Source organism: Ascaphus truei, chromosome 7 (assembly GCF_040206685.1).
Source record: "Ascaphus truei isolate aAscTru1 chromosome 7, aAscTru1.hap1, whole genome shotgun sequence".
Lineage (NCBI taxonomy): Eukaryota > Metazoa > Chordata > Amphibia > Anura > Ascaphidae > Ascaphus > Ascaphus truei.
The window spans coordinates 40,921,012-41,063,929 of record NC_134489.1 but is presented as its reverse complement, the minus strand read 5'-3'; the positions used below and the strand labels follow the sequence as shown (position 1 = coordinate 41,063,929).

General features: G+C 50.3%; 2 protein-coding genes across 3 annotated transcripts in view; both read right to left on the bottom strand.

The window, feature by feature from the left end:
* SEMA4A (semaphorin 4A) overlaps positions 1 to 17,413 on the bottom strand; it is a 77,711-nt gene extending 60,298 nt beyond the window's left edge. The window contains exon 1 of one of the 2 annotated variants that reach the window (XM_075607923.1): positions 17,273 to 17,413. The gene's annotated coding sequence lies outside the window, so the exon portion shown is untranslated. Of the gene's footprint in view, positions 1 to 5,845; positions 6,000 to 17,272 lie in introns of those variants that run through there. The other variant, XM_075607924.1, reaches the window with a different exon arrangement.
* A 5,307-nt stretch (positions 17,414 to 22,720) lies between these two features.
* Positions 22,721 to 74,320, bottom strand: LMNA (lamin A/C). The gene is made up of 13 exons (XM_075607921.1): positions 74,188 to 74,320; positions 71,485 to 71,860; positions 42,273 to 42,429; positions 41,375 to 41,500; positions 36,654 to 36,824; positions 35,894 to 36,019; positions 34,897 to 35,117; positions 33,838 to 34,057; positions 32,081 to 32,188; positions 29,375 to 29,494; positions 27,915 to 28,016; positions 26,911 to 27,177; positions 22,721 to 26,028 (listed from the first exon to the last, which is right to left on the bottom strand). Exons 2-13 carry the CDS (start codon positions 71,832 to 71,834, stop codon positions 25,999 to 26,001), a joined length of 1,998 nt encoding a protein of 665 aa, XP_075464036.1. The 5' UTR covers positions 71,835 to 71,860; positions 74,188 to 74,320; the 3' UTR covers positions 22,721 to 25,998.
* Between the last annotated feature and the right edge of the window lie 68,598 nt (positions 74,321 to 142,918).

Genomic DNA, 142,918 nt, shown 5'->3' with positions numbered 1-142,918 from the left:
GAGGGGGGGGAGGGAGAGAGAGGGGGGGAGGGAGAGAGGGGGGGGGGAGGGAGAGAGAGGGGGGAGGGAGAGGGGGGGAGAGAGAGGGGGGGAGGGAGAGAGAGGGGGGAGGGAGAGAGGGTGGAGAGAGAGGGGGGAGGGAGAGAGAAGGGGGAGGGAGAGAGAGGGGGGGAGGGAGAGAGAAAGGCGGGGATGAAAGAGATGGGAGGCGGAGAGAGAGAGAGAGGAGGGGGTGAGGGTGAGAGAGAGAGGAGGCGAGAGATAGAGAGGGAGGAGGGGCGAGAGATAGAGAGGGAGGAGGGGGGGAGAGAGGAGGAGGGGGGATGAGAGGGAGGAGGGGGGAGGAGGGGAGGGGGTTCGGGAGAGAGATAGAAAGGAGGGGAGAGAGGGTGGGGGTTCGGGAGAGAGATAGAAAGGAGGGGAGAGATGAGAAGGGGTGAGGGGGAGAGGGGTGAGAGAGAGGAGGGGTGAGAGGAGGGAGTGAGAGAGAAGGGAGGGGTGAGAGAGAGGAGGGGTGAGAGAGAGAGAGGAGCGGTGAGAGAGAGGGGGGTGAGAGAGAGAGAGGGGGGGTGAGAGAGAGAGGGGGGGTGAGAGAGAGAGGGGGTGAGAGATAGGAGGGGATGAAAGAGATGAGGGGGAGAGGGGTGAGAGAGAGGAGGGGTGAGAGGAGGGAGTGAGAGAGAAGGGAGGGGTGAGAGAGAGGAGGGGTGAGAGAGAGAGAGGAGCGGTGAGAGAGAGGGGGGTGAGAGAGAGAGGAGGGGGGGGTGAGAGAGAGAGAGGGGGGGTGAGAGAGAGAGGGGGGGTGAGAGAGAGGGGGTGAGAGAGAGGGGTGAGAGAGGGGGGGGTGAGAGAGAGAGAGAGGGGGGGTGAGAGAGAGAGGGGGGGTGAGAGAGAGAGGGGGGGGTGAGAGAGAGGGGGTGAGAGAGAGGGGGGGTGAGAGAGGGGGGGGTGAGAGATAGGAGGGATGAAAGAGATGGGAGGCGGAGAGAGAGAGCGAGAGGAGGGGTGAGGGTGAGAGGGGGTGAGGGAGAGAGAGGGGGGAGGGAGAGAGAGGGGGGGAGGGAGAGAGAGGGGGGAGGGAGAGAGAGGGGGGGAGGGAGAGAGAGGGGGGGGGAGGGAGAGAGAGGGGGGGGAGGGAGATGAGAGGGGGAGGGAGAGGGGGGGAGGGAGAGGGGGGGAGGGATAGAGAGGGGGGAGGGAGAGAGAGGGGGAGGAGAGAGAGAGGGGGAGGGAGAGAGAGGGGGGGAGGGAGAGAGAAAGGAGGGGATGAAAGAGATGGGAGGCGGAGAGAGAGCGAGAGGAGGGGTGAGGGTGAGAGAGAGAGGAGGCGAGAGAGATAGAGAGGGAGGAAGGGGAGAGAGGGGAGGGGAGAGAGGGGAGAGGGGAGGGGGGTTCGGGAGAGAGAAAGGAGGGGGAGAGATGGAAGGGGTGAGGGGGAGAGGGGTGAGAGGAGGGAGTGAGAGAGAAGGGAGGGGTGAGAGAGAGAGGAGGGTGTGAGAGAGAGAGGAGCGGTGAGAGAGAGGGGGGGTGAGAGAGAGAGGGGGTGAGAGAGGGGGGGGGGGTGAGAGAGAGAGGGGGGGTGAGAGAGAGAGGGAGCGTGTTACCTACCTAATAGTTACCAGATTAGGGAGTGTTTGGGGTATTTACTGTATATATCTGGGAAGAGCACGGGTTAAACCCATCAGTGCTGCAGCTTCACAGCACAAGGGGTATATAGATGGGTCCCTGCACCCCCCCCCCCCCCCCCACCCTCTCTGCCCCCTTCCCAACCCCCCCCTCTCTGCCCTCTCCCCCTGGGCTTAGTTAACCTCTCAGCTGCTGGGGGGTGGGCAATGTGCTGCTGTGCAGGATTTTGCTTCGGGGCCCATGTGGCAGTGAAGGGGTTACACTGAATGTGACATTGCTTACAGGACAGCTAGGTATCTCCCTCCATGCAAGGGAGTGCACGTGGGTACGGGGGGCGAGTACAAGTGTGTACGGGGGGGAGTGTACGTGGGGGGAGTGCACGTGGGATGGGAGGGAATGAATGTGAGGGGGCACGGGGGGATGTGAGGGGCACGGGGGGATGTGAGGGGCACGGGGGTATTAGCACTAGCAATGTAACCCTTGGAACACTGCAAAGTCTGCCTGCAGTTCCCTTACACACACTGTTCCCTCACACACACACACACACACTGTCAACTCACACTCACACTGTCCCCTCATACTCACCCTGTCCCCTCGCACTCACACTGTCCCCACACACACACTGTCCCCTCACACTCACACTGTCCCCCTCACACTCACACTGTCCCCTCACACTGTCCCCCCACACTCACACTGTCCCCCCCACACTCACACTGTCCCCCCACACACACACTGCCCCCTCACACGCACACTGTGCCCTCACACTGCCCCCTCACACTCACACTGCCTCCTCACACCCACACTGCCCCCTCACACCTACACTGTGCCCTCACACCCACACAGTGCCCTCACACTGTGCCCTCGCACTCACACTGTCCCTGTCCTGCTCTTCACACTGTGTCACACTGCTCACTCACTAACAGTCCCTGTCCTGCTCCTTACACTCTCACACTCCGTGTTCCCTCACACTCACAGTGTTCCCTCACACTGTCCTTGTCTGCTCCTCACACTGTCCCTTCACACTGTTTCCTCACACGCACACTGTTCCCTCACTCACACTGTCTATGTCCTGCTCCTCACACTCTCCCCTCACACTCACACTGTCCCCTTACACTCACACTATCTCTGTCCTGCTCCTCACACTGTCCTCTCACACTCACACTGTCCTCACACTCACACTATGTCCTGCTCCTCACCAGAGGGCAACATATTCGCAAAAAGTCACCAGTGATTTTGTTGCCCAAAACAGCAATATCTTACTCTGAAACACCCCCAAATATCTCATAGACTGCCCACACTCCCAGACTGTCCACACTGCCCCACACTCTCAGACTGCCCACACTCCCCCACACTCTCAGACTGCCCACACTCCCCCACACTCTCAGACTGCCCACACTCCCCCACACTCTCAGACTGCCCACACTGCCCCACACTCTCAGACTGCCCACACTGCCCCACACTCTCAGACTGCCCACACTCTCCCACACTCTCAGACTGCCCACACTCCCCGACACTCTCAGACTGCCCACACTCCCCCACACTCTCATAGACCGCCCACACTCCCCCACACTCTCTCCTAGACTGCCCCACAGTCTCCTAGACTGCCCCACACTCTCTCCTAGACTGCCCCACACTCTCTCCTAGACTGCCCCACACTCTCTCCTAGACTGCCCCACACTCTCTCACAGACTGCCCCATACTCCCCCACAATCTCTCCTAGACTTCCCCACACTCTCACACACTCTCTCACAGACTGCCCCACACTCTCATAGACTGCCCTACACTGTGCATTATGCCACTGCTGCCAATGTGCCAGTCTGGGAACTATCGCATGGAAACTCCCACCGACCGCAATTGCAATGTAAGAAATAACTGCCCTGGGCCTGCTGCTTCCTAAACCCGAGTATAAGTTAACACCAGTTCCAGTAAATGGACCTTAATGTTTGCTACGGCTCAGCGCAGGGGAGGCCAGCTTTTCAGGATATCCCTGATTGAGCCACCTGTGCTGAAGCAGGAGGCCACTAATTGAGCCACATGTGCTGAAGCAGGAGGCCACTAATTGAGCCACCTGTGCTGAAGCAGGGAGCCACTGATTGAACCATCTGTGCTGAAGCAGGGATATCCTGATAACCTGTCCAGTTACACTAGCATTTAGTAACTACGGGCCCGGTTTGCAGTTGGTTGCGACCCTGCCTGATTTTGCAGTAATCCCACCGAATTAGACACCGTAGCGCCGGTATTAACCCAATGAAATACACCGCAGCACATGGAACAAGACATCTGCCGAGCGTGACGCCTTTTCCATGGAATAAGTGAATGTTATATTGACGAGCTTTCAAACTCGAACCTTCCCACTGACGCGGAAATCTCATCAATATACCATGCAGACCGTCCATCATAAAGGCATCCCACATAACGCCTGTGTGTATACACATTCATCACCCAGAAATCAACGGGGATCCCCCGGGTGTCGCACGCAGCTCAGGGGCAGGTACCCCCAGAACACACTGCCCTCCCCCTCTATCCTGCACAGCCGGTCTCTTATCTGCTATAGCTGCACTACAGTGATAGATTTAATACTCGGCACGTGAATACTCTGCTATACACTCCTACTTTGGCTGCACAAACCTGGATACTTCCTAGAGAAGAGGAGGGGAACCCCAGTCTGATTGAGCCACCTGTGCTGAAGCTTGGACTGATTGAGCCACCTGTGCTGAAGCAGGGGTATCCTGAAAACCTGACCTGTTGGAGGGGGTGGGGGGGGGGGGATTTCATTATGACGTTAGATATGATTGCACCATTCAGGGGCTCCTTTCCTTCTACACCGAGATGAAAAAGCAGGAGGGGGTACGCAAGAGGCCGAATTCCCAGGGATGTGCAGGGAAAGCTTTGCTCTTGCTTCCGGTAAAAGGGAAGTCTTATCTCTGCCGGCACCAGATAAAGGAAGTCGTTTAATGCAGCGCGGACTCCGGGCGCCCAGCAGCTGAGTTAAGGAGGTTTCCACAGACACATCCGGCGGACTGAATCTACAAAGAAGGCTCGTGCCGCCACGCTCAATCCAAACTCATCGTGCGCTCATTATATATTATATATACACACACATATATATACCCCCATCACCAGGCAGAGCACACACGCCGCTCATTACGCTGCAGATACACGTTTTTCATCCCCCTGTGGTTAGCACCATCAGGGATTAGCGCTGCTTCAGCACAGCGCTCTGCTTTGTGGCGCGTTAGAATTATGCGCGGCCCCAGTATACATTTATTTGATCTAATTGGGTCCATACTCCTTCCTGGGCCCCCGTGATCCTGCCGGCCTGGGTTAGAGCTATAAAAGGAGAATGCAGCCATTTTAAAAGTGGCCAACAGCTTGTTCCACAAACAGGTGCCACGGCATTACGCGGAAAGGGGGGAATCACGGCAGAGAGCATTACTGAGCCGTAGCGCGTGCATTTTAAAGGTAGCCGTGAAGGCATGTTTAAAGGGGAATCGCTGAACGCTCATTTCCGTTATGTGTACACACCCTAAGGCGTATAAAAGCAGGGGCGGCCAACTCCAGTCCTCGGGGGCCACCAACAGGTCAGGTTTTCAGGATATCCCTGTTTCAGCACAATCAGTGACTCAGTCTGACTGCACCCCCTGCGCTGAAGCAGGGATATCCTGAAAACCTGGCCTGTTGGTGGCCCCCGAGGACTGGAGTTGGCCCACCCCTGTCGGACAGTATAGCGATACAAAAAAAGAATCCCGTTGTAAACGCAGCGGGCGGGAACAATGAACGCCGTGCTGTGCGGCAGAACAGGGGTTAATACTCCGCAAAAGCCATCCATCAATCCGGATCTGTAAAGATTATCCGGCTGCAATAGTGCCGATCGTGGCACTATCGCATGGAAACCTCCTATTGACTTCAATGGGATAGTGCCCCGGCCGGCACTATCGCAGCTGAACTAAATAACACCACCCCATCGGATAAAACAGAATCTGAATTCATTTTGTGACATAGAACACGCCGCCCGAATTTACACGTCGCAGCGATGTCACGGCTGAAGCTTCAGCGCCAATATCACCGACAGGCAGAAAGGCGGTGAAACCCCCCCCCCCCTCCCCTGCCCCCTCGCACCCGGAGAGCTCCACACGGGGAAACCGGTTCATAACATCACACACGCTCAGTATTACTACAGCATGAGGTTGGTTCCTCGGTGTATGGCACAGCCACCTACCTCCCTCCCCGGCGGTACAATGCTGCCCAGCTCCGCAGGGTCTCAGCACATCGTCCCCGGGTAACAGAGCGACTTCTCCTGCTATTGTCAGCCAGCGGTATGCCGCTCACATCGCCTAGCACATCCTCTGCTTCCCGGCGGCAACCCTCCTAGTATTGCCATGGCGACAGCTTCTTACCTCCATCGCCGGCAGTACGGCAGGGCTGCCGTGGGGTGTCGCGGGCTCCAGATGTTCACATAAAAGCTGTCTCCAGCCATGAGGGGGGGGGGGGGGGATCGGCAGATGGGGGGCGTGCCCTCTATTGTCTACCAGACACCAATGGAAAACACAGGGCTGACAGCTGTTTCGGGTTACCCCCCTCAGCTAGTCAGAATAAACACACAGGTCTGTGGTACCCATCGCTGGCTGTGTACACACGATGCTCTTACGTTAGCACACACTAATGCATCCATTAGCCGGCAGTGAGAGTGCCGGGGGTTGTTAACACACTGCGTTGTGTAATGATGCTGATCATTTCCGCACACATCTACCCTGCCGAACGTAAGGAAAACCAAGACGTGGTGTATGTATGTATGTATGTATAAATGTATTTATATAGCGCCATTAATGTACACAGCGCGTCACAGCAGTAATACCCGTGACAATCATATAAATAACAGATAACACATAATGGGGCGAAGCGCTTCCGATATAAAAGTAACATTTAGGAAAAGGAGTCCCTGCCCCGAAGAGATTACAATCCAAGTGGTAAGAAGAACGTACAGAGACAGTAGGAGGACGTTCTGGTAATTGCGTCTGCAGGGGGCCACGGTTTATGTATGAGGTGTATAGTATCCGCCACGGTGCTACTCGTATGTGATCCCTGACACTATATTTTTGGAATGCATTTTTTATTGCTATTATCACATTTTATTCAGCCTGTCTGACCTGCTCAGGGCCCTCGCAGCACACTGACCCGCTCAGGGCCCTCGCAGCACTCTGACCCGCTCAGGGCCCTCGCAGCACACTGACCCGCTCAGGGCCCTCGCAGCACACTGACCCGCTCAGGGCCCTCGCAGCACACTGACCCGCTCAGGGCCCTCGCAGCACACTGACCCGCTCAGGGCCCTCGCAGCACACTGACCCGCTCAGGGCCCTCGCAGCACACTGACCCGCTCAGGGCCCTCGCAGCACACTGACCCGCTCAGGGCCCTCGCAGCACACTGACCCGCTCAGGGCCCTCGCAGCACACTGACCCGCTCAGGGCCCTCGCAGCACACTGACCAGCTCAGGGCCTTCGCAGCACACTGACCCGCTCAGGGCCCTCGCAGCACACTGACCCGCTCAGGGCCCTCGCAGCACACTGACCCTCTCAGGGCCCTCGCAGCACACTGACCTGCAATCCTGGCTTTGTGCACGGAACAATTCAATGCTTATTACATGGGTTCTAAGGATATATATACAAATAAAAATAGGTGCTCGGTACTTTTAAGGTGACTGTATTTTGATTTCCTGTGCATTTCTCCGTAAATAGCACAGCACAGATAGTTCATCTCCTTCAGAGATACAGCTATGTATGCGAAGAATAGACCTGTGAGGTTTAAGAAACTCTGTACACATGAAGAAGAGATCTGTAAGGTTTGGGAGGCTCTGTAAATGTGAAAAAGAGACCTGTGAGGTTTGGGAAGCTCTGTACACATGAAGAAGACCTGTGAGGTTAGGAAAGCTCTGTACACGTGAAGAATAGACCTGTGAGGTTTGGAAAGCTCTGTACACGTGAAGAATAGACCTGTGAGGTTTGGATAGCTCTGTACATGTGAAGAAGAGACCTGTGAGGTTTGGAAAGCTCTGTATATGTGAAGAAGAGACCTGTGAGGTTTGACAAGCTCTGTACATGTGAAGAAGAGACCTGTGAGGTTTGGAAAGCTCTGTACATGTGAAGAAGAGACCTGTGAGGTTTGACAAGCTCTGTACATGTGAAGAAGAGACATGTGAGGTTTGGAAAGCTCTGTACATGTGAAGAAGAGACCTGTGAGGTTTGGAAAGCTCTGTACACATGAAGAAGAGACCTGTGAGGTTTGCAAAGCTCTGTGCACGTGAAGAAGAGACCTGTGAGGCTTGGAATGCTTTGAATAGTGGGGGGAAGGGGTACAGTGGATTATCTCGGGATAGAGGAACCGGGTAACTTTTTTTTCTTTCCCAAACTAGCCATAACTTTACATTTGAAACTCGCTGACGTTATCCTGACACTTCTCTTCTGTCTCCTCCTGTCGCTTTATCAGTTTCATTCACACACTGACAGCGACACTAAAGTGTAACTGTTTATGATGGAGAAAAATAGAGGCAGCCATATTTAATGCATCCAACAGTACAGGCATCATTTTTTCCCTTTGAGCGGATTGTGGACATGTAATGATTCAGCTGGAATCCTGTAAACGCAGATTTACATGCTGCGGGGCGTTCCAGCACTGATGGAGTTAAAAGGTCCCCATCTCTGCAATTGGAAAACCCAGCTGTCAGCCTGGCCGGAGCAGCCAATCAGGATCTTAGACTGAGCAGGTGTCTGTGCCACACTCTGTGCCCCTGAGAACTCAGCCACCTACAGGGTGCCACAGGGGACTCACCAACAAGGTGTTACCAGGGAAACAAAAACCTTGCCAAACCAAAATGAACAGCAGAGGCAGAAAGCTGCAATCTGTGCAAGCAGCAGGGGTCACGTTATCACTAGGAGGGGAATATTACTAATATCCCATGGTGCCTTATTGCAGGGGTTTCAAACGGTCTCCTGTGGGTAGGGTACCAGGCGGCTTCTCCAAAAATACTGGACACAACGGTGAAAGGTGTGACGCACTCGAGATACACACACCCCTCTCACCACTCCATGCTGTTTCCTCCTCTCCTTGGCCCCACCCCCAGGCTCCTGACACCACCTCCTGATTGGCTGCATTATCTGCCAGCAGCCAATCAGGATGGAGATAATACCGGTATACACCTACACGCCTAGAGAGGTAATACCGGTATACACATACACGCCCAGAGAGGTAATACCGGTATACACATACACGCCCAGAGAGGTAATACCGGTATACACATACACGCCCAGAGAGGTAATACCGGTATACACATACACGCCCAGAGAGGTAATACCGGTATACACATACACGCCCAGAGAGGTAATACCGGTATACACATACACGCCCAGAGAGGTAATACCGCTATACACATACACGCCCAGAGAGGTAATACCGGTATACACATACACGCCCAGAGAGGTAATACCGGTATACACATACACGCCCAGAGAGGTAATACTGGTAGACACATACACGCCCAGAGAGGTAATACCGGTATACACATACACGCCCAGAGAGGTAATACCTGTATACACATACACGCCCAGAGAGGTAATACCGGTATACACATACACGCCCAGAGAGGTAATACCTGTATACACATACACGCCCAGAGAGGTAATACCGGTATACAGATACACGCCCAGAGAGGTAATACCGGTATACACATACACGCCCAGAGAGGTAATACCGGTATACACATACACACCCAGAGAGGTAATACCGGTATACACATACACACCCAGAGAGGTAATACCGGTATACACATACACGCCCAGAGAGGTAATACCGGTATACACATACACGCCCAGAGAGGTAATATCGGTATACACGTACACGCCCAGAGAGGTAATACCGGTATACACATACACGCCCAGAGAGGTAATACCTGTATACAGATACACGCCCAGAGAGGTAATACCGGTATACACATACACGCCCAGAGAGGTAATATCGGTATACACGTACACGCCCAGAGAGGTAATATCGGTATACACGTACACGCCCAGAGAGGTAATACCGGTATACACGTACACGCCCAGAGAGGTAATACCGGTATACACATACACGCCCAGAGAGGTAATACCGGTATACACAGACACGCCCAGAGAGGTAATACCGGTATACACATACACGCCCAGAGAGGTAATACCGGTATACACAGACACGCCCAGAGAGGTAATACCGGTATACACATACACGCCCAGAGAGGTAATACCGGTATACACATACACGCCCAGATAGGTAATACCGGTATACACATACACGCCCAGAAAGGTAATACCGGTATACACATACACGCCCAGAGAGGTAATACCGGTATACACGTACACGCCCAGGGAGGTAATACCGGTATACACATACACGCCCAGAGAGGTAATACCGGTATACACGTACAAGCCCAGGGAGGTAATACCGGTAGACACATACACGCCCAGAGAGGTAATACCGGTATACACGTACACGCCCAGGGAGGTAATACTGAACACAGTGTCCAAATACAGGACAGTCCGGTTCAATAATGGACTCCTGAGAACCCTATTTTCAGGATAGATATCCCTGCTTCAGCACAAGTGACTCAGTCAAAGACTGAGCCACTGATTGAGTCACCTGTGCTGAAACAGGGACTTATTGAGCCACCGGTACTTAAGCAGGGATATCATGAAAACCTGACCTGTTGGGGGCCCGTGGAGACTGGAGTTGACCACTCCTGTTCTATGGGAAGTTACCAGGAATGTGGTAAGGAAGGATATTTAACTCATCCACCATTTCATTTTTTCGACACTTGTGTTCATTTCACAACTTAATAAGATGATTGCAATGTTATAAAGTATACAGAATGTAGAAAGCAAATACACACCCCCTACCACAGCAACATCGTGTGTATGTACAAAGGATACCTTTTCTTTTTTTACAGCCGCTCACTACATTTAGCAGAAGTCTCACCCCTACCTCCCCAACGCCCGTACCCCCATCGGGTGGGCGAGGGGTATTATTTTGGGCGGTGGAGACGGGATCATTGAAGAATCATTGAAGCCGGTTACTTGAGAAGGACGCCGCAGGTCTCTGAAGGCTGGAATTCCTCCCTTATTGCATTAATTAAAGTACCTCGTTTTGTTCGGTGATGGACGTGCTAAGAATTCACAGGGAGAGACTTTCCTTGTTCCTGCCTCGCACCCTACTGGGTATACTCTGGGTAAATGTGTTAAACTATAATCTGTGTGTATGAATAGATCATGTCTAACTGCATGTATTAATCTGTAATGTTGGGTAATTGTAACAGGGATAAACTTGAGTCAATGTAATCTTTCGTGTAGAAAGTCCAGGAAGGGGAATTGGTTTACAAATGGTATAAAGTGAGTAAGGGAATCTGGTTGAGTGAATTATACCCGGGGGAGAAGCCCCCCGTAAGCGAGGAGGCAGAGGGCTAACTGGTCAGCAGGTGGGCAGGACGCCAGGAGAGGTCTCATGGGAAAAAAAGGCCCAAACAAAGAGGGTCACCTAGTCCAAGCGTTAGCAGAAGTCCCCCCCCCCCAAAAAAAGTCAGTACCCCCATCGGGTGGGACACAGGTGCCCCTTGGCGGGTGAAGTTTAATATTTCTGTTTGTGGAGCCGCCTTATTGAAGAATCATTGCTGCCGTTTAGTTGGAATTGTTATATTATTTTAGTTATTTTCTGTTGAGATTATAAAATATTTTAATTTTTTATGGTAAAAGTCCCTGGTACTTTTCTCACTGCATCTACCCTCTCACTGCATGTCCCCTCTCACTGCATGTCCCCTCCTCTCTCTCACTGCACGTCCCCTCTCACTGCATGTCCCCTCTCACTGCATGTCCCCTCCTCTCTCTCACTGCACGTGCCCTCTCCCTGCATGTCCCCTCCTCTCTCTCACTGCATCTCCCCTCTCACTGCATGTCCCCTCCTTTCTCACTGCATGTCCCCTCTCACTGCATGTCCCCTCCTCTCTCTCACTGCACGTGCCCTCTCACTGCATGTCCCCTCCTCTCTCTCACTGCACGTGCCCTCTCACTGCATGTCCCCTCCTCTCTCTCACTGCATCTCCCCTCTCACTGCATGTCCCCTCTCACTGCATGTCCCCTCCTCTCTCTCACTGCACGTGCCCTCACTGCATGTCCCCTCCTCTCTCTCACTGCATCTCCCCTCTCACTGCATGTCCCCTCTCACTGCATGTCCCCTCCTCTCTCTCACTGCATGTGCCCTCTCACTGCATGTCCCCTCCTCTCTCTCACTGCATCTCCCCTCCTTTCTCACTGCATCTCCCCTCTCTCTCCCCCTCTCACTGCATGTCTCCACTCTCTATCACACTGTACCTCCCCTCTCACTGTATCTCCCCTCTCTCACTACCCCATACTGTACTCCTCACGTTTACTGCATCTCCCCTCTCTCTCACTGCCCTGTCCCCTCACTGCGTGTGCCCGCTCTCTCACTGAATCTCCCCTCTTACTGCGTGTCCACTCTCTCACTGCATGTCCCCCCACTCTCTCACTGCGTGTCCCCTCTCTAATGCATGTCCCCTCTTACAGTGTGTCGTCTCACTGCGTGTCCGCTCTCTCACTGCCCTGTTCCCGCTCTCTCACTGCCCTGTCCCCACTTTATCACTGCATCTCCCCTCACTGCGTGTGCACGCTCTCACTGCATCTCCCATCTTACTGCGTGTCCACTCTCACTGCATGTCCCCACCCCCTCTCACTGCATGTCCCCTCTCTCTCTCTCACTACCCCGTCCTCTCTCACTGCATACCCCCCCTCACTGCGTGTGCCCGCTCTCTTTGCGTGTTCACTCTCACTGCATGTCCCCTCTCTCTCACTACATCTCCCCTATTACTGCATGTCCCCTCTCTCTCACTGCACGTCACATAACCTCTCTCACTGGATGTGCACCCTCTCTCTCACTGCATCTCCCCCCCCCCTCACTGCATGTCCCCTATCTCTCTCACTGCATCTCCCCTATTACTGCATGTCCCCTCTCTCTCACTGCACGTCTCATATCCTCTCTCACTGCATCTCCCCCCCCCCCTCACTGCATGTCCCCTATCTCTCTCACTGCATCTCCCCTATTACTGCATGTCCCCTCTCTCTCACTGCACGTCACATAACCTCTCTCACTGCATCTCCCCCCCTCACTGCGTGTGCCCGCTCTCTCACTGCATCTCCCCCCCTCACTGCGTGTGCCCGCTCCCTCACTGCATCTCCCCTCTTACTGCGAGTCCACTCTCTCACACTTCATGTCCCCACCCCTCTCTCTCACTGCATGTCTCCAATCTCTCACTGTGTCCTCTCTCTCTCCCATGTCCCCTCTCACTGCGTGTGCCTGCCCTCACTACATCTGCCCTCTTACTGCGTGTCCACTCTCGCACTGAGAGGGAACAGGGACAGTGATTATCCCCTCTCTCTCACTACCCTTGTCATATTCTCGTGGTCCCTTTGCACTGCACCTGTCCCTTAATGCGAGCCCCCCTCTGCTCTCTCTCACGGTGAATGTCTGTCACTTCTCCGCCTGTTTCCTGGATATTCAGGAACCTGATTCCGGGAAGCCGTGGCTGCGCGGTGTGTACATAATGTGGTCACCTGCCACCGTGTGCCACGAAAAGGGACGGACTTCCCAGCAAGCCCAGTGATGGGGAAACCACAGACATTAGTGCTGAATAACCACACCGGTCACTCCTCACTTCCCCTCAACTTGGTAACAGAAACTTTTACCCAAACTTAATAGCTGCAGAATACCAAACGTATTGTGTGGACCACATTAAAGATGGATGCCTCCACGGTATTTTCCGTCACAAACATGCCTTCGATTTAGGCTTACTAACCGACCTGCTTTGGATCAGTTCCCATGAAAAGGAGAAACAGCAGCTTTGAAAATAGGTAGCCAAATAAATGAAACCCGTTCAGTGCATGTGTTGACAATGTTGCATTAAAGTGCTCTAGCACTGAAGGGGTTAACTAAAACAGAAAGCAAAAAGGTATGTGTAGGGGGAGAGGGGGGGGGGTGTTTGCAGGGGGGCAGACCCACGGATCCAGGTAAAGAAGATGCAGTACATTACAGGTAGGTGGCAAAAATAAAGTGCACTATTTTCCACAGACCAACGTTTCGGTCCCCAAAACAGGGACCTGCCTTTTTCAGTCTGCTGTTTGAGGACACACACACACACTCTTTTTGAATGCTTAAATCACAAGACCTTTAATCTCGCTTCAGATTAACTTCCCTCTTCTCACATCATATTTAAGAGATTTAATTTAATTACAGGACCGGAGGAAAAAAAGTTTAGTCAAGCAGGTTTGACACACGCACACGCACACGCACACGCACACGCACACGCACACGCTGCATCTCAGGAGCGGTATACCGGTATACAGGCAGCGTCTGATACATCGAAACAGGAGGAAACCCAAATAGATTGATTGGTTAATGTGATACCACATTGCGGTGGTTGGTTTTGGCCCACGCTGGTTTCCCATCTGACCTTGAGATCTTACCCAGTGCCAGCGATGGCCGGGCACGAGCCCAATCCTGGCTATAACACGGCTTCCCACAGGAAGCTGGCAGGGCTCTGGTGGTGCCCAGTTCTGCGCTGATCTCTTCCTTTGTCGGAGAATAACAAAACACTTTTACCGGACCCACAAGGCCGGACACATTTCTTTCATGTCACCGGCACTCCTGGAAACCGGAGTAGGAAAATATTCCAACTCCTATTTCCCTCCCGTTTTCTGGTTACGCACAGAATTTGCCGGCAGATAAAAAGAACGTGGCACCCTCCCCCGTGTCTGCCCATTTTCCACGCCACTGTAAAAGCTCAGATAAGATTTGATCCTCGGGGCTCTCTTTTCATATTTAGGATGTAGCCTTATGCTTGCAACCCCTCCCTCCACTTTTAGCTTTTGCGGAGGTGGGGATGAGTCCCTAATGATACTTAAAAGGTGCCACGCGTGGGCTGCAGTCAGACACCAGGAAATAAGGACAGTGTATGTGGTACAACTGCTTTATCTACGCCCTGGCTCAACCTCAATACCCGGTGATCCTCAGCAGAAGACCCTACACACATTACATTCCCCAGTAACGCTGCACGGGGGTAAAGCCGTGTCAGTAATGCGCGAGACACCCAATCCTGGGAATCGTGGCTCTGTGATAGTCTACAGCTCTCCCATAATGTGCCGGCACCATGTTGCCGGCCTGTACCGCTGTGCTTTGTCACCGTTGAGGGTCCCCTCCGGCGGCGGGCGAACTCCCGGTCATGTCCTGACTTGGATCCACTGATCCTCTCACCACGTGCACTTGCGATCACCCGGCAACTCTCGGCCGAGCCTGATAGAGATCAGATCTGTACGAGCCTGAGTGCCATCATGGCTGCCCCCTCTTTAAAGGCTCCTCTCCCCCCCCTAGTCCCACCACCTTTATCACTGGCTGCCATCATGTCCAGTAACAGTCACATGTCCATTAACAGTCACATGTCCATTGCACATTAGAGAGGAACCTGCCAAGGGGCAGCGCCAGAGCGGATTGCATCACTCAGCGGGGGCTGCATGTTTGAATTCCCTCACTGTATTAGGCCGCGTCCATGGATAGTGCTTGCGGGCGGAGGCGCGCTTCCGCTCGGCACTGAGCCCCTACAGCCGCAATGAGAGCGGCTTTAGTAGGGGCTCGCCTACGCTTCAACAAGCGCGCGGAAGCGTAGGTCTTAGGAAAATTTTAAATCTTCGCGCTTGCCGGAGCGCAGGGTCGGTCACGTGAGCGGTTCGCCCAATGAGGGTGAACCAGCTCCGTGACGTCACTGGCCCGTCCGCCGACACGCCGTCTAAAGCCAGGGAAAGCACCTGCTTTCCCTCAGCCTCAGCGTGCCTCCGCCCGCCAGGATTAACCATGGCCGAGGCCTTAGCCCTTACCACCTCTGCTTGGTGTCTATTCCACTAATCTTGCAAGTAGTAGATTTACAAATAGACATACCCTTGCTAGGTCTGCCATGACAGTATTGTGTGGCCCTTCTCTACTGTAGGGTTTTCTCTTTTTTAGAAGCACGGTTATGGGGGATTAGGGGTGCGACGTTGTCATTATAGAGACGACAACAATCACCTACAGAGAAGCGTTTGGTGATGTGTACTCAGCACTGCTCTATATTAAAGCATGAAATACCATTTGGTTTAATGCAAAGCTTGGATTTCCTGGGGCCTGTTCACAGCAGCAAAGCGCCGTGAGAAATCCGTTTCCTGCAGACGATGGATCGGCGTTTCATTGGAAAATCCAGTAAGCTCCAATTCCCCACATTCCTCAGTGATATTAAGTAACTCTGAATGGGACAAAGTAACATTCTCCGCCCTTTAACCCACTAGTGCAAACTCTGAAAAGGGAGGTCCCTTCCCGGGGGGGCGAAGGACAGGGGACATGTTTCCTTATTAAACATCGGCCAACTATTTCTTAAAAAATAATTTTATAAACATAACATTCCCATGGTAATCAAATGCTTTGCAGGGTATTTGTTATCTTTATCGCATATCTTTACTCCAGCATAACGGGCCGGAACACAGCAGGACTGTGCTAGAATATTACATTCACAAATCCAGGTACAGCAGAGCACTTAATGTAAGCAGCGATTGCCTCCAATACCTGCATATTGCTTTCTATTTGAAAATTGCTGTACATATGTCACCTAAGGATACAAACAAGTACAGTTGACTAAGAGTCGGCACTACTGGCCCCTCGAGCAGCTGGAAGATATGAATGTCGAATTATTAACCCTCTCCTCCACTATTAATGAGTTTTAACATTACTAATAACCTCAAAACACACTTTGTTGCACCTATGGAGAAGAGACCTGTGAGGTTTGGGAAGCTCTGTACATGTGAAGGAGAGACCTGTGAGGTTGGGAAAGCTCTGTACACGTGAAGAAGAGACCTGTGAGGTGTGGAAAGCTCTGTACACGTGAAGAAGAGACCTGTGAGCTGTGGAAAGCTCTGTACACGTGAAGAAGAGACCTGTGAGGTTTGGGATGCTCTGAACATGTGAAGGAGAGACCTGTGAGGTTGGGAAAGCTCTGTACACGTGAAGAAGAGACCTATGAGGTGTGGAAAGCTCTGTACACGTGAAGAAGAGACCTGTGAGGTGTGGAAAGCTCTGTACACGTGAAGAAGAGACCTGTAAGCTGTAGAAAGCTCTGTACACGTGAAGAGGAGACCTGTGAGTTTTGGGATGCTCTGTACATGTGAATAAACATGCTGCCTGCATCACACCTAAAAACAAAATCTCACTTGTCGGTCCATGACAAATAAACACATCCAATGACGCAGAATGACTGGGGCTATTAGCATGTCACACAACCCTGAACGCATTATATTGCTATGTAAGGGCGGTGTATACTCATTACACAAATTGTCCTTATTATGGTATTATTATACAGTGCAGCATTAACAGTTTGGGGGAGATTTTCCATAGGCGTTCTGCCCCTGAAATGCTGCTATAACCCCTTAAGTGCAAGAGGGTTAAGTTTGACAGATAGACAATATAGAAACCGTCGCGGCCACACTAGCACGGAAGAGGTTTACGGCATGGCATTGCTTCAGCACGAGAACATACATCACTTACATTGCCCTGGGGTCACCCTCCTTGGAGCGGGCATCTCTGTCCGCAGCTGCCACCTCCAGACGCTGAGGCTGGTCAGTGCCCGGCCTCCCAGCTCTGTATGCAGCAGCAAAGCAGATTACAGGAGATTTAAGGCAGACGCCTCTCACATAACCTCATTAGCAAAGAAATATTAGTGACGCTCCATTGAAGCGCCGATGGCTGCCAGCTAGTATAGGCTGGTACTTGTAACACAAACACTTTCACTGTTCCAACCTTCCTACACACAGAGTTAAGGACCGAATCCATCTCCTGGGCAATGCTCCCCTCCTGTGGGCAAGTCACTGTGTGTATACAACATCGACACATGCATTGTGACTGGATCCTCACTCTCTACAGCAGGGGGTGCTGAACTCTAGTCCTCCATCCCCGCCAACAGGTCAGGTTTTCAGGATATCGCAGCTTCAGCACAGGTGGCTCAACCAGTCCCTGCTTCAGCACAGGTGGTGCACCTGAGCCTTTGCTTGAACCACCTGTGCTGAAGCAGGGACTGATGGAGCCACCTGTGCTGAAGCTGTGATATCCTGAAAACCTGACCGGTTGGGAGGGGGGGGTCTGAGGATTGTAGTTGGGCAACCTCTGCTCTACAGGCATGTGTGTACACATTTATGTCATTACCCAGAATCCTTAGCTGCAGTGGACACGTTGTATGCCAAGAGATAATGGGATAACGGCCTGTAACTTCCACGTCTGATCCGGATTCTCCCAGCGCTGCTCTTCCCCAGCTGAACCTCAATCCTGACCCACAGCAGAAATCTTAAAGCTGCACAGACCCTTATAGCATCAACCCCCCCCCCATCCCCCCCTGTCCATTTTTAGTATTAACTACTTCCTGACAACACCACTGTCAGTTACACAGACAAAATAGTTTTACTTCCCAAAGCTACAAATAAAATATCTGCCCCGTTCTGCCTTACACAGAGTTCCCGCCCAGAATCTACCCATCCAGAGAAGCCCTGTATCTCAGACTGTCTTTGTTGGATCACGGTATCTTGGACTGATCACATTAGCACCGGGGACTCTTATTTTATGTTTGTACACTGTTTTATCAGATTTGGAATGATCTGTTATTTGTAGTTCCCCTTGGCTGCTTTTCTATCACAATTCACTTTATGGTTGATAATTATTTTTATCCACGTATTTATACACATTTCTTTAAGTGTAGGTTAGCGCTTGTAGTGGGTTTTCACTTGTTTGTTTGCACAGACCCTTATAGCAGCAATCCCCCCCCCCTTCCCCCCCTGTCCATTTCTAGTATTAACTACTTCCTGACAACACCACCGTCAATTACACGGACAAAATAGTTTTACTTCCCAAAGCTACAAATAAAATATCTGCCCCGTTCTGCCTTACACAGAGTTCCCGCCCGGAACGCGCCAGTGTTTCACAACTGGCAAAGTATTTTGTCGCCTGAAAGTGGATTGTAATGAAATTGCACCCAATGCTCACATGTTGCTGTTATTTGGGGGGGGGGGGAGCTCGCTGTGAGGGGGGGGGTGGAGGCAGCCTTGCACGCTCCATCAGGGGTGGCCAACTCAAGTCCTCCAGGATATCCCTGCTTCAGCACAGACAGCTGTGTCAGAAATGACTGCACCACCTGAGCTGAAGCAAGGAAAACCTGACCTGTTGGTGGTCCTTAAGGACTGGCGTTAGCCACCCGTAACACAATAAGTTAGCCTTAGCAGCAAAGTCAAAGCATATACAGTCATGTGAAAAAGAAAGTACACCCTCTTTGAATTCTATGGTTTTACATATCAGGACATAATCACAATCATCTGTTCTGAAGCAGGTCTTAAAATTAGGTAAATTACAACCTCAGATGAACAACAACAACACATGACATATTACACCGTGTCATGATTTATTTAACAAAAATAAAACCAAAATGGAGAAGCTATGTGTGAAAAACTAAGTATACCTTATGATTCAATAGCTTGTAGAACCACCTTTAGCAGCAATAACGTGAAGTAATCGTTTTCTGTATGACTTTATCAGTCTCTCACATCGTTGTGGAGGAATTTTGGCCCACTCTTCTTTACAAAGTTTCTTCAGTTCATTGAGGTTTGTGGGCATTTGTTTATGCACAGCTCTCTTAGGCCTCGTTCAGGGTGCCAGAGGCAGGAGTTGGAGGGAGGGCGGCAGTCTGCTGGGCGATGTGTGTTCATCCCCAGCAGACTGTTTCAGGAGTTGAGGAGGGGGCGGGGCTACAGACGTGAGGTTAGGGATCCAAGTTGCAGTCTTGAAATCATTCTCAAGAATGATTTCATTGGCTGCCGAGGTCCCAGTGACGCTGCTGCAGCTTCAAAAAATGAATTTTTTGTTTATTGAAACTGTAGCCAGTGTCAACTCCGGGCTTCGAAGACAGGGCAGCTGCTACTTTGTGTCCCACGGCAGCTCGCACGGCAGCACGCCCTCCCTCCGAAGCCTGCACCCTGAACGAGGCCTTAAGGTTCAGCCACAGCATTTCAATCGGGTTGAGGGCTGGACTTTGACTGGGCCATTGCAACACCTTGTTTCTTTTCTTTTTCAGCCATTCTGTTGTAGATTTGCTGGTGTGCTTGGGATCATTGTCCTGTTGCATGACTCAATTTCGGACAAGCTTTAGCGGTCGGACAGATGGCCTCACATTTGACTCTAGAATACTTTGGTATACAGAGGAGTTCATGGTCGACTTAATGACTGCAAGATTCCCAGGTGCTGTGGTTGCAAAAACAAGCCCAAATCATCACCCCTCCACCACTGTGCTTGACAATTGGTATGAGGTGTTTGTGCTGATATGCTGTGTTTGGTTTTGGCCAAACGTGGCGCTGTGCATTATCCACATAACATCTCCACTTTGGTCTCGTCTGTCCAAAGGACATTGTTCCAGAAGTCTTGTGGTTTGTTCAGATGCAACTTTGTAAACCTAAGCCATGCTTTTTAGAGAGAAGAGACTTTCTCCTGGCAACCCTTACAAACAAACCATACTTGTTCAGTCTTTCTAATTGTACTGTCATGAACTTTAACATTTAACATGCTAACTGAGGCCTGTAGAGTCTGAGATGTAACTCTTTGTTTTTTTGCAATTTCTCTGAGCATTGCACAGTCTGACCTTGGGGTGAATTTGCTGGGACGTCCACTCCTGGGAAGATTGGCAACTGTCTTGAATGTTTTCCACTTTTGAATAATCTTTCTCACTGTAGAATAATGGACTTTAAATTGTTTGGAAATGGCCTTATAACCCTTCCCAGATTGATGGGCAGCAACAATTGCTTCTCTAAGATCATTGCTGATGTCTTTCCTCCTTGGCATTTTAACAACACATACCTGAATGCTCCAGCCCAGCAAACTGCTAAAACTTCGGCTTTTATAGAGGTGGTCACACTTGCTGATGATCAATTAATCAAGGGCATTTGATTAGCATTTGATTAGCAGCACCTGTCTACTTAGCATCTTAATTCCTATGGAAGAAGTAAGGGTGTACTTAGTTTCACACATGGCTTCTCCACTTTGCCTTTATTTTGTTAAATAAATCATGACACGGTGTAATATGTCATGTGTTGTTCATCTGAGGTTGTATTTACCTAATTTTTAGACCTGCTAAGGAACAAATGATTATTATGTCCTGATATGTAAAACCATAGAATTCAAAGAGGGTGTACTTTCTTTTTCACATGACTTTATTTGGGTTATTAGCAACAAATAACAGCATTTTGCTGAAACCCATTAAAGCAGAAATACTAAACTCCCTTTTCCTTATTTGTATATGTAAAGCGTGTGACAATGTATCAATCTACATTCTTACCTAAGCGGGCAATGGTTTGGTGCTCCTGTTTTAAATCTATCAAAATCCTGATTGTGTGCCTAACGAAATGGCCGCCTTCTATCTTTGTACTGCAGTCTGAAATGCTGCAGCCGATATGTAACATTATATTATAAAGTGCAACATATTATTGTTACAGCTTTCCAAGCAATGTCTGCTTTTGGAACACAGAAATAGATCTGTTGGTGATACTTTGTTGCCAAAGGGCAGAGGTGGTTTCAGAAGAGGAAGTGAATGACTTTCTAAACTGGTTGCTGTAGAAACCAAAAGGATGATCAGTACATTAAAAAAAAAAAAACACACAATTAAAAATAGCACTAGTATCAAATACAGGGGTGTGCAAACTTTTCCGTCTGCGCCCTCCTGCCTTCTCTCTCCCCCACACCTGTTCGCTGGCATTTTCTGATGTCACAACATCATTTGACTTTGCGTTTGCGTTATCACGTCATGTGACCCTGCGGCGTCAAAGTGCCACGGCGACGCATCTCCAGAAACCGCCGGCGACCAGGTAAGGGAGTTACAGAGGCCTCGCATTCTCCCCCGGCATTGAATTTAAATGTGTTGTGGAAAAGCACAGGACCTCTGTAAGCGCCGCGCCCCCCAGATATAATACAGAATACTATAGAACCGTTTTGGTGGTTTGGGGGGGGGGGGGGGGAGAAGTAAAAAAACACAGGATTTTTGACGTTTTGAGCCGTTTCCCCTGAGAAGGATCACCGTCCCCTCGCCATCGTACGGCATCCCCCAGCGCAGTCACATGACACCTGTCACATGCATACCAGCCTTGCACCCATGGTGTGAACAGACCAGGTTAACGCTGTGTGAGATTAATATTAATATATATATATATATATATATATATATATATATATATATATTATTTAGACACGGACACATGTTATTTTGTAGAAATATTGTTATTTTTTTATTTCACGCCGCGGGAATTCCAGGTCACGCCGTTGCTGCCGCGGTTCGGCTTTGGCCTCTCACTGACTAACACAGGTGATCTTCAAATTGTACAACAAAGAGTTACGAGGCCGAGCGTTTCAAACACCCTAAATAGGCTGTAGGATTGGAAACGCAAATATGGCTTTAACCCCGTCAGTCCCAGAGGCGAGGCAAAGTGCGTGAGAGAATAAAAGTCAGTAACGGGGAATACGCCACCGCGCTGGAAATAAAGCTGCAGACGCGGTAACGGGGAATACGCCACCGAGCTGGAAATAAAGCTGCGGACGCGGTAACGGGGAATACGCCACCGCGCTGGAAATAAAGCTGCAGACGCGGTAACGGGGAATACGCCACGAGCTGGAAATAAAGCTGCAGACGTGGTAACGGGGAATACGCCACCGAGCTGGAAATAAAGCTGCAGACGCGGTAACGGGGAATACGCCACCGCGCTGGAAATAAAGCTGCAGACGCGGTAACGGGGAATACGCCACCGCGCTGGAAATAAAGCTGCGGACGCGGTAACGGGGAATACGCCACCGAGCTGGAAATAAAGCTGCAGACGCGGTAACGGGGAATACGCCACCGCGCTGGAAATAAAGCTGCAGACGCGGTAACGGGGAATACGCCACCGAGCTGGAAATAAAGCTGCAGACGCGGTCCCAGTGGGTGGAAGGGTACTTTATTCAGAGGAAATCTGCACAGACATTTGCATCCGATATGAAAGTATAATATGAACTAGAAAGCAGCGAAAGCAGAAAAATACAGACGCCAGGCAAGGGAATACAGACAGGAGCAAATAGGCACCCTAAGGCACTTAATTCCCTTGTCATTCTTAGGCACTTAAGTGCACGTCTCCCAATAGATACATTTTATATACTTTTTACATTTATTTTTTACAATTCGTCACCTGCAACATCCTCATGTCCCTGCTCTATATCAGGGCGCATCTTAACCCCGTCAGTACTGACAGCCGTGCAACTGCACGTCGCTCTGCCCCTAAAGGGCCACAAATGCAGCTCTATTCTTTTCCATGTAACCTGCGAATGTTAACCCCTTCACTGCCAGAAAGTTCTGCCAAGCAAAATGTGTCCCTGTTCCCGTGGCAGGAAAAGCAACAACAACCCTCCGACCACTTCCAGGCGCTTGAGAAGCGGAACAAGACTTCTCGTAGTAAGAACACAGGCTGGCGTTGCTCTACAGAAAGCAGCGCGACTAGTGAGGAATCCCAGCACTGCCTACAGGTTACAATCAGGGGTAGCCAACTGCAGTCCTCAAGGGCCACCAACCGGTCAGGTTTTCAGGATATCCCTGCTTCAGCACATGTGGCACAAATCGAAGATTGAGCACCTGTGCTGAAGCAGGGATATCATGAAAACCTGACCTGTTGGCGGTCCTTGAAGACTGGAATTGGTCACCTCGGTGTTACATATTTAAGGGATCTGCCGACACCGAAACAGGACATACCCACATCTCCATCACTGCACTAGGTGTGTGCGTGCCCGCAGGCATTTCTGTAACATTTGCACGATACATAGTTACCGGGTGCAGACTCTACCAGGGCAGCGACCGGCTTTGCAAAACCTAAAAAAAAAAACACACAGACCCTACATTCCAAAAGCCCCCCCAAGCTGCCACGGGTGCCCCAAAAACAGGAACGGCACTTTTTATTTTTTTAATCTTTGATACATGGTGGGAGTTGTGCAGCCGGGAGAATTTGAGAACAGACCGTTTCCTCACAGTAGTGACTGAACTGAATAATATAAAAATAGGCAAAGCAAGAGGAAAAAAAAACAACAAGATATATAGCAGCTTAGTGAGTAATTGTACCTGATACTCAGCATGGAACACTAACCCAAGAGTTCTCAACTCCAGTCCTCAAGACGCTCCCCCCCAACAGGACAGGTTTTCAGGATATCCCTGCTTCAGCACAGGTGGCTCAATCAGTGGCTCAGTCGGAGACTGAGCCACTGATTGAGCCACCTGTGCTGAAGCTGGGATATCCTGAAAACCTGTCCTGTTGGGGGGGGGGGGGACGTTCTTGAGGACAGACGTTGACAACCCCTGCACTAACCAATTTAAAGCTTAGCGAAATATACAAATACATTGGGGATAAGACTTCTCTACTCTATTAATACGACTAGTAGGCTTGTCATGGAATATGCACGAAAAACAAAAACAAACATTGACCGTCCTGTGTCATCGAGATTCTGAAGCGCTGTAAAGAACGTGGCTCTGCCGGCCACACCAGGACCGTGACATTAGTAGCCGTGACCCTTTGTGCTTAGCCAATGAAATCCATTTCCATCTTTACCAACATGGCCCCTGTAACGTGTAACGCTCCCAATTAGGAATTTGGCGCTTGGAAGAATATAGGAACATGGGGGAGGTGGGGGAGGGGTTATTCCTAAAACCACAACAGTGCAGGTCGGAAACACTTGGGCGTTTAATGGGAGATTGTGCGATGGTGTCCCGATCGGCACTACTCCAGTTCAATGAATAATCCCCCGAGTCAGGTGTGGTCTTGACCCACTCCACACCGTGTGTAAACCTGAAATATTAACGGAATAACATACTACAAAAGCACCAATCCAGTCCTAAAAATCACACCCCCCCTCTTTATACATGATTGCATTAAAGAGTTTGGGCACATTTACTAACCTATGCTAAGCAACATAGCACCTAGACCTTAAAGCAGCAATCTCGCCCAAAATGTCTCTATTACTTTAAATCCATGGGTTCCCAGGAGCGGATTTGTGGACCCCCTCTCCCCTCCCTTGTTTCGGAGATATTTGTAGTTTTGAAATATGGCTGGAAGGTCACGAATAGAAAGTTGTAACTGTCCATTGAGGCCGCTGCTGGTACCGCGAGAACCCAGAGGTCAGGAACCACAGACTCAGTGAGACACCCCGCTTCAGGTCATTAAAAGAAGGGGTGGGGGTGGGGGGCAGACTGCCGCTGTAAAATGAATGTGCTGTACAATTTAGTGTTGCTTAGCAAACATGGCCCTAGGAGAAATAGCTTCTTTTTTCTTTTTTAAAGTTGTCCTAAATGGTACAACGCAAAATTCTCACACGGATCATCATGTTTGTCATCAGTTATTATTATTATTATTATCTATCCCCGCTGTTTCGGCCAAAATATTTTCTTCACTTTTTTTTTGAACACAATAAGGTTTTACATTTTTTATATTTTTAGAATGACAGACAATTTTTGGCATTTTTCTGTACCACATTTAGTACATGTGTTACGCACGGTGCCCCCCTCCCCTTTGAGGTTTCAGCTAAGTGCATTTGTAGGTGATTGGTCTAAAGGAGGAGCCTTTCAAGGCCAGCAACAGGTCAGTTTTCAGGATATCCCTGCTTCAGCACAGGTGGCCGACCAAGACGGGGCCTCTGAGCCACGTATGCTGAAGCAGGGATATCCTGAAAACCTGACCTGTTGGTGGCCCTGGAGGACAGGCTTTGCCCACCCCCGGTGCACACACTTTACTTGCTTTAAGTCAAGAAAGGTCAAATATATTGTAACCCCTTCACTGCCGGAGCGGACTTCATCACATTGCAAAGAAATCCCCCCGACAGGTTTATCTGCAATGAGTTAGTACCAGAGAGAATGTATGCCAGAATACGGTGACCATCGGTTCCATAGCCCAGCCTCCCGCACCTCTGCGGTACCCGAGAGCCGGGTGAGGACGCCCCGCGTCCGGGAGGGGGAGTCTCTTTGGTTTCATTAGCAATACAGACAGATGCAGAGAATGCAGAATACCAAAAAAAAAAAAAAAAAAAGTCACGCGTGGCATTTTCTTCTTTATAAAAAATTATTGCCGTAGAAAATAAAACTTCCGTAGAAAACAGGAAAATAAAGCATCTCTGCTTCGGTGGGATTCATTTCTTTTTGTGTGTTTTGTTTTTTTAACTTGGCTTTGTAGTTGGACTATATTGGGTTACATTATACTGCAATTCTGCGGAGGCACCTGGGGCAGGAGAGAGGGGGGGGGAGGGGAAAGAGGAAGGGGGGGGGGAAAGAGAGAGGGGGAGAGAGAGGGGAAATGAAAGAGAGAGGGGGAGAGAGGGGAAAGGAAAAAGAGGGGGAGAGAGGGGGGAAAGGAAAGAGAGAGGGGGAGAGAGGGGGGAAAAGGAAAGAGAGAGGGGGAGAGAGGGGGGAAAGGAAAGAGAGAGGGGGAGAGAGGGGGGAAAGGAAAGAGGGGGAGAGAGGGGGGGAAGGAAAGAGAGAGGGAGAGAGGGGGGAAAGGAAAGAGAGGGGGAGAGAGAGGGGAAAGGAAAGAGAGGGAGAGAGGGGACAGAAAAAAAGGGAGAGAGGGGAAAGGAAAGAGAGGGAGAGGAGAAAAAGAGAGAGAGAAAGAAAAACACATTTAAATACTTTGCTTACATTTCATACTTGCTGCCCTATACTAAGCCCTATTTCCAAGAACCTAAAAGTAGTGATACTCCCAGGTTGTTGGGTTACCATAAGGTAATGTCAAATCTTACTGTGGTGCCCGCCTGGGGATAGCCAGATATCGGATCAGAACTCTAGGATTTATACGTCACGGTAATGTTGGGAAAAGTGGCTGTTATGTTGGCGCTCCCAAATCTGCACTTTAAGCCCCATCATTTGTCCTGAGTAATAACCACCCTGCCCCGTGTCCCAGTTCCTAGCAGGGAGATTTGGGCGGTAAAAGGAAGGCCGGTTCTCCATCTTCCAAGAGAACGCATCTGAAACATGTTACGCTTGGCACGGGTCATTTTATTTGGCTGAGATTTGGTGACACCGGAAATCCCCTGGTTCCTGCTATTTGTGACGGTGCAGGGGCGTGTGACGCCAACGGCTTTTAACACCGCGCCGGGGCACTCACCTGAGCACGCTGGCTGGTGTTGCCCAGGATGTAAGATCTGCTGACCAGGCTCTCTCCGAGGCCGCTCCCCCCGCTGGTTCCTCCGGTGCTGCGGTAAGTCCGAGTGATGGTGACATTGGACGCCGAGGAGCCGGAGGACGTGGCGCCCACGCCGGAGTTCTGAGTGCCCCCTGCCCCTTTGTCGGCCGGCTGCCCGCAGGTGGTGCACACGATCGTGCGGGAACGCAGGTTGTATTCAGCAGGGTCTCCAGAGGAGTTCTGCCCACCCTGGGATGGGAAGAGAGGGGCGAGGGATGAGCGCTACTTACACCCAATACTTTTCTGGTCTCTGGCAGAGAAGGTGTTAAATACGTCAGCAGTCGTCATCACATTCATTATTATTCATAATTAAAGTACAATGGTTGGCTGCTCCAATGAGCCTGCAATGTAATATTATAGCCGACACATTGAGATCGTTACTTCCCAAGGTCACCTTGGTTTACCACTTCAGAGGCCAGTCTTGAGCACTAAACCAGCGGTGCGCAAATGGGGGGGTGGGAGAATTTGTAGTGGGGGCGCAGGTAGTTAGAGGCCCCGCCCTCTTTCCCACAGCATTTTAATTAAATGCCGGGGGAGGCATGAGGCCCCTTTAACTCACATACCTTCTCTCTGCGGGTCTTCGGCGACGCGGCGTCAGGTCATGAGACGTCATGGCAACATGCATCAAAGGACGTGGCGGGGTCACATGACCCGCCACGTCATTTGACGCCGAGTCATTGGGAGAGGGGGGGGGGCGCAGACGCTGCGGCTCCCGAGCAGGGGGGCGCAGCTCAAGAAGTTTGCGCACCGCTGCGCTAAACTACTCTCCACTACCACGTTCATGTCTCTGCCGACAGATATTGTTACCCCGTTGGGGCAAATCCCTTTTGCTTCATCTTCCAAGTGTAAAGTGAGTGGTGGAGACTGGAATAGAAGCAGCACCTTAACCACTACACCGCCGGCTCCTCTGCTCGGTCAGGACTTACGTGGTGATGATGGTGGTGGTGAAGTGTCACCTCGTCGTCATCATCGTCATCGTCATCATCTTCAATGACTACACTGCGCACCAGCTTCCGCATGGCGACTTCCTGCCAGAGGGGAAGGGAAATGTATCAAGAGACTCATTTTGTTCCCAGCTTCAAGTAGACGCACAAAATGATGACAAATTGAATGTGATACATCTCATTATAATCTGTGCACCATGTAACTCCCCCCAACTCCTCCTACTGACTCTCCCCAAGGTGCAAGCTGGGGCAGACACGCAGAATGTGATACATCTCATTATAATCTGTGCACCATGTAACTCCCCCCAACTCCTCCTACTGACTCTCTCCAAGGTGCAAGCTGGGGCAGAGACGCAGAATGTGATACATCTCATTATAATCTGTGCCCCATGTAACTCCCCCAACTCCTCCTACTGACTCTCCCCAAGGTGCAAGCTGGGGCAGAGACGCAGAATGTGATACATCTCATTATAATCTGTACCCCATGTAACTCCCCCCCCAACTCCTCCTACTGACTCTCCCCAAGGTGCAAGCTGGGGCAGACACGCAGAATGTGATACATCTCATTATAATCTGTGCACCATGTAACTCCCCCCAACTCCTCCTACTGACTCTCCCCAAGGTGCAAGCTGGGACAGAGACGCAGAATGTGATACATCTCATTATAATCTGTGCCCCACGTAACTCCCCCCAACTCCTCCTACTGACTCTCCCCAAGGTGCAAACTGGGGCAGAGACGCAGAATGTGATACATCTCATAATAATCTGTGCACCATGTAACTCCCCCCAACTCCTCCTACTGACTCCCCCCAAGGTGCAAGCTGGGGCAGACGCAGAATGTGATACATCTCATTATAATCTGTGCACCATGTAACTCCCCCCAACTCCTCCTACTGACTCTCCCCAAGGTGCAAGCTGGGACAGAGACACAGAATGTGATACATCTCATTATAATCTGTGCACCATGTAACTCCCCCCCAACTCCTCCTACTGACTCTCCCCAAGGTGCAAGCTGGGGCAGAGACGCAGAATGTGATACATCTCATTATAATCTGTGCACCATGTAACTCCCCCCAACTCCTCCTACTGACTCTCCCCAAGGTGCAAGCTGGGACAGAGACACAGAATGTGATACATCTCATTATAATCTGTGCACCATGTAACTCCTCCCAACTCCTCCTACTGACTCTCCCCAAGGTGCAACATGTTTTATTTCTGTAAAGGGGGTTGCCATGGTAATGTCAGACTGCACTGGGCCCCGGGGAGAGATCCATGTTGACCTCCTGGATGCTTAATATTTAAACCGTTTACCTCTCCTGGACAGAGTGGCAGATTTTGGATGTAAAAAAAAAAAGGTGTTGAAAAGAGCAAGAGGAGATCTCTTAAAGTAACAATGCAAAGCAGACGCGTGCAGGCTGCTGGTTTAAACAACAGGTACCAACCTCTCCACTGGAGGTCAGGAGAGCCGTGCGAATGCTGTCCCCAGATCCCCACGAGTTCTGCGCCTTCCACACCAGGTCAGTGGGAGGGCTGTTCGTAGCGCCGGCTCCTGCTGCCCAGATCTGAGGAGAGAGAGAGGTGATCTTTGTAAGGCAGAGGTTCTCAACTCCAGTCCTCATGGGACATCAACAGGACAGGTTTTCAGGATATCCCTGCTTCAGCACAAGGTGGCTCAATCAGTGGCTCAGAAAGGACAGATACCTCTCGCTGAAGCAGGGATATCCTGAAGAGCTGACCTGTTGGCAATATAGTCAGCTCCTTGTAACCTTGAACAAAGTAACTTTATCTCCCTGTGCCTCGTGGTGGCAAAATTAGATTGTAAGTTCTATGGGGCAGGGACTCGTGTCTGCAAAATATTATGTGCGGCGCAGCGTACGCCAAACAAACAAATGGTTATTAATAACCAGCAGAGGACCATGGCAGTGCTCTGCCAGCAGATGGTGCTCAAGGTCAGCGCAAGGTTGCAGTGAGAGCAGCGTGTGGAGAGCTGGCCTTGTACGACCAGTGAAACTGTATCTGGGATAGTGCCGATGGGGTCGGAGGTTACAATACGCCGACATGCCCTGGCTACAAAATATTGAAAAAGTTGCCAAGTTCAGGAATCATTCACCTCGGTGTGCGCAGAGGGAGGGAGAGAGGGAGGGAGAGAGGGAGGAGGGGAGACAGACTGAGGAGGGGGGGGGGGAGACAGACTGAGGAGGGGGGGGGGGTGAGACAGACTGAGGAGGGGGGGGGGGTGAGACAGACTGAGGAGGGAGGGGGGTGAGACAGACTGAGGAGGGGGGGGGGGTGAGACAGACTGAGGAGGGGGGGGGGGTGAGACAGACTGAGGAGGGGGGGGGAGACAGACTGAGGAGGGGGGGGGAGACAGACTGAGGAGGGGGGGGGGAGACAGACTGAGGAGGGGGGGGGAGACAGACTGAGGAGGGGGGGGGAGACAGACTGAGGAGGGGGGGGGAGACAGACTGAGGAGGGGGGGGGAGACAGACTGAGGAGGGGGGGGGAGACAGACTGAGCAGGGGGGGGGAGACAGACTGAGGAGGGGGGGAGACAGACTGAGGAGGGGGGGAGACAGACTGAGGAGGGGGGGAGACAGACTGAGGAGGGGGGGAGACAGACTGAGGAGGGGGGGGAGACAGACTGAGGAGGGGGGGGGGAGACAGACTGGGGGGGGGGGAGAGACAGACTGAGGAGGGGGGGGAGAGACAGACTGAGGAGGGGGGGGAGAGACAGACTGAGGAGGGGGGGAGACAGACTGAGGAGGGGGGAGACAGACTGAGGAGGGGGGGAGACAGACTGAGGAGGGGGGGAGACAGACTGAGGAGGGGGGGAGACAGACTGAGGAGGGGGGGAGACAGACTGAGGAGGGGGGGAGACAGACTGAGGAGGGGGGGAGACAGACTGAGGAGGGGGGGAGACAGACTGAGGAGGGGGGGAGACAGACTGAGGAGGGGGGGAGACAGACTGAGGAGGGGGGGAGACAGACTGAGGAGGGGGGAGACAGACTGAGGAGGGGGGAGACAGACTGAGGAGGGGGGAGACAGACTGAGGAGGGGGGAGACAGACTGAGGAGGGGGGAGACAGACTGAGGAGGGGGGAGACAGACTGAGGAGGGGGGAGACAGACTGAGGAGGGGGGAGACAGACTGAGGGGGGGGGGAGACAGACTGAGGGGGGGGAGACAGACTGAGGAGGGGGGGAGACAGACTGAGGAGGGGGGGAGACAGACTGAGGAGGGGGGGAGACAGACTGAGGAGGGGGGGAGACAGACAGAGGAGGGGGGGAGACAGACTGAGGAGGGGGGGAGACAGACTGAGGAGGGGGGGAGACAGACTGAGGAGGGGGGGAGACAGACTGAGGAGGGGGGGAGACAGACTGAGGATTTTACGTTCTTCCTAACTACCAATTAGAGTGTAAGCTCTTCGGAGCAGGGACTCCTTTTCCTAAATGTTACTTTTATGTCTGAAGCACTTATTCCCATTATGTGTTATTTGTATTATTTGTTATTTATATGATTGTCATGTGTATTACTGATGTGACGCGCTATGTACAGTAATGGCGCTATTTAGGGAGGGATTTAACGTGTGTGTGTATAAATAATAATAATAATAATAATAATAATTAATAACATGTTCTTGTATAGCGCTGCTAGTTTTTTACGCAGCGCTTTACAGAGACGTTTTGCAGACACAGGTCCCTGCCCCGTGGAGCTTACAATCTATGTGTTGGTGCCTGAGGCACAGGGAGATAAAGTGACTTGCCCAAGGTCACAAGGAGCCGACACCGGGAATTGAACCAGGTTCCCCGGCTTCAAACTCAGTGCCAGTCAGTGTCTTTACTCACTGAGCCGCTCCTACTCCCTTTCCGCTGTCCCGGCATAAAGCCACAAACACACATTTTATAGATAAGTTATTTGCATGCAGTAATCTGTTCGTGTTACTGAGCCTCCATTGGGAGGGGGGTCTCCTGTCTGGAAGCCCCTCTCTCCCGCATGGACACAGTGTAGCAAAGGAAGTAGACCTATTAGTAGATGCCGGATATTCCCGGATGTGCCGGAGGAGTTGGACGCTATAGGCGTTTCGGGCCCTGACAGGATTTCCCCTGCGTGTCCCGGTCTAATCCCGCGCGAGGGTTCTGGACGCCACTCACCGTCACCACCTGACCCGCTTTCAGCGTGAACCTGGGAGGGAACCGGTATACGATCGCGGTTTCCTCGCCGATCTGACGCTTTATCTGCCAGTTCCCCAGACTCTGGTCCTGTAACACAACCAAGAAAGGGTTAAAGCATCTGTCGTGTAATGTCTACTGCTCAAAGAAAAACCGTGAAAGCGCTCAGCCATGTAACGGCTGTGTTACAAGGGAGAAATTCAGGCTTTTTAAAGTTATTCTTATTGTTTATTTAACATCAGTTTGAAGCAGATTGTCTCCACGGCTGAACCCCATTAATTTCAGCACTGGGGACCCCCTGCTTCCCGTGATACTTCAACTGCGTAGGAGGCACCGGTATCACAGCAAAGTTTAACGCTCCCACGTCACGCCGGCCAATAGGAAGCCGCACCTGATGATGTCACGGCTTCCTATTGGCCCACAGGCGGCGAGAGCTTAGAAACTCCGCCGTTACGTGATCCCTGCTAGCGGAGCGGCTGCCGGCGCCCCCGACGGAGGTCTGTATCTCCGTAAACAAGGGGTCCCCCGGAGCGGAAACGATCCGAGTTCAGCACCATACAGTAGATCTCCTGCTTCAAAGCCATGTTAAAAAAACATATGTAAAATCACAGACAGAAAGGAGGTAATCCACACAGGCGGTTTCAGTGGAACAATTCTTTCATAGTGCAACATATTTGGTTATTAGTATAACAGGTTTAGCGATGTAAGCCCCACTGCCCATAAGTAAACAAGAACCGACCCCAGAGAACGCTGCAATGGTTCCAATGTGGCAGCAATCAGGGTTCTATTACAATTTCATGATCGCGGCAATTTGCAAGCGTCCCCTACAATCATATGCATGTATTACCAAAGGGAGAAAAACCAAACACGTTTTAGATTGTAAGCTCCCCGGGTCAGGGCTCTCCTTAGTTACTGTGTCTTCACACCTCCATCGTATTAAGATGTGGAATAGGTTACAAATAAATGCTAGTAACAGCGATACAACTATTCGGCTTTCAGAAATAAATAACTCCTTCGTTAAAACTGATTCATTGCGCGTGGAAGTGCGACACCGGGTTACACCGGGTGAGCAATGTTCATGGTGGAAGCTGGACAAAGTAGCGCTACAGTGAACATATGCGTAAACGTCGGGGTAAAAAACGCGGGACTTTTTATATTTATGCTACAAAAACGCAAAGGGAGCAAGTATTTGTAAAGTAAATAACGGGTGGTTTAAAAATTAAAGTGGCACTACGTGGATTATTCAGTCAGGTCTCCCGGCTGCAAAACTAGTGTGGCCAGTAATGCGGAGAAAACAGCACCAGATTCAAAGAAAGGGAATCCTATTCAAAGTGAGCGGGGTCTTTCCTGCGCAGTGCCAGGTGGTTTCCGAAAACTCCCTATTGGCGACACTCCAACTAACCCATCCCCCCATTAGCATCACTCCTCCCCCCCCATTGGCAACACTCACTCTCCACTCACCACCCCCCCCCCAATCTGCAACACTCCCACCCCACTCACCACCGTCCCATTGGCTACACTCCCATCCCACTCACCTGCCCCACACTGGTGACACTCCCGCCCCTCTCACCTCCCCCTATTGGCGACTCCCAAACCACTCACCTCCCCCTATTACCGACACTCCCATACCACTCGCCTCCCCCTATTGGCGACACTCCCATACCACTCACCTCCCCCTACTGGTGATACTCCTGCCCCACTCACCTGCCCCCCACTTGCGACACTCCCACACCACTCACCTCCCCAGACTGGTTCTTCAGACGCACAAACTTCCCATCCAGATCCACCTCTTGCACCGCCACTTTCCCGCTGGTCCGGGCATGGTGGGAGAAGCTGGTACCCCCAGATTCCCGGTCTTCCAGCTTCCTCTTCTTGGAGGAGCCTTGCGTGGTGGTAGAGTGCACCCCGCTGGTCCTAGCGGTCCTCTTCTGAGAGGTGGGGCTGGGGGAGAGCCGGAGCCTGCAGAAGGACAAAGCAGGAGGTCTCATCTCCATCGCTACCCATCAACCTGCCGCTATCAATGTTTGTATCGCGGTGCCGCGGAAGAAATGTATCTGGTGTCAGATTGCACCGGCTTCCATGGGACGCGGATTTCTAAGGCACGGAGCTCACACCTGGGGGACACGCACGCGCCAGGGGGCATAGGTCCAAATGTCTGGGTCTAGGCAAAGTCTAGTCTGACATCATTGGAGCTGCGCATAATGCGGTGACCACTGTAAGCAATTAAGAGGAAATTAAGGGCATAGAGGAATGGAATAGACAAAGCGTGGGGCGCGCGGGGAGTGTGGCGCAGCACGGCAGGGGGGGGCAGAGAGGAGGGAGGGAAGCCGCTCACATGGCTCCTCCCTGTGCGCACACACACCCCCATGGATAAACTGCGATGGCACTAGGGGGATGGAGTGTCACTACTTGTTTAATTGACAGAAACTGGAATTGGTTTATTTAAAGACGATTGATTTGTTTTAGGGGGTCTCCCTTCTACTTCAAGCATAAATATTGCTGAAACATGCAGGAGGTTCTCCCCAATATTACGTACGTTTAGAAAAAATGTTTAAGATGGGCATAGTACCACTACTTTTTGTTAAGCCACCCGATACACAGCCACTGATACACAGCCACTGATACACAGACGCGCACACTCACTGACGCGCACACTCACTGACGCGCACACTCACTGACGCGCACACTCACTGACGCGCACACTCACTGACGCGCACACTCACTGACGCGCACACTCACTGACGCGCACACTCACTGACGCGCACACTCACTGCCGTTCTCAGACTGGCTCTCACTACCTCTCCTCCTCTCCCTCCAGCAGCTTGCGATACGCATGGATCTCCATGTCCAGCGCCAGCTTGACGTCCAGAAGCTCCTGATACTCGTCCAGCTGCTTCTGCATGCGAGCCCTCATCTCCGCCATCTCCCGGTCCTTGTCGGACAGGATTCTCCGGCTCGTGTCGCGCTCCCTGGTCAGCGCGTCCTCCAGGTCCCGCAACTTGGCTTCCTTCGCCGCCAGCTGGAAATTAGGAGCCGTGAAACGAGAGATGAGCCTCTTATCTCATTAGGAGACAAAGTGCGACACGACGACGGCTACAAACATTTACTGGCGGGGAGCTGGAGGCGGGAGATTTCGGGGCCAAAAAAGTGTTAGTTTAACAGGACTTTAATATCATTTTTTTCTGATTCTTTTGGCACCGAAACACAAAGCACAAATGTTCCCGTGTCCGCTCGCGGCTGATGCATTAAACCGGTTTTCTTTCATCTACGCAGCAGCTAAGTTACGGGCAGAGGTTATTGTCACCTCAGACCTGGAGGATTTATTTGATGCAAAGAGAGAGACAAAACTGCACCCGCTATAGGGGACATTGTAAACCCACGTTCTGAAACTGTGTCGACTCTCCTCGCCGACTCTACCTACCACTTCTCCCCAATTCTGCGTGAACGTTTGATGCCACTGACGCAAAGTTACGCGAGCAATAAAATATATTTACACGGAATACGGCCAGGGTTGGCAAACTCCAGTCCTCAACGGCCACCAACAGGTCAGGTTTTCAGGATATCCCTGCTTCAACACAGGTGGCTCAATCAGTAGCTCAGTCGAAGATTGAGCCACCTGTGCTGAAGCAGGGATATCCGAAAACCCTGATCTGTTGGTGTCCCTTGAGGACTGGGGTTGGCCAGTCAACGACTGACCAACTGATTGAGCCACCTGTGCTGAAGCAGGGAAGCTGGAATTCAGAGAGGCTGCAGCGGCAGGAGATTCCAATCAGGGACGGCGCTCCCGTTTCTCACCTGCTTCTGCAGCTGGCTGAGCTGTGCAGACAAGCTGTCGATGCGGATCCTGCTCTGCTGGATTTCTTCGTGAGCCTCTCCTACCAGGTTGCTGTTCCTATCCGCTGACAGATTGGCGTTCTCCAGCTGGGAGGGGGGTTAGAGGCAGACGCACAGTCAGACACAGACAGTGTAGCGAGATCAAACTCTGCCTATACTGCCAGACACTGCTACACCCCCAGGGGTTGCAGTGTGATGTTGGCAGGAGGTGCAGAGCACGACTTATCTTGTTCTCTCCCAGTTTGCGCAGTATTACAGCACGAGAAGGTGGGCGGATAACACGAGACCAGTAAATGCAGTGGTCATAGTGCGACGGCGATAGAGAGTGCAGAGTATCACTACCTTTCTAGATTTACAAACTTAAATTAAAACTCTCTTTATAGAAAAAGGGGGATTTCTGTGGCAGAGCCTCCGGCCTTTCTTATTTATAGAGAATAAACATTACCCAGACCTCTGGGGCAGAACCCGTGGCACTGTCTAATGCAACCTTTAATATAGGTTAATTCAGTATCCCTGTAATTCAGGGGTGGGCAACGCCAGTCCTGAAGGACCACCAACAGTTCAGGTTTTCAGGATATACCTGCTTCACCACCTGTGCGGAAGCTGGGATATCCTGAAAACCTGACCTGTTGGTGGCCCTTAACAGGAGTTGCCCACCGCACCGGTAACGGATCCCGCCCTGCCCACATTGCTGGTGCCCTGGCACCCCTGCCCGGGTTACCTTGGCGTTGTAGGTCTTCTCCAGCTCCTCCTTGTAGAGCCGGATCTGCCCCTCGTGCTGCGCCCGCATGTCCATCAAAGCGTCGGCCAACTTGCTGTCGAATTCCCGCTGGCGGCCGTTGCTGATCTCCACCAGCCGCGTCTCCTGGCTACGCTTCGTCTCGCGGAGCTCCTGCGCCAAAACACAACCCCCAGTCTTAGCATCTCTAGCGTTTTATAAAGGGTCACAGGGAACAACCCCAATAATCCTCTGGTCAGGCAAGATATAGGATTTTAACATTTATTTTTTAAAAACAAAGCAGGAGGCCTTTTGTGGAGTGCGGTCTCAAACGTGGGAGTACCCACGTGGTATGGAGAATTATTATTTTTATTATTCATAATATAGAGCTTTTCTCCCAATGGGACTCAATGTGCTTCAGAGTTACACAAAGGAAAAAGAAAAAAAAAACATTTAAGGTTATAAACGAGACCAAGCCCAAGGAAAGATGCGATACAGGATGGGACGGTGCTGTAGCTATTAAAGCTGCTATTATTATTATAATAATAAATATTTTCCCCCATTCAATATGTGCATCAGTACAATCTGCACAGTGACAAGTGATTAGCCAAGATGCAGATCGATCTGTTCTCCTGTAATCGATCGCTTGCTCTGGGTTATTTAATTCAGTTCTTGCACAGCATTGTGGGCAATGTAGTTCCTAGAATATGATTGATTGGGCAGTTACTAGATACAATTGGTTCACTGCTAGAGAGAGGGCGGGGATCAGGAGCCAGAGCCTATCAGAAGGGGAAGGGGCTGTCACTTTGGAAATGCTTCATACATTAGAAACATTAAAAATGTCTTTCAAACATATTTTTTTTTTTTTTTAAATGCTCAAGTGTTTTCTCCCAGTACAGAACTGATTTATTAAACAAACACACGCATGTAGGACATTGCTTCAACTGCTGCTTTAAATGGCAGACAGGTTGTGGTTCATTAATTAAATGCCTGGATAAACAGGTCGGGCTTGAGTCTGTTTTTATAGCTTCCTAGCGAGGGGGGCTCTCGAACTGTTCCCAAGAGTGGGAGCAGCGTGGCTGTAAGGCCACGTTTATAGTGCCGGCGACGCGACCGATGACGTCACCCGTCGCCACTGGCGAAAGTTGCGCATGAGTTTGGAGCGACGTCGCTGGCGACAAGGTCAGTGACGTCACGAAGGGGGCGGGCAGAGTGCAGTAGGCGCTCAGTGATTGGTGTAGAGACAGTCACATGTGGCAACTGTCTCTCCCAAAATCAAATTTCAATGGCTTGCAAATTTTTTGTAGCTCCGTCGCCCTTACTATAAGCGCACGCGACAGACTCAATGTATTTGTTTTGGCGCGACGTCGCGTCGCCGGGCACCAAAGGAAGTGAAGGCAGATCCTGTTCTCTCATTGGGATTGGATTGGTTGGTTGGTTTCCCTGGGGTCAGAATTTAAAGAGGGGTGTAAATAATCCCCTAAAAAATATCTGCATAAAAAGAAACTTGTATTTTACGTATGGAGCATCACAATGCCAAACGCATGCTACAATATCAATCAGCGGTCTCCACGCAGCCACCTCGGGGGTGGAATTGTACAAGCACTTTTCTGGTGCTCGGATCTACCTGGCAGCCCTTAAAAAGGAGGGTAACAGAGGTTACGGCAGATTTACCCAGGGGCCACGAATCTCTGCTGGAGGGGTTGCGGTGGTGTCGGGGATATGGCCCGTATCTGGTGGTTTTGCCCAAAAATACAGAGATTTTGGCGAATAGTGCAGAAATAAGTGTGAAATAATCGGGACACGAATCACTCTAGGTCCGCGTATAATGGCTCTGGGAAAGCCGCTAGATCATTTATATCAAAATTGATCTAAATTAGTATTGCATATTCTGACCGCGGCGTGACGTGCAAATCACAGGGGCCTGGGGGAAAGTGCCACGCCCCCTCTGGGAGAGAGGTTACTGTGAGAGTAACGGAGGTGCCCCCCCTGGGAGAGAGGTTACTGTGAGAGTAACGGAGGTGCCCCCCCTGGGAGAGAGGTTACTGCGAGAGTAACGGAGGTGCCCCCTCTGGGAGAGAGGTTACTGCGAGAGTAACGGAGGTGCCCCCCCTGGGAGAGAGGTTACTGCGAGAGTAACGGAGGTGCCCCCCCTGGGAGAGAGGTTACTGTGAGAGTAACGGAGGTGCCCCCTCTGGGAGAGAGGTTACTGTGAGAGTAACGGAGGTGCCCCCTCTGGGAGAGAGGTTACTGCGAGAGTAACGGAGGTGCCCCCTCTGGGAGAGAGGTTACTGCGAGAGTAACGGAGGTGCCCCCTCTGGGAGAGAGGTTACTGCGAGAGTAACGGAGGTGCCCCCCCCTGGGAGAGGTTACTGTGAGAGTAACTGAGGTGCCCCCCCTGGGAGAGAGGTTACTGCGAGAGTAACTGAGGTGCCCCCCCTGGGAGAGGTTACTGCGAGAGTAACGGAGGTGCCCCCTCCTGGGAGAGAGGTTAATGTGAGAGTAACGGAGGTGCCCCCTCTGGGAGAGAGGTTACTGTGAGAGTAACAGAGGTGCCCCCCCTGGGAGAGAGGTTACTGTGAGAGTAACTGAGGTGCCCCCCCTGGGAGAGGTTACTGCGAGAGTAACGGAGGTGCCCCCTCCTGGGAGAGAGGTTAATGTGAGAGTAACGGAGGTGCCCCCTCTGGGAGAGAGGTTACTGCGAGAGTAACGGAGGTGCCCCCCCTGGGAGAGAGGTTACTGTGAGAGTAACTGAGGTGCCCCCCCTGGGAGAGAGGTTACTGCGAGAGTAACTGAGGTGCCCCCCCTGGGAGAGGTTACTGTGAGAGTAACGGAGGTGCCCCCGCTGGGAGAGAGGTTACTGCGAGAGTAACGGAGGTGCCCCCCCTGGGAGAGAGGTTACTGCGAGAGTAACGGGGGGTGCCCCCCCTGGGAGAGAGGTTACTGCGAGAGTAACGGGGGGTGCCCCCCCTGGGAGAGAGGTTACTGCGAGAGTAACGGGGGGTGCCCCCCCTGGGAGAGAGGTTACTGCGAGAGTAACGGGGGGTGCCCCCCCTGGGAGAGAGGTTACTGCGAGAGTAACGGGGGGTGCCCCCCCTGGGAGAGAGGTTACTGCGAGAGTAACGGAGGTGCCCCCCCTGGGAGAGAGGTTACTGCGAGAGTAACGGAGGTGCCCCCCCTGGGAGAGAGGTTACTGTGAGAGTAACGGAGGTGCCCCCCCTGGGAGAGAGGTTACTGCGAGAGTAACAGGGGGTGCCCCCCCTGGGAGAGAGGTTACTGCGAGAGTAACGGGGGTGCCCCCCCTGGGAGAGAGGTTACTGCGAGAGTAACGGAGGTGCCCCCCCTGGGAGAGAGGTTACTGCGAGAGTAACGGAGGTGCCCCCCCTGGGAGAGAGGTTACTGCGAGAGTAACGGAGGTGCCCCCCCCTGGGAGAGGTTACTGCGAGAGTAACGGAGGTGCCCCCCCTGGGAGAGAGGTTACTGCGAGAGTAACGGAGGTGCCCCCCCTGGGAGAGAGGTTACTGCGAGAGTAACGAGGTGCCCCCCCTGGGAGAGAGGTTACTGCGAGAGTAACGGAGGTGCCCCCCCCCTGAGAGAGAGGTTAATGTGAGAGTAACGGAGGTGCCCCCCCTGGGAGAGAGGTTACTGCGAGAGTAACGGAGGTGCCCCCCCTGGGAGAGAGGTTACTGCGAGAGTAACGGAGGTGCCCCCTCTGGCAGAGAGGTTACTGTGAGAGTAACAGAGGTGCCCCCTCTGGCAGAGAGGTTACTGCGAGAGTAACGGAGGTGCCCCCCCCTGAGAGAGAGGTTACTGCGAGAGTAACGGAGGTGCCCCCCCTGGGAGAGAGGTTACTGCGAGAGTAACGGAGGTGCCCCCTCTGGCAGAGAGGTTACTGTGAGAGTAACAGAGGTGCCCCCTCTGGGAGAGAGGTTACTGTGAGAGTAACGGAGGTGCCCCCCCTGGGAGAGAGGTTAGTGCGAGAGTAACGGAGGTGCCCCCCCTGGGAGAGAGGTTACTGCGAGAGTAACGGAGGTGCCCCCCCTGGGAGAGAGGTTACTGTGAGAGTAACTGAGGTGCCCCCCCCTGAGAGAGAGGTTACTGCGAGAGTAACGGAGGTGCCCCCCCTGGGAGAGAGGTTACTGCGAGAGTAACGGAGGTGCCCCCCCTGGGAGAGAGGTTACTGCGAGAGTAACGGAGGTGCCCCCTCTGGCAGAGAGGTTACTGTGAGAGTAACAGAGGTGCCCCCTCTGGGAGAGAGGTTACTGTGAGAGTAACGGAGGTGCCCCCCCCTGGGAGAGAGGTTAGTGCGAGAGTAACAGAGGTGCCCCCCCTGGGAGAGAGGTTACTGCGAGAGTAACGGAGGTGCCCCCCCTGGGAGAGAGGTTACTTTTATACCTGTGTTAAAATTGTGGTACCTCCCCTCCCCCCTCCCTTTTTCTATATCCCCTCTTATTTTTCTAACACTAAAACAAAACATAAGTTACAAAAATAAAAAAAAATAAAAATTAAAAAAAGGAGAACAGTATTATAATGGTCAGACGACGACAGGTCCGCGTCGGACACGTCACATAGAGGACGTTGGGAAGAAAGAAAAAAAAACGCGTCCATCAAGTTCAACCTTTGCGAGGTGTGTCAGACAGGTGTGCAAGAAGAGGACCAGGAGGGAATTGATGGGCGAACCGTGTGTGCGAGAGCAGAGCGTTGCACCGGCTCCTCGGACTCACCTCACTGTAGATGCTCTTCTGGAAATCCAGCTCCTCCTTCAGCGTCTGGTTGCGGTTCTCCGCGTCCACGCGACGGAGCATCTCATCCTGAAGCTGCTTCTTGGCATCGGCCAAGCTGGCCTCCAGCTACAGAGAAGACAGGGAAGCATAAGCCCGGGCAGCGACCCGGTGAGATACAGCCCTTTAACTCCGCTCTTTTTATACCCGTAACAAAGTAATCAGTAAGACTCAGCGCTGGTACCGGAGAACATGGGGTTAAAGCTGCCACCGCCGCCGGAGAGCGTTTAACAAAATGTGAGGGTCTGTCCCCGAAGGCATGTCCTCATTAAAGAAAAATATGTTATTAGCGATACAAAATGATTTAGCGTCGGAGGTTACCATAGTAACCTTTAAAAGGGCGCTCGACTCTGGGGAGACCCCCATTTAATCTCCCGCACACTTCATATTTTAAACACTTACAACTCGTTAACAAAAGTATCTTTTGACGGGTGTTGGCAGCATGGTAATGGCCCCGATGGGCCGAAATGTATTAACCATGTCGCAGGCCAGTAACATATTGCAGTAATATGCATTGCAAATCCCTCCGGTACAGAGGTTAAACCGGCTCTCTGCCCCACCAGGGAATCAGGGCGTTCCTGTCCAACGTCCACGCTTTGCCCATTTAGGCACATGAACTTTCCCGTGTCAGACTTTTCTCCCACATCCTTGCGTCTATTTGGGTCAGACCTCCATACTTTCTCCTCGGGGACCCTATTTATACCTCCAGTAATGGGATCCTTTGCTGCACATTCTATATTTATTCACCCTTGGCCCGTTTGGCTTCCCGGTTAGGACGTCACCGTTACACCCTGCCCCCTGGCTCTGCCATCTCGCCGTTCCCTGCGCGGTGCCCGCTTACCTTGGCAATCTGAGCTTTCAGGTCGCGCAGCTCAGCCTCCAGGTTCCTCCTCTCGCCCAGAGCAGTGGTGAGGGCGGCATCCTTCGAGTTCAGCAGCGCCTCCAAGTCCTTCAGGCGAGCCTGAGCCGCCAGCAGGTCGGCCTCCTTCTTGGTATTCCTGCAACGAGAGACACAGAATAAGGACGCGTCCCACATCCAGGGCAAACCAACTCCCTCCAACAGTGGGAGGCACGGCACAGGTGCAAAGGATTCTGGGTACACGCAAAGTAGTCACTTTTAACCACGTGCCCGACGAGAACCTGCCCCGTGCTATTTCTAGCTCTGTGAATAACCCTCCGGTTCCCGAGACACCTTATCGTTTTATTTGCCGGTCTTTCAGCTCCAATTTGGGAGATTGAAATGACCGTGGGTTCTGAAGGTATATAGGAAGCCGCAATGGTTGCCGGTGCATCTTGCTATTGAATGACGGCAGGATATAAACCGGCAATTAAAACGGTAAGTATTTCCGGAACTGGAGGGTGTCAAGAGATTTAAAAAAAAAAAAAAAAAATTGTTTATAAAAATAGTGAGGATTAAAGGGTTTGACATTTATGCTACAGAGCAGGAAGTGTGGGGCTCAGTAAATCCGATTAACAAATAAATTGTGATGTAGAATTGTAAATAAAAAAAAAAAAGTAGTGGTACTGTGTGGACCAGGCCTTCACAACTCCAGTCCTCAAGGGCCACAAACAGGCCAGGTTTTCAGGATATCCCTACTTCAGCACAGCTGGCTCAATTAGTGGCTCAGTCATACTGTTTGCGGCCCTCGAGGACTGGAGTTGTGCAGGCCTGGCGTAGACCATAGCCAGACTGAACTGGACTTACAAACTCCTCCTGCTGTAACCGGTGCCAGAACCGAGCAGGGCAAGTTAAACAAACAGGAGGAGTTCAGCATAGGGATCGAAGCCCCCTTCTATACGCCAACTTTCTGAAACCCTCAAACAGTCACTAGATAAGTGCCAAGGGTGACATTGCAATAATACGAGTCCCCTAGTATGGTATTAACTTGGTCTTCGTGTAAAAGAGAATATGGTTTAACACCGTGTAATCACTAGAACAGGGACGGCCAACTCCAGCCCTCAAGGGCCACCAACAGGTCAGGTTTTCAGAATATCCCTGCTTCAGTACAGGTAGCTCAATCAGTGGCTCAGTCAACAACTGAGCCACGTGCGGAAGCAGGCACATCGTACCCACAAAGCCATTACAATGTACAGAAGAGATCAATCTAGAGCAAAACAGATCCGCCTGACCTGTTGCGCTAGTTTCATCATCATCGGATAACCTCCGTTGGGTCTAATAAAAGGGTTTTTTTCACTCTTCTTGTATTGTTCTGAAGATTATCCCTACTTGTTTGAACAAGCCCCCTGCTTTCCTGAGAGACAGCTAAACATCTGAACCCTGAAGGAAAAGCCCCTCTATGGGCCAAGAGAGAACAACAAAGTCATTTTGTTGGAAATGTCACAGCTGCTGATGGGCCCCCGGCCCCCGATTCACTTAGCAAATATTTCAGCAGTTGGTTATTACGATATTCCTGCAGCCCACACAGCAATATTAAGTCTATAGAAGCAGACGGTTATAAATCTTGTCCTTCAATATCAAACGACTTGTTTCAGTGGTCTGCAAGTTTGTGGAAAAATCACGAAGCCGGGATCCTGGGTGGGATTTGGTCTCCGGCGTTCCACATGTTTGCGATCCTTTGTGTGTTCGGGAACCATGGAAAGTCCAGACTAATAAGTAAGGCACAGAACAGATTTTTGTTCATTAATGACTAAAAACATGGGTTAGGTGGATGGATGCATTACGGAGCTTGCACCGTGGGACAGAATTGGATACATTCACGAGTGGGAATCTGCACTGGGTGAATGAATAAATGAAGTCATGAATAAAAAAGGACATTTGCGATGAATAATAGAATGAATGAATATAATGCCCTGTGTGTGATTAAAAAAAAGAATTATGTCCCAACTGACCCATCATCAACTCCGCCCCTCCAGGAGATAGCGGCTCAACTGGCATTTCAGGAGAAACGGCAAATCGTCCCAGCCCTGCCATCCACTGGCCTAAATCCAACTCATTAAAACAGAACGGCTTGTAATCATTAGCCTGCCAAAGCAGGGGCTGGTGGGACCTGCGGATTCTCATTTAGAGCGAGATAAATGGATACCTGCCATCTCCTGTTTTATTCCAAGTTTATCAAGATCGAATGACGACGCTGGGTGCATTTACCTAAAAAGATGTTTATGATGCCAGATGGCGGTGGAATATAACCATTAATGCGTGTTATCAGTCTCTCGCTGCAACACGACCTCTCCTGATCTCACTCCATCGCTCTGCTCCAACGCGGGTCTCAACATCACTCTGCAATGGATGTTTGCAGTCTTCCATGGTGGTTTCTCCACCAAACCCTACGCCCCAAACACCGGGATAGGAATCCTCCCGTCTTCCCACTTCTCTCTACGCTCCCATATATGTTATGCTCTTCCTTGGAGTTTCATGATGTTCAGTATTTCTACCCTCTCTGTCTCTGCCAACTACTGAAAACCTACCCCCTACAGCCTCTACTTTACTCTCGGTCTTCCAATTCTGACCATCACCCCCTCTCCTACCTGTGCTCCTCGCTCTCCGAGACCTTCACTCCATTGACCTCTCTGCTCTGACATCTAACCGCTCTTCTTCATCTGAACCCAACTATGTTGCTAAACCTCACAACACAATCCTCTACTCCTCACAAGAGATATATTGCCCTCCTTGGCATCATCATCATCCCTTGAAACCCCAGATTTGGACACACACACACACACACACACACCCCAGGGAGGAAATCTCTCACTCGTGTCGATTTGTTACAGTACAGAAATTTCACAACTACATCCCAGTCCCAAGTCTCGGGTCGCCTCTTGGATGGCGCTTCACTGCCTCGAAACCCAATGTGTTTAAAATGGAGCTGCTCATATTTCCTCCTAAACCTGACCCGATATCACCTTTTTTATCACAGTAAAAGGAACGCTCTATCCCGTAACCAGAGCATGTCCCTAGGTGGGCCATTTGACTCCACTCTTTCCTTCTCCAAACTGATGCTCTGGCTAAAAAGGTGTTGCATCCTCTGTAATATTGCCAAGATTCACCCCCTGTGTCACTCTGTTGCTAAAAAACAAATGCACGCCCTTAACCTCTCCCGTCTAGATTATTGTAACCTATTAACAGGTCTCTCTCTCTCCTATGCAACCTTCTCCTTTGCAACCTGTCCAACATCAGCTCACTTTCTCCCAGCTCATCTCCACTAAATCCCTCTCCTTTCTATCAAGTTCCAGATCTACTTCTCACCTCCCAGGCTCTCCGCGGATCTGCCCCTCGCTACTTATCAGCTATGATTTCTCTCTGTGCTTTTGCTCATCTACTGCACTTCGTCTCCTAACACCACTTTGATTGCAAGCTCTCCGGGGCAGAGACTCCTTTTCATATTGTGGGATTTTTTGTGTTGCACTTACTGTATTATAATTCCCTGTATTGTGGGCGACACACACACACACAGTGAGGATGACTTCTTGTGAATATTGTAGGATGCAAGATATTTGCAGAGGCTTTTTTTAGGCATATGGATCAGACAAAACAGATTCCTTAAATCAAATACAGTCCAAGGAGGAGGCGCAGGGGGAGGGGGGGGGGGAGGTAGGGAGAGGAGGCTCAGAGGAGAGAGAGGAGGAAGAGAGAGAGAGAGAGGAGAGAGAGGAGGAAGAGAGAGAGAGGAGAGAGAGGAGGAAGAGAGAGAGAGAGAGGAGAGCGAGGAGGAAGAGAGAGAGAGAGAGGAGAGCGAGGAGGGAGGGAGAGAGAGGAGGGAGGGAAAGAGAGGAGAGAGAGGAGGGAGGGAAAGAGAGGAGAGAGAGGAGGGAGGGAAAGAGAGGAGAGAGAGGAGGGAGGGAAAGATAGGAGGAGGAAGGAGGAGGGAGAGAGGAGGAGGAAGGAGGAGGGAGAGAGGAGGAGGAAGGAGGGAGAGAGGAGGAGGAGGGAGAGAGAGGTAGGAAAGAGGGGAGGGAGAGGAGGCGCAGGAGATGAGGGAGGGAGGGAGAGAGAGAGAGGAGGCGCAGGGAGCAGGAGGGAGGGAGAGAGGGGAGAGGAGGGAGAGGAGGCGCAGGGGAGCAGTCGTGGTATTTTTAGATTCAATCACAGAAAAAAAAAAGGCAAACTCCATTAATGCTGTTCCGGGCAAGTATCCAAGATGTGCAGCTTCATATAAACCGAATCCAAGTTTCCACTACTTACTGAAGACAAAACATCCTGAGCCAGTCAGCCGCAGGCAGCGTGCGTGAGAATGCTGCAGAAATACGCATTGTACAAATCCGTTCCTCGTCTGTGCGCGGCTAATGAAGCCATCACAAGGCACGGTCTCCAAGAAGCGCCAGGAAACCAGCCCTGGCGGAGCCGAAAACCATGCGCAAGAGGATGGCTTCCCCCACGTCAAAACTGCGCGCGTCACTGCCGGGTCTGTGGGAGCCCTGTGCGATGCAAACTGCTTGCACAGCATTGGCACCCCATGGGTTAAATACAGGGGTGGCCAACTGCAATCCTCAAGTGCCACCAACAGGCCTGGTTTTCAGGATATCCCTTCATTCAGCACAGGTGACTCAGTCAATGATTGAGCCACCTGTGCTGAATCAGGGATATCCCGTAAACCTGACCTGTTGGTGGCCCTTGAGGACTGAATTTGTCCACCCCCGGGTTGAAAATGACAGACACGGCAGGCATAGCAACAACACGCGTGTAAATATGTGAAGCCGCATTCCATGTGGTCATTTAAGTACTTCCAGAAATATTCTGCATTTCTCGTCTACATTTGACAGAAAATATTAAACAGAATATTCAGAACTCGTTTGGGGAGATGCCACCCGAGGGTTCCATACCAAAGTGACAGAAGGGGATAGAACAAAATGGCCACTGGTCTGCTGTAGGCCTGAAGTACACTACAGTGTGAGGAACGGACACTAAGGTTATGTACAATAAAAAGGTGTTAACCTACAGGAAACCCAACATGGAGCTACCTGCAAAATGACAGCCACGTAGAATTCACCTGAAGCAGAGCAACATCAGGATCTGGCCACGTTATACAAGGGAGAGCGCCACGGCTTTTTGCCACGGCAAGGTTGAAGAACTAGGGTGGCCAACTCCAGTCCTCAAGTGCCACCAGCAGGTAAGGTTTGAAGGATATCCCTGCTTACCTGAAGCAGGGATATCCCTGTTACCTGACCTGTTAGTGGCCCTTGAGGACTGGGGTTGGCCGCCCCTGAACTGGAGGGATGGTTAGACCCTTGTGGGGTGCAATATAAAATCATTTCTACAAAATGTATATACACAACCCAGACTGTCTACACAACCCAGACTGTCTACACAACCCAGACTGTCTACACTAGGGACCAACTCCAGTCCTCAAGGGCCACCAAGTAGGCCAGTTTTCCTTAATATCCCTGCTTCAGCACAGGTGAGCCACCTGCGCTGAAGCTGGGATATCCTGAAAACCTGACCCATTGATGGCCCTTGAGGACTGGCGTGAACCGCCCCCGTTGTAGACAAACCAGCCCAGAGATAAAATCTGTACCCGCCTTACGTGTTATTTTACTACCGAGGAACGCCTGGAAATATGTCAGACGCTTCACAGGTGAAAGTATTTGCCGGGACAAGCGTAGGAGCCTTCCCTCGGGGCACGGGCCAACTCCCCGGCTGCTGAAACCGGTGAGAGACTGAGGCGGATACATCTGTTACAGGAGCACAGACTTGTTTAGATAAGACACAATAGAGAGAGAATTAGGTGAATGGCGTGTCGTGTCTTTCACAAAATCGCTCTTGGTTTTTTGGGGTCAATGGAAGAGGCACACGTCAGACTTGCATTCTACACCAGGGGTGGGCAACGCCAGTCCGCAAGGGCCACCAACAGGCAAGGTTTTTAAGATAGCCCTGATTCAGCACAGGTAGTGCACTCAAAGACTGAGCTACCTGTGCTGAAGCAGGGAAATCCTGGCCTGTTGGTAGCCCTTGAGGACTGGCGTTGCATTACTCATGCACAGACAGGGAACGATTATATGATATTACAGACCCTGCTGGAGCACGAGGTGTTAGGGGACCTATTTATTGGCTTGTGAAACCAAAATACTACTCCCGTTGTCTCTTCCAACGCGCTCATTAGATTGCAAGCTCTTGGGTGCAGATTCCCTTCTCACAACATATGTACCTGGAGAATCCCTGTGAGGTTCAAACGCTTGTAAACTAAAGGGGGGAAAAAAGCACACACCTGTTGGCCCACTAAAATGTATACTTTTTTCGGTTCATTTAGTTGTCCCCTCTGAGCTAGTCTTACTTTAACCACTTCTCTGCCAGAGGAGCTAGCAACGCGCAATGCTTTGCAGGTCACTGGCAGTGACTGGGTTTAACCCTTCAGAGAGATTGAGAAGTCACCCTTCCTGCATCAAAGCGGGTAGCTGTATTTGTGAGTGCTGTACTGCAGCCCCTGTGGGGGCAGGGGTGGTGTCTGTACTGTAGAAGAAAGTGGCAGATAAGGCTGCACCCATACAGCCTTCGCCCGCGCAGAGGGGTGTGCGTCCGTGACGTCACCCGCATGGTGTGTGGGTTTTTTGGACATGCTAGACGCGCCGTCGGGGGGCGTGTCTGACGTCACGGAGCCGATTCGCCCTCATTGGGCGAACCGCTCACGTGACCTGCCAGTCGCGCCGAGAAATCAGTTTAAACTGATTCCTCGCGCAATGCGCGCCCCCTCCTGCTGTCACGCGCACGCCGGGTCTATGGGCACGACCAATGCCTTAAGGCAATGTGATCGCGTCGCGCGCGGACGCTTCCGCGCAGTCTTCGGAAGCATGGACACCGCCTAAGGATATTTGCTGCGTTGCTTTATTAATCACCGATTGGCACAAGATGCAATGGAAGGTAAATCCGGAAGGGATGGGATGTGAACCGCTCCGAAATAACATTAAAACCCCAGTGTCGCGTTCCCGTCTCCTGTGCGCACTCTCTGACTCATCCCATTCTTCTCAAACTAACATTTGCCAACTCTAGAAAAAAAAAAAAACCTCAGAGCCAGTCTCCCCTCTCCTCTCCCAACCCGAAGGAGCACTATACACAAACAGCTTTATATAAAGCGCATCAACTCCAACAACTGCTGTAGTGGCCGACAGTGGTCCGTTATTATTCCATCCGTTAGAGTCTGCATTAATTAAAGGGAGGGGCAGTGTGGGGCAGAGTGGGGAGCAGGGGGCAGAGCGGGGGGCAGAGCGGGGAGCGGGGGGCAGAGCGGGGAGCGGGGGGCAGAGCGGGGGGCAGAGCGGGGAGCGGGGGGCAGAGCGGGGAGCGGGGGGCAGAGCAGGGAGCGGGGGGCAGAGCGGGGAGCGGGGAGCGGGGGGCAGAGCGGGGAGCGGGGGGCAGAGCGGGGAGCGGGGGGCAGAGCGGGGAGCGGGGGGCAGAGCGGGGAGCGGGGGGCAGAGCGGGGAGCGGGGGGCAGAGCGGGGAGCGGGGGGCAGAGCGGGGAGCGGGGGGCAGAGCGGGGAGCGGGGGGCAGAGCGGGGAGCGGGGGGCAGAGCGGGGAGCGGGGGGCAGAGCGGGGAGCGGGGGGCAGAGCGGGGAGCGGGGGGCAGAGCGGGGAGCGGGGGGCAGAGCGGGGAGCGGGGGGCAGAGCGGGGAGCGGGGGGCAGAGCGGGGAGCAGAGTGGGGAGCGGGGGGCAGAGTGGGGAGCGGGGGGCAGAGTGGGGAGCGGGGGGCAGAGTGGGCAGCGGGGGGCAGAGTGGGGAGCGGGGGGCAGAGTGGGGAGCGGGGGGCAGAGCGGGGAGCGGGGGGCAGAGCGGGGAGCGGGGGGCAGAGCGGGGAGCGGGGGGCAGAGCGGGGAGCGGGGGGCAGAGCGGGGAGCGGGGGGCAGAGCGGGGAGCGGGGGGGAAGAGCGGGGAGCGGGGGGAAGAGCGGGGAGCAAAAAAAAATAAGAATGCAATTGAAAAAAAACACAAAATATAAAATTGGAGAACCTCTGCTGAAAGGGGAGCACCCCCTCAAAAGTCCCCAGATAAGTAAGGATCCAGTAAAAACACAGCGCATACTCACAGCTACAGAAACCAAAATGATAGTTTTATTCAGCCAAGGTACAGAAGCTGGAGCTCCCGCGCGTTTCAGGCCCGGCCGGGATGATCACACAGTGCAGGCCCCAAAACACATCTGTATGAAGGAAAAAAAAACCTCCCTCCTAAGCTCAGCGTATGCAGTTACATCCACAATAACCAACATAAAAGCTTTATCCTCAGGAGAAGTCTGTTATTCAAAAAAAAATCTCTCATTCATCTTTTACATACAAAAAAAATATCTCTTTGTAACATAACACGCAGGTAATGAAAGGATGAGGAAGGTTTGCTACCAGTCTCTCTAATGCAATTGTGTGGTGACATAAACCAGTCACCTAATCCGGTGCTCAGAATGAGATCAAATGCTGAAAGGCTGTATCATCCCCAAATGTATATACACCGTCCCTGTTATATCTGTATGTGCCAATCAAGCCACCCCATCCAAAACGAAGGAAGGGATAGGGGGAAGGGGAGATGTCTCTCTAATGATAAGAGCATCGAAAACTGCGGACACCGACAAACTATCCCTTACTGACAGAACAGGGACTTAAAGAAAAAAAAGGGGATAACCTGCAAATGTATCCTCCCCGCAACTACAATCCAGGGAAACCAAGGAAAACACCCGGATCCCGGGAGATTCGTGTAGACCTACACCGCAGCCGGAGGCTCCCAGCACACGATTAGGGACTATTCGCATATTATTGGTGGCGATACTCGTGGCATTGGAACCACGAGTAGGTTTCCTCGTAGAATACATTTACAATAAGAGAAATTCCAAAGGACTCAATTATCTATCTGCCAAGTCCTCCAGATCTCAAGGGGGTTAATGTCCAAACAGGTTGCATTGAAGTTGGATACACCCCCCCTCCAGGAGATGGTTAAAAAAAATATTTGTTTATACAATTAAGAGAGGGACGTTTCCCAAATAATTGGCAGTTTCTATAAAGGGTAATATGATATATATACATATATATATACACACACACACATATATATATATATATATACACACACACTTTAAATATTTGTTCACTGAATCCCAAACGCAGAGGGTTTCGCATTGTGGCTTTCAGTGAAAGGGTTATTGGGACGCGCCTTGCGGCTGGCAGTGAAAGGGTTATTGGGACGCGTCCTGTTTGAGGTCTCGCACACTTGGGATCGAGTCCCTGCAGATGTCATGAGTCATCGCCCCTCCACTCCGAGTCCCTGCGACAGAAATGGAAACCACAAGTGGAGGCGTTTACAGCTGTTTTCCCCGGGTTGCTCTGGTAACGGGCTGGGTTTGGTCCTGGTCCTGCTGCCTGGTATTTCCTCTGTCTGACACAATGATACGTGTAAGCAGCTCCCAGAAATAAATCCGAGGGCCTCAAATACACACGGAGGTGTAGAAGCTGCAGAGCGGGGAGGGGCGGGGGGTTTACACAGATAAAGGAAGCGGCTCTCTCCAGTTCCCCCCACTATGGATTGGGGTGCAGTTTACAGGCTGTAAGTCATGTATTTGACTTCCATAGCTGGACAAAAGCCTTAATATGATGCAATATTCAGGGAGCCCTGGGCTGCCATTTTATTTACCAAATTTACAGGAGAACAGTTCATTCCACACAAAGGCCCAGGTTCACTAAATGCTGCTAAGCTTTAACACATTTTCAAATGATTTGGAGTTCAGGAGTGCAAAAGCTGCGCACCATTTAATGAATTTGGGCCTACACAGGAACACACACACAGTGCCGTCCCGCTGCCCATCAGGGCGTTTTACGCAGCAGTAATAAGCAGATTGTATCGGTCACACGGCAGCTTAAATCGCTCGTTCACAACGACGACCAATGACTCCTGCGCGCCTTGCAAATGAGAGTATTATATTAGAACAGCTCACACGGAAAGAAAATACCCCACGTTATTATAAAATTAGGTGATGTAATATAAACACTAATATTTGTGTCTCTCCGGTGACAGATTAGTGGGGTGCCCTGCGAGAAGCTAGCACTGAAAATGGGTTTAAAAAGTGTCTGCAGAGTTAATTTTGGAGGTGAAGATTAGAGGAAGATCTGGACTCTGCACAACAACTGTGCAACAGTGAGACCGTGACTTTCTAAAAGCGGTGATTCTTTGTACTCTTCCTATCCCCCAATACCTGGGAAGTCTCTACTCCTACATCTCACTATGCCCTCCCTACTGCTTTTTCTGCTTACTGTTTCCCCACTCCTTTGTGAACGTCTCTGTTCCCTCCAACTTCCCCACTCCACCATTATTTATACACCTCTCTCCCAACAACCCTCAATAAAAAAATAATAATAAAAAAATAAAAAAAACACCCACACAAATCCTTTATTCACACCCTCTATCTACTCCTTCCTGCTGCTGGGGATCTCCCCTAAACCTGAACCCAAACATACATACCTGATCTCACCCACGCCTCCCTGCCATCTCTTCCCCTGTAAATGGTGTCCCACACCCACTATGACCAAGCACTGCCATCTACAGCACTTATTCCCTCACATGCTGTCTCTGCAAGTCTCCAATCATAACACTTAGGCCACGTCCATAGAAGGACAAGACGCGCTGAGCCGTGCGAACGCTCCGCGCTGAGCCCCGGCATCCTCAATGAGGATGTCTTTAGAGGGGGCTCACACGAGCGTCCACAGGCGTGCTGAGGAGTTGGATTTTTCAGCCGACAGCCAAGCTGTTTTTCAGCGCGGTCGGCTGAAAACATCCAATCAGCGCGAAGCAGCGTCAACGTCACGGCGCCGTCGGTGCATCACGGGCGATTGGCCCATCGACGTCACTGCCCAGCCTCCCCCCCCCGATCATGCCCGCCTGCATGTGCATGAAATCGAAGAGACTTCAGCAGGCGAGCCTCAGCGTCAGCGTGGTTCAGCACTGCTCCCATCTCTATGGACGCAGCCTAAGGCTAAGGCCCCGCTCCCAGAGTCAGCGCGCCCGCACTGCAGACAGGCGGTGCGCTGACACTACACAGACCGCGATATGGAGTGGGAGGTTTGACAGGGAGGGGGGGCGTGGCTTGAGCGGAGGGACCCGCTACTCTCCCCCTCCTCCCTCCACGGACTCGGGCTGGAGCTGCTGAGGGTAAGTAAAACACACACACAGGCACTCATATACACACACACACACACACACACACACAGGCACACACACACACAGAGGCTGGCACTCACGCACTCATATACACACACACACACACACACACACACGCACACGCACACGCACACGCACACGCACACGCACACACACACACACACACACACGCACTCAGGCACACACATACACACACACACACAGACAGGCACTCACCTGCTTTCACTCCACACTCCTCCCCGCTCCCCGAAGCCTCCCCTCCTCCCGAAGCCTCCCCTCCCCATTGGCTCACAGCCACACCACGTGACGCGTCAACGCTAGGGAACACCATTCTGTGGTGTCTCCTAGCGGGTGACGCGCCACAGCGTGTAGTCAGCTGTGCCGCCAGGGGGGACCGGGACCGGCTCGCGAGGATTCCCCTGCTGGTGGGGAACTCGCGACATGGCCGCCCGCGCCAACGAGCGCAGCGGGACCGAGGCCTAAGATTGTAAGCTCTTCGGGGCAGGGATTTCCTTTACCATTGTCTGATTTTGCTGCGCTTATTGTATTAAAATTCCCCGTACTGTATTCTTTGTGCAGCGCCGAGTACACTTTTGGCGCTATATAAAGACATACAATACGACACGGGGATTAATTGTTCCTTTGAGAAACCATGGACCGTGCCTAAAATGTTTCTGCAGTTTCTGCACCCCAAGGTATGTTGACATAAGGGCTCACACCCTTTAGCTCAATACCTGCTGGGCTGCTCCGTGTTTGATATCCTGCAATGAAAAGCAGTTCTGAGCAAAACATACAACTGTTAGGTTACACTTCGGCAGAGCCGGGCACTCCCAAAAACACATTATTGAGACCCATTACTGGGGTAAAGCTCCGTTGCCGGAACCCAAAGACCTCCAACACGCTCTCTTCCCCCATATAGGGAATATGCCTCCTAATGGATAACGTGGGAGCTGCAGGCAGAAGCCCACCCAAATCCATCATGGCTGTACCCCTGCACCTTAATATAGACGAGTGTGAGCGTCAGATCACAGCTGCCAGCAACAAACATTTACCACGAGTTGGATCCCAGTGTTTCCCCTAGAATACCCTGTGCATGACAACTTGCCCTTTATCTGGGCAACTCATGAGAAACGTTTGCGTGGACCTCGTCAGAGAAGCTGACCACACAGCAGGACATTGTGTGACCGATAGGCAGAGCTGTCATTAACCCAGTCGGTGCTCGCCCTGAGCCCTCCACAACCGTCTGTTCCATGTGCTTCTGCAGTGAGGAATAAGACCTTAATTACAAGCACCAAAACAATGATCCCCGTCTAACCAGGGTTCCTTGGGCATCCCAAATATAGAAGAATGTACAATGCATCTGATCTCAGACGCGCTATTAGAGAGGGTTGGGGTTCCTTACAATGCATCTGATCTCAGACGCGCTATTAGAGAGGGTTGGGGTTCCTTACAATGCATCTGATCTCAGAGACGCTATTAGAGAGGGTTGGGGTTCCTTAAATTGCATCTAATCTCAGGCGCGCTATTAGAGGGGGTTGGGGTTCCGCAGAATTTCAATGTAATTATAGGGTTCCTTAACTAAAAAAAATAAAGCGTTGGAAACCACTGTAACAACCAAGACTTCCAAGCCTCACTTGTCCATGCTGTAGAGTGGGCAGGCCCCTCCGGCAGTGAAAGGGTTAGGTTATAAAGTGCCAATACTATCAATTGCAATTATGTTTTAATACAGAACTGCTGTTGCCACCACGAGATCTGTATACCCCCTTCACCCCTCTTATTACTGGCACCTGGAAACAATGCAGAAGAGATTTATAATATACAATAGAAATATATTTAAAACATGTTCAGAGCAGCCACTCAAAGTTAAATAAAAGTAGCCTTTATTTTAGAAGTGTCCTTGGATAGGTGCCCTCCCGATACTGCCACGGAGACACGTCCAAGGGGGATCCGTATATCGAATGAATCACGAGGTCTTTATCTGAATAGATCACTTGATTAAATAAAAACATTTTAATGGATATTTTCCAGCAAAAGACCCTGCGAGTGCCAATATTGTTTTACTCGAGATTTGACGTCAGCGCACATTGTCACACTTTACTAAGCCACGTGGGCTCCCACGTAGAGCGACCATGCAATCGAACACTCACTTGCGCCGTGGCTGATGGAAAGAAGCTGCATGCATGTTCCTTGGCTGCACCGGTGATGTGTATTATCTGATTTATTAAAAAAAGTCACGGGGATCTCAACTCCAGCCCTTAAGGGCCACCAACAGGTCTTCAGGATATTCCCTGCTTCAGCATATTCCCTGCTTCAGCACAGGTGGCTCAATCAATTCTAGCTTCAGCACAAGTGGCGCAATCTACGACAGACGGATTGAGGCACCTGCACTGAAGCTGGGATATCCTGAAAAGCTGACATTTGTGTGGGTGCAGGGGGGGGGGGGGGTGGCTTGAGGACTGAAGTGAAGCACCCCTGTGATAAGAGATGAGCCCCTGTGTGCAGGGACAGCAGAGTGATAAACAAGCAGTGATAAGGCGGGAGGGTGTATCACATGGTGGAACGGTGCACCAAGCCCTTTATTTAATGCTCCGTATTGACACAGCACTCGCAGTAACTAATGGTTTCACGGTAGTGCAGACAGCGTGGGATGGGTTCCAGGTCTGCCCATTGTGTGTTTGTCACTTTTACGGGTGTGACGTGGTAATCCGCGCCCTGGCACAGCACGCGGGAGTGCAAACAGGTCGCAGTCTGGTCTTCTGAACGAGACGTGTATATTATCGGCCTGTATTTGTACAAACGCTGCGGTGGGATCACATCTGCTGATGGTTACCATGCTGCGTACAGATGTGTAGCGCACCCTTTCCCTGCCAGCACGGGGGAGCCTGGAGTACTCTGCCATTTGTTACAAAATCGCTCAAAGTATCAGACAGACGCCATTTTAAACGCAGCCTCTCACTTGGTCTCCAATAGATCGGGGGCTCGTGTCCTGAGGGTATCGGACATAAACTCAATGTTACTCTCGCCCTGCTCTTTTTTTTTTTTATAATGGTTTTCTTCCGTGCCAAAAAAAAAAAATAACACTTCGAGATTGCGGAGGTTACCATGGCAACCTTTAGACTGCCCTGGCCTCTGGGGTGAGCTCCATTTTAACCTCCCAGGCACTTAATATATGGGACAATTCTATATTCTACAAGGATGTATAAAAAAAGAGATCTTTTCAAATAAAAATACTTAAAAAATAAAATTAAAAAATAAAACGTGTGCGAGATCGGTGTGCGCTGTAGCTTTAACACAAGACCCCAATGCAAACCAATGAGCCTTACCCAGTTCCTACACTGAATGGACACTCCGATAACCGTTATTAAACAGTATATATAAATGGGTGACACCGCAGCATGCGGGGCTGCCGGGCTGCGCTTTAACTTGTTTAATCAGTTTTACACGTCTGGCAGAAGGAAGGAAGTCTGCTGGCGATCTTGGGGTAAAAACCAGGATGTGCTGTGCCCGATACACTCACTAACTACTCTTATTTCCGAATTAATTGTTCTTTGCCGTGTAATTATAGGCCCCGATCAGGGAGTAACAGAGCTGCATTTACCAGCAAGTCCACCTATAAATACAATTACTATGTAGCAACAAAAGTACACAGCAACAAACACACAGGGGAGGAGAACCAGTATCCAGGGAGGAGACCACTATACACAGGGGAGGAGAACCACTATACACAGGGAGGAGAACCAGTATCCAGGGAGGAAACCACTATACACAGGGAGGAGAACCACTATACAGAGAGGAGAACCACTATACAGCAGTGTTTAAACTTTTTTTTGGTTAAGGAACCCCAAAATTAGTGTGAAATACTGAGGCACCCCAAATCTCTCTAATGGCACGTCGAGATCAGATGCATTGTAAGGAACCCCAACCCTCTCTAATAGCGCGTCTGAGATCAGATGCATTGTAAGGAACCCCAACCCTCTCTAATAGCGCATCTGAGATCAGATACATTGTAAGGAACCCCATCCCTCTCTAATAGCGCGTCTGAGATCAGATGCATTGTAAGGAACCCCAACCCTCTCTAATAGCACGTCTGAGATCAGATACATTGTAAGGAACCCCAACCCTCTCTAATAGCGCATCTGAGATCAAATGCATTGTAAGGAACCCCAACCCTCTCTAATAGCGCGTCTGAGATCAGATGCATTTGAAAGTTGTACCAAATACAGAAGAATTTACAATGACCTGGAAATTACAGGGAACCGTTTAGGGACGCCCGGGGAACACAAGGCTTCCTAGGATAGCACTGGATAATCATGGACACATGACACAAAGCTTGGCCCCCTGCAGACGCACTTACTAGTATTCCCTCCTACTGTCTCTGTACGTTCTCCCTACCTACCAATTAGATTGTAAGCTCCTCGGAGCAGGGACTCCTTCCTTAATGTTACTTTTACAGTATGTCTGAAGCACTTATTCCCATGATCTGTTATTTATATTTGTTATTTATATGACATGTATTACTACTGTGAAGCGCTATGTACATTTTATGGCGCTATACAAATAAAGACATACATACATACATACATACATACATACATACATACATACATACCGGATTGGGGGATAAAACTGTTATACAGGGAGGGGAACAATATACAGGGCAGAACATACAGAATACAGGAACCCTCGGCTTTAAGAACAATATAAAGCCGACGTTTCCATAGGTCAGTTTACAGAAAGATTATACTTTACTATATACTACACAGATTAAGTCGCCCGAGAAGTGAAAGGAGGGGAGAAGGAGAGATGTGGCCTGGTTATTATAATGTCCTGTCTTTCAAGTGGGGTTACTCTGTTTGGGGTGAATTTTCGGCACCTTCCAACACTGCCTAACTCACGGAATCTCTCACCCGCTGGCAAATGTGTTTAAAAAATAGATAAATAAAATAATGCATACTAGGCAAAGAAAAATGAAATGAGAAAATAAAATTTGCTTTAAAGAAATAGAATAATGCATTTCTCTTCCCTCCCCAGTTAGTATTCCAGCCCCTTCCTACTAAATGTAAATCGCATGTACAAATTCAACTGTGGCTTTGATAAATGGCTGGAATCTTCTAAAGCTAGGACTGGTCAACGCCAGTCCTCCAGGGCCACCAACAGACCAGGGTTTACAGATATCCCTGCTTCAGCGCAGGTGGCTCTTTGTTTTCTTACTGCAGTTGGGGATTACAATACAATACATTTCCGGCTGATCTAAAAAAATAAACTTATTTTAAAATGTTTTTTTTTTTTTTTTTTTTAAACAAATGTATATAATTTTTTTCCCTCCCGTCTTCGACTGAGCCACTTATTAAGCTACCTGTGCTGAAGCAGGGATATCTTGAAACCGGGACCCGTTGGTGGCCTTTGAGGACAGGCGATGCCCGCCCCTGTTCTAACCATTTTCTGTGATAAGAGCTGGATCTGTGCAACATCGCGGTGTTGGTTTTGGAACAAGTTGCCATCAGTTAGGGGTACATACCGTGTAGAGGGGAGGGAGGGAGGGAGGAAGTGGGGGGGGGGGGGAGAGAGAGAAACAGCTGAGGGTGGATCAACTCATAAAATGTATAATAGGGTCTGTTACCTAAAAGCCAGCAGTTGCCTCGCCAGCTGCACCGGCAAGATGGCGGCAACATGGCGGCAGCTGCCGCCAGATAACCCCAAAGACCTTTTGTTTTACTGAAGAAGAAGTCCTTTGCATGAGACTTTGCATAGGGTAATATTTACACTCCTGCTCAGGAAAGCAGGAGCGGCCAAGACCAGTCCTCAAGGTGCCACCAACAGGTCAGGGTTTACGGGTGTCCCTGCTTCAGCACAGATGGCTCAGTCTTCGACTGAGCCACCCGTGCTGAAGCAGGGACATCTGTAAAACCCGACCTGTTTTGGTGGCACCTTGGGGACTGGAGTTGGCCGCCCCCGACAGGAGGTTGGGATGTTAAAACATTAAGACGACGCCATAGAGCCGATAAACATTGTCTTTTTAAGCCGCGGTGGCAAAAGATCCAAGAGTGACACATTTAACAGACACGGAATAAAGACCCGTTCCCCCGGCTCTGAGTCACGCGTTGGCAGCAAAAACAAGAAGGACAAACCCACAGAGGACATTTCTCTGGTATCCCACTTTTCTTTCCCCTCCGCGGGCTGTAGGGAACCTTTTTATGGTATTAAACACTCCCCCCCCCCCCCCGCCCCCCCTCCAGACTCCTGTTACAATCTGTTCTTTGTTTTACTGGCGCATTTAACCATTTTTCCCTGAAAGAACAGTTTGGTCTTGCGGTATTTCCAGCAGCCAGGAATGTGTTGTTATACAGAGGTTTCAGAGCTGGGGGGGAGGTGGATCTGTTATACAGAGGTTTCAGAGCCGGGATGTTCTCTACAGCGGAATCGTTGAGGGAAATTTAAAAAAAAAATATGCTAAAACCGTTTATACTCCATCAGATTTTAAGTGGTTAGCAGTGCAAGGGTTTAAAAAAAAAACACACAGTCATATTGTAACAACCTTTTCATGTTATCTATAGATAGCATTTCCTTTCTACATGTGTTGAAGTCCGGAGGTTTCTGAAAGTATTTTTAGGGTATTAAAAATGGCTGCCGCTTTTGCTCATAGGATGTTAGTCGAGTGATTAAACGCATATTTAAATCATTTGTGCTGCAGATGTCATTGCAGGGCCCGGAACTCTTGCTCCGAATGTGTCAAATTCCTCACACTACATCTCACGTCGGTGCCAAGTGACACAGGGGTCTATTGTGTATAGAGCAGGAGTGGCCAACCAGTCCTCAAGGGCCACCAACAGGTCAGGCTTTCAGGATATCCCTGCTTCAGCACAGGTTAGGCTTAGTCTGATAGCCACCTGTGCTTAAGCATGGATATCCCCAATACATGGCCAGTTGGTGGCCCTTGAGGACTGGATATTATTATTATTGAATTTAAAGAATGCCTTGCAGCAAAATCCATTTCTCACCTCTGACCTTTAGCAGCGTATATGTTGGTGTAGTTGACGTTCCTACATTAGGCGCGCGTTTTCTTACTTTGTATAACGTGCGTCATGTTCACACATATGCACGCAACTAGAATCGTCTATTACACCACGAGAAACTTGGACAATTGACGCACGTCTGGCGCAGGAAAGTGGCGCGTGCTTCTTACATTACATATCAGTTACATAGGGGTACCACGAACATCCAAACTGTCTCTAACATTACAATCCGTGTCACACACAGTCTGAGGTTGTGCGTCACTTGTGTGAGAATAGCTTGTAGCGACACTGTGCCAAAGAGAGTCATGAGGTTGTCAAGCCGGACATTGTGCCCGATCCTGCATTAACCGCCAGATCTCACGTCGCCGGCGTAGTCACCACTCCCGGCCTGTATACTGAAGCCCCTAAAAACCGCTCGGCGACGGCAGCAACCGATTGATACAAGAGGTTATCGATCAGAGACTTCTGGCTGCCGTATAAACTCCAATGGAATTTATTTTCTCCGATACACGCGGTGCTGGTTTTTGGCCCAGTTTTGCTGGCGTCTAGGGCAATTAGACGCAGCCGTTTGTCCGTGGGCCACGGGTAATGTATCCCGTAACCCAGTGGGTGCTCAACTCTAGTCCTCAAGAACCACCAACAGGTCAGGTTTTCAGGATATTCCAGCTTAAAGCATAGTGGCTCAAATCGAAGCCACCTGCGCTGAAGCAGAGATATCCTAAAAAATGTGACGTGTTGGGAGAGGGTGGAGTGGGGTCTTGAGGAATGGAGTTTTATAACCCTGCCCTAACCCTAAAAACCCAAATCTTAATCCCTGATCCTAAAATAAGTCAAGATGTTTGATTTGTACATTTAAAATTAACCGCTTCACTGCTGAAAGGGTCGCCCGAGGGAGAGGGCCCCCTGCAAGAGGTGCTGCCCGATTGACACAGCAAAGCCATTCAGGAAACAATCGCTTGTCCCTATTGCTCTGGTGGGACCGCTCTGGTTCCTGTTTCAGCACAAACTGGGCCGTCTTGGGAATTTTTTTTTTTTTTTAAACCCGCACAGAGAGAGAAAAACCTCGTGTGTAAGAGGCGAGAAAGAGGGAAGTCTGGTCACCGGCAGAAGCGAAGCCGAGCGCTGCCATACTCGTTACAAGAAGATTCCATATCGCTGCACACCGCATAGAACGCCCGGCACCAACATACATTTAATATGCCCCAGTGCATACTGTATTCTTCATTGCAGAGCAATGCCACCGAGTGAACATTTGGATAAGGCCCGGGACCCTCGCAGTGCTCCGGCCGTTACAGAATACTGGTGATCCAGCCCTTTTGGCAGAGAAGGGGTTAACACACTATTTCCAGCGTGCTAGGTGTTCCCGGACATGGGCACAGGGGCGGAGGCTAAACTATGATCCTTTACTCCGCCCAATAATCTTCCAGGCGCTTCACGGGACACACTTTTTTTAAATGAAAACAAATGCTACTTGGAATTCAAGGTTTTATACCCAGAAGCAGCGCGGCCGCAGAATCCAGGGACAGCGCCGATTGGCCAGCTTCAGACGTGCGCGCCTTCTTTGCATTTTATTACTGGGGTACATCGGAGGGGCACATCTCACTCCAAATAAAGAGGGCTGCATAAATATGGAGAACAGAATACAATGAGTTTTTTTTTAGGACCTGTGCTGGGTGCAAAAGGCAATTTAGATCGGACCCCAGATTATGTACAAAGTTCATTTTAATTGATCACGAGGGAAAGAGGAGAGGGAAAGAAAAAAGAGAAAGCGAGAGAGAAAGCGAGAAAGCGAACTAGAAAAAAAAGGAGAGAAAGAGGGTGGGGGAAGGAGAGAGAAAGCTCTCAGTGAGGAGACAGGGAGGAGAGAGGATACTCCCAAACAGTGACACATGACAAGCAGTCACTCCCTGTGTACTTTGTGCAGAGACACAAACTCGTCCCATTTAACTTTGCAAATATTCTCGCTACTTTTTAAGTAAAAATTGTCCAACGCGGATGTTTACAGTCTGGAAACCGTCGATTCCGAGCACTTTGAAGATGCCTTTGGGGTTGTTTTTCTGAGATAAATGAGAATATCCCTTGTGTGAAACAACTTCTTCCTGAGATACTAAGCGTCATTTAATCAGTCTCCAGACTGTAAAACTGCACCCGGATTTATCTAGGAGAACCAGCCCCATTAAAAACACTGGGGTTTCCTTCTTTTAGAAATCTATTGCAGTATTTTTGCCCCAGTTTTGCAGCCGGAAGACTGATACATGATACCCAGTGTGTTTGTTTCAGCCAGTCCATGTTTTGCAATTGAAAGGACTTACATGGTAAGCCTCTGTGTGTATTGAGAACACACAGGGCAGCTCTACACAGTGTTAGAGACACACACACACACACACGCCAGGTGTCCAGTACTGAACCGGACTGTCCTGTATTAGGACACAGTACAGTACAGACAGACATACATACACATATAAAAAAAAAAAAGAAATGAAGAAAGAAGAAGAGGTAATACAGGACATGTATGTGTATACCGGTATTACCTCTCTGGGCGTGTATGTGTATACCGGTATTACCTCTCTGGGCGTGTATGTGTATACCGGTATTACCTCTCTGGGCGTGTATGTGTATACCGGTATTACCTCTCTGGGCGTGTATGTGTATACCGGTATTACCTCTCTGGGCGTGTATGTGTATACCGGTATTACCTCTCTGGGCGTGTATGTGTATACCGGTATTACCGGACATAGTGACCTGACCGGCTTGGGGGGATACAGGATTTCCGAGCAGGGAGAGAGCAGGGCTGCTGCTAGGGGTCTGGGCAGCTTCCTCCATCCTGATTGGCTGCATTACCAAGCAGCAGCCAATCAGGAAGAAGCATCAGGGAACTGGGGCAAAGGAGAGGAGGAAACAGCATGGAGCTGCGTGCGTTGCACCTTCCACCATTGTGTCCAGTATTTTTGGAGAAGCCGTCTGGCAACCCGAAGTCCCCAGTCCTCCCTGCTGTACGGCATATGCAGACTACAGCCGCGGTCGGCGGTCTGTAGGGGAGATCTAAGGAAGTGGGGGCGGGGCATATCTGCGTCACGGAGAAGACAAAATTCTTGTCTTCCCGGCTAGCGTCCACCTGACAGCGCTTTGCGCGCACACACACTGGGGCCTGCCACAGAGGCCTGTGCTGTGGTGTGTGGCACGCACGCCGCTGTGACTAGTGGGGACTCAGCTGAAGTGTTAGACACTAAACCTTATCACTCGAGCCTTATTTTTTTCCTTTCACATCATGGTGCAGTTCTAGGTTAGAAGCTGAATGTTACACAGCTGCTACTTTGAGATATACAACAGTTTTCTGTACACACTAGTGGAGTATAAATCTGCCAGGCTATTAACCATACCTTAAAAACTGTCAAATGTACATGTCCTAAGCCAGTGTATTTTCAACCAGGGTTCCTAGGATCCTTGGGTTCCCCACAATGTTCAAGTCATTTGAAAACTTTACCAAATACAGAAGAATTTACAATGTATCTGATCTCAGACGCGCTATTGGAGAGGGTTGGGGTTCCTCACAATGTATCTGATCTCAGACGCGCTATTAGAGAGGGTTGGGGTTCCTTACAATGTATCTGATCTCAGGCGTGCTATTAGAGAGGGTTGGGGTTCCTCACAATGTATCTGATCTCAGACGCGCTATTAGAGAGGGTTGGGGTTCCTCACAATGCATCTGATCTCAGACGTGCTATTGGAGAGGGTTGGGGTTCTGGAGACTGTCACAATATAATTATGGGGTCCCTTAAAACAAAAAAAGTTAGAAAATCCCAAGCAATAATTTCTGACATACTCAGAACACTGCCCCTCCTACCTCTCACCAGTGGGGAACCAGTTACAGTCACAGCCTTACCCCCATTAAACCCCCCTTCCTGTAAACTCTTCGGGGTAGGGAATTCCACATGTTTTACACATTGATCTGCATGTTATCTCACACCCTCCTAGCACCCCCTTGTACTGTGGAATATGCAGACACTGTATAAAAGTAACGAGGACAATAACAAAATGCACAATGGATGTAACTGTGTGAAAATGTTGTCTCCAGGGGGGTTACCTCCGATACTGTCCTGTCCAACAGACCAAATGCTCAAATGTGAGACTATACGATTGAGAAATGGAAATCATGCTGGAGGCAGCCATCTTAAATGTGACCCCTGCTTTGGAGATTTTAGGGCAGGGGTGGGCACCTCCAGTCCTCAAGGGCCACCAACAGGTCTTCAGGATATCCCTGCTTCAGCACAGGTAGTTCAGAATATCCATGCTTCAGCACAGGTGGAACCAACTGTGCTGAAGCAGGGATATTCTGAAGACATGTTGGGGTCACTTGAGGACTGGAGTTGCCCACTCCTGTTTTAGGGGGGGGTGTGTGTGATTGTTTAACTACACAGTATGACCTTGCGCCTCCTGTAATAATGACAGATGTCACATTTCCCAGAAAGCGCTGCGAATCCACAATCCCTTCTAAAATCTCTCACATTCTTTACATTTCAGCTTTATCTGCACCAAAGAATCCGGTCCTTGTGATGAGCGAAATAAGGAGCGGCTCACGGAAACTGCACGGGCTGTGCAGCAAGTGTACCAAATTACTGGGCACGCAATCAGGGGTAGCCAACGCCAGTCCTCAAGGGCCACCAACAGGTCAGGTTTTAAGGCTACCCCTGCTTCAGCACAGGTGGTGCAGTCATTCTGGCTGAGCCAGCTGTGCTGAAGCAGGGATATACCGAAAAACCTGGCCCTTTGGTCGCTCTAGGACTGGAGATGGCAACTCCTGCACTATATCCTATTTTAGTATATCTAATAAACATTACATCTGCTTTGCAGGGCCTCCTGGTAGATAAAGGGTCATCATACGTAAAATGAAGACAATCAGAGAAATGCAAGTTATCCCTGTGCATCTTTGCGAATTTGTAGCTCGTGCTCAGAAGCGTCCCTGCATCTCCGCGCCAACTGTCCAGCCTGCAAGGTGCCGGCACCCTATAATCTGAGCCCCTTCTGCGGGGGAAACGCACTGTTAGCGCTGCAGGACTCAGGGAGGCAGAAGCAGACAGAGGATCCGTCCCTGGCTTGGGAACACTCTAGAGCCCACGTCCGAAACCAATACACACCAAGCGACGCGAATGTTTGGTCTCTCGGCGTCATTAAAATGACCTTTCCCGAGAAGGCATGCAGTGCCCACGCAGCAGGGTTAACCCTTTTGTGCCCGGAGGGTTTGGGGCCCGACTGTTAGTTTCCGACTCGGAAGGGGTTAATGGGCATACCAGACAAGGGCAAGCAGCAGACACAACGTCCTTGCATTAAACTAATCGACGTGCCATCATGTCTGGCCGGACAAAGGGACATGTATCAAGGTCTTGGGAGTGGTTGGTTGGAAGGGATTGTGTGGGTGAGATCTGGACCTTACGTCTGCAGATCTCCCAACAGACTTTGGAGCACGGGGGGGGGGGGGGGGGGGGGATCCTTGGTAGCGGGTCCAACACCTCCCAAAGCTGTTATTTCTGCATGCGCTGGTGCACGGTCGTCATGTGCGGCGTGAATAATTGGGAGTACAGAATAGAAGAAGTCATGCTGCAGTTTGTAGGTTCAATTCCAACGGCAAACATGCGCCATGCGTGCGCCCCAAGCTCTGCGCCCCAAGCTCTGCGCCCGACGCACGCAAACGGAACCGCTTACCATCATCCTGCCTCCATTTCTCCGCTACCCTTTAATGCAGGGGGAGCTCAACTCCAGTCCTCAAGCCCCCTCAGCAGCTCAGGATATCCCTGCTTCAGCACAGGTAGCTCAAATGGTGGAAGAGCCTCTGATTGAGCCACCTGTGCTGAAGCAGGGATATACGGAAAACCTGACCTGTTGGTGGCCCTTGAGGACTGGAGTTGAGAATCCCTGGAATAGAATACCCATCTACATATTAACTTATGCAAATCACTTTTGTGTAATGGGACCATGCCAACACATACTTGATAGAGAGATGTATGGCGGCGCAGTGTCTCTCTGCTGGTAAATGATACACTTGTATTATTCGCTGGGACGGGTTCTCTTGGCAAGCGTGTATGGAACATGTGCGGCCGTCTTGTGATGATCATGCTTAGAACTACTACTGCATGTTACCAGACAATGAAAAAACATGAGCGAGTTGCCATGGTGAGGGGAAGAGAAGATCACAGGTATGGCATTAGCGAATGTTTGCGGCGGGCGTGGCCAAGGCGAGAGGATTGAGAAATCCCCACGCCATAAACGCCTCAATCCTATAGGGTGACGAAATAAAAACTGGCGGTATAGAAAATCCCTGCATCGCACTGCGGGTGCAGCGAGCGGAATGCGGGCATCTCTCCCAGCCATAAAAGGGATGTCTGCAGACTATAACATGTCCGTGACATAACGAAGGGGGGGGGGGGGGAGGAGGGGGGGAGACACACGTGATGACATGTTCCAGCCAGACGACTTTCTATCTATACCATGACACGGGACTCTTCCAATATCCCACATTTCAGAGGGACTTGTAATAAGCGACAGCTACACAGAACAAGCACTAATAACCTCACACAAAATATTTCAAAGACCACGTATACCGTCAGAGAATACACACACACACACACACACACACACACACACACACACTATTTATTTAGCCGAGACCACCCCGTAGACGACAGAACTTGGCAGCTGCGGGGCGCTCGGTATCCTAGCTATAACCAAAAAAAGAAATACAATATTTTCCTACAAAGTCAGGGAAACTTGGCCTGGGGGCCCCCAGACAGAGCTGGTGCGGAGTATTGTAACAGAGTAACAAAAGAGTAACACAGCCCACTGCCGACCATACTGCAAACAATGGGTAAAAGCAGCATCACAAGGCGCTGCTCGCTCAAATAGGGGGGGGGGGGAATGTAGTTACTAAACTTTAAAAGATACATTACTTGTTTCAATTTTTTTTTTTTAAATAACCTTACAATTGGAATACTGAAACATAATAATAATCCTAAATTACTGAACACTTCAGACGGGTTACCCCTTCCACTGCTTACCAACAGGGTGGGAAATCTAACTCTGAACTAAGCAAAGAACAAACACTTCACAACAAAATCTGTTTTTATTACAAAGTCTCAATAAATAACAATAGACAATTAGTGTAACTATTCTAATGCAGTGCTATGATAGATAGATAGATAGATAGATAGATAGATAGATAGATAGATAGATAATCATTCAACGAAGCATTGCATTCACAAATAAGCTCATATACAAGTATGGTAAAAATAGAATGCAGCTATTCAAATGCTGACGTTATCAGGTCCGTGTTAGAAGTGAATGGAAACAAAAATATATATACACAGGGGGCGTATAATAATAATAATAATAATAATTATTATTAATAATATATACACACGGCACAACCAGTGCAAAAATATACATACAGTGAATAAATATAACAAGATAGTGAAAATAAAGTGAAATAAAACACAAATAGCAATCGTGACCAAATGTGCAATACGTTTAAAAATAAAAAAGAGAAAGGAAGAATTTGCTACTCAAAGCCCAAAAGGAACCGACCGGTGTTGGAAGTAGCTGTACAAGCTATATAGAGGTACTCCGTATCGTTATATAATGCACACTGCTAGTGAATAACTACGGAAAGATGACAAAGACCAACGTTAAAAAGGCATTAGGGCTGAATTGTAAGTATCTGAGTAGAGATACTCAGTATTATTATGCAGTGAATCATGTTCAGTTTTAGGGCCCATCCCAATGTCACTTACGCAACTTACTGACTTAACGATCAGTTCGTCTTCCTCCCATAAACATATCCCATCCCCCCCATAAACACATCCCATCTTCCCCCCATAAACATATCCCATCTTCCCCCCATAAACACATCCCATCTTCCCCCCATAAACATATCCCATCTTCCCCCCATAAACATATCCCATCTTCCCCCCATAAACATATCCCATCTTCCCCCTATAAAACATATCCCATTCCCTCTTCCCCCTATAAAACATATCCCATTCCATCTTCCCCCTATAAAACATCCCATTCCATCTTCACTTACTGCAGCGGAAGTTTAGGGACCCCTAGCACCTTACCCCAGGGGGAGAGGTGGGAGGTGGGGGGGAGGGAGGCTTTTGAAGCTGGGGGATTCCCTTGGATGTAGTAGGAGGTGCTGCAGGTATTAAAAAGATCCTCCTCTTGAGTGCAAAGCAATAAGGTACTCAAGGTTATACTGGCAGGTAACAAGTAGCAGCTCTCATGGTTATACACGGTTACCCAGCGCTTTGCGTCACCATGAGAGAGCCTGCTGCAGTTATTAGTCCTGTAAGTACAGGCCGGATCACACAGCGCGGCCGGATCACACAGCGCGGCCGGATCACACAGCGCGGCCGGATCACACAGCGCGGCTGCTTTCTCAGTGCACCACAACATGTTTTTGTAATTGTGGAGCAGCAGCAGAGAGAATAATTGGGATGAGATGTTAAAATGCGGCGTTGCTAGGAATGCCGCGTGTCGCTCGGAACATTGAGAGCCGAAATGCCATATAGTTGCCAATTATTCGTTAGGCTTACATGCGAGTAAGGCCGAGTCCCCGCTGGCGCTGAGCGCGCTCATGCCTGGAGAGCGCTCTAAGCATGAGCACCGGGTGTCCTGCATGTACGCGCGTGCGTGGGGGGGGGGGGCATTGCAGGTAGCTGATCGCGCTGAAAAGTATAATTTTTTGTTTACCTAAGCGCCGTGCGCCCGCGCAAGAGCGCACACATGCACAGCGTGAGCGGGGACTTACATATATCTATGTAACCGCCACAAGCGCTGCCCGCTCAGCGCTAGCGGGGACGCAGCCTAAGGCAACTAGTCTGCCTGATAAAGGGCAACCGCCTGGGGCAGGGGCGGCCAACTTCAGTCCTTCAGGACCACCAGCAGGTCGGGTTTTCAGGATACCCCTGCTTCAGTCAAAGACTGAGCCAACTGTGCTGAAGCAGGGATATCCTGAAAATAAACTGACCTGTTGGTGGCACTGGAGGACTGAGTTGACCAACCCTAACCTAGTGTCTTAAAAACAGCGAGTTAAAATGTGCATCCACATATTGGCGCTGCATTAACAGAAAGCGCTCTGCCATGAAACACCTTCGATGCCACTGTGACATTATTATTATTAACCATTTAAATCTTTTGAAATTTCCAGAATACAATATGTGATCGGGCGGAAAAGAAGAAGCACCTTTTTAATCTAGTAAGGGGGAATCGGACCAAGTAATATATATATTTTTAGCCCGATATATAAGATCACTGTATCCAACAGTTATTTGTGTGGTGTCAAAGTGTCACTTTAACCATCCAAGAGCATGCTGGGACTTGTAGTTTGCATTTAAAATAAGCAGCATGCCACAACCGACTGTCCAGGCACGACACACTGCAAGGTGTGAGATAACATGGCACAAGCATCATCTGAGAAATATGCCCTGTGTGCATGCTGCTGGTGTCCTCACTCAGCATGGGAGGAGGAGTAGGGTCAGTGAGAGATAAGACAGGCGGGCACAGAGAGCGTGGTACTAAGGACAGCTGCCCGGAAAAACAGCTGCCAGGAGCCTACAGCATCCTATAGCCTAATATAGCAACTACATCACTCCCTGTACAAAGAGCTCAGTACAACTGTATCACAATGAAAAGGAATAATGGTAGCGAGTACCATGGTGGGTGCTTCCTGAGGTTCCAAGCAGTTCTACGCTGCAAAATGGGGCTGAAGATTCTTATAGCAGGGCGGCTTTGTGCTTACACAGCGCAGAGATCTTTAAATAAGCTCCAAAGAATTCAGACTGCGTCGCTGTGCCAAACACAACATTTCACTCCGCTGCTAGAGAGTAATACTCAGCGCTTATAAAGGCAGGTGGGGGCAGGACTGCTTTTACAGAGTCCAGGAAACACCTCCCCCCCCCAAAAAAAACTGGGAGCTGCTTGTGGGTGAGGAGTTCAGGGGACATGGGGGGGGGGGAGGGAGAGAAAAATGGTATGCCCTTTGAGTGGCTGGTAGATGCATGGCACTGCCTCTCAGCACAGGGGGTAAAGGCAGAGCTGCTGCTATAAAGTACATGGGTGGGAGCCATCATGGATGTTGTGGGAGCATGGTTAAGGGTGCACAGGCAGTCCGGAGTCAGGGAGACAGCAGCACCTCACACCCCATTAATGGATTAAAACCCGATTAGGGAGAAAAAAAAAAAAAGGAGCAAGTAACAGATCAAAAAGAGCGAAGATTTCACCGCAAGTCACTAACCGCGACAGGCTCTGTATTTGCTTAAAAACCTGGATCAAAATGTTGACAAAACCTAATTTTCTCCCTGAAAGCGATTGATCTGACTAGGGTTATACTAGGAGTGCAGAGTACCACTGCTTTTTATTTCTGGAGCATTATATAAAAAAAGCAAAAAAAAAACCACACAATCCCAAAAATATGTTACAAAATAGCACCTATAGTCTCTTTCTTAACCCTTCCCCTGCCAGAAGGGCCCTGCTATGCCGTGCTCTGGCAGCAGAGGGGTTATTATTACAGAGACATTTTGCAGGCACAGGTCCCTGCCCCACAGAGCTTACAATCTAAGCTGTTGGTGCCCGAAGCACAGGGAGATAAAGTGACTTGCCCAAGGTCACAAGGAGCCAATTGAACCAGGTTCCCCGGCTGCACACTCGGTGCCAGTCAGTGTCTTTACTCACCGAGCCGCTCCTTCTCCAGGGGTTAAACATGACACACCGCGTCACCTCCTTAATAAAAGCGCTTCAGAATACAGTCAGGGGGGCCCATATTAATTAACCCCTCGGCTGCCAGATTGGCCAGCAACCACCACATTAACACGCCTACACGCCAAAAACGAAGGACATTGCAACAGCTCCCCCCCGTCCCTGCCCGTGTCGGCACAGAGTTTTGGCCGCCGGTTCTGCCTCCCGGCTGCTTACCGTGCCTTCAGCTCCTTGTGCTCCTCCCGGGTTTTGCTCAGCTCCAGCTGCAGCCGGGCTCTCTCCTTAGCCACCGAGTCCAAGGTCTTGCGGGCGTCCGCCAGCTCCGTCTCGTACGCCGTCTTGATGCCGGACACCTCCCTGGTCACCACCTCGTCGGACTCGGTGATGCGCAGGCGGAGCCCGGCGTTCTCCGACTCCAGCGAGCGCACCTTGTCGATGTAGCAGGCCAGGCGGTCGTTGAGATCCTGCAGGTCCTCCTTCTCCTGCAGCCGGGTGATGCGGGTGGGGGAGAGCGGGGTGGCGGGGTTGCCCCCCCGGGTGCTCCGCTTCTGGCCTGGGGTCTCCATGGCGTTGGTGGATCGGCGCTGTGCGGCTGTAGACAAGAGATAGGGAGTCAGCGACTTGTCGTCCCTTCTCCTCCTCCTCTGACTGTCAGGCTGAGCTCCTCTGACTCACTATTACATCCAGCCTGCTGCCAGCCCATTGGGAGGGACACAGGAGGAGCTAAACAGGGAAGACACATGAAATAGGAATGCTACATGAAGTGGGCAGACTGTTTGTCTGCGCCGGACGGGAAACACATGGGTTTGCGCACGCCGCCTTTTCTAGTTCATTCCCCTGGCGGTTTGCACAAGGACATTTGGCGAGCAATGTAATGTCGCTGCCTTCCCGGGCAGCCAATTGGGAGCAGGAGGAAAGCAAACTGCTCGGGGAGGTTTCTTTGGTGGGGAAATTAAGAATTTCACCTGCACAGGGGGGTGGGGTGTTTATCAATCAAGTGTTTGATGAACCTCTAGAGCAGGTGTGCTTCAACTCCAGTATGCCCCCCAACAGGTCAGGTTTTCAGGATATCCCTGCTTCAGCACAGGCGGCTCAATCAGTGGCTCAGTCGATGACTGAGCCACCTGTGCTGAAGCTGGATATCCTGAAAACCTGACCTGTTGGGGGGCTGTCCTCAGGACTGGAGTTGAGTACACCTGCTTTAGCCCACCATGTGCCTGTTAGAAATATAAGCGGGCGGGGTGGGGGGGATGGGAGACTTTGCCTGGGAGAGTGGGAGGCTTTGTCTGTGTAAACTCTTATTGAACACACAGTGACATCACACAAAAAGGGAAGCGCCCAGAGGAAGTCACACCCCTCCCAGGTGTCGGCTCATCGTTTTAACAAACGAAACAATTATTTCTAAAACACTTGGGTGTCGGATTTTGGTGAAATGGTCAATCACCCAGATTAATGTCGTCACTGCCATCGGTTCACTTTAATCCTGGGAGCGGCTGTCCCTTAACTCAGGGATTCCCAACTTCCATCCTCAAGACCCCCCAACAGGTCAGGTTTTAAGCAGAGGTGGCTCAATCAGTGGCTCAGTTGAAGACTGAGCCACCTGTGCTGAAGCAGGGATATCCTGAAATTGACAGCCACTGATTGAGCCACCTGTGCTGAAGCAGGGATAACCTGAAAACCTTAAGGACTGGAGTTGAAAACCCCTGCCTTTACCTTTTCACTGCCAGGGAGCCCCTCTCTGGCAGCAAAAGGTTTAACACCTGCTTATGAACTCCAGGTCACAGAATGATAATGATCCAGTCCTGTTGTTCCTATTTCCTGGTCTGTTAGCAACTTGGGTATTATAGAGCAGAGGTGCGCAAAGTGGGGGCGCGGTGGCGCAAGATTTTTCTGGGGGGGGGGGGGGGTGCGGTGGCTGCATAGGCCCCGCGCTCTTCCCCACGGCATTTAAATGAAGTGCCGGAGGATCACGTGAGGCCCCTGCAGTGTCTCCTACCTTGTCGTCATTAGACACCGGATTTTAGGTAAGGGGGGGCGCGAGCACAGGGGCTGGCAGGCAGGGGGGGCGCAGCGCACAGTTTGCGCACCCCTGTTAGAGTAGGTATATCTTTATTTCTATAGCGCCATCCATGTACATAGCGCTTTACAGCAGTAGCACACGTGGCATAATAGGAATAAGCGCGTAATACGTCAAAGTAAACATTAAGAAAAGAAGTCCCTGCCCCGAAGAGCTTACAATCTAAGTGTAAGATCCGGAGAAAGCCCGGCCTGTATCCTCCTCACACAGGGCCCTGCAGTCTGGCGGCAGGAATGGATAAGGCACATTTATAGTTTAACCTCTTCAGGGGCAGCAGATGGATTTATGGGAATAATGAACGTATATTGGTGACCTAATAATGTACATTGAAGGCAGCAGGGCTTATACCATAAGGCAATGACCATGTCCTTCACATAACCTCCAACCGCCCCTCACCCCAATTCTATTAGGGTGAGAACCCCAAGAAGCAGAAAATCACGCAGGCTGTGGGGAGGGGAAGAGGAGAGGGGAGGTTGGGAAAGGAGAGGGGAGGTTGGGAAAGGAGAGGGGAGGTTGGGAAAGGAGAGGAGAGGTTGGAAGAGGAGAGGAGAGGTTGGAAGAGGAGAGGAGAGGTTGGAAGGGGAGAGGAGAGGTTGGAAGAGGAGAGGAGAGGTTGGAAGAGGAGAGGAGAGGTTGGAAGAGGAGAGGAGAGGTTGGAAGAGGAGAGGAGAGGTTGGAAGGGGAGAGAAGGCAGAAGGCACTGGCTTGTAAACAGATAAAGTATCAGAATTGAAGCTTCCTGAACTTCCTACACAAAAATTAGATTAAAACGGAACCGTTTAAGGTTACCATCTAGTGGATTTATCATTAACACTTCAACTACCAAACCTGTAATGAATGACCTTATCTCAGCTGCGTTCCTCTGTGTGTTGTTTCTTTCTTTTATCTCCCGCGGTAATGTGGGCAGGACGGGCTGGGACTGCCATGTGATAGCCTATAAATAATCCCCAGCCTGCTTGCATGACACAGAATACAGACCGCATTCAATCCCCGGTGTCACTTGGTAACAGATACTGGAGTTTGAATGTAACCAAAGCACTCACGCATGTAACACCCTTTCTTGCATTTGTAAGAATTGTTCTGCAGGTCACAATATGTCTAGAAGTTTGTTTTTTGATGCAGGACTGTGACAGAAAACCCTGCGGGCAGAGAGCGCCTCTGGGGACCTGTGATCACTGAAGGCCATAACAGCAAGGGTGTTATAGAGTATACAGCGTGGGTGGGCAATGCCAGTCCTCAAGGGCCACCAACAGGTCAGGTTTTCAGGATACCCCTGCTTCAGCACAGGTGGCTCAATAAATGGCTCAGGCGACGGCATCACCTGTGCTGAATCAGGGATATCTATATACAGAGAATGCCTATCGCTCTCCAATAACAGTTAGAGATGAAATAAACTCCCATGGTACATATGGGAATGGGGTACCTATATACAGAAACCGGTCAGCACAAAAGTGTTGGCCGGAAAAGAATCCCAAATGTTGCACTCAGTGGGGGCACAGTTAGGCTGGGCAATGTATAGTCCGCGGTAATTGTAACCTAATATATGCCATATAACGAAAATAATAAAATTGTATGTAGCCTAATGATTGTATCAATAACATAAAGTGAAAGGTATATACAAGTGTGTTTAAAACGCGTGGTGGTGGATATGCTGTAATATAGAGGTATATGGCTCTTCCTAAGCCTATATTGAGCAAACTATATCTACGGGATAATTATCCCTATATGATAATATTTGCCACACAAAGTAGAATAGGGGTTCAGAGGGTTCTCCTGCAGGGATTGTCTCCGGCACTCCTGGAGCCTGCAAGAGATGGAGGTGCTGAACCACCGAGAGAATCACAGAAAAGCCTGTCCTGTCCTCCCCATACCACCGACGGGAAGCTCTGCCTCCTGTGAACCAGCAGGTACCCAGCACTACACACCCTGTAATAGGGATGTCTCCCAGAGGGAGGGGAAACACTGTTACACATGATAAAGGCCTACAGCATCTAGCATCTGAATGCTGGACTGTGTACTGAAACTGATGGACTACAAATAGATCCAGACTCCTACTTCAGAGACCAGCAACAGTAGAATCTGTAATATCAGAGCAGTGCACACTTGAGAGAAAATACACAATGTAATATTAACATGAATCATGAGCATTTTAACTCTTCTAGGGGCAGCAGTTAGCCGTGTGTAGCGCCTCTCCCTCCCCTTTGAGGACTACTAATTAATATAAGTATATATATTATTATAATATAAGTGTTAACAGTGGGGTTAACTCAGGTTACTCCTCTTCCCATCATGTGATGTGGGTTACCATGTATAAAAAATAGCCACTTCCCAGTATACTATAGGGATCTAGAAGGGTATATAGATAGATAGATCCTCCCTATGTTCTAGAAACAAGTTCCTCAGAGATCAGAGTGAAGCCTCACTGTGAGTCCTGTAAATAAGTTTGTGTGTATTAAGGTTGTCCTGCCACCATTTATTGTTTTCAGCTAAGGAACGCGCCTATATAGTTAGAGCCTATAGTAAATGTCCCAAGATTGTTCTCATGCGGGAAGAGGAGTGAGTGTGAGCTCAGCAGGGAGTTCTCAGAGGAGAAGCTCCAGAGCATAATGGGATCGGCCCCAACGGAAGGTCCTCAGTAAGCTCCCGATCCAATATGCAAGGACAAGGTAGGGAGCCCACAGAGTGACGGGATACTGATCCCCGAGGACAGTGTATTCCCTCCATAGGCCGACTTGATATGGGACATTATTGACGCTATGCAGGAGATTGACAATCTAACTATTACTAAGGGACACAAGCACACGTACCTCCCCAGCGTAGGGATGAGAGCTGCCAGGGGAAGAAGCACCGAGTAACCATATTATTTGCCCCCAGTTAATGTCTGACCTGAAGTCTGTCTGTTATATGACGATCATTATAAACAGATGTGAATGAAGCTCTTGTTTGTACTATAAAGGTCCTGGCGCCCATCATTTATTCTATCTGCATATCCTCGCCCAGCCTGCACCGACCCAGCACCCTGACCCGGTGTGAGAGACTGAGCCCAGCCTGCACCCACCCAGCACCCTGACACGGTGTGAGAGACTGAGCCCAGCCTGCACCCACCCAGCACCCTGACACGGTGTGAGAGACTGAGCCCAGCCTGCACCGACCCAGCACCCTGACACGGTGTGAGAGACTGAGCCCAGCCTGCACCCACCCAGCACCCTGACACGGTGTGAGAGACTGAGCCCAGCCTGCACCCACCCAGCACCCTGACACGGTGTGAGAGACTGAGCCCAGCCTGCACCGACCCAGCACCCTGACACGGTGTGAGAGACTGAGCCCAGCCTGCACCGACCCAGCACCCTGACACGGTGTGAGAGACTGAGCCCAGCCTGCACTGACCCAGCACCCTGACACGGTGTGAGAGACTGAGCCCAGCCTGCACTGACCCAGCACCCTGACACGGTGTGAGAGACTGAGCCCAGCCTGCACTGACCCTGCACCCTGACATGGTGTGAGAGACTGAGCCCAGCCTGCACTGACCCAGCACCCCGACACGGTATGAGAGACTGAGCCCAGCCTGCACCCACCCAGCACCCTGACACGGTGTGAGAGACTGAGCACAGCCTGCACCCACCCAGCACCCTGACACGGTGTGAGAGACTGAGCCCAGCCTGCACTGACCCAGCACCCTGACACGGTGTGAGAGACTGAGCCCAGCCTACACCCACCCAGCACCCTGACACGGTGTGAGAGACTGAGCCCAGCCTGCACCCACCCAGCACCCTGACACGGTGTTAGAGACTGAGCCCAGCCTACACTGACCCAGCACCCTGACACGGTGTGAGAGACTGAGCCCAGCCTGCACCCACCCAGCACCCTGACACGGTGTGAGAGACTGAGCCCAGCCTGCACTGACCCAGCACCCTGACAAGGTGTGAGAGACAGAGCTCAGCCTGCACCCACCCAGCACCCTGACACGGTGTGAGAGACTGAGCCCAGCCTACACTGACCCAGCACCCTGACACAGTATGAGAGAGAGAGCTCAGAATGCACGGACCCAGCACCCTGACACGGTTTGAGAGACTGAGCCCAGCCTGCACCGACCCAGCACCCTGACACAGTGTGAGAGACTGAGCCCAGCCTGCACTCACCCAGCACCCTGACACGGTGTGAGAGACTGAGCCCAGCCTGCACCGACCCAGCACCCTGACCAGGTCTGAGAGACTGAGCCCAGCCTGCACCGACCCAGCACCCTGACACGGTGTGAGAGACTAAGCCCAGCCTGCACCGACCCAGCACCCTGACACGGTGTGAGAGACTGAGCCCAGCCTGCACCCACCCAGCACCCTGACACGGTGTGAGAGACTGAGCCCAGCCAGCACCCACCCAGCACCCTGACACGGTGTGAGAGACTGAGCCCAGCCTGCACCGACCCAGCACCCTGAGCTGGTGTGAGAGACTGAGCCCAGCCTGCACCGACCCAGCACCCTGACACGGTGTGAGAGACTGAGCCCAGCCTGCACCGACCCAGCACCCTGACCCGGTGTGAGAGACTGAGCCCAGCCTGCACCCACCCAGCACCCTGACACGGTGTGAGAGACTGAGCCCAGCCTGCACCCACCCAGCACCCTGACACGGTGTGAGAGACTGAGCCCAGCCTGCACCCACCCAGCACCCTGACACGGTGTGATCGACTGAGCCCAGCCTGCACCCACCCAGCACCCTGACACGGTGTGAGAGACTGAGCCCAGCCTGCACCCACCCAGCACCCTGACACGGTGTGATCGACTGAGCCCAGCCTGCACCCACCCAGCACCCTGACACGGTGTGAGAGACTGAGCCCAGCCTGCACCGACCCAGCACCCTGACACGGTGTGAGAGACTGAGCCCAGCCTGCACCGACCCAGCACCCTGAGCTGGTGTGAGAGACTGAGCCCAGCCTGCACCGACCCAGCACCCTGACACGGTGTGAGAGACTGAGCCCAGCCTGCACCGACCCAGCACCCTGACCCGGTGTGAGAGACTGAGCCCAGCCTGCACCCACCCAGCACCCTGACACGGTGTGAGAGACTGAGCCCAGCCTGCACCCACCCAGCACCCTGACACGGTGTGAGAGACTGAGCCCAGCCTGCACCCACCCAGCACCCTGACACGGTGTGAGAGACTGAGCCCAGCCTGCACCCACCCAGCACCCTGACACGGTGTGATCGACTGAGCCCAGCCTGCACCCACCCAGCACCCTGACACGGTGTGAGAGACTGAGCCCAGCCTGCACCCACCCAGCACCCTGACACGGTGTGATCGACTGAGCCCAGCCTGCACCGACCCAGCACCCTGACACGGTGTGAGAGACTGAGCCCAGCCTGCAACCACCCAGCACCCTGACACGGTGTGAGAGACTGAGCCCAGCCTGCACCCACCCAGCACCCTGACACGGTGTGATCGACTGAGCCCAGCCTGCACCCACCCAGCACCCTGACACGGTGTGAGAGACTGAGCCCAGCCTGCACCCACCCAGCACCCTGACACGGTGTGAGAGACTAAGCCCAGCCTGCACCGACCCAGCATCCTGACACGGTGTGAGAGACTGAGCCCAGCCTGTACTGACCCAGCACCCTGACACGGTGTGAGAGACTGAGCCCAGCCTGCACCGACCCAGCACCCTGACACGGTGTGAGAGACTGAGCCCAGCCTGCACCCACCCAGCACCCTGACACGGTGTGAGAGACTGAGCCCAGCCTGCACCCACCCAGCACCCTGACACGGTGTGAGAGACTGAGCCCAGCCTGCACCCACCCAGCACCCTGACACGGTGTGAGAGACTGAGCCCAGCCTGCACCGACCCAGCACCCTGACACGGTGTGAGAGACTGAGCCCAGCCTGCACCCACCCAGCACCCTGACACGGTGTGAGAGACTGAGCCCAGCCTGCACCCACCCAGCACCCTGACACGGTGTGAGAGACTGAGCCCAGCCTGCACCGACCCAGCACCCTGACACGGTGTGAGAGACTGAGCCCAGCCTGCACCCACCCAGCACCCTGACACGGTGTGAGAGACTGAGCCAAGCCTGCACCGACCCAGCACCCTGACCCGGTGTGAGAGACTGAGCCCAGCCTGCACCCACCCAGCACCCTGACATGGTGTGAGAGACTGAGCCCAGTCTGCACCCACCCAGCACCCTGACACGGTGTGAGAGACTAAGCCCAGCCTGCACCCACCCAGCACCCTGACACGGTGTGAGAGACTGAGCCCAGCCTGCACCGACCCAGCACCCTGACACGGTGTGAGAGACTGAGCCCAGCCTGCACCCACCCAGCACCCTGACATGGTGTGAGAGACTGAGCCCAGCCTGCACCCACCCAGCACCCTGACACGGTGTGATCGACTGAGCCCAGCCTGCACCGACCCAGCACCCTGACCCGGTGTGAGAGACTGAGCCCAGCCTGCACCCACCCAGCACCCTGACATGGTGTAAGAGACTGAGCCCAGCCTGCACCGACCCAGCACCCTGACATGGTGTGAGAGACTGAGCCCAGTCTGCACCCACCCAGCACCCTGACACGGTGTGAGAGACTAAGCCCAGCCTGCACCGACCCAGCACCCTGACACGGTGTGAGAGACTGAGCCCAGCCTGCACCCACCCAGCACCCTGACACGGTGTGATCGACTGAGCCCAGCCTGCACCGACCCAGCACCCTGACCCGGTGTGAGAGACTGAGCCAAGCCTGCACCGACCCAGCACCCTGACCCGGTGTGAGAGACTGAGCCCAGCCTGCACCCACCCAGCACCCTGACACGGTGTCAGAGACTGAGCCCAGCCTGCACTGACCCAGCACCCTGACCAGGTCTGAGGCTAAGCACAGCCTGCACCCACCCAGCACCCTGACCAGGTCTGAGACTGAGCCCAGCCTGCACCGACCCAGCACCCTGACCAGGTCTGAGAGACTGAAACCAGGCTGCATGGACCCAGCACCCTGACCAGGTCTGAGACTGAGCCCAGGCTGCACGGCCCCAGCACCCTGACCGGGTCTGAGAGAATGAGCCCAGCCTGCACTGACCCAGCACCCTGACCAGGTCTTAGACTGAGCCCAGCCTGCACCCACCCAGCACCCTGACCGGGTCTGAGAGACTTAGCCCAGCCTGCACTAACCCAGCACCCTGAGCAGGTATCAGAGACTGAGCCCAGCCTGCACCCAGCACCCTGACCAGGTCTGAGAGACTGAGCCCAACCTGCACCCACCCAGCACCCTGACCGGGTCTGAGAGACTGAGCCCAGCCTGCACTGACCCAGCACCCTGACCAGGTCTGAGACTGAGCCCAACCTGCACCCACCCAGCACCCTGACCAGGTCTGAGAGACTGAGCCCAGGCTGCACCCACCCAGCACCCTGACCAGGTCTGAGAGACTGAGCCCAGGCTGCACGGCCCCAGCACCCTGACCAGGTATCAGAGACTGAGCCCAGCCTGCACTAACCCAGCACCCTGAGCAGGTATCAGAGACTGAGCCCAGCCTGCACGAACCCAGCACCCTGACCAGGTCTGAGAGACTGAGCCCAGGCTGCATGGACCCAGCACCCTGACGAGGTCTGAGACTGAGCCCAGCCTGCACTAACCCAGCACCCTGACCAGGTCTGAGAGACTGAGCCCAGGCTGCATGGACCCAGCACCCTGACGAGGTCTGAGACTGAGCCCAGGCTTCACGACCCTAGCACCCTGACCAAGTCTTAGACTGAGCCCAGCCTGCACCCTGACCAGGTATCAGAGACTGAGCCCAGCCTGCACCCACCCAGCACCCTGACCGGGTCTGAGAGACTGAGCCCAGCCTGCACTGACCCATCACCCTGACCAGGTCTGAGAGACTGAGCCCAGCCTGCACTGACCAGGTCTGAGAGACTGAGCCCAGCCTGCACTGACCCAGCACCCTGACCAGGTATCAGAGACTGAGCCCAGCCTGCACTAACCCAGCACCCTGACCAGGTCTGAGAGACTGAGCCCAGCCTGCACCCTGACCAGGTCTGAGACTGAGCTCAGCCTGCACCCACCCAGCACCCTGACCAGGTCTGAGACTGAACCCAGCCATGTATATATATATATATCCAACTGGATGCAAGCTCCTTTAGAGCCGGGCAGGGAGGGTTACAGGTGTAAGAAGGATAACTACCAATGTAATAACGCGTCATTTATCAATGTAACTTAAACAACCTGGTATTGTAAATATGGAAAGCAAGGGATCTAAGGTAGCAGAACCAGTATGTCGCTGGCTGCAGCCAGGCTGAAAGCAGGGCAGCTTAACCCATTAAGTGCTTGAAGACGGCTGCAGCCAGGGTGACGCTGAGTGTGCGCGCGCACGCTCGCCTCGATGAAACACATTGCGGCAATGTGTGTGGCCAGCATGAGCGAGCGCCTGCGCATGCCCGTGAGCACACAGCGCTCAGCTACTTGCAGAGCAAGCAAATTTGTTCATGCCACTCGCTGGCGCGTCACGTGAGCGGTTCGCCCAATGAGGGCGAACCAGCTCCGTAATGTCATGGCCGTGCCCCCCGACACGCCCCCATACTCGTGCAACTAGCTGGCCAGGAAAAGCACGGCCAAGCAGAGCGCATGATGTCACGGCGCTCGAGCGCCAGCTCCCAGCCTGGCCGCAGCCTTACCCAGCAGGTTATAAGGGCTGACGCTCTATGACATACAGGGAACGTAACACATTAAGTGCTTGTCTTTTAGGCGGAGATTGTCCATTGAGCGGTGAACACGAACACAAGCGGCGCTTTCTCCACATCCGCTCCCGTCCGGCGGTCCTACCCGCCATCATCGCGCTCACATGGTTAAGTGCCGGAAGACTGGTGCATTTCTGAGCACTCAGAGGGTCAACTCAGTCACTGTCCAAGTGTACTGCAGGAGTTACACCGCTGGGGTTACACCTCAGGAGTTACACCGCAGGAGTTACACCGCAGGAGTTACACCGCAGGAGTTACACCGCTGGAGTTACACCGCTGGAGTTGCACCGCTGGAGTTGCACCGCTGGAGTTGCACCGCTGGAGTTGCACCGCTGGAGTTGCACCGCAGGAGTTGCACCGCAGGAGTTACACCGCAGAAGTTACACCGCTGGAGTTACACCGCAGGAGTTACACCGCAGGAGTTACACCGCTGGAGTTACACCGCAGGAGTTACACCGCAGGAGTTACACCGCTGGAGTTACACCGCAGGAGTTACACCGCTGGAGTTACACCGCAGGAGTTACACCGCTGGAGTTACACCGCAGGAGTTACACCGCAGGAGTTACATCGCTAGAGTTACACCGCAGGAGTTACATCGCTAGAGTTACACCGCTGGAGTTACACCGCTGGAGTTACACCGCTGGAGTTACACCGCTGGAGTTACACCGCTGGAGTTACACCGCAGGAGTTACACCGCAGGAGTTACACCGCTGGAGTTACACCGCTGGAGTTATACCGCTGCGCCAAACAATATTCACCTTTATTATACCCCGTCCAAATTATCGGGCTTTCATATTTTCCTGACTTGGAAAATGATTGGTGTGTGTGTGTGACGTGTTTGGCGTGTGTGACGTGTGTGACGTGTTTGTGGCGTGTGTGACGTGTTTGTGGCGTGTGTGACGTGTTTGTGGCGTGTGAAACGGGAAAGTCACAAGATAATCTCGAAAAGGAAAATATATTTGGGATTATCTACGTCAGCCTGTGGCTTTAAAACAGTGATCCTGGGGAAAAAAATAACTAAAAGCCCCCTCGGATCCGGTGGATTTATTTGACACGAAGAGAAAACCGCAGCAGTTATAGGCTCACATTTAATACGTCATTGTAATAATGCGTTATATCTCCTCCCCCACCTCTTCCTATAAACCAGGGGGGCCACCTCCAGTCCTCAAGGGCGACCAACGGGCCAGGTATTAGGGATGACTGCTCTCAACTCCAGCCCTCAAGCCCCCCTCCCAACAGGTCAGGTTTTCAGGAAGACTGAGCCACTGATTGAGCCACCTGTGCTGAAGCAGGGTTATCCGTAAACCCCGACCTGTTGGTGGCCCTGGAGGACTGGAGTTGGCCAGTCAACGACTGACCCACCTGTGCTGAAACAGGGATATCCTGAAAACCTGACCTGGTTATTTCAAGCTACGGGAAGTAACAGTATAGACGCCTTGTTGTGATCTGTTTAACATCCATGATTCTTTTTGTTATTGTAAGGAGATGAAGCAACGAGACGTTTGGCCGAATGTCTTGGCCATATTTATAAAGTCTTCCGCTAATATCAGCGCCGGTTCCTGCCTTGAACGCCGCCAATGTCCCGGCGGTTAGAAATGACGTTTTTTTAAACTGGCTTTTTGGACGCGCGCGCTGCGATGTCTCAATAAATAGCATTAGTGTCTATCCGCCATCGTCAATGTTTTGACTCCGCCCATAACGCCACAAAGTGGCTGGTGAAACCGCTCCCGCGATGGCCACAGGACGCAACACTGGATACATACAGTGAAAAGGACGAGAAGTAGCTTAATAAATAGACGCGGTGACACGGAGAGTACAAGCAGCGCATTTTGCGTGTATTTAGCGTGATTTTGCCATGCTATCCACATTGATAAATTAATCCCCTTACGTCCCTTCAATTCAATGTGTCTTGTGGAAAGGTAATGAACCTCTGTTCCCAGGAGCTTGCAATCTTGTTTCTTTAAGTGATCTTCTTCATATACCAGTGTTTTATCCACACGGAGAATTCTTGTCATCTTAAACCTCTATCCTCCTTCCACTTTGAGTGGATCCCTTTCAACCTCCCGATTCTCCGCCCCCATTACAACCAAGTTTAAGTACACCATCCCAAAAAGAAACTGTCTGTGCAGACTGCTGGGTTCAAGCTGCCCCGCATTAGCAGAAGGAAGCACAATGTGTGTTTGTGAATTGTTGAATGGCTTTTATCTGTCACATTACTGTTCCTGGAAGCACATTTCACTGTAGGAGCCACACCCTTGGCAACCCTCCTCTCCCTCTTGTGCCTGCGTTCTCACATCTCCCACGCTCGCTCTCACTCTGCACTGCAGCTTCCTCTGTGTGCCACAGTGTACGGGAGCAGTATGTGACCCCTCCTTCACTGCCGAGCCACCTGTGCTGAAGCAGGGATATCCTGAAAACCTGACCTGTTGGTGGCCCTTGAGGACTGGAGTTGGCCACCCTTGTGCAAGAAGAAGCATGCACCTCTCTCTCCCAGGGAGTGTTTTAGCCCCACTCCGCATAGTTAGGGGTAAAGCAGTTTGGCTGCAGAGTCTGGATCGAATTAGGGTAAAAACTACAACACAAAAATCCACAAAGCACTAAATACAATTAGCAGAAGTTGATCTTTTTTTTCATGCATAGCTGCGGGTTCAATTCCAGCCAAAATAGCAATAACATTCTGCAAACTGCCGATTGAGAAAGCAGGGATGGGTGGCAGGTTTCCACCCCAGAGGAGGCTGCACGAGAGCTTCGGAATGAGCTATGTTTAGCCAAGTAATTGTTAAGTGTGAATGAGACAGCAGGTGGCAAAATATATGGGATGTTAAGCTCACCGGACTGATTTTATTCCATGTGCAGCATTATATAAAAGTACAAAGTACATTAGTAAGCATACAGCCCTATTTCTTTGGCATGGAAAATGTGGAGCAGCAGTTTGTGGCAATTAAGGAGTTAATACGGCTGTACACACAGCAGTAATTTAATGCAGGGAAAACCATGATCATAAAAACATGACTCATTCTTACCACAGACGGGCAAAGCCAAATGTAAAGCACACATTCTCCTGCCATTCATCCCCTAATCCCCCGTCTCTGCCTGAGGGGCGGCAGCAGGGGGTTAAAAAAAGGCACCTTATTTAAACATATACTGTACAGGGCTGAGTAGCTCAGTGGTAATGGTACTCACCTTTGAAGTGGGTGAATCTCGTTTGAATCCCAGTGGCAACTCTCCTTGGACAAGTAAATCACGTAATCTCCCTGTTTTAGGAACGAACATTAGATTGCAAGCTCTTTGGGGCAGGGACTAGTTATGCCTGTAATATTCTATGCGCAGCGCTGTGTACACTGCCAGTGCTATATGAGGGGGGAAATATTCTTATGTACGTTTTGTGGAAAAAGAAAACAATAGTATACAGCAGGGTAACTCCAGTCCTCATTGTGCCACCAACAGGTCAGGTTTTCAGGATATCCCTGCTTCAGCACAGGTGGCTCATTCAGTGGCTCAGTCAACGACTGGCCACCTCCAGTCCTAAAGGACCACCAACAGCTCAGGTTTTCAGGGTATCCCTGCTTCAGCACAGGTGGTGCAGTCTTCGGCTGAGCTACTGATTGAGCCACCTGTGCTGAAGCAGGGATATCCTGGTAACCTGACCTGTTGCTGGTCCTTGAGGACTGGAGTTGCACACCTCTGGTGTATATAAGCTTTCAAACCTCACTGAGTTTTTCTCCCAATTCTCTGGAAATCCTCATATTACAAATTGCACATAATATCTGATTTGCAGAATATTTGCCCAAACCTGAAGAAGTACAGTACCCTGTGATATACCTGAAGAAGTACAGTACCCTGTGATATACCTGAAGAAGTACAGTGCCCTGTGATATACCTGAAGAAGTACAGTACCCTGTGATATACCTGAAGAAGTACAGTACCCTGTGATATACCTGAAGAAGTACAGTACCCTGTGATATACCTGAAGAAGTACAGTACCCTGTGATATACCTGAAGACGTACAGTACCCTTGTGATATACCTGAAGAAGTACAGTACCCTGTGATATACCTGAAGAAGTACAGTACCCTGTGATATACCTGAAGAAGTACAGTACCCTGTGATATACCTGAAGAAGTACAGTACCCTGTGATATACCTGAAGAAGTACAGTACCCTGTGATATACCTGAAGAAGTACAGTACCCTGTGATATACCTGAAGAAGTACAGTACCCTGTGATATACCTGAAGAAGTACAGTACCCTGTGATATACCTGAAGAAGTACAGTACCCTGTGATATACCTGAAGAAGTACAGTACCCTGTGATATACCTGAAGAAGTACAGTGCCCTGTGATATACCTGAAGAAGTACAGTACCCTGTGATATACCTGAAGAAGTACAGTACCCTGTGATATACCTGAAGAAGTACAGTACCCTGTGATATACCTGAAGAAGTACAGTACCCTGTGATATACCTGAAGAAGTACAGTACCCTGTGATATACCTGAAGACGTACAGTACCCTTGTGATATACCTGAAGAAGTACAGTACCCTGTGATATACCTGAAGAAGTACAGTACCCTGTGATATACCTGAAGAAGTACAGTACCCTGTGATATACCTGAAGAAGTACAGTACCCTGTGATATACCTGAAGAAGTACAGTACCCTGTGATATACCTGAAGAAGTACAGTACCCTGTGATATACCTGAAGAAGTACAGTACCCTGTGATATACCTGAAGAAGTACAGTACCCTGTGATATACCTGAAGAAGTACAGTACCCTGTGATATACCTGAAGAAGTACAGTACCCTGTGATATACCTGAAGAAGTACAGTACCCTGTGATATACCTGAAGAAGTACAGTACCCTGTGATATACCTGAAGAAGTACAGTACCCTGTGATATACCTGAAGAAGTACAGTACCCTGTGATATACCTGAAGAAGTACAGTACCCTGTGATATACCTGAAGAAGTACTGTACCCTGTGATATACCTGAAGAAGTACAGTACCCTGTGATATACCTGAAGAAGTACAGTACCCTGTGATATACCTGAAGAAGTACAGTACCCTGTGATATACCTGAAGAAGTACAGTACCCTGTGATATACCTGAAGAAGTACAGTGCCCTGTGATATACCTGAAGAAGTACAGTACCCTGTGATATACCTGAAGAAGTACAGTACCCTGTGATATACCTGAAGAAGTACAGTGCCCTGTGATATACCTGAAGAAGTACAGTACCCTGTGATATACCTGAAGAAGTACAGTGCCCTGTGATATACCTGAAGAAGTACAGTGCCCTGTGATATACCTGAAGAAGTACAGTACCCTGTGATATACCTGAAGAAGTACAGTACCCTGTGATATACCTGAAGAAGTACAGTGCCCTGTGATATACCTGAAGAAGTACAGTACCCTGTGATATACCTGAAGAAGTACAGTACCCTGTGATATACCTGAAGAAGTACAGTACCCTGTGATATACCTGAAGAAGTACAGTACCCTGTGATATACCTGAAGAAGTACAGTACCCTGTGATATACCTGAAGAAGTACAGTGCCCTGTGATATACCTGAAGAAGTACAGTACCCTGTGATATACCTGAAGAAGTACAGTACCCTGTGATATACCTGAAGAAGTACAGTACCCTGTGATATACCTGAAGAAGTACAGTACCCTGTGATATACCTGAAGAAGTACAGTACCCTGTGATATACCTGAAGAAGTACAGTACCCTGTGATATACCTGAAGAAGTACAGTACCCTGTGATATACCTGAAGAAGTACAGTACCCTGTGATATACCTGAAGAAGTACAGTGCCCTGTGATATACCTGAAGAAGTACAGTACCCTGTGATATACCTGAAGAAGTACAGTGCCCTGTGATATACCTGAAGAAGTACAGTACCCTGTGATATACCTGAAGAAGTACAGTGCCCTTGTGATATACCTGAAGAAGTACAGTGCCCTGTGATATACCTGAAGAAGTACAGTACCCTGTGATATACCTGAAGAAGTACAGTACCCTGTGATATACCTGAAGAAGTACAGTACCCTGTGATATACCTGAAGAAGTACAGTACCCTGTGATATACCTGAAGAAGTACAGTACCCTGTGATATACCTGAAGAAGTACAGTACCCTGTGATATACCTGAAGAAGTACAGTACCCTGTGATATACCTGAAGAAGTACAGTACCCTGTGATATACCTGAAGAAGTACAGTGCCCTGTGATATACCTGAAGAAGTACAGTACCCTGTGATATACCTGAAGAAGTACAGTACCCTGTGATATACCTGAAGAAGTACAGTACCCTGTGATATACCTGAAGAAGTACAGTACCCTGTGATATACCTGAAGAAGTACAGTACCCTGTGATATACCTGAAGAAGTACAGTACCCTGTGATATACCTGAAGAAGTACAGTACCCTGTGATATACCTGAAGAAGTACAGTACCCTGTGATATACCTGAAGAAGTACAGTACCCTGTGATATACCTGAAGAAGTACAGTACCCTGTGATATACCTGAAGAAGTACTGTACCCTGTGATATACCTGAAGAAGTACAGTACCCTGTGATATACCTGAAGAAGTACAGTACCCTGTGATATACCTGAAGAAGTACAGTACCCTGTGATATACCTGAAGAAGTACAGTACCCTGTGATATACCTGAAGAAGTACAGTACCCTGTGATATACCTGAAGAAGTACAGTACCCTGTGATATACCTGAAGAAGTACAGTACCCTGTGATATACCTGAAGAAGTACAGTGCCCTGTGATATACCTGAAGAAGTACAGTGCCCTGTGATATACCTGAAGAAGTACAGTGCCCTGTGATATACCTGAAGAAGTACAGTACCCTGTGATATACCTGAAGAAGTACAGTACCCTGTGATATACCTGAAGAAGTACAGTACCCTGTGATATACCTGAAGAAGTACAGTGCCCTGTGATATACCTGAAGAAGTACAGTACCCTGTGATATACCTGAAGAAGTACAGTACCCTGTGATATACCTGAAGAAGTACAGTACCCTGTGATATACCTGAAGAAGTACAGTACCCTGTGATATACCTGAAGAAGTACAGTACCCTGTGATATACCTGAAGAAGTACAGTGCCCTGTGATATACCTGAAGAAGTACAGTACCCTGTGATATACCTGAAGAAGTACAGTACCCTGTGATATACCTGAAGAAGTACAGTACCCTGTGATATACCTGAAGAAGTACAGTACCCTGTGATATACCTGAAGAAGTACAGTACCCTGTGATATACCTGAAGAAGTACAGTACCCTGTGATATACCTGAAGAAGTACAGTACCCTGTGATATACCTGAAGAAGTACAGTGCCCTGTGATATACCTGAAGAAGTACAGTGCCCTGTGATATACCTGAAGAAGTACAGTACCCTGTGATATACCTGAAGAAGTACAGTGCCCTGTGATATACCTGAAGAAGTACAGTACCCTGTGATATACCTGAAGAAGTACAGTACCCTGTGATATACCTGAAGAAGTACAGTACCCTTGTGATATACCTGAAGAAGTACAGTGCCCTGTGATATACCTGAAGAAGTACAGTACCCTGTGATATACCTGAAGAAGTACAGTACCCTGTGATATACCTGAAGAAGTACAGTACCCTGTGATATACCTGAAGAAGTACAGTACCCTGTGATATACCTGAAGAAGTACAGTACCCTGTGATATACCTGAAGAAGTACAGTACCCTGTGATATACCTGAAGAAGTACAGTACCCTGTGATATACCTGAAGAAGTACAGTACCCTTGTGATATACCTGAAGAAGTACAGTACCCTGTGATATACCTGAAGAAGTACAGTACCCTGTGATATACCTGAAGAAGTACAGTACCCTGTGATATACCTGAAGAAGTACAGTACCCTGTGATATACCTGAAGAAGTACAGTACCCTGTGATATACCTGAAGAAGTACTGTACCCTGTGATATACCTGAAGAAGTACAGTACCCTGTGATATACCTGAAGAAGTACAGTGCCCTGTGATATACCTGAAGAAGTACAGTACCCTGTGATATACCTGAAGAAGTACAGTACCCTGTGATATACCTGAAGAAGTACAGTACCCTGTGATATACCTGAAGAAGTACTGTACCCTGTGATATACCTGAAGAAGTACTGTACCCTGTGATATACCTGAAGAAGTACAGTGCCCTGTGATATACCTGAAGAAGTACAGTACCCTGTGATATACCTGAAGAAGTACAGTGCCCTGTGATATACCTGAAGAAGTACAGTGCCCTGTGATATAAGGCTTTATACTACCTACTGTTTCTTTGTCTTATGAAATAAGGAACAAATTCAGCTACAATTCTTTTTTGTCTTTCTTTGTTTCATTTTTGTAACCTAGGCTGAGAAACCCAAGATGGTAGGTAGCCTGTCTTTAAAGCAGCTATACCACATTCCCTGATTTCTCTTCTTCTTTTTATATGTAAAGCGTGTGACAATGTACGATTCTACATTCTTACCGAAGCCGGCAATCGTTTAGTGCTCCTGTTATAAAGCTGTCAAAATCCTGATTGTGGGCCTAAAATAATGGCCGCCTTCTGACTGCAGTCAATGAAATGCTGCAGCTGATATGTAACATTATATTGCTAAGTGTAGCACATTATTGTTACAGCTTTCAGAGTAATATACAGTCTGCTGTTTGGAACACAGCAACAGATCTGTTTGTGATACTTTGCTGCGAAAGGGCAGAGCTCAAAAAGGTGCGTATCAGAGCCAGTTTCAAAAGAGGAAGTGGATACGGCTTTCTAAATGGTTGCTGTAGCAACCAAAGGATGATCAGCACATTAAACAAAATAATTAAAAATACTACAGAACAGATTTATTTAAAAAAAAGAGGATTTTTTTCACGTTTTGCAGCTTTACGCCAAATAAAATTGTCCAAGGTCTGAGAGAAGTTAAACAACCTGTAATACGCTCCAATCTGGTTACGCATTAGACGCCAGAATGTCACAGTTATTGGGCATTGCCACCAGATATGGGCCCATGGTCCTTTGGCCTCACACCCTCTCCAGCAAAAAGGAGATATGTCGTCAGAGGGGTTCCAGGTGAAAATGGTGCTTCGGAACATATCATATAACGCCCGTAGTCTATGGAGAGAGGATTCAGAATCCGCGAGGAGTCTAAAAGGGCCGTGTCCGATCACACATCAGAGCCAGGCTGGGGTCCGTTTGAGAGCAGAACTTTAAATGGATCTTTTCCGGGATTAACATGAATAGTAACCTCTCCACCAATAATGAAATCGTTTTTTCTGAAGGGGGGTGTAAGAGATATGTGCAGAGGTATATTTAATGGAGACCGATTAGGGTGCCATAAAATCCCGGCATTATTGCGCCTGTTCCTTTAACAAGGCAACAGATATCCAAGAATCGCTCCAAGGAGTAACTGTTGCTACCAATTGTACACAGGTTTGTGCTACAAACAGTCCAGAAAAATCACTGCACAATGAGTAATAGAACACACTTCCGTCCAGCGTCCCACTGATAAATGAATAATATAATCACCCCACTTGAACCGTGTGACGTGACTATCCACGGGTAGGGGCTGAGATGTGGTAGGGAGGAATGTGAAGCAGTAATACCGCCGTGTCCCTGCTAGGGAACCATAAACAGCTAAGTATGCCGCCACCCTCCGCCACTGCCCTCATACACCCGGTGTCATACACGGCCAAGATCACCTCACCGCGGAGGTAGGGGAAGGGGGAATAAGGAGAGTAATCACTCACAATCTTGACGCGCCGGGTCTCCGTTCAGCGATGACGTCCGGCTCCTCTGATCCGGAAGTGAAACACAGCGTGCTCCAGCCCAGGGAAATGGAACAAAAATAGGATAATGAGGCGGTCACTGCTGCCGTCGGGGTATGAAAGTAGAAGATCCACACGCAAATAAAATAAAAGGTTGTTTTTAATTAGTGCATATACACTGAAAAATCTGCTACAGAGAGAACTCTGACGCGTTTCGTCCCAGCTTGGGACTTTGTCAAAGAGTATCTGGCACTGCCCTTAGTGATGCATATATAGTGAGCCTCAGATATCTATTGGTTGAACTAAATTAGGTGAGTAAAAACACACCGGATGAATAATTAACCAATTATTAACAAGAGGAACCACCCCCCTGTATAAACACTATTAGTACTCACTCCCAAGGCATCACCATGGACACTTAGTTGTAACAACAAGACACTAAAAGCCACAAAGTTATAATAAAACAAAATTAGATACTAATGTCTAATAACACTAATATGCAATATAGACAACAAGTACCAGTGACAAAGTAGCAGAACAGGCAACACATATATAAAGCAATAATAACTCACTAAAAACCACATTAATATAATAACATACATGGTATATAATATCATAGCTTGGTCATATAAAATCTGATATGAAGTGATGGGAAGACCTATTACTGTAATGTAGACAAATTCATGTATACCCATAAACTCAAAATATTATATAAAATAATATTCCCCAATAACCAATATAAAGAGTATGTATATGTGAACTTATAAATAATAATATACATAAACCTGTAACCATAAGTGACTTAAATATAAAAAATAATATATGAAAATGATATAAAATATATAAAACTATAATTATAAATATAACCATCATAAATATAAACTACTAATTATTAACCTAAACACTTCCAAATCAAACTAAAAAGTGCTTAAGATCCCACTCTATATTTATCCCAGTGGGATGTAACGTGTTCATAGCATGAATCCAATACATTTCTCTTGTATTAAGCTTATTCAATCTATCACCCCTCTAGGATGGATAGTAACATGTTCCAGAGCGGAGAAAGAAAAATTGGAGATGTCACCGAGACTACACATTGAAAAATGCCGTGACACAGGATGTAACAAATCTTTTTTCAGGATATGTCTAATATGTTCCTGTATCCTTACTCTCACAGGTCTAATTGTCCGTCCAATGTAAGACATCTTACATCCACACTATCTACTATATATTTGTGAAAGTGATCTATGTGTCCGTGTCTGTATGTGTCTCCCTGTGTCCCTCCCTGTGTCCCTAGCGGCAATCTCATTGGACCTTGGGCAAGGCCAATGAGATTGGTCCCTTGGGACGCCCGCCCCCGCACACCTCTCATTGGCCTGAGGCGGAGTGACGGGCCCACACACACACACACCACACACCACACACCACACACCACACACCACACACCACACACCACACACCACACACCACACACCACACACACCACACACACCACACACACAAACACAAAACGCGGCGCTCATCGGGACCCGCGCGCACCTCCTCCTCTCCCCGGGTCTCCCGCTTTCCCGCGCTTTTTCCTCCCCCCCACCCCCGCCCGGCGCCGCTACAGTCAGCGGGGGAGCGGAGCGAGCGCCCGGGATCTCACCTCCCCACGGCTCTCACCACCCATAGGCCACTCCCTCACCCGGCGCTCACCCCCCCCGCTCACCCCCTCCACCGCTCACCCCCCCCACCCCACACACACAGAGCACGCGGCTCTCCCCTCACCCGGCGCTCCCCCCCCTCCACACCCCCACCGCTCACCCCCCCCCGCTCAACCGCCCCCCCCCCACACACACAGAGCACGTGGCTCTCCCCTCACCCGGCGCCCCCCCCCCTCCACACCCCCGCCGCTCACCCCCCCCCCGCTCAACCGACCCCCCCCACACACAGAGCACGCGGCTCTCCCCTCACCCGGCGCTCACCCCCCACACACACACAGAGCATGCGGCTCTCCCCTCACCCGGCGCTCGCTCCCCCCCCCCCCCCCACACACAGAGCACGCGGCTCTCCCCTCACCCAGCGCTCGCTCCCCCCCCCCCCACCCCCACACAGAGCACGCGGCTCTCCCCTCGCACAGGCCGCTCCTCCGACTGTCTCCGCCTCTCCCCGCGGGAGGCGCAGCACCTCCTCACCGGAGCGTCTCAGCCTCTCCGCTGAGGAGCCCGAGGTGGAGGAGGACGGCGGCCGGTACCCGGAGGAACAGGAGCGCGCCCGTGTGCAAGGTGAGGAAACGCAGGGGAATGGGTTATTTACCGCAGCCCTGACTCACCCTGCCCTTTGCCCCCCTGCCCTTTGCCCCCCCTGGCCTCCCTCCCCCTGCCCTTTGCCCCCCTGCCCTTTGCCCCCCCCTGCCCTCCCTCCTAATGCCCTTTGCCCCCTGCCCTCCCTCCCAATGCCCTTTGCCCCCTGCCCTCCCTCCCCCTGACCTTTGCCCCCTGCCCTCCCTCCCCCTGCCTTTTGACCCCTGCCCTCCCTACCCCTGCCCTTTGCCCCCCTCCCTGCCCTCTTGCCCCCCTCCCTGCCCTCTTGCCCCCTCCCTCCCTGCCCTCTTGCCCCCCTCCCTCCCTGCCCTCTTGCCCCCCCTGCCCTTTGCCCCCCTCCCTCCCTGCCCCCCGCCCCCCTCCCTCCCTGCCCTCTTGCCCCCCTGCCCTCTTGCCCCTCTGCCCTCTTGCCCCCCTGCCCTCTTGCCCCGCTGCCCTCCCTGCCCTCTTGCCCCCCTGCCCTCCCTGCCCTCTTGCCACCCTGCCCTCCCTGCCCCCCCCCACCCCTCCCTGCCCTTAGCCCCCCCCGCCCCTCCCTGCCCTTAGCCCCCCCGCCCCTCCCTGCCCTTAGCCCCCCCGCCCCTCCCTGCCCTTAGCCCCCCCGCCCCTCCCTGCCCTTAGCCCCCCCGCCCCTCCCTGCCCTTTGGCCCCCCTGCCCCTCCCTGCCCTTTGGCCCCCCCCCGCCCCTCCCTGCCCTTTGGCCCCCCTGCCCCTTCCTGCCCTTTGGCCCCCCCGCCCCTCCCTGCCCCTCCCTGCCCTTTGGCCCCTCCCTGCCCTTTGGCCCCCTGCCCCTCCCTGCCCTTTGGCCCCCCCGCCCCTCCCTGCCCTTTGGCCCCTCCCTGCCCTTTGGCCCCCCCGCCCCTCCCTGCCCTTTGGCCCCCCAGCCCCTCCCTGCCCTTTGGCCCCCCCGGCCCTCCCTGCCCTTTGGCCCCCCCGCCCCTCCCTGCCCTTTGGCCCCCCCTCCCCTCCCTGCCCTTTGCCCACCCCCGCCCCTCCCTGCTCTTTGCCCCCCAGCCCCTCCGTGCCCTTTGCCCCCCCGCCCCTCCGTGCCCTTTGCCCCCCCACCCCTCCGTGCCCTTTGCCCCCCTGCCCTTTGCCCTCCCCGCCCTTCCATGCCCCTTGCCCCCCCCGCCCTTCCACTCCCCTTGGCCCCCCCCTTCCACTCCATGCCCCCTGCCCTTCCACGCCCGGGCAACGCCGGGTATATCAGCTAGTAGGTGATAAATAACATAACTTGTGTGGCAATTCATAAAGCTGCTAATACGATGGTTACCCTCACATGTAGAAATATTTTTTATGGATCTGGCATATTTGCAAATTGAGCACCGCCCACAGGGAAAAAAACCTTTTGGAATATTACTTAGTTGTTGTCTGTCTAAATTTGAATTAAATAGACTAGGTGACAAATGATTACCTAGAGTTTTTGTTTTTTTGTAAATAAATCTCGGTCCCCCCTGTACAAGAGAAGCAATGTCATGGTCTAAGGTAAGTACTTTCCAATGTTTTTGAAATATTTCTTTAATTGCTTTAGATTGTCTGTTATAAACTGAAATAAAAGATGGACATACTGAGTTATCCTCATAAACGTGTCGTTTCTTTTTATTATTTATATTAGACTTTATAATCTCCTCCCTATCCAGAGATTCCGCATATTCAAATGCTTTAATAATACCTGCTTCTTTATAGCCTCTTTCTTTAAAGTTATCCGCCATTTCACGTGAACGGTTCAAAAACATGTCATTATTAGAACATATCCTCTTAAGCCGAATAAACTGTGCCTTGGGTATGCTCTTAATAAGGGCTGGTGGATGACAACTCGTTGCGCATAAAAGTGCATTTTTGGACAGGGGTTTACGGAAAATGTCCGTCTGTATCTTTTTATCAATATCTATGAAAAGTGTCATGTCTAAATAATCTATGTGATGAATATTCTGTGTGTATGTAAAATGTAAATTATAATCATTAGTGTTAAGTGTATTAATAAAAGTGCACAGTGAATCCGAATCCCCATCCCACACCATAATAAGATCATCGATAAAGCGCCGATAAAATATAATATGACTACGGAATAAATTAGAATCGTGACAAATGTGTCGTGCCTCCCAAAAACCCATAAAAAGATTAGCATAAGATGGCGCAAAAGAAGAACCCATAGCAGGGCCTAGTTTTTGAAGAAAATAACGTGAATCAAACATAAAATAATTGTGCGTAAGTAAAAATGTGACTGATTCCAATAAAAAAGTGCTTAAAGTGACAGATAAATCAGTTAAATTTAAATAGTGTTGAAGTGCCTGAATGCCCTGTTCGTGTGTGATAATAGAATACAGGGAGGTCACATCTAGGGTGACCCACCTGTATCCCCGTTTCCAATCTAAATTTTTTATAGATCTAATCAGATCAGATGTGTCCTTGATGAAGGAGGGTAATTGGTACACCAAGGGTTGAAGAAACCCGTCCACAAACCGTGACAACCCATCTCCCAAAGATCCAATACTCGCCACAATGGGTCGACCAGGAGGGTCGACTAGCGACTTATGGATCTTTGGGAGATGATGGAATATGGGTACCACGGGATGCGGACAGGCCAAAAACCCCAGTTCTCTATGATTAATGACTTCCAGTATCCTACCCATGTCCAAAAGTTCCATATATTGTTTCTGATACTCCTCAGTGGGGTTAGATCTTAAAGGTTGATAAAGAGTTAAATCATCAAGTTGTCTGTATGCCTCTTTTTTGTATTGATCTGATGATAAGACCACCAGGGCACCTCCCTTATCTGCCTTCTTGAATATTAATCTTTCATCTCTTTTAAGAACTTCCAGCTGTTTAATCTCTGAAATGGTAAGGTTATTATTCATAACATTAGAAAAAGAAAAACCTTTATTAAGTAAACGAATGTCACGTTCTACCAGTTTCTCAAAGGCCGTAATATACGGACCTCTTTGAGAACTGGGGCAAAAAATGGATTTCTTCCTCAAACCTGAATCATGGTCACCAAAAAATGTTTGCGTGTACATATTAGGTTGTTCACCCTGTTGCACCAGCATCTCTTCCATGTCCGATATAAGTCATTGATCTCTAAAATCAAACACAACAATATTATCATTGGACGTAGGTTCTGTCCTCTGAACATTCATATTAACAGTAGATGATAACTGTGTGGCCTGTGAAGCAAAGAATTTTTTGAGGGATAATTTCCGAGTAAATTTCTGCAAATCTATCACCGTCTGAAATAATTGAAAGTTACCAGTTGGGGCAAAACCTAATCCACGATTAAGTAGGGATAGCTGATCAATAGTTAATTCAATCCCTGAAAGATTGATCACGTTATCTACAGATTTATTCAGGTATATTTCTTCCTTTTCGTTCTGCCTCTTATTTCCCCGTTTTCTCTTTGATCTTCGTGTGCTTTTGAGTTTTTTGAACCATTATTAGATACTGATTTAGAATCAGATTTAAGAGGCTGGTTACGCATTAGACGCCAGAATGTCACAGTTATTGGGCATTGCCACCAGATATGGGCCCATGGTCCTTTGGCCTCACACCCTCTCCAGCAAAAAGGAGATATGTCGTCAGAGGGGTTCCAGGTGAAAATGGTGCTTCGGAACATATCATATAACGCCCGTAGTCTATGGAGAGAGGATTCAGAATCCGCGAGGAGTCTAAAAGGGCCGTGTCCGATCACACATCAGAGCCAGGCTGGGGTCCGTTTGAGAGCAGAACTTTAAATGGATCTTTTCCGGGATTAACATGAATAGTAACCTCTCCACCAATAATGAAATCGTTTTTTCTGAAGGGGGGTGTAAGAGATATGTGCAGAAGTATATTTAATGGAGACCGATTAGGGTGCCATAAAATCCCGGCATTATTGCGCCTGTTCCTTTAACAAGGCAAAACATTCAAAATGTTGCGCGGCTGCGCGGGGGGGGGGAGCCATATTGGAAGGCGCTGAGGACAGAAGCACACCGCCACATCCCCTCCCGAGCAGGAGCCAGCCAAGGGAGACGCATACCACAGCCAAGAAGATAATTCACTACCAGCAGGTGACGGCGGTGGTCGGGTCCTAGCATCAGGACATCGGAGGTCTCTACAGACGGTCTACCCCATCCCCGTCGTCAGAAAGGACCCCGGTAAGCCCTTATTCTAATGGGTATATTACTTACGGAGGAAGGGGATAGAGGGGTGTATACATACATGTGTTAACCAGAAGAGGTTAACGGAGGCTTCGCATGTGACCAGAGATCCTTCTGTATACCACCTCATGCCATGCTATACCTTACACTGTATATAGGCTGTTTACACAACTTGGGGCACTGTTGGAATTGTATACAGCCCATTACTTACTGGTTCCAGCCATTAGCATATATGCTACATGATGTTTTATTGAATATATCTTGCGGGACTTTTGCAGCATCTCTATAGGATTTTTTCCTATCACATAAACTAAATAAAGGCCTACTCCACTTTGGAGAATATCTAAACCTTTACTCTAGCCCTCTCTAACTGGGTGGCTAGCTAAGCTGGTCACCACCCCAAATATATGAAGGCCTCTCTGCTCTCCTGGGCCAGCATCCTTGTGTGCTATGGAAATGTCCGTGTCCAGGTATGGAGAGGTCTTGTCCCCTTACCTTGCTGTCAGCATACAGTCCTTCTGTGTGCATCAAGACATCATCTTTTCCTCAGGTCAGCCCAGTTGTGGGCTAAGGAAATTTCTGCAGTCTTCCTTCTCCTTATGTCAGCCCAAATTTGAGCTAAGGAATCTCTGTCCTGTGTCTCACATGAGGCTTTTTACAGAGCTCTCATTAGTCCAGGTGGAGACTAGTTAATTGAGTAGCTGCAATCAACTATCTCTGCTGGATTCTCAGAGCTCTGAGGCTGCTTTATTTAAGCTGGGAGAAGTCCGTGTTACAGGGAGAAGTCCGTGTTACAGGGAGAAATCCGTGTTACAGGGAGAAGTCCGTGTTACAGGGAGAAGTCCGTGTTACAGGGAGAAGTCCCTGTTACAGGGAGAAGTCCGTGTTACAGGGAGAAGTCCGTGTTACAGGGAGAAGTCCCTGTTACAGGGAGAAGTCCCTGTTACAGGGATAAGTCCGTGTTACAGGGAGAAGTCCCTGTTACAGGGATAAGTCCGTGTTACAGGGATAAGTCCGTGTTACAGGGGGATTAACGAATGACAGAAAATCGATCCTGGTCGGGAACATACACAGAAAAGATAATGAAATCTCTTATCGCCGACCACACCCCTAACCCTTAGGGATCTGCCTTGCTCCTCAGAAATCTGATCTTCTAATTGGATGAGAAGTAATGAGTGACACACTGTGCTCATTTGCATGTCATTACCCAGAATCCCTGGCTGCAGTGGAAGCATTGTACGCTAAGAGATAATGGGGAAAGACAGGGTTGCAGACACATCCCACTGGTCTCACAAAGAAAACCAAGGAAAGTAGTGGTATAATAAAGAGAACAAACACAAAAGGCGTGATAGACTCGGAGAGCAATAAGTAGATTAGTTCAGAGGTTGGAGCTGGATATAAACCGGGCTGACAGAGGCCTAGGGGGATTTCCATGGCATGTTATTAACCTGTTGATCCGGTGTGTCCATCACCATACTGGAACCAGAGGGGTGAGAGCCAATGAAAGGCAACGCGACATTTCCAACTTCCACAAAAACAGGAGTGAAAATGGTACGCCCCCAACTGGAGCTCTGAGGACCTCCCGGATCCGGCGTAGGACCAGTAAAGCGTTACCCAGCCCTCAACTCAAGGATCAGCATCCATGACAGAGCCAAAAGAGTTTAAATGAGGTACGGTGTCAAGGGTTCACAGAAAGACACTTGGGCCAGAGGCCCAATCTAACGCCAAGAAGTACCCGGGTGCAGACAGCTCCCACGCATCGGATCCCGAGCTGTCCAAGGCCACCTCATGGCGGTAAGATGCTGGGCCAACCTTCTACACGGCTATCGCGTTCAAACGGCCGAACTGTTGGAGAGCAATGGGGAAGGTGAGTGGAACGAGGAGAGCAATGGGGAAGGTGATAGGAACGAGGAGAGCAATGGGGAAGGTGATAGGAACGAGGAGAGCAATGGGGAAGGTGATAGGAACGAGGAGAGCAATGGGGAAGGTGAGTGGAACGAGGAGAGCAATGGGGAAGGTGAGTGGAACGAGGAGAGCAATGGGGAAGGTGAGTGGAACGAGGAGAGCAATGGGGAAGGTGATAGGAACGAGGAGAACAATGGGGAAGGTGATAGGAACGAGGAGAGCAATGGGGAAGGTGAGTGGAACGAGGAGAGCAATGGGGAAGGTGATAGGAACGAGGCAGTCTTGAGTGGACAGTTGCGTTTTTTTTACTTTGGTCCAAGGTGTAGGCGCAGATGGTTAATTTAACCCCACACTTCCAAGTCCTCGTCAACCAGGACTGGATCCTCCAGAACTATTGTTTGTTTCAGTGAAGAGGAATGGGAAGCTCCCAACATTAGCGTAACCCCTCTCCCCTTACTTGTGTTTAGGGCTTGAGTGATGCTATTTGTTTAAGAGTTGTGGAAGAAAAGTCTTGATACAATAGCCAGCACAAAAAAAAATGTATGTTTGTATGTATATATCTATTTATGTATATATTTATATAGCACCCACAGTATACTCAGCGCTTTACAAAGACGATACAGTAAAGGGAATTATAATTCAATAAGCTGTACCTGGCGTAACATACGCTGTTCTAGTAAATCTTGTGTGCATCTGTGTGTATCTGTGTGTGTGTGCGCGCATGTGTGTGTGTGTGTGTGTATCTCTGTGTGTGTGTGTGTCTGTCTTTGTGCGGGTATCTGTGTGTGTGTATCTCTGTGTGTGTATCTCTTTGTGTGTGTGTATGTGTGTATATATATATATATATATATATATATATATATATATATATATATATATATATACATACATACATATATATATATATATATATATATATATATATATATATATATATATATATATATATACATACATATATATATATATACATACATATATATATATATATATATATATATATATATATATATATAGCTAGATAAGCGCAACAAAGTTAGACGATAGTAACGGAGATCCCTGCCCCGGAGAGCTAACAATCTAAGTGGAAGCAGAGGGGAGGGGACAAGGTCCAGATTAGTTAAACAATAAAAAACCATTGTTGAGGAAGATTGCTGCTGAACCCAAGTCTTTACATATTGTACTGGTTATTTAGCCCACTCTTCCCTCTGTAATAACAGGAGTCCTCCCTGCGGCTGCCCTGCTGCGGTGAGAGTGTGATGAGACTGTAACGGATAAGACTGCAGCCGGTTCCAAACCTAAACCATGTTAAGAAGAAATCTACGGAGTAGGAAAGAAAGATACACTAAAGCAGGACTGGCCAACTCCAGTCCTCAAGGGCCACCGACAGCTCAGGTTTTCAGGATATCCCTGCTTCAGCACAGGTGGCTCAATCAGTGGCCAGTCTAAGTCTGATTGCGCCACATGTGCTGAAGCAGGGGTATCCTGAAAACCTGACCTGCTGGTTGCCCATGAGGACTGGAGTTGGCCGGTGATTGACTGAGCCACTGATTGAGCCACCGGTGCTGAAGCAGGGATATCCTTACAACCAGACCTGTTGGTGGCCCTTGAGGACTGGAGTTGGCCTCCCCTGTGCTGAATGGTTAAACCATACGAAAATATATGTAAGTAGTGGTGTGAAAATAAACAACCCCAGTGGTAGTCTGTGGCCACTATTGCCATCACCCTTTGACCACTGGTTGTACACTGCAGACAGCGGCCTGCCGCCCAGCAGCAGCAGAGGTATGTAGTAGGTAATGAAGGTAATGTAAAGGTAGGTGTAGTAGGTGATGGTAATGTAAAGGTAGGTGTAGTAGGTGAGGGTAAGGTGTAGTATGTCAGGGTAAGGTGTAGTAGGTAACAGTAATGTAAAGGTAGGTGTAGTAGGTGAGGGTAAGGTGTAGTATGTCAGGGTAAGGTGTAGTAGGTAACAGTAATGTAAAGGTAGGTGTAGTAGGTGAGGGTAATGTAAAGGTAGGTGTAGTAGGTGAGGGTAAGGTGTAGTATGTCAGGGTAAGGTGTAGTAGGTAACAGTAATGTAAAGGTAGGTGTAGTAGGTGAGGGTAATGTAAAGGTAGGTGTAGTAGTGAGGGTAAGGTGTAGTAGGTGAGGGTAAGGTGTAGTAGGTGAGGGTAAGGTGTAGTAGGTGAGGGTAATGTAAAGGTAGGTGTAGTAGGTGAGGGTAAGGTGTAGTAGGTGAGGGTAATGTAAAGGTAGGTGTAGTAGGTGAGGGTAATGTAAAGGTAGGTGTAGTAGGTGAGGGTAAGGTGTAGTAGGTGAGGGTAAGGTGTAGTAGGTGAGGGTAATGTAAAGGTAGGTGTAGTAGGTGAGGGTAATGTAAAGGTAGGTGTAGTAGGTGAGGGTAAGGTGTAGTAGGTGAGGGTAAGGTGTAGTAGGTGAGGGTAATATAAAGGTAGGTGTAGTAGGTGAAGGTAAGGTGTAGTAGATGAGGGTAAGGTGTAGTAGGTGAGGGTAATGTAAAGGTAGGTGTAGTAGGTGAGGGTAATGTAAAGGTTGGTGTAGTAGGTGAGGGTAAGGTGTAGTAGGTGAGGGTAAGGTGTAGTATGTGAGGGTAATGTAAAGGTAGGTGTAGTAGGTGAGGGTAAGGTGTCGTAGATGAGGGTAATGTAAAGGTAGGTGTAGTAGGTGAGGGTAAGGTGTAGTAGGTGAGGGTAAGGTGTAGTAGGTGAGGGTAATGTAAAGGTAGGTGTAGTAGATGAGGGTAAGGTGTAGTAGGTGAGGGTAAGGTGTAGTAGGTGAAGGTAAGGTGTAGTAGGTGAAGGTAAGGTGTAGTAGGGGAGGGTAAGGTGTAGTAGGTGAAGGTAAGGTGTAGTAGGTGAGGGTAAGGTGTAGTAGGTGAGGGTAAGGTGTAGTAGGTGAAGGTAAGGTGTAGTAGGTGAGGGTAAGGTGTAGTAGGTGAAGGTAAGGTGTAGTAGGTGAGGGTAAGGTGTAGTAGGTGAGGGTAATGTAAAGGTAGGTGTAGTAGGTGAGGGTAAGGTGTAGTAGGTGAGGGTAAGGTGTAGTAGGGGAGGGTAAGGTGTAGTAGGTGAGGGTAAGGTGTAGAAGGTGAGGGTAAGGTGTAGTAGGTGAGGGTAAGGTGTAGTAGGTGAAGGTAAGGTGTAGTAGGTGAGGGGAAGGTGTAGTAGGTGAGGGGAAGGTGTAGTAGGTGAAGGTAAGGTGTAGTAGGTGAGGGTAAGGTGTAGTAGGTGAGGGTAAGGTGTAGTAGGTGAAGGTAAGGTGTAGTAGGTGAGGGTAAGGTGTAGTAGGTGAGGGTAAGATGTAGTAGGTGAGGGTAAGGTGTAGTAGGTGAGGGTAAGGTGTAGTAGGTGAGGGTAAGGTGTAGTAGGTGAGGGTAAGGTGTAGTAGGTGAGGGTAAGGTGTAGTAGGTGAGGGTAAGGTGTAGTAGGTGAGGGTAAGGTGTAGTAGGTGAAGGTAAGGTGTAGTAGGTGAGGGTAAGGTGTAGTAGGTGAAGGTAAGGTGTAGTAGGTGAGGGTAAGGTGTAGTAGGTGAGGGTAAGGTGTAGTAGGTGAGGGTAAGGTGTAGTAGGTGAGGGTAAGGTGTAGTAAGTGAAGGTAAGGTGTAGTAGGTGAAGGTAAGGTGTAGTAGGTGAGGGTAAGGTGTAGTAGGTGAGGGTAAGGTGTAGTAGGTGAAGGTAAGGTGTAGTAGGGGAGGGTAAGGTGCAGTAGGTGAGGGTAAGGTGTAGTAGGTGAAGGTAAGGTGTAGTAGGGGAGGGTAAGGTGTAGTAGGTGAGGGTAAGGTGTAGTAGGTGAGGGTAAGGTGTAGTAGGTGAAGGTAAGGTGTAGTAGGGGAGGGTAAGGTGTAGTAGGTGAGGGTAAGGTGCAGTAGGGGAGGGTAAGGTATAGTAGGGGAGGGTAAGGTCCTTGCAGCTTCGCACCGCGGCTCGCAGATCCCACCCTGCCAGCCTGTTTCGTTTAAGCCAGTTTCCGGCTTGAAAATCTGCAAACACTTTATTCCCTGTATTTTCCATTGTAGCAGCCAAGGCACCGACTGAAAAAAGCCCTTCTCTTGGAAAAAGAAAGGACGTGATGACTGCTGCCGCTCCCACACTCTGTTCATGAAGCTGCGTTTCTACACACTGGTGCCCGTATCTACTAAGTGCTGCTATTTTGTAAGACACCTTCTGGAGCCTAAATACACTTTGAATGTAGGTCTCTTATGGCGTTGCACTGCTTGGTAAGGGTGGTCCTAAAAACATATTCAGTTATTCCAAATGCAATGTAGCTTCTTCCCAGTGCTGGGGAAGAGATCAGCTCCATGCAAATGAACAGGACAACACTCTCCCCCAGCGCTGGGAAAGCCGTTTCACTGCATTTTAAAGCCTGTGATTCACAAAAAATATATATTTATTTTTATTTACCTGAAGCTGAGTGACGGGCAGTTTATTCCACCGGGCACAAAATGGCCGCTGGGTCCCGGCTCACTCCAGCAGCCAATAGAAAGTTGCAATGTCATCGATCGGGAGATGATGTCACGTTTTATTCCTGACACCGCGGCCATATTTTGTTGTGTCAGAACCAGCACAAAAATACTGCAAATATCTCTGGACCTGGTAGGGTGTTGGGGGTAAAGGGGGGGGGGGTACCCCTAGTCCAGGTAACTAGCCCCCAGGTGAAGGATTGCTGATTTTAATAAAGAGCCTAAGTCTTTAAATATTTCTTTTTTACTGGTCACCTTTACTCTTCACTTTTTGATGCTGTAGTAACGAGAGGGAGGAGGGGGTATGATACCTTTTATTGGATCAACAAGTAGTTGATGTGTTACAGGCTTTCCAACCTCTCAGGGTAGGAGTAGGACCTGATGAAGGACCCTGAGAGGTTGGAAAGCCTGCAACGTACCAACTACTTGTTGGTCCAATAAGAGGTACCATACCCCCTCCTCCCTCTCCCTCCTGTGTTACTACCTGGAAGAAAGGACCAACCCGGCCCCCCACCCTTCTTTGCTGATGTAGCCAGGTCCCCTGTCAGCCCCCAGAGTGCACAGGGGCAGAGCCACATGACCCCAGGGAGCCAATAGGGCTACAGTATCTCCCTGCTCAGGGATGGATACATTTCGCGGGCTTGGAGCACGCTGTTAGTTGGTGACCGGAGCAGCTAGGGGAAGGAGGTAGGGTGCAGGAGTCAGTGACTCCCTGCACTAGGCCAGCAGCCCCCTAGGCCCCAGATAGCCCTGAGTCATAGTAGCTGAGTGTTGTAAGGACAGGCCCCAGGTTAGGGACCCTGCCCCTTATCAGTATCCAGAGTCAGTTAGGGACACAGCGAACTGCGTTTCCACTCCGAGGTTTGGGCTCAGACCTCCGCTGCGGCTGCAGCAGCCATCCGGGTGGGATCGCCCCGGACGGTAGTTCCTGTATTCATCAGCCACCGGATCCTTTGTGAAGCTCCTTGGCAGGCCCGGGCACTGGAGTGCTCGGCAGGTAACCTTCATCAAGTGCACCTCCGATCCTATACCATTATTATCAGACATAGTGGCTGCGCAGTCACACACATTCATCTCTGTAGGGTGCGGGACATTGTGTGGGGTTACTGGACACGGGGTGGGATCACCCGGTGTGGGGATACGGGAGTGTTGGCGTCCGCCGTGACGCGAGTAGATTGTCTCCGTTAGGGAGGACCGTTGATCTGTGTATGCATATGAATATTCTTGCAAGTAAAGTTATTGGTTGTTTTACATGCTGTGGTGTGATCTATATATATATATTGTCCTGCGAGGATCACTCCCCCTCTGGTGGGAACCATGGCAGGTGGAGGCGCTGCACCGAGTACGAGGTTACTCCTATCACTATTATACGTGCCCCAGGCTCCCCGTGGCGGAGGCTTAGGCCCCCGGTGAGCCTGACAGGTAAAGCACCACACCTGGTAACACTAAGTTCCCCGCACACACACATTATAAGCGATTGTATGGGGGAATACCGGTTACACTTACTTTACAGGGCAAGAAAACTTCTGTCTTATTATGACGTTTCAGGACTATCCCGGAGCCCGCTTTCAGTAACCCTGAATTAGTCACTTCTGCTGCATTATTTCCTCAATTTGTCACGAGTCCCTAACGCAAGCAGCATATATTTTGCGGCTATGATATATGTCACCCCCCTCCCGCGCCCCCTCCCCCCCTTCTGGACTTTATAACCATGTTCTCAGACAGGGTTTATCTGTTTGTTTGTTTTCCTGGTGATTTCCTTAGAAACGGAGAAGGGAAACCCTGCGATATTTTGGGTACGTGATAAATGACGTGGTTTTGTGCACAGGGGTTTCCTTCTGCTACCAACGTGTTTCCCCGTCCAAGACTTTGCACAGCATGTGGTATATCCAAATAAATCATTTCCTTGTGTATATATACACACCCTGTTCCCCAGACAGATTACCTGGCGCGCCCATGATTGTCTTATCTCCAAACACCAGTTGTTCTTCACACTTTTACAATGTACTGTGCATGTCCCCAATGACTGCAGGGAAGATGTTTCGATGCCCTGATTGCGTCTGCGTGAAATGTAAAAAGATTAAACACCCTGGACCCGTAACCCCCCGACATGCCTGATTATGCAGCAATCCGACGTGTTCTACATACGGTTTCTTTTTACAGAATTATTACGGGGGGAGGGGGGTTCCTCCGGAGCTGGAACAAGCTATTTTTATTTTCCGGGCGACGCCCAGGTCCCGAAACACTTACCGGTTTAGTCGCCGGTGTTTCTTCCTGAATTTTTAAAGATGGCGTCCGCGAGCATCCGATAACAAGACGCAACGCTCTAATCAGGGTCGTCACCAATCCGGGTTTGACCCAGAAGCTCCGGGTTTTGACCACGTGGCTCCGGGTTTACCTAGTAAACCTCAGGGTGGTGGTGTTTGGCGGCGCCGGCGGGCGTGTCTCAAGGCGTCCTTGGATTCCTTCCGGCATCTTCCCCTGCAAGTAACTCCTGTCAATATGGACGCGCGGCGTCACATGGAGCTGCGTTGCCATGTCAACAGGAACACTACGTGACGTCGCAGCATCACGTGACGCCCGTTGCCATGACAACAGGGTGCGACGTGTCGTCGCCACCCTACACGGCGCCGCGTTGCCATGACAAGGCGTCCTGTTGTCGTGGCAACTTGACGCCGGGACGTCACTTAGCGTCCTGTTGTCATGGCAACGCGGCGCTGTGTGTCGCCGTACGACCATACTGACGGGTTGCAGCGGGAGATGATGGGAGGATCTTGGAACGATGCCAGGGAGGCGCTGCCGCCGAAGGCAAGCGCGAAATGTAAAAATGTTGCCCCCTGGGACGGCCTTCAGGAGATGGTGGCAACCCTGCCTCTAATATAAATGTGGCTTCCTATTGGCCCACAAGTCCCACGGCAGTCAGCGGCCGTTTAGATTTCGCTACTAGGACCAGAAACATCTAAACTGGAAAGTATTTCGGGAACTGGGTGGTCTTCAGAGCCACAAATAGTGCGGTCTGGTTCTATTTATACAAAACTATCCCAACGCAAGAGAATGGGTAGGTGGGATTACTGCGTTAAACAGGCACTAAAGGACTTATTCAGTCATTTTCTCTCTGTGTCGGTGTATCTAGAGTCCAGCAATGATGTTCAAACATACACTAAATAACTTATGGTGGGTAAAAAAAAGTGCCTAAAAACCTCCCCTGTGCAGTGAATAAAACCCCCGCGTGTGAGCACATTCACGTGTATCAGACAAGTCTGCAGCCCTGCCTGTCCCCATTATCTCTTGGCATACAGCGCTTCCACTGCAGCCAGGGATTCTGGGTAATTACATGCAAATGAGGACACAATGTGACCTTTTGCTTCTAATACATTGTATAACAATAATATAACATAATATAATAATACATACATAATACCATATAGAATATAAATATAACAACAATAATGTCGCTATTTTTGTCGCTATGCCTAGCGGGATATTCAGCAGCGGGAACGTAACAATGTCTGTAGCCTCAGCGACCTCAGCTCACGCCAATGCGCATCTCGGGTAATCCGCGTCCCGTCTTCAAATACTGAAAACACAAAAACTAGTATACATTTATTTTTATTTAGGCGGTAATAGAAATAGCGATAGGTAATTTATTTAGGAGGTAATAGTCCTCCAAGCCATTTCATGCCAACGCCAGCGCTTTATCAAGGAGTTGGCGTTGTGAGCGGAACGCGTCGGAGGACTGTTACCTCCTTTTGTACATGGCTCATTACAATCTAGCCCAGTGGTTCCCAAACTGTGCACCGCGGCGCCCTGGTGCGCCGTGGCTTGGCTAGAGGGGCGCCGCGATCAGGGCCGCCAGCAGTGGGGAACAAGGGCTGCTAGTTTAAATAAAAATAAAAACCTCTGAACCCGGCGCCGGGTCACCCTGCTGGCAGCGTCACCGTGCTGGCAGCGTCACCGTGCTGGCAGCGCCGGAAGTAAGCAAGAGGGAGGCCCGGCGCACGCACTGGAGGAGCAGCACCGGAGACATCTGTCTCTGCCAGCAGCACTGCAGCCCTCCCCCCTCCGCAGCACACCAGCTCTCCCCCCCCCCCCCCCCATGTGGCACAGGCACCGGCAGCACTGACCTCCCCCGTGCAGGGACCGGGCCGTTCAAAGCATTAACCCCCCCAGCCCCGCATCACCGGCACGCCCCCCCCTCCCCCCCGCAAGCCACCGGTCTGATTTTTATATGTATATATGTGTGTGTGATTGTATGTATATGTGTATATATGTGTGTGTGTATATGTGTGTGTGTGTATGTGTATATACATGTGTGTGTGTGTGTGTGTGTGTGTGTGTGTGTGTGTGTGTGTGTATATATATATATATATATATATATATATATATATATATATATATTGTGTGTGCATATATATAAAATAAAAAATGAGGTTTTTTTTGTATATATTGGGGGTGGGGATTTTTTTTGTATGTATTCGGGGGTGGGAAGTTTTTTGGTATATATCTTGTGGGGGGGAAGACGGAATGAGTGAGCGTGGGGTAATTGATGGAGGGAGAGGAGAGAGGGGGTGAGTGAGGAAAAGAGGGAGTAAGAGTGAGAAGCAGGGGAGAGAAATACATGCGAGGCGGGAGGGTGAGACGGAAAGGAGAGAAATACATGGGATGGGGGCTCGTGAGGTGTGAAATTGGGGGGGGGGTGGCGGCGGGCAATACCGCTAACACGGGGGGGGGCCTGCTTAAAATGTTTGTCCCGGGCCTCGCGATTTCTGTTGGTGGCAGGGGCTACTGGCGTCCCGGGCCATGTAGTCAGGGGGCCCGGGGCCCCTGCGCAGCCGTGCACCTCGATAAATCCCGTCGCCCCGTCACCACGGGCTGACAGGAATTAGCGCGCTCGCGATGCGCCAGGCAGCATGTTGGCACGCTGCCAGGATTTTTTTTGGGCCCGCAGCAAGCTCTATACGAGCTTGCAAAGCGAGGCCCGCCTCTTCCTACATGGAGCACGTGGTGAGTACTGCTCCATGCCTTTCTTGCTTCCCCCTTGCCCCCCTGCTCAGATTCACCCCCCCCCCGTTCTGATTTCCCCTATGTGTATGTGAGTGTCTGAGTGTGTGTGAGAGAGACGTAGAGAGAGAGTGTGAGAGAGAGAGAGTGTGAGAGAGAGAGTGTGTGAGAGAGAGTGTGCGCGCGAGAGTGTGCGCGCGAGAGAGTGCGAGTGTGCGTGCGAGAGAGAGTGCGCGCGCGAGAGAGGGAGTCTGTGTGAGAGACATACCAACTGCGCACTCCAACTGTTAGGTATGTATATACAACTATGTTTTCTCTTTGGGCACCGTGGAAAAATCCTGATCACCTTGGGGAGCCTTGAACCGAAAAAGTTTGGGAACCACTGATCTAGCCCCTTATTGCCCGGTGGCTGTGCTCTGCCCTTCACGGAGATTCGTGTTACTGAAAAGATGGCCGCTTCAAGCTGCCTTAACCCATTCACTGCCAAGATGCGAATCCCGGCTGAGCTACGTCTGGCAGCGAAAGGGTTAGCCGCGTCGCCAAAGAAACTTGATTACTTTGTAGGAAACTTTCACACGTTTTCTACATTTGATGCAGATCAATAAACAATGCGGGCGGAAGGAGAGCTTTCCCTTATCTCTCTCAAACCCAGATATGAAAAGATTGGGCCGCTGGCCGCCCTGCGTATAGAGATATGATGACGGGGTTTGTGCGAGAGTTTGTTACACACTTCCAGTAAGTGAATCACTGTGTGTTGTATCCATGGTAACCTGCCTAGCAAACCCCAAATACTGTACTGTACCTCCCTGAGCCGGGCAGGGCGTACGAGGGACACACTCAGACTTTCCTTGCGCTGTGTTTCAACTGTCAGCATATTTACTATTTTTATCATAATTTTTTTTAAATGCGCATTAAAAGGTTTTCTGGCAGAGGGGGATTAATAGAGATTTTGTTACTGTGAGTCATGCAAAAAACATACAGCAGATGGTCCATCAAAGCTGCAGCACTGACATTCTGTGTAGAGCAGAAAATAAGCCTGTATCTCCCTCCTATGGAAATCAGACTCACTCTCTTAGCATAATAATAATAATAATATGTTCTTGTATAGCGCTGCTAGTTTTATGTAGCGCTTTACAGAAACATTTTACAGACACAGTCCCTGCCCCATGGAGCTTACAATCTATGTTTTTGGTGCCTGAGGCACAGGGAGATAAAGTGACTTGCCCAAGGTCACAAACCCACACTCTCCCTCACTGTCACCTCTACACCCACACTCTCCCTCGCTCTTACCCCTACACCCACACTCTCCCTGACTGTCACCCCTACACCCACACTCTCCCTCACTCTTACCCCTACACCCACACTCTCCCTGACTGTCACCCCTACACCCACACTCTCCCTCACTCTTACCCCTACACCCACACTCTCCCTCACTCTTACCCCTACACCCACACTCTCCCTCACTCTTACCCATACACCCACACTCTCCCTCACTGTCACCTCTACACCCACACTCTCCCTCACTCTTACCCCTACACCCACACTCTCCCTCACTCATACCCCTACACCCACACTCTCCCTGACTGTCACCTCTACACCCACACTCTCCCTCACTCTTACCCCTACACCCACACTCTCCCTGACTGTCACCTCTACACCCACACTCTCCCTCACTCTTACACCTACACCCACACTCTCCCTCACTCTTACCCCTACACCCACACTCTCCCTCACTCTTACCCCTACACCCACACTCTCCCTCACTCTTACCCCTACACCCACACTCTCCCTCACTCATACCCCTACACCCACACTCTCCCTGACTGTCACCTCTACACCTACACTCTCCCTCACTCTTACCCCTACACCCACACTCTCCCTCACTCTTACCCCTACACCCACACTCTCCCTGACTGTCACCTCTACACCCACACTCTCCCTCACTCTTACCCCTACACCCACACTCTCCCTGACTGTCAATAACACCACAATCTCATGTCCGCTGTCTAGAGTTCCTCTTTGACTCTGATCTCTCCTTCATTCCTCACATTCAGTTCCTCCTGCCGTCTCCACCTCAAATTATCACCAAGTTACACCCTTTTTTCACTCATAATACAACTAAAATACTAATCCACTCACTCATCATGTTCCGTCTCGACTACTACAACTTTCTCTTAGCTGGCATTCCTCTTCGGCCGCCTGTCCCAAGTCCAATCCATCCAACACGCTGCTGCCAGGCTCATCTACCTCACTCACCGCTCCACTTCTACTGCTCCACTACTCATATCCCTACCCTGCCTTCCCATATCCTCTACCTCACTCACTGCTCCACTTCTACTGCTCCACTACCCATATCCCTACCCTGCCTTCCCATAGCCTCTACCTCACTCACCGCTCCACTTCTGCTGCTCCACTACTCATATCCCTACCCTGCCTTCCCATAGCCTCTACCTCACTCACCGCTCCACTTCTGCTGCTCCACTACACATATCCCTACACTGCCTTCCCATATCCTCTACCTCACTCACTGCTCCACTTCTACTGCTCCACTACCCATATCCCTACCCTGCCTTCCCATAGCCTCTACCTCACTCACCGCTCCACTTCTGCTGCTCCACTACACATATCCCTACCCTGCCTTCCCATATCCTCTACCTCACTCACTGCTCCACTTCTACTGCTCCACTACACATATCCCTACCCTGCCTTCCCATATCCTCTACCTCATTCACCGCTCCACTTCTGCTGCTCCACTACCCATATCCCTACCCTGGCTTCCCATATCCTCTACCTCACTCACTGCTCCACTTCTGCTGCTCCACTACTCATATCCCTACCCTGGCTTCCCATATCCTCTACCTCACTCACTGCTCCTCTTCTGCTGCTCCACTACTCATATCCCTACACTGGCTTCCCATATCCTCTACCTCACTCACCACTCCTACTGCTCCATTACCCATATCCCTACCCTGCCTTCCCATAGCCTCTACCTCACTCACCGCTCCACTTCTGCTGCTCCACTACACATATCCCTACCCTGCCTTCCCATATCCTCTACCTCACTCACTGCTCCACTTCTACTGCTCCACTACACATATCCCTACCCTGGCTTCCCATATTCTCTACCTCACTCACTGCTCCACTTCTGCTGCTCCACTACTCATATCCCTACCCTGCCTTCCCATATCCTCTACCTCACTCACCACTCCTACTGCTCCATTACCCATATCCCAACACTGGCTTCCCATAGCCTCTACCTCACTCACCGCTCCACTTCTTCTGCTCCACTACGCATATCCCTACACTGGCTTCCCATATCCTCTACCTCACTCACCACTCCACTTCTACTGCTCCACTACTCATATCCCTACACTGGCTTCCCATATCCTCCACCCCCAGCACCACGCACTCACACTTTCCCCCAGCACCACGCACTCTCACTCTCCCCCAGCCCCGCGCACCCTCACACTCTCCCCCAGCCCCACGCACTCTCACACTCTCCCCCAGCACCACGCACTCTCACACTCTCCCCCAGCACCACGCACCCTCACACTTTCCCCCAGCACCAGGCACCCTCACGCTCTCCCCAAGCACCTCGCACCCTCACGCTCTCCTCCAGCACCACGCACCCTCACGCTCTCCCCCAGCACCACGCACCCTCATGCTCTCCCCCAGCACCACGCACCCTCACACTCTCCCCCGCACCACTCACCCTCACACTCTCCCCCAGCACCACTCACACTCTCCCCCAACACCACGCACCCTCACACTCTCCCCCAGGACCACGCACCCTCACACTCTCCCCCAGCACCACGCACCCTCACACTCTCCCCCAGCACCACGCACCCTCACACTCTCCCCCAGCAACACGCACCCTCACACTCTCCCCAGCACCACGCACCCTCACACTCACCCCAGCACCACCACGCTCTCCCCAAGCCCCACGCACCCTCACACTCTCCCCCAGCACCACGCACTCTCACACTCTCCCCCAGCACCACGCACCCTCACACTCCCCCAGCACCATGCACCCTCACACTCTCCCCCAGCACCACGCACTCTCACACTTTCCCCCAGCACCACGCACCCTCACACTCTCCCTAGCACCACTCACCCTCACACTCTCCCCTAGCACCACGCACCCTCACACTCTCCCCAGCACCACGCACCCTCACACTCTCCCCCAGCACCAGGCACCCTCACACTCTCCCCAGCACCAGGCACCCTCACACTCTCCCCCAGCACCACGCACCCTCACACTCTCCCCCAGCACCACGCACCCTCACACTCTCCCCCAGCACCACGCACCATCACACTCTCCCCCAGCACCATGCACTCTCACACTCTCCCCCAGCACCACTCACCCTCACGCTCTCCCCCAGCCCCACGCACCCTCATACTCTCCCCCAGCACCACGCACCCTCATACTCTCCCCCCCGCACCACGCACCCTCACTCTCCCCCCAGCACCACGCACCCTCACTCTCCCCCCAGCACCACGCACCCTCACTCTCCCCCCAGCACCACGCACCTTCCCCCAGATTTCAGATGTTTATAAACTCCCTCAAAACTCATCTTTTCAATAAAGCCTAATCGCCATACTTCTAAAATCCAACTCCCATCCCTCTCCACCCCTATTGGGATGGACCAATCTCCACCCTATATAACACCCCCCCCTCCCCAAACCTTAATGGGTTCAGCTGTCAGACAGGGCCATATTCCAACCTGAGCCGCACCTTATCCTACAACGAGCAGCCACCTTACCTTCAGCATTGTCCCTCATTCCCTCCAAAGTGTAAGGATCAAGGCGCTCGTTACCTCTCTGTATCTGCGCATGTTTGTCCTTATTTGTATGTCACTGTGTTCGTAACATACATAACTCTCACCCCTCATTGTACCGCGCCGTGGAATATGCTAGCGCTATACAAATAAAAGGTAATAATACTTTGAGCGCAAGCTAACAAGCACAGGGTAACATTAGTATTCTGATACCCTGACGCCAACAGACACAGAGGCCCATATCTACTAAGTGCTGCTATTTCACAAGACATCCTATAAGCCATTCAAGTCATTGGGCTGCAAGGTCTCTTCTGGCACCAGGAAGTGTCTTGTGAAATAGCACCGCGTACTGAACATGGGCCAGAACCTCTTCATCACGTGTCCCCGACCCGCTTTCATTTCTCTTCCGTGTTATATGTAACCCAATGATTATTTTTCATGTCCATCCAATCACAAGGTAGATCCGTGATCGCTATGGTGGAAAATGAAAGTATCAAGGCCCACAAGGAAGTTGTAACCACATTGTCGATTATAGATAATTACTCCCACCCAGTCAGCCCAAATCCCTTGTTTCATTGGCTATCCCGAATAGGTTTTGAGTTCCCTGCTTCTCTTCTGCTTTTCCTCCCACGCTGTGCAGTTATTTATCCCTGAGTTTCCCTCCCTCCCGCTTCACGTGTGAGGAGTTGGACCTGGAAGCAGAAGAATAGAAAATCAAGGACGTCAGCTGCTGGTCTGCTGCCATCTGGGCGTTCCCCCTGAATTTAACTTGCAACCCCAGCTTCAGGACGTGGCAGAGCAGCGGCAGTTTGGATGGTTGCGTGGAATAAAAGGCCTTCTCCTGCAGGGTTCTCTCCTGCGCTGTCCCGTTTATTCCACGTGCTGCCTGTTCCAGGTGTGAATGCCTCGCGTGCAGTGCGAGTTTGCAAGGCAATGCTCCAGCGTTGAATGCTGGATCACGTCTTATTTTAATCTGTACTGTAGGTATCGGTGCATCAAACACACGGAGGTATCTGTCCTAAGCAAGATTTCTGCATTCAGGGAACGACGGGTCTTTTCCCATAAACCGGTGCTGGGGTTTAGGTCACAGTAACAAACTTGGAGTGAATGAGGCTTAATATGTTTTATTCAGTCAACATCACACCCTTGTCTTCCAGATCAACCCATCTGATTGCAACGGTTCCTGAAAAACCATGGCACGTCATGTACTTCTGGCAGTGAAGTGGTTAACACAGGTACAGTTCCATAGTGCGGGGGAACAGTTTCCTCAAAATGCCGGTCTCCTGTAGGACAGAGGTACAAAGTACGTCTACTCACACGTTCATAATGCAAATCTCCGTTTAATGTGACAGCCACGAACAGAGGCGGAACCACGTCTCAGGTCCCATATGGACTTTTCATCAGGACCGGCACAGATAGACAACTTTATAGTTATTGATACTTTGGTGTTACCAGCGGCGGATTTCCAAATTCGCCGCGCCCCTAGGCACTTACCTGTGTCCTGCCGCCTCCTTGCTGCCGCACGCCTGCTCCTTTGAATCCCAGCGTCAAATGACGCCGTGGATGTCACCAATGTGATGTCGCACGGCAGCGTGCTGCCATGGAAACGCGTTGGGGACGTCTGCAGCGTCATTTGATGCCGGGATTACAAAGGAGCTGGAGAATGGCAGAAAGGAGGGGCCGGCACAGGCAAGTGCCTTCCCATCAGGTCCGCTAGGCCTGACAGCGCGGCAAAATTATATGGGGGGGCGGATATTTTTGCTGCCTACAAATTTTGCTTTTGAAACTTGATAGGCTCCTTCTGCGTGTCTACTGTATATCCGGGGCAGCCAACTCAAGGGCTACCAACAGGTCATGTTTTCACGATATTCGACTGAGCCACTGATTGAGCCACCTGTGCTGAAGCAGGGATATCCGCAAAACCTGACCTGCTGGTAGCCCTTCAGGACTGGAGTTGGCGCCCTCCTGCTGTATAGTGCGTACTTTGACAATGCAAAAGGGTTGAATGAAACACACCGACACTGATCTCACCCGGAGCCCTGCACAGGTTTCCTGTGACCTTATTCCGCACACACGCCCTGGTGCATGAGTAACTGTGACTCGTCGCATGGAAAGGGATTTCCTGGGAGCTGCAGGACCTGGAACTCCAGGAACGTGCTACCCTGCCACAGCCTGAGAGTGTCAGCAAAGAGCACGGCATCGTGGGGGCTGAGGGAACTTCACGCTCACGTCCACTAGTCGGCTAAAGCCAAATAAGTTCCCCATTCCACCGATGGAGCCTGCCGCAGGATTTTTCAGCAGTTGTTGGGATGCGGCTTGGCTTTTTGGCAGATGCTTTGCGTTCTGATTTTGTTTTTGCAACGTTGTGTGTTTGTGTGTATGTTTGTGTGTGTGTGTATACAATGTTTCTTTCACCAGTTCACTGCCAGAGGTTCTTTCCCTCGCTCCCTTATTTAGGCACAGTATATATACATAATGTACCCCAAGAAGGGGGCTCCCCAGAAACGCTGTTGTGCATTCTAAGAACATCTGTAATAAATAAAGAAAAAAATTAAATAATTTCAATTCATTGTTCGGAGTATTCTGAATGTGCGGCAAAGGGAGACTCCCCGGTCTACTAAAGATATCCAATAATGGCGGTTGTGAGGTCCCAGTCATTCTCCCAACACCAGCACACAGTACCTTTAACAGATGCAACGGATTAGGAGTGCAGCAAGACCATTTACCTGATATTATGTATACACACACACACACACACACGTGTAACCCCTCCTTGCCTGGCTTCCACTAAGGAGGGTTACAACTAAGTGAGTTGGAGTAGGTTTGTGCAGTCGTTAGGGCTCAGAACCCTGATACGGTTCCTCATGGTGCTGGCGCCCGGGCTGGTGTAAGCTGATATATAAAGTCCCTGGCGTCCTTCTTATGACAGACAAGTTATTTTATTTGACAAGACAGACTTCATACATTCTTCTTCCCTGGGAACTCAGATAGTTCCCCGGGGGGGCACACACGGCTTTGCCACCTTCCCTTACCCATGGTTAAGGGAAACTTGAAATCTCTGGCGCCAGTGACCTGGTGTCACTTCCAGGTACCATCCAGGACTCTGTATAGGGGTAATACACTTCTACTGAGGTTCCCATCTACCTGCCCTAGAAGTCCATACTATGGTAACCTGGGGTTGGTGTTAGGGCATCTCTAGCTGTGACACTTCCCTGAGCACTGATTTAGGGATCCTTTACTTTGAAAGGTCACGCACGTCCTCCTTAAAGGAAAGATAGTATTCTCCGGCACCCTGAGTATTACAGGGGCCCTTTCTAGGCAAGGGACCCTCTTCCCTAACTGCAAAACAATAAAAGGTGACTGGACACCTTCCCACAAAGGTGCACATTAAAGACATACCATTAACACCATACACTTAAGACAGTGAGACTCCCCTCCTCTGGTGTACTCCAGGAGCCTGGGGCCTGGAAGCTTCTGCAGCTCCTTTTATACTCCTGTGTGATGTCACTATCCTGCCCCTGTAACTGGGCAAGATACAGACATCCTTAACCAATCAGGATTTATACAGGATGAGTATTCTAGCAGGTTCCGGAACTCAGGAGTAGCCGGTCACCTGACACGAGATACTTTAGCTACATAGAATTAGCTACATGCAATTAGTTGAGGCTTTTCCTATACATTAACCTGTTAATTCCCTATTAACGCCTTCAGTGGGCACTAGTAATCCCACTAGGGGGGAGGGTTACACATGTATATGTATCTATGCTGTCATATATACCCACATCCAGCCATTGCACTGCGCTCACTATTCGCCTCGCATGCAGCAGTGCTGATTGGCCGGTCCGTACCTAAGTAGTTAAGCAGTGAAACGCGTTGCCCATAAGGGATGGTGCATGAAGAAAAGAAAGCATGCGCATCAAATGTACCATCAGTGAGTACTCCATACACCAAGAGAGTACAGTCAGTGTCATCAGATCACTAGTGAAAGAAGCAACTGAACATATAACAGGACCTTCTGGGTGTATATACAGAAAGTCTGGCTCGTCATCTCAAAGGTACTAGGAAAATGGAGACGAAAACAGCGCACAACTCACACTGAAGCAAAGTTTGTAATAAGCACGGTTGTGAGTATGTATGTTATTTATTTATATAGCGCCATTAATGTACATAGCGCGTCACAGCAGTAATACACGTGACATAATCATATAAATAACAAATAATACAAATAACACATAATGGGAAGAAGCGCTTCAGACATAAAAGTGACATTTAGGAAAGAAGGTAAGTATTGTGCGTACATCAAAGCAGTTTTTTTTAACACATTTCATGTTACATAGACATGGGATGACCATACTGGGGACCGACGACCGTCAGCGTTGAGTCCTTGGCAGGATAAGGTAAGTGTCACGGGTCTTTGCTGGGTAGTCGGCACCATCCAGGGAACACGATATTCTTTCCACGGCAGGCACAGGAGCGTCTCCTCGGTGTAGCTGTCAGCACACAGACCCCGTCGATGGAGAGACACTGTTCCAATTTGGAGTCCCGTACTCAGCAGTGACGGCGGCAGCAGCTAGTGATGTCACCACGCAGCGTTACGAGTAGTGACGCTATGATGCGCGTCAAAAAGCCGCAGTAACAGCTGCAAGCACCGGTAGTTCGATGGGAGGACTAGAGACCAAGAGAAAGGACATCCAGCCAAAGCCTGTCTTGCGATTGTAGTGGCGGCTGATGGCTTAGCCACACAGCGTCACAAAGGTGACCGTAAGGTGCACGTCAGGGAGCCTGAAATACAACCACACACCGTTGACAGTGGCAATAGGAGTGTTGTGCAATTGGAAAATCAATGAAACATCCAACGCGTTTCGTAGTTCACAAACGACTTCATCAGGGGACATACTTATTACAAACTTTGCTTCACTATAAGAGTTGTGCGCTTTTTTATTCTCACCAATTTCCATAAGAGGGATACATGTGACGGGAGCGGCTCATGACAGAGAGGTGGGAAGCTGTAGGTAGAGAGGCAGGTTTGTAGGTGGAAATTGGTAGCAGATAACTCCCATCTCTGAAAATGTCCCTGGGTACAGATACCGGGTGTGCAAGTGACAGCAATGTGCGGTGTGTTTGTGTGTTGGGAAAATCTACCTCGTGTAGCTGAGAAGAGAGGGTTTAATCTGCTTTGCATGAGGAGTGTGTTTGGGGCTCTGCTGTAACGAGTGCTCACCACAAACAGGACGGGACCGCAGGGCTGAGGTGGGGATGTTACACAGACCAACAGCCGCCCAACCGCGTCCGAATTACAGAGTCGTAGTCGTGTAGCTGGGTCAGGGTAGGAGAGGTCAGAATAGTCGTGATACTCGCCGTGGTCTGGGATTGGAGAAGTCGGATGGTCGTTGTGCGTAGCCGGGGTCCAGGAGAAGAGAGGTAAGAATGGTCGTTTGCAATCTTAACAACATGGCGTGATCTACCCCAGCAGCATACGGGACTAGATGTGAACTTCCCAAGCCCAGTATACAGCTGAAAAAGACTTGTAATACCCAGTAGCACACGCCCGACTCCTCTCTCACATTCAAAAGGTAGCTAAAACTTGTCGTTTTTTCCTCCGCAGTATTACAAAGATACGCCCTTTCCTCTGTTGCTCGACTGCTAAAACTCTGACTCAGGCCCTCATTCTCTCCCGTCTTGATTACTGTAACCTCCTGCTGTCCGGCCTCCCTGCCTCTAACCTGTCTCCCCTGCAATCTATCCTAAATGCTGCTGCCAGAATCACTCTACTCTTTCCTAAATCTGTCTCAGCGTCTCCCCTGCTGAAATCCCTCTCCTGGCTTCCTATCAAATCCCGCATCTCACACTCAATTCTCCTCCTCACTTTTAAAGCTTTACACTCTTCTGCCCCCTCCCCCCCCCCCCCCATCACATCTCAGCCCTAATTTCTCGCTATACACTATCCAGACTCGCGTTCTGCTCAAGGATGTCTTCTCTCTACCCCCTTTGTATCTAAAGCCCTCTGACTGCCCCACACCTCTGGAATGCCCTTCCCCTCAATATCAGACTAGCACCCTCTCTATACACCTTAAAACACACCTGCTTAATGAAGCATGAGTAGCTCCGTGGCTAATACTATACACCTCATACATAAACCTTGGCCCCTTGCAGACGCACTTACCAGAACGCCCTCCTACTGTCTCTGTATGTTCTTCCTACCTACCTACCAATTAGATTGTAAGCTCTTCGGAGCAGGGACTTCTCTACCCCAATGTTACATTTATGTCTGAAGCGCCTATTCCCATGATGTGTTATTTGTATGATTTGTTATTTATACGATTGTCACGTGTATTACTGCTGTGAAGCGCTATGTACATTAATGGCGCTATATAAATAAAGACATACATACATATCTCAATGTATCGTTCCTGCTAAATCAGTTTCAAATAATGAAACCAGTTTCAAATCCAAAAGCCATATTCCAACACCTACCAACATCGCCACCTCCTGTCGAAGTGTGGAAACTGCAGACTAGCGAATCTACAAGGTGGAATTGGTGCATTGATACCTGTGACGTGTTTTGAAACCTCTAATATATCCCCGCCTCCCCCTTTTGTCTGTTGGGACATACATGTGGTGATCCCGTGTCGAACATCCATGACCCTCTCCAGGAGTTGAAAAATCAAAGCCATATACATAAAGGAACGCAGTATTCTCCTCCCCCCCCCCCCATCGTTACATGGGTAAAGGGGGTGTGTGAGGGTTGCAGCCCCCTAATATTGCTACTCCACCTCTGAGGCCAGCGCAAGGGGTGTAATGTGATCTGTCTGTAGGTTGTCAGAGGGGATTATCGTGGGCTTGAGGAGGGGGCCCCTATGTTAGAAGAGGGGAAAAGGTTTTTTTTTTGCATGGGACACTGCACTTCTTTTCAGGAGCTTGGCCGCTCTGTCAGACCTCATTGTTATGCTGGCCTTCTCTTTGTGAGCCTGTACGACAGAGGAGCCCCAAGGCTCTGAGACAAGTCGGCGACCACTCAACACTCCGCAGACCCCCCCTCCTCCCGTCTGCCCCTTCGTTATTTAGCCCTGGTGAAGCCAGGCAAAGGTTGGATGACTCTCACACCTTGTTTACCAGATGGGATCTTTAAGAAACCATAATATAGTCTGTTGAAATTGGGTCTTTCATATCCAAATGGCTGTGCTTCCTTCAGGTGCATTCATGCAGCCACTTCTGGGTCGGCATTCTGGCACAGCATGGTAACATGGGGAGTACATATATTACATAGAGAGGGGAGGAAGGGGTCTTCATATTGGCACCCAGCAACAGCTCTGTACTTAGCACAGATCAGACTCAGGTCTACTCACTAAAGCGCTTTTGAATGGCTGTTTATGGTGGATAATCACCATCGCGCTTTTGTGAATATCCTTTTCTGTGGCCGGGTCTGTATTTGGTCCCAGAAGCTGTATTATTGACTCAAATCTTAAACGATTACACCTCATCTTCTACATACTCCCCAAAGTGGCAAAACCGTCTGAAAACCATGCAAACATGTTTACATTGAAGGGACCCCGAAATAATATTGTAATATAAATATGTTTGGTCTGAGGAAAGGACAAACAGGACGATCCACCAGGGCACTACGGATTTGTAGAGAAGAAATGTATTCTAGGCACACACAACGTTTCGAGTCACTTGAGAAAGAGCTTTGTACAGCTCGAAACGTTGTGTGTGCCTAGAATACATTTCTTTTCTACAAATCCGTAGTGCCCTGGATCCTCCTATTTGTTCATACATCTTGAAATTACACCAGACAGGTTTTTTCCCTGAACCACGGAGCACCGGTACCTCAAATTGCAAGTATATTGCTTTATTATACACTTATAGGTGTGCAAGACATAACCCTCTTGTTTGGTCTGAGGAAGGGATATTTGGTCCTGAAACGTTACCGTGTTCACTGGCTCTGGTGAATTGAATACGATTAGAAGCTTTTTAACTGTACTCCAGTATTTTGTGTGCTCCTTCTAATCCTTGTTCACTACCATGTCATGGATCCAGCTTAGGGACGCCGGGACCAGCAGAAGGTGAGCACCAAAAGGGAATACTCTTTAATTCATTCTTGTTAACAGTGGTGTGCCACTTATACCTACCCTTTCCTTAATATAAATATACCAGGTGCAAAATCCATATTAAGGCACCCCCCAAATCACTGGGTCTGTTTATGTAGCGTTAGGATAGGCTGAGTCTGCATTATATTAATGCTGGCTTCATTGTACCATGTCTCGTGGCGTAAATGAATCAAGGTACGTACGTTGCTGGGCTTGAAAGCTTGTGGTTGAGCAGTGCGGATATAAGAGAAGTTGCAAATGTGTGCTCCTTGCAGTCATTTTACTTGTGTACGGTCCGTAACTTTTAACTTGGACATTAAAGCCAGTCCATATTTGACATTAATTATCCCCCATTCAAACGCTGTTATAGGATCATTATCTCAGGGGCTGGGAGCCAGGTAGCAAACACCTGTCCAAATCAATTTGCATAGATCCATCCAGTACAATGTAGTTTGTGGGGGAGATTTTAAGGTGACCTTTCTCAGAGCATCATTGTGTTATTATAGAGCCTTGTTTTCACGATCTCCCACCCAAGGAAAAAAAATGACAAACCTCACGAAAAATATCCCAATGTAAATATCTTACATATCATGTGTTCATCATTATTATGGAATATTTTGTAACTCAGAAGTGCCGACCTGAGGAAGGGGGAGAACTCTCGAAAGATTGTCTGATTATATCAATTGTTAGTCCACAAATAAAAGGTATCCCCTAATACTGAAGGACTCATTTACTCTGCACTATCGCAACTGGACTAACACGGCTATTTCTACCTAAATCATTATTATGCAGATATTTGCTTAATTTTTGCAAAATGTGTTGAGTTTTGCAAGACGTTAGGTACATTTTGTTAATCTTGTAAATGTTCAATCACGCAGGGGTGGAGGCGTGGGGCAGGTAAGCTCTTTGGGGCAGGTTCTCCTAGCCTCTCTTCAATCTGTCATTACCGAGCCCTTCCTATTCCTGCCCCTCTTTAATTTCCCTCCTTTGAGGCTCACACACCCACATTTTTTCTCCTCTGCAGGTAGCTATCATCTATCGCCCTCCTACCTCTCCTCATCCCCCTTTGTTCTCTTTGATTTTGAATCATGGCTCTCCTTTCTCTCCTCAGACTCCCCTGTTCTTCTCCTTGGGAACATCAACTGCCATATTGATGACCCCTCTCTCCCTTGGGCTTCCCGCTTTCTCTCTTTAACCTCTTCTTTTGGCCTTCAACAGTGGACTGCAGCCAGCGTCCACAAGGATGGCCACTACCTGGTTTTCACGAAAAACTTTTCTCTCTCTGATGTCTCCATGTCCCCCCTTCCAGTCTCTGGCCATCATCTCATCTCGTTTTCTTTCTCTCACTTCTCCACCTCCATCTACCCCTCATTTCTGCAGAGACCTGATCTCTATTAACCTCCTGACTGTTGACTCCACTTTGCGCTGCTCCCTCTCCTCTCTCTGGTTCACTACAGGCTCTGATAACCTGGTCAGGAACTACAACTCTGCCTTATCCTCCTCCTTTGATCTACATGCCCCTATTTCTCTCGCCCTTCTAACCCCAGACCCTGGGTAAATTCCCACATGCGCATGCTGCGTTCCTGCACTCGTTTCTCTGAACGCCTCTGGAAGAAATCTCATACGCTCGCAGACTTCCTTCACTACAAATTTATCCTGTTTCAACTCTGCCCTCTCTCAGGCTAAACAAACCTAATTTTCTTCACTAATCAACACGCACAAGTCTAACCCAAGCAGACTCTATATTTGACTCTCTACTCAGACCACCGAGTGTTACCTGTTTTTCTTTCTCCATCTCACCTCAAGACTTTGCTGACTATTTCAAGAAAAGGTGGATTCTATTCGTCAAGACATCCCCTCTGGATCTTCGTCCTATCCTACACCTCTCCCTAACTCTCCTCCTGACTTCCTTCACTATTATTCCTCTGTCACAGAAGAGGACATGTCGCTGCTGATCTCATCTTGTCCCTCTTGCCATCTTGACCCCATTCTCTCCCATCTCCTCAAACCTCTTGCTCTTACTCTCAATATCCGAATAGCACCTCTCTAAACCAACTTTAAGACCCATCTTAAAAACCCAAATTTTCACGAACAGCAAGAGCCTATCGCGCATGCGGACAAGTGGCTAGCAAGTGCCAGCCATGCGCAATGGGTGCTTGCCGGCTACGCATGCGCAATCGGCAGTTGCCAGCCTCTCGTGTACATGCGTGATCTGCGTTTGCCGGCTGCGTCTGTGCATACATGGCAGGCAAGCGCTGATCACACATGCGCAGCCGGCAAGCGCTAAAAAAGGGACAGTTTGAAAAAAAGTCGGGACCCAGAACAACAGCAAAACAATGGGACTGTCCTGGCCAAACTGGGACGTCTGGTCACCCTAGTTATACCCTTACTCAAAAACTGCAACCTTGACCCTACCTGTCTCTCTATCTTCATGTCTCCCTCCTGCCTTTTGCCTCTAAACTCCTTGAATGTCTTGTATTCTCTCGCTTGCTCCATTTTCTCAACACCTATTCTCTCCTAAACCTCTACAATCTGGCTTCCGCACTGCTCACTCCACTGAAACAGCCCTCACTAAAATAACTAATGACCTTCATGCTGCCAAAGACAGAGGTCACTACACTCTGCTCATATTACTCAACCTCTCTGAAGCCTTTGATACTGTGGACCACCCTCTCACCTGTGGACCTTCCTGCCTTCACCTGTCTCCCCTACAATCTATCCTAAACGCTGCTGCTAGAATCACTTTACTCTTTCCTAAATCTGTCTCAGTGTCTCCCCTGCTGAAATCCCTCTCCTGGCTTCCGATCAAATCCCGCATTACTTACAAAATTCTCCTCCTCACGTTTAGGGCTATACCCTCTGCTCCTCCTTACATCTCACCCTATCTCACTATACCCTCCTCTGCCCCTCCTTACATCTCACCCTAATATCTCACTATACCCTCCTCTGCTCCTCCTTACATCTCACCCTAACCTCTCACTATGAAGTTTTCCGTGGAAGTCGCCTATACCCATCCGTGGGTGAAGAGGCGTAAAGTAACCTCTCACTATACATACCTCTGCTCCTCCTTACATCTCACCCTAATCTCTCACTATACATACCTCTGCCCCTCCTTACATCTCACCCTAACCTCTCACTATACATACCTCTGCCCCTCCTTACATCTCACCCTAACCTCTCACTATACATACCTCTGCCCCTCCTTACATCTCAAACTCATCTCTCACTATACATACCTCTGCCCCTCCTTACAGCTCACCCTAATATCTCACTATACATACCTCTGCCCCTCCTTACATCTCACCCTAATCTCTCACTATGCTCTCCTCTGCCCCTCCTTACATCTCACCCTAACCTCTCACTATACATACCTCTGCCCCTCCTTACATCTCACCCTATCTCACTATACATACCTCTGCCCCTCCTTACATCTCACCCTAACCTCTCACTATACATACCTCTGCCCCTCCTTACATCTCACCCTAATCTCTCACTATACATACCTCTGCCCCTCCTTACATCTCACCCTAATATCTCACTATACATACCTCTGCCCCTCCTTACATCTCACCCTAATCTCTCACTATGCTCTCCTCTGCCCCTCCTTACATCTCACCCTAATCTCTCACTATACATACCTCTGCCCCTCCTTACATCTCACCCTAATATCTCATTATACCCTCCTCTGTCCCTCCTTACATCTCACCCTAATATCTCACTATACATACCTCTGCCCCTCCTTACATCTCACCCTAACCTCTCACTATACATACCTCTGCCCCTCCTTACATCTCACCCTAACCTCACTATACATACCTCTGCCCCTCCTTACATCTCACCCTAATCTCTCACTATGCTCTCCTCTGTCCCTCCTTACATCTCACCCTAACCTCTCACTATACATACCTCTGCCCCTCCTTACATTTCACCCTAATCTCTCACTATGCTCTCCTCTGTCCCTCCTTACATCTCACCCTAATATCTCACTATACTCTCCTCTGCCCCTCCTTACATCTCACCCGAATATCTCACTATACATACCTCTGCCCCTCCTTACATCTCACCCTAATCTCTCACTATACATACCTCTGCCCCTCCTTACATCTCACCCTAATCTCTCACTATACCCCCCTCTGTCCCTCCTTACATCTCACCCGAATATCTCACTATACCCCCCTCTCCCCCTCCTTACATCTCCCCCTAATATCTCACTATACCATCCTTTGTCCCCCCTTACATCTCACCCTATCTCACTATACACCCTCTGCCCCTCCTAACATCTCACCCGAATATCTCACTATATCCTCCTCTGCCCCTCCTTACATCTCACCCTAATATCTCACTATGCCCTCCTCTGCCCCTCCTTACATCTCACCCTAATATCTCACTATACCCTCCTCTGCCCCTCCTTACATCTCAGCCTAATATCTCACTATACCCTCCTCTGTGTAACGCGTAGCTCACCACAAACCAGACGCGACCGCGAGGCTGAGATATGGAATTGTATAAACGCCAACCCACAACCGCGAGGGCGCGCCTAGAGTGTAGAATAGTCTTGCAAGCCGGGTCAGGAGTACAGAAGGTAGAGTAGTCGTTTATACTTGCCGGTTCTGGATTGGAGAATAGCGTATCGTTGGGGTACTTTGCCAAGGTCAGGATTGGAGAGAGGAGAGTAGTTGTTGCGAGGGTTAGCCGAGTCCAGGATTGGAGAGTTCAGGATGGTCGTACGTAAGCTGGGTCAGGAGAGGAGAGATGCGGAGTCCAATGAACATAGCAGGGTCAGGCAACAGTAGGAACAAGGCAGGATGCAGCAAGGCACAAGGCAGGATGTAGCAAGGCACGGCGTCACACAAGGTTATTATGCTCAGCAATGAGAGACTGAGCGAGGCAGGTATATAAAGGGTCCTTCCTCCAATGGGGAGCCAGGGCGGAACAAGGAGGAGGAAGCGGATAGGCTGCTGGGTCATTATTGTGCTGCTTATTGTGCAGCCAGATTAGACCTGGGAGTGGAACTATGTCCCGCGCGCGTCACCGACGACAGGGGGTATCGACCCGATCGCACGCCACTCTCGCACTGCGCATGCCCGTCGTGTAAGCGAGAGCGGAGTCTGGAGGCGGGTCCAGAGGAGACCTGTTCCGCGCACGTCACCGACGTCAGAGAATGGTGACCTGATCGCGCGTCACTCGTTAGAGCGGGGGCGGAGTCTGAGAAGAGGGAGGCAGGCTTTTCAGGCTTGAAATCGAAGCCGGTTGCTCTGCTATTCGTGCAAAAGCGACTTTGAAAAGCCCGCCCTCTTACTACCGGAGAACTACAATCTGATTGGCTCACAGATTCTTATAGTATTCTGCGTTTCATTCACAAAATTCAGCAGCCAATCATCGCGTGGGTAAATTCCCAGCAACCAATCAGAGCCAAGCCGGCTAGAAAAGCCGGGTCAGCGGCAAATCTGAAATAGCCAAGGGACATGCACAAGCCTGCCACCTTCGTCCCTGGCTATCTCTATGCCACCCGCTGGGACAGGCTCCACCAGGTCTGGCAGAGCAAGTGGCATCCCGGACGACTGCCATTGATCTCCGGACCTGGTACTCCGCCTTTCCTCGCTGACCAAATACTACTCACACCTCTGGGCATCCTCTGACTGCTTTGAACTCCGATGTCCAGCAGACTTACCGGCGCCTATGGGTTAGCTCGGGCAGCCTGTTTGGAGATCGGTTCCGAATGTAACAACACATTACATTTAATTAAGTATATTCTAATACATTAAGGTATGTTTGTAATATAATTCTGAGTCTCTGGGTACAGGGGCAGAAGAAGAAAGATGTACTTTTATTTCTCGCTGCCTTATTCCCCACACGCTATCTTTTGGACTCATACTGGACTCTCAGAGTCCCCCTCCACCCCCAACCTTATATACGGTTGGGGCACCCACAAACCCTACACTGGTTCTGGGTCACCTTGGCACTAGCTGGGGTACCCCCGTTAACCTAGGGATTCCCTCAGCTACAGGGATACCTATTCATCCTCGTGCCTCATTCTGCTTTCTGGGCTATGCTGAAGCAGGGTATCCTAGTGGTGAGTCACGCTTGCGTTTTCAAGGGGAGGAATTGCCGGGACAATGTGCCTACATGTATCCGAGAATCAGGCATGATTCCTGGAACATTTATGGGGAAACCGACAACTCCGGACCCCCCACCTCCTAGGCAAATTCTGTTCGGATCCCCGCAAAAAAGCCCCTTGAAACTCCTACCGTAGCAATCCCCGCTTGCTGGCATGCCCAGAAAGGGAAAAACACGAAAAATACTTTCATTACAGACAATACATTGAAAAGATACAATGTTACTGGGCCCTAGAGCTAACTCTCTTGGACCCTTATACACGGATCAGGGGTAACCAAAATGGGCTTAACCTTTGAGAGTCCGGTTACCCCCTACCGTCACACCTCCCCCCTCAAGATGAAGGCTTTGAGGCAGTCACCATGTCTGGTGGCTCCGCAAGCCTGGATGTCCTTGATGCTCGTGGCTTGCTGGGGATGTCCTGTCGGGAGAGTCCATCGGATTACCTTGATCACTACCCTTCTTGTGCTGTATGGTAAAGTCAAACTCCTGCAGAGCAAGGCTCCAGCGAAGTAACTTGCCATTCTCCCCCGACACCCTCTGTAACCAGCTGAGGGGATTGTGATCAGTGATCACAGTGAATGACCTGCCATACAAATAGGGCTGCAGTTTCTTCAGTACCCATACAATGGCCAGGTATTCTTTTTCAATAGTGGCATAAGCCACTTCCCTGGGCAGCAGCTTCCTGCTCAGGTAGACAATGGGGTACGTATGTACCCCCCTCCTCGTCCACCTGGCTGAGTACAGCACTGATGCCATAGTCGGAAGCATCGGTCTGCACAAGGAAATGCTTGGTGTAATCTGGTGCTGCCAGAATGGGAGCACTAGCCAGTGCTGTCTTCAGTGCCTGGAATCCTTCCTCACAGGCAGGAGACCAGGCTACCAGAACAGAGAGTCATTTCTGGGTCAAGTCAGTCAGGGGTTTGGCAAGGGCACTTTACTGAGGGACAAATGTCCTATAATAGCCAGCGGTGCCTAAGGCCCCGGACATGTTACCTGCTTGCTGGCGGAAGCGCGCTGAGGCGTGCTCCCGCTCAGCACTGAGCCCCTACAGCCGCAATTAGAGCGGCTTTAGTAGGGGCTCACCTGCGCTTCCGCGCGCTTGCGGAAGCGCAGGTCTTGGGGGAATTTAAAATTCCCCCGCTTGCCGGCGAGACAGGCCGGTCACGTGAGCGGTTCGCCCAATGAGGGCGAACCAGCTCCGTGATGTCACTGGCCCGCCCCCGGCCAGTGACGCGCCCGCCCCCTGACGGTCTGTCCCCCTTCTACCCCGATCCATGTCTCGTGTGTGTGTGTGTGTGTATGTGTGTGTGTATGTGTGTGTATGTATATGCATATGTGTGTGTGTGTGTGTGTGTGTGTGTGTGTGTGTGTGTGTGTGTGTGTGTGTGTGTGTGTGTGTGTGTGTGTGTGTGTGTGTGTGTGTGTGTGTGTGTGCCTTTGTGTATGCATGTGTGTGTGTGTGTGTATGCATGTGTGTGTGTGTGTGTGTGTGTGTGTGTGTGTGTGTGCCTTTGTGTATGCATGTGTGTGTGTGTGTGTATGCATGTGTGTGTGTGTGTGTGTGTGTGTGTGTGTGTGTGTGTGTGTGTGTGTGTGTGTGTGTGTGTGTGTGTGTGTGTGCCTTTGTGTATGCATGTGTGTGTGTGTGTATGCATGTGTGTGTGTGTGTGTGTGTGTGCCTTTGTGTATGCATGTGTGTGTGCCTTTGTGTGTGTGTGCCTTTGTGTATGCATGTGTGTGTGTGTGTATGCATGTGTGTGTGTGTGTGTGCGTGTGTGTGTGTGTGTATGCATGTGTGTGTGTGTGTGTGTATGCGTGTGTGTGTGTGTGTATGTATATGTGTGTGCATGTGTGTGTGCATTGTGTGTGTGTGTGTGTGTGTGTATGTGTATGCGTGTGTGCGCGTGTGTGTGTGCGTGAATATATTTATCAAAGTTGCACAATGTTAATAAATAATTTATTCTCACAACATGTCTTTTTTTTTTAATTTTTAAAATATTATATAATACACACACACACACACACACACACACACACACACACACACACACACACACACACACACGTTCCCCAGTGACACACACACTGACAGCTACCAACACACACAGTGATACCCGCCTCCCAAGCGCTTGCTGTCTCCTCTGTAAGGACAGCAAAAAGCTCCAGGTAGAGCGAGCGGCAGCAAGCGAGAGCGAGCAAGCGCCAAACATGGCCAAGGCCTAAGAAAGCCTTGAGCTGCTTCTTAGTTCTGGGCACTGGCCACTGCATGGTGACTTCTACCTTAGCCGGCTCCGGCTTCAGATGCCCTCCACTCACTCTGTGCCCCAGATACCACTCACTCTGTGCCCCAGATACAGAACTTCTGCCATACCCACTAGACACTTGGTAGGTTTAAGTGTCAGCCCTGCTTCCCTAATCCTTTTCAGCACCGCTGCTACATGCACTAAGTGAGTTTCCCAGGAATTACTGAACACAGCTATATCATCCAGGTATGCCTCTGCAAAACTCTGCATCCCTTCCAGTAACCTATTGACCAGGCGTTGGGAGGTAGCTGGGGCATGCTTCATCCCAAATGACATAACCAGGAATTCATATAAGCCAGTGGGTAGGATTGGTCAAAGATGACCAACAGAAAGGATTCCCATTAGTTTGCACTCAACTAAATTATAACTCTGAGTATAGATAATTATTTATCAAACCATATGGGTACCAGGAGGTTTAAAACACAAAACAAAAAATTATTTATTACTATATAAATACACATCTAATTGAAATCTATTAAACTAATTTAAAAGTAATCTTAAAATCTCTAAAGATAGCAGCGACGGAGCAAGTCGGCAAACCCCAGTGTGGGTGTATAGATATAGAACAAGTGTAGTATTCAATATACTGTCACGGCGGTCCTGTAAGTGGGTACAGGTGCATATATTCAGAACTTATCAGTATAAGTCTGTATATAGTAAATCAACAGTGTGCCAATGGGCTTGGGTATACCCGGCTGATTGCACTTCATGCACTGACTAATGTATGCCCAGGACCGTCTAGTGTGCGTCACTATACAGGTTGCATCTATATGCCCTTAAATTGTATACTCCTCAAAGATAGGGCATAATACTCCATGAGTGTGCCATGGGTGTCAGGCGACGCGCAGACCGATGACGTCAGCCAGTTTTTGTCTTGGAGCTTGAAGACGGAGCGTGAGGCATCCCCACTAACTCACGAGTTACATCTCGGAAACAGGTGATATTTAGCGCACTATAGACACATGGCACACTCATGGAGTATTATGCCCTATCTTTGAGGAGTATACAATTTAAGGGCATATAGATGCAACCTGTATAGTGACGCACACTAGACGGTCCTGGGCATACATTAGTCAGTGCATGAAGTGCAATCAGCCGGGTATACCCAAGCCCATTGGCACACTGTTGATTTACTATATACAGACTTATACTGATAAGTTCTGAATATATGCACCTGTACCCACTTACAGGACCGCCGTGACAGTATATTGAATACTACACTTGTTCTATATCTATACACCCACACTGGGGTTTGCCGACTTGCTCCGTCGCTGCTATCTTTAGAGATTTTAAGATTACTTTTAAATTAGTTTAATAGATTTCAATTAGATGTGTATTTATATAGTAATAAATAATTTTTTGTTTTGTGTTTTAAACCTCCTGGTACCCATATGGTTTGATAAATAATTATCTATACTCAGAGTTATAATTTAGTTGAGTGCAAACTAATGGGAATCCTTTCTGTTGGTCATCTTTGACCAATCCTACCCACTATGTAACCATTTCCCATGCACCACTTTTTACCTATAATATTCGAATATTAAGGTTGAGCAGTGTTTGAACATTACCTATCTATTCATATAAGCCACTCTGAGTAATGAAGGCTGACTTCTCCTGTGCCTCCTGGGTCAGAGGGATTTGCCAATACCCTTTAGACAAATCCATAGTGGTCACATACTTTGCACCCGTAAGCTCATCTAATAGCTCATCCATGCAGGGCATGGGATAAGCATCCGACACCATCTGAGCATTGAGCTGTCGGTAGTCCACACAGAACCGAGTGGTTCCGTCCTTCTTGGGCACAAGGACTACCGGAGAAGCCCAAGGGCTCTGAGACGGGACAATTACCCTTAGGGCCAGCATCTCCTCTACCTCCCTCTCTATACTCCCCTTCGCCTCTGCTGATACCCGATAGGCATGCTTATGCAGAGGTCTCTGTTCCCCGGTGTGGACTGGATGATCAGTGATATGCGTCCTGCCCGGCTTATCCGTGAGCAGGATTGTAACAGGGACTTTTCCCTGTTGAAGAAACTGCTTCTAAATCCAGCAGGGAGCTGGTTAAGTGCAGCCAGGCAATTGACCAGACACCATCTGCCTAATGAGAGCTCTGTGAAAGTGTCATGTGAAACACAGGGAAGAGAATTTCTTCAGTACACAAGGGTGCCGACAAGAGGAAAGAGGTCTTGAGTGCACTGAAGGACTGGGCATTGAAAACAAGACAGGAGGGGACCAGACCTGTTTTCCTGGACACAGGACCCAGGAACCTGCCAGAGGCTGGACCTTCCAACACACCTGGACACCACTGACCTGAAGGTCCACCTGCTTTAAGGTACCACTAAAACTTTGGGGGTGGTATACTGGTAAGGGGCTTTTTCCCCCCAGTCTTACATATAGGACTGAGGAGTTAGTCCTTACAAAGAGATAGGTGTTTGTTGTTTTATGTATATTTTTGTTTGCTGTGTTATTTAAAAGAACAGGTAATAATAATAATAATAGCATGTTCTTGTGTAGCGCTGCTATTTTTACGTAGCGCTTTACAAACATTTTGCAGGCACAGGTCCCTGCCCCGTGGAGCTTACAATCAATTTTGTGGTGCCTGAGGCACAGGGAGATAACGTGACTTGCTCAAGGTCACAAGGAACTGGCTCCAGGAATTGAACCAGGTTCTCCAGCTTCAAACTCAGTGCCAGTGTGAGGAATCCGTTCCTGGGTTTGCCTGGAGCTCACTCTTGCAGAGTTGGTGAGCTCTCAGACAGACCTTCCCTTGATTTTGCAAGCACTATCACCTGTGCTTGCAATCACTGCAGCTCTGCCTCTCTGCTCTGGCATTGGAGGAATTCCCAGACACCCTTGTCTTGGGATTGGCTATCTGCCCTTCTTATACTGGTCTCTCCCTTTGACTCATTGCTGAGCATAACCCAAGATTCCCTTGGATGTAACTGTGTTTGCCACAAGCTACTTTGCCTTAGGCCTGGTCCCCGCTGGCTACTGCAGCGCCCACTGTGGCAGACGCTGCAGGGACGAGAGCCCTCCCCTCAATGGCGCCGGGACCTCTGCGAAGGGGGGGCAACAGCGCTGTGGCGAGAGTTGCTCCTCCTCTCAATAGAATTGAGAGCAGGACTCGCGACGGAGCGCTAATCCACACCCCCCGGCAGTCCAGCCAATGAGGGTGAACCTGCCGGGTGACGTCATGGCCGCGCCCTGTCACTCCCCCGCCACGCCCCCCCCCCCCGGTCTCTCTTCCTGCAGCTCACTGCAGACCGGGGAATCGGCTGCACGCGCTGCTAGTCTCGCGGGCGCGCGTGCAGCGGAGGTACTGGGGCCTCAGCCTTAGCCTTGTTTTCTAGACCTGCTGCATTCACTTCAGGCAGAGGTCTGCTATTTGGTTCCTGTACTGAAGCACAGGATTCCCAGTGCTAGTCTTGCCTTGTTCCTGAGACCTGCTGCATTCCCTCCTGGCAAAGGTCGGCTCCTGTACTGAAGCGCTGGATCCCCAGTGCTAGTCTACCTTGTTCCTGAGAACTGCTGCATTCCTTCCTGGTAGAGGTCTGCTTCTTGTGCTGAAGCGCTGTATTCCCAGCACTAGCCTTGCCTTGTTCCTGAGACCTGCTGCATTCTCCCCTTGCAGAGGCCTTATCATGGGCCGCTCCCGCTCCTCGTGCAGAGGCCATTCCCGCGCTTCAGCTGCTACGCTGAAGCTGTGTGTACCTGACTCCGTGTTGCCGAACTCCAGCCTGGACATCGACTACTCTGACGTCTCCAACTCTGACCCCGGCTTGCCCATGCATTTCCCTGCCTTCTGCAACCCTGAACCGGCTACGAATGACTATGAACTGCGCAATCCAGAACCGGCTTCGTGGTCTATGGTCGGTGTGTTCATCCCCACCTCAGCCCCGCTGTCCGGTCCCGGTTTGTGGCGAGCATGTCCATTACAGCCAGTAAGGGGTCGTGCGCTGGTGCTTCACCCCACACAAATCCCAGAGACACTGAAGCAATCATGAATTGTGACCCTTGATCAGTTAGAATCTCACTAGGAAACGCTACTCTAGAAAAAATCACTATCAATGCCTTAGCCACTGCACTCGCCGCAATGGTGGCAAGTGCTACAACCTAAGGGTATTGGGTGGCAAAATCCACCACCGTGAGTATGTAACGCTTGCCAGTCCAGCTAGGGATCTTCAGAGGTCCCACTATGTCCATAGCTACTCTCTGAATTACCGGTAGTGGGTTCAGGGGTGCCTTCACACAATCACCCGCCTTGCCTACTCGCTGGCAGGCATCACAGGACCGGCAAAAATGTGCCACTGCCCTGGATGCCCCCGGCTATTAGAAACACTACAATAACCAGGCTCTAGTGTAAGTGTCCCCCTGATGCCCAGCTAGTGAAATGGAGTGGGCTAACTTCTGCCTATACTCCCTGGGTACCACTAACTGTCTTCTACCTGTCCACACAGTATCGGGAGCGCTAAGGGCTTGCTCCCTATACAAAAGCCCTTAGTGTATTGTATTGTATATCTTTATTTATATACAGGTAGTGCCATTAATGTACGTAGCGCTTCACAGTAGTAATACATGTGGTAATCAAATAAATAACAGAGCATGGGAATAAGTGCTTTAGACATAAAAGTAACATTAAGGAAGAGGAGTCCCTGCCCCGAGGAGCTTACAGTCTAATTGACTAATTAGTGCCAAAGATACTGGTCAGACCTACTCTCAGAGGCAGACTCGAACGCCCGGAGTCTTATGCCCTCGAAGTCGGGATTTGACCACACCGCTTCCCTAAACTGTGCCCCCAGCTCCGGCCACTCTCCCTCAGTCCCTAAGTCGGGTGATGGGGAAACAGGTAAGTTGGAAGGAAGGTCAGGATATTGTCTCGACTCTGTCTGGCTTACCTGCCAGGTCTCCCCAGAGACCTCTGGAGCTGGTGGTCCCAAATGCAGGGGGATGGCGAGATCCTCAGTGGGCAGGGGTACCAAAGTGCCCTGCTCTTGCTTCAGTGCCCTGTGCAAGTGCCCTGCTCTTGCTTCAGGTGATGGCTGCAACTACAGCAGCATCCTCCGCAAACGAGCAGATGAGGTGCCCCAGGTCGTTACCGAGTAGCACCTCAGTATCGAAACCCAGGCAAAACACCCACATCTCTCATACCTCGACCGGCACCCCTGTCAAGAAACACCCAAGCGACCTGGATTTACCTAGGTCCCCATCTGGCATGGTGACCTGCATACCTGTGCCTGGGAGCAGATCCTCTGGATTGACCATATCAGGTCACACCAGAGTAACACTGGCACCGGAGTCGAGCAGGCCGGCTGCCTGGTGAGCTCCAATGGTCACTGGTCAAATGCTTCCTCTTCACGTCGTTGGACTGTAACCCGACAGTTGCAATCTGATGCCCTTCTGCCGCCTCTGCTGTGCCACTTGCTGAAGGGGTTGAAATCTCCGTCTGGGTCCACTGCTGGACTTGCTGGATGGCTCAACGTTGCTCATCTATGTGTGCCAGGGGGTTTGTTGGAACGGTGCCGCTCAGGACAATCTTGCTTGATGTGCCCAGTCTGATTACACTGGTACAGTGGCAGCCGCCTTCAGTCTCCTGCGGCCGCCACCGCGGGATTTTTAAAATCCCGGGCAGACGCTGTCTTTTTTTCTTTTGTTTCGGCGCCGCGGGCACTTTCAATGTTCAGCGCCATTAGCGCTGAACAGGAGATGCGGCAGGCGCGCGGCCAAGTTCGGCGGAAAAACCAAACATCCCCGTATTAATACGGAGATGTTGGAGGTTTAAGGGGGCCGTGACAGTAGCACCGCTTCTCGTGCCTGAACTCTGTAGTCTTGGGTGTACTCCCCTCTGCAGCTGCTTTCGGCTTCCAGTGTGGAGTGTCGTTGTGTGTCCGAGCCGGAGTGGTTCCATTCTGGGCAGACACTATCTTGCCCGACAGCGCACGGCTGGTGACATATTAATCAGCCAGTGCATCCCGGGAAGTGGCTGGCTTCCGGTCAAAGACCCAATCCCTCACCTCAGGCTGGCACCGCTGTAAGAACTGCTCCTTGAACATTAAGTCCAGTAAGCTGTGGTACTTGGTGGCTTGGCATCCTTCCACACACTGAGTGCAATGCTGGATGAGTTGGCAGGCAAAAATCATATGTGTTTCCCGTCTGGTCTTGTCCCCAGACCTGAACATGCCACGGTGTGCCTCTAGAGTGGGGGCATACTGGCACAGTAATAAAGCCTTCACCTGTCGGTAGTCATTGCTGAATGTTGACAGGATCCCCTGGAAGGTCTGCAGGGCTATCCCTGTCAATAGTGGTTACCACCACAAAACCCAGTCCCGTTCTGGCACACGGAACCGGAGACACTGATCTTTAAACACCTTAAGGAATCCATCAATGTTGTCCATGCCATCTACAAACTTGCTAAAGCTGTAGTGTGACACCGTTGGTCAGGGTTCCATCAGGGTCTTGGGGGCTGCACACATTGATAGGCTGCAATCAACTGCAACCTCTGCTCGAAGGTGAACCCCTCTCCCCAAGTAGCGAGGAGAGAGGTAAGTCATGCGGCTGGGAGACTGGTAGTACTTGGGACTACTACGGCTGTACTTCCTGGTTCATGCTTACCCTCTGATTCCTCTTCTCCCTCATTCTCCTCCTCTGCCTCCACTTCCTCCAGGGCTGGACGATCCTCCTGTACCCTGGCCGGAATGGTTGCCCCTGCATCAGCAGGTGAAGCTATGCCTGCTTCATGATCCTCCTCCAGCTGAGTTTTTGCCTGACCGGCGGTCGGTAGTCCATATCACTCATGCCGGGTTACGATCTGGAGACAGTCCCAGGTCCGGTAATGACCTGACCGTCTGTCCATCTTCGCCTTTGGCACTAAACTTAAAGTGACAGAGAGAACCAGCACTTTTTCTGCTTTGTGTAACGTGTGTAAGTCACCAATTGTTTTGAGAGCTCGCAATCTACGAGTTTGTCTTTATGCTATAAGTCCCCCGCAGGATTTTTTAGAATAAAGATCAATGATCCCACCGCTACCACCAGTAAATAAGCCTGTCATGGGAGACCAGGTTATTTACACCTTTTTACGAGGATCATTCATTGAGCAAAACAAGGTAATGAAATTAATTGAAGTTTATTCGCATAAATTCACTTACACACAATGATACACAAATTACAGACAAAAATACACACTTACTTTGGGACTGAGGGTGAAAACTAGACTTTCCTAGGTACAGGGAACTCAGTAGAGTTTTACCCTGACCGGGACTTAGCCCAGGAGTCCCTGGAACTCTAATCGGCATGAAATTCCACACGCCACCAGTACGTTCTCTTCTGAGAACTTGGTCCCTCCTGACCACAAGTTACTCCAACTCCTCTGGAACTAAAATCAGCATAAAATCCCAGCCGCGTCCACTACGTTCGATTTTGAGAACTTGGGCGCAAAAAGCTGGACTTAGACTCTAGCGGGCAGGCTTTTCAGGCTTGAAATCGAAGCCGGTTGCTCTGCTATTCGTGCAGAAGCAACTTTGAAAAGCCCGCCCTCTTACAACTAGAGAACTACAATCTGATTGGCTCACAGATTCTTATAGTATTGTGAGTTTCATTCACAAAATTCAGCAGCCAATCATTGCGTGGAGAAATTCCCAGCAACCAATCAGAGCCAAGCGCATTGGTTTGCCACCTTCGTCCCTGGCTATCTCTATGCCACCCGCTGGGACAGGCTCTACCAGGTCTGGCAAAGCAAGTGGCATCCCGGACGACTGCCATTGATCTCCGGACCTGGTACTCCGCCTTTCCCCGCTGACCAAATGCGACTCTCACCTCTGGGCATCCTCTGGCTGCTTTGAACTCCGATGTCCAGCAGACTTACCGGTGCCTATGGGTTAGCTTGGGCAGCCTGTTTAGAGATCGGTTCCGAATGTAAAAACACATTACATTTAATAAAGTATATTCTAATACATTAAGGTATGTTTGTAATATAATTCTGAGTCTCTGGGTACAGGGGCAGAAGAAGAAAGATGTTGTACTTTTATTTCTCGCTGCCTTATTCCCCACACGCTATCTTTTGGACTCATACTGGACTCTCAGAGTCCCCCCCAACCTTATATACAGTTGGGGCACACACAAACCCTACACTGGTTCTGGGTCACCTTGGCACTAGCTGGGGTACCCCCCGTAACCTAGGGATTCCCTCAGCTACAGTGTTACCTATTCATCCTCGTGCCGCATTCTCCTTTCTGGGCTGTGCTGAAGCAGGGTACCCTAGTGGTGAGTCGCGCTTGCGTTTTCAAGGGAAGATATTGCCGAGACAATGTGCCTACATATATCCGAGCATCAGGCATAATTCCCTGGTACATTTATGGGGGACCGACAACTCCGGACCCCCCAACCTCCTAGGCACATTCTGTTAACGGATCCCCGCAAAAAAAAAACCTTGAAACTCATCTCCTAACCATCCCTGCTCGCTGGCATGCCCGGAAAGGGGAAAACACGGAAAATACTTTTATTACAGGCAATACATTGAAAAGATACAATGTTACTGGGCCCAAGAGCTAACTCTCTTGGACCCTTATACACGGATCAGGAGTAACCAAACCTTTGGGAGCCTGGTTACCCCCTACCGTCACACTTACCATTTAGATTGTAAGCTCTTCGAGGCAGGGACTCCTTTTACTAATGTTACTTTTAATGTCTCAAACGCTTATTCCCATAATGTCTCCGGTTACTTTGTCCCGTGTGTTACTGCTGTACAGCGCTGTGTACCTGGATGGCGCTATATAAATAAAGATATATATACATACATACTTTTTTTTTAAATGCTAGCTTTTGTGTGCAAACTGCAATAATTCTTGTAAAAATTACGCAAATATTTAAAAACCAAACTGGGTCAAGTGTGCTCATCCCTACGCTAAAATATGAACCTGCCACTGACCTATGAGATCATGCTTCATGCCAGTTTAACTAGGACTACAAGTCCCACAATGCACCTAGATGTGAGTGGCTACCAAAACATCAATGGATATGGGGCTCAGGTGCCAGTAATTAGCTGCAGCCATCTGGCCCACTCTCCGTGAGCCCATGGAGAGAGATCAGATGTATTGATTATCAGTTATTAAGAGGCTGGCAGGATTCTGCCCTGCGCCCCCCAGGGACACAGATGTGCACGCAGGAGGTGATGAGATCATACCTCTGGTGCTGTAATCCATGAGGTAAGCAGCGGCCAATCAGGCGCCTTGGTTTCTCGCTCCACGCTGCCGTTCTGTGGCATCAGCTGGGGGTTTGCATCCAAGGTGCCACCTGACGCCAGGTTACAAGGAGCCACTTGATCCAAGGCGGTTCCGGTGGGCAATTAAACACGCAACCCAACGGAGACTACAGCTTTAACCCTTTCAGCGCTACGCAATGCGCTGCAGAGGTTAATAGCCCATCCAGATTAAGATGTTGTTGTTTGTTTTTTGTTTTTTTAACCTTGGTCTAGAGGCCAACTCTATTTAACCACTTGGTTGCCAGAAGCCGCTGCACCACGTGCTGCTTGCCCCCGTTGCAGAAAGGGTTAAAACGCGTTAGTTCCCGAGGATTTCACATTTAAATTAGTGCCCGTCTCAGGGTAAAGATAAATAAAAAAATAATATGGCTTCTGGCAACGTGGCAAGTGAGCCAATCAATAACGGTGCCGAATTAGCCAAATGTGTTCCCGTTCCACGCACTCCGGCGGCGCCAATATTCGCTATTTGCGTTCGGGTGCGGAAGCTGGCAGCGCGGCGGGGGAGGGCCCAGACGGGCCCCGTGGTGCGTTGTAATAGGAGTGTGTTATTATGAGGGGGGAATTGTACATTATGAGGATGAGGTCATCAAGCACCTCAAGGAGCTCTGACCGCGGAGAGCTTACAATGTAGTTGGTGGGGAAGCGGATACAGAATGTATGAGCCGGGGTGGATACCACGTTTATATGTCGTGATATGTGGCCATTCCGTATGCTTGGGTTGCCGTGTCCAGCGTCCGCTCTTACGGTGAAGGGAGCCACGTGTGGGGGTTCTACAGATTCCAGATCGCCATGTCGGATCTCGGCCTTTGGCGAAGGTTCAGCCCTGATATCCCCTGCCCTACACCCCACCACGCAGCTATCTCAGGGGCGGGCAACTCCAGCCTGCAAGAGCCACCAACTGGTCAGGTTTTCAGGATATCCCTGCTTCAGCACAGGCGGCTCAATCAGTGGCTCAGTCAACGACTGAGGGCCACCAACAGGCCAGGTTTTCAGGATATCCTTGCTTTAGCACAGGTGGCTCAATCAGCGGCTCAGTCTTTGATTGAGCCACCTGTGCTGAAGCAGGGATATCCCGAAAACCTGGCCTGTTGGTGGCCCTTGAGAACTGGAAGTTGCCCACCCCTTCGCACTTAGAAAGCTATGACAAAGCCCCATCCTCCCTAGAAAGGAGGCGTGTGACAGCTGAGTGAGGGGCAGCAAAGGACAAAGGACTTCCCATCCACGGAGCAGAGGGCTTGTGTATAGATCAGCAACTCACTAAGTCAGGTGCACGCAATTACTGTCTAGACAGGGTCACCGGGGAACGAGCTGGCGCAAGGCCCCAAGAGAATGCTCCTCCGCTCAGCACAACACCATTTAGCAGCAGATACAGTACAGCGAGGCTGCAGTCATCCATGCAACTGCTCCACTACCGCGTCTAACCACACCGGTCAGGACTCCCTCATATCCCAATCAAACAATGTATCACAGCCTCCCCGAGACATCGCTCATCCCAATGCTAGTCCCTGGGCGATGCAGGATTCCCCTACATTTCCCCCATCCGGTCTCCCTAAAAAAATAAGACTTTTCAGACTCTCTCTTCCATAACTGAACCCCCCTCTCGGCAGCACAATAAAAACTGGCAAAGAAGGGGTTCCAAAAAAAGCCACCCCCTGCCGCTTGTCCCTGTGTGGATTTCCTTATCTCTGGAGACCTTTATGTCCTGCTTTCTGGAAAACTCGTCCTCCAGATGTTTAAACCGTTCCCCGCCCCTGAGATACCAAGCCTAGAAAAATCAGCCACCAGGGATTCCCTGCAGATAGCAATGAAGCCGGATCAAAAAGAAGCGGATCAATAACTCGTTCCTTGTTCGTGAGTTTGGGAAGAATGAGGTTATGCTCGGGGGGACGTCTGCATCAGAACGTCTGTTTACTCTTAGATACAAGGACATTTGTATCACATTTTAACTCTTCCTAGTTTACACTTTACAAAACTCTTTAAATCGGGTTTCAAATGCAGGCCTGAAAATGTCATGTAACACAGTACAGCTTCCCTTCCAGGATTGCACCGATTCCTCCTGCACTGGAAATGAACAATTAAATGTATCAATGAGGGTACAATTATACAGCCACCGGGATAACTGACGCCGCAGGCCTCAGATAATGGCCGCCTTCATTTTGCATTTGGTCTTTAAGTCGCTGTAGAGAAGAGGAAAGTTGTCTTTTCCCTCAAGCACGACTGGCCAACTCCAGTCCTCAAGGGCCGCCAACCTGTCAGGTTTTCAGGATATCCCTGCTTCAGCACAGGTGGCTCAATCAGTGGCACAGTTGGAGACTGGGCCACTGATTGAGTCACCTGTGCTGAGGCAGGGATATCGTGAAAACCTGACCTGTTGGTGGCCCTTGAGGACTGGAGTTGGCCACGCCTGTCCTAACGGATGAGTGTTACAGGTGAACGAGTAATGAGACACCTTGTATCATTAATATACAGTGCAATATACGGTACCTGTACGTCTCCCGGGCATAAGCCGTGGAGGTGCCACCTGTTTATATCAGTCGTTTTCTCCCTGTTATTACACTGACGCCGCTGCAATTCCCACCGAGACGACATGGAGACATGAATACTGGATAACAGAAGTGTTCTTTGGGGAGAAGAAGGGTCCCTGTTCTGCCGTGTGTGCCAGCAATAATAGGTCACAAATAAGAAGATATAGTGAATACACAGCCACTTGTACTGTGATACTCTTT

What these genes read in the sequence shown, in the direction of transcription:
- LMNA (XM_075607921.1), bottom strand. Translation starts at nt 71,834, where the DNA reads ATGGAGACCCCAGGCCAGAAGCGGAGCACCCGGGGGGGCAACCCCGCC. An exon ending in TGAAAGCTCAGATTGCCAAG is followed by an intron (nt 41,501 to 42,272) that starts GTAAGCGGGCAC and finishes TCTTCTCTGTAG; the next exon opens with CTGGAGGCCAGCTTGGCCGA. An exon ending in TCAGCCAGCTGCAGAAGCAG is followed by an intron (nt 35,118 to 35,893) that starts GTGAGAAACGGG and finishes CCTAATTTCCAG; the next exon opens with CTGGCGGCGAAGGAAGCCAA.